Genomic DNA, 144,179 nt, shown 5'->3' on the forward strand with positions numbered 1-144,179 from the left:
AGCAAAAAGCGTAGGATTGGAAATTACTAGGTGCTTAGTCAGTGAGATTAACTAGAGCTAAAGCTACTGGGTCAGATTAGGGAACAGTGTATAAAAATTTAAAAGACTGAGGACCTTTATTCTATCTACCATTTTATAGCAGACGGCTGATTATATGGAAAATTTCAGGCAGTAACACACATCCACTACAGCAGACAGAACCAAAGGAATAGGTGATGATTCTGGAAATTCCTTCTGTAACAACTCAGTATTTTTCTGAGGGACTGAGAAACCTCACTGCTCTCCAATTGAAAACACTGGCACATTCTGGAAATAGTCTCAGAGAAAGAGAACTCCCCACAGGGAGAATCCAAAATTGGTTCTTCAGTTTTCAATGTTAATCAGAAATCTGAGGGGAAAAAACTGTATTTGCCACTTTGTCTTCCTATACACATTCAGGATCTTGAATCTCTTCAGGAAAGGATGTAGCCCTGTTTCGTTTATTAGAAACTAGAAAGATGAATACCCAAAATTAAACCCTGAACCACATCCAGTAAATTACTCCTGTTCAAAGAAATTGGTGGAGGACTAAATACATATTTAGTTTTATGTTTTTATTTTTTTTTTCAGGAAAAATGGGACTGACTGTGTTATTAATGGCAGCAGCAGCTTCCCCAGGGATGGACACAACATTTTAACAAAAGAGGGAAGCCTTTCCAGTGAGATGAGTGGTAGTAGCTATAACTAATTGTCAAAGCAGGGTGACCCACCTGTAACTAAGGCAAACTGCTAGCCTGCTATAGTAGCAAATGCTCTTTAACTTGTTTCTTTTTATTTTTGTGGCTGGAAGGAGGAGAGACGTTTTTTTCCATGGTCAAGCCAAAAACAGTGTGTCTTTCCCAGTGAAAAACAACCAGCTAAAGCCAGGAATAATTTAAAATTTTTAAAAATAACACAGACCAAAAAAGTAGAATAAACTCAACTTCTCCGCAGGAAAAAAATGATTTTAAAATACTTACTTGAAACAACTTTTAAACAGATGGAAAAAAGAGCACTCTCATTTAAAAGTACAATACAGTCTCCCAACATTCCATTAAAACACAAATTCCTAGCCAACTTTCCTGAGCAGGAAAGGGCCATCATTTTTTTTGTAATGGAAAGGTTTTCACCTAAAATAGAACTTATCTGCCCAGTAAAGGGACAGCACAAGCCGACTGTCGATATGCAGAAGAGCATACTGTTCTTGGCAGAAAAACTGTGAAGAGCTTGGCACCAAAAGATATCTTTTTAGAATCACTGATGGGTTGGGTAAGTAGAAGATGAACTAAAGCTTTGGAAGCAGTCGGCAGGATACAACCCATGTTGCTAAGGCTACTGCAGCAGTGAAAAATATGATGAACGTTATTTTTACTTTGCTTCATTTTTTTCAAAAAGATTGAGTCTGATTCAACTTCTTTATAGTAATATCATTTCTTCAAATAACAAACCACTAAGATATATGAACTTTGGCAAAATACAGACAAAGGAAAGCAATATATACTAACTTGGCCAAGATAAAGATGGTATGAACTTGTAGGCAGTTGCTTAAATAACCATGCTTGCACAGTGTAAAAGTTCAAGTTTCATCTATTTGTGCCACTTTACCTCCAGACACATATGCAGGAGATGTTGCTGTCATCTGTTTTGAATAGTGGGTGGTCAATCTCAGCCTCCAAGACAAAGGGTGGGAGAGACTTTACGATGCATGTAAGTGATCCACACAGTAAATACTGACATCCTCCAAGGAGCTGTGATCTTTGATTGAGAATAATTACATAAAGGTTGAAAGAAGCAGAAGTAGTGCACACACACACACACACACACACACACACACACACACACACACACACACACACACACACACACACACACACACACACACACACACACACACACACACAGTGTAGTGGATTACACAAACTTGCAGTGTATGTTTCTTTTCCCTCCCCTGTAAAATCATGTTTGTCATTTCTCACATGACTTAAGATGCAAGGGTTCCATCTTTCTGTGCACATACATGACACTGAAATTCTTTGCTAAGCTTTTGTGATCCAATCTGGGCTGTTTTGTGGAGACATTAAGCAGCCACTCACTTTTAACTTGAAGGTCAGTCTATACCTACTATGAGTGGAGAGGTGATGGTTCATGGCAAAGTTTGATCATTTTCAGAGATAACCCTAGGAGGTGAAATAAAGTGCCACAAATAGGTTGAAAAGACAAAGAAAGCCAAGGAAGCACAAACACACATTTTACAAACTGGTTTAATAGTGTAGAACATTAATCTATATGGGCGACTTTCAAGTTCAGCTCAAGTGTAAGACTTCACAGATACCAAGTGTGAGCAAAATTAAGAAACAATTCCCATGTACCACAGATGACAACTTTGACAAGGACACCACATTTCTAGAAGAGCAAAATGATAGGATGAAACACTGTACAGGTGGAGCAAGGAATGTCTTCAGTATATGGGAGTTTTGGTCTATATTAAAGGAATCAAACTGATATTTCCTATGTTGAAGCATTTATATTTTGTGTACGTACATTGATATATCCTAAGTCTTGCTCCATGTTCATGAATGAAAGGGTATCAGCTAAGTACCTGACAAGCAAGAGACACTATGCACCAAAGTTCTGAGTACAAAACTCTATGGACAGAAAAATACATTGATTTAGGTAACTGCATACAAATCCTTCTTCTAGTCAGAATACAATTTTGGCAAAAATAAAAAGCACCTGATTTTGCACACAATGTTTTGTCAGTCAGTGGTTTTCCAACTACAATAATTACACACACTGACAAAATACAAGCATTACACCTCGCAAAGACACTAGATGAATTTTAGGGGATGACAGAAGCACACATAAGCATGCAGTTTGGTAGTATGCACCAAATGTTTAAAACAAAGAGTAAAATATAGAATACACAAGCATCCTCCAAAAGGGTCTCACAGATATGGATAACTGGTGCCAGAGCCATGGCCTAAAGCTAAATGCCAAAAAGTGCATAGTCATCCCCTTTGGGAAAAACAAAGTGACCACAAATTACCACATAGGTGGTAATCCATTAAGTATGGAAGAAGTAATTAGGGACTTGAGGACCCAAGTAGATAGCAATCTCTCCTTTGACAATCACATTGCCAAAGTGGTTAGAAAGACCTTCTATATAGCCCACCTTATCACAAAAGGGTTCACATCTAGATCAAGAGAGGTCATTGTGCCCCTCTACTAATCACTTATCAGGCCCATAATTGAATACAATGCCCCATTTGGGATGTACCTTACCCGACACCTGCAGCAACTGGAAAGACCCCAAATGTACCTCACCAAGAGGATCAAGGGACTCAAACATATGCCCTATGCAGTTTGACTAAAGAAACTCCAGCTGTACTCAGTTGTGTACCGCCTACTCAGAGGTGGTCTGTGTCTGATGTATAAGGCCATGTCCAACCCAGAATTAATGGACATGCTTCACCTCAGGAAATCCAAATCCCTTAGAGCTACATGCTCCAGGGACTTAAACCTCAGCACAGAAATAAATAGGACATGCTGGAGGCAGGGACAGATTCATATCCCAGAGGCTCCCCTCACTCTGGAACAAAATCCCAATCCATGTTAGGCAGAGTCCCTCACTGACCCTCTTCAAGAGAAATCTTGACGAGTGGATGGGAGATCGTAAGTTTACCCCTGGGATCTCTTCTGTGTTCCTGCTTGACAGAGGTACAGTAAACTAACCTTAAAAGGGCTACCTTCTGTGACCCACTATACAGAGGCACAGTCAACTAATCTAAAAGGGTGGCGAAAGCCAAACACACTCTGGCTAGGCTTATAAATGCTCTAGGGCAGATAGCCTAGTATCAACCTATGAACCTATGAACCTATGAACAAAGGAAAGCAAAGGCCTGTAACTCTGATTTCAGTACTGCAAAAGGTGGAAACTGAATTTATGGATTATAAATTAAAAGCAGACCCAAGGCAGCATGCCCTTAGGACAGTGTCTTGTCATACAAATTTAAGCTTACTGAAGAAACAGTGTAGCGACTCAAGAATGTAGTTTCTTTAGAATTTAGTAAATGTATTTAACCATCCTTTGTTGACCATGTTAGTCCCTCTTTTCAGGGGAGACCCAAGGTGGCATTTATGGTACTAGGGAAAATTTGGACAAGGCATCAGGAACCTTTCCCTACTCTTTGTCATAGGGGGAATATTTTGTGTGTGACACAATTCACTTCCTGTTTCTTGTCCAGGCATGGAGGTGGCCTAGAAAAACAGGGAGGAAACATGAAAGCTGTAAGTCAAAGTGAAATGTTGATAAAAGTATTGAAAATGATGGAGAAATGTTAGAATTTCTACCAGAAATGTTCTCATATGATTTGGGAGCATAGATAACATTTTTTTTTCAATAATCATTTTTATTGTTTTTCAAAACCAATGTTCAGTTCCATTTCAAATTTCCATATTATACATTAAGAATAGATATTGTATTAATCAAGTAAAGGAAAATGTAAAAAATAAACATAAAAAAATCTACTATAGACAATTATAAACCAACTCAAGCCAACAATCTGTATTGTTTCTACATCTTCTATCTAATCTAAGAATGTGTTTGTACACTTGCAGAATGTCCTAAAAGAAAGTGGATAGGAACCTCTAAGCCAATATAATGTTAAAGATTTGTTCCCAAATTTTTATACTATTTATACTTTTCTTATTATTACTAATTAATAATTTATGCGCTAAAGATAACATTTTTTTCACATGGAAAGGAGGTTGAAAAGGAAGCACAGGTGAATACAGAGCTGAAAATGGATTCAGAGCAACATTTCCAGAAAAATCTGCTTGAAATGATAAAAACTGTGGAAAAAATGCATTATTTCAACCCTGCAGTCAGGAGGGTTGCATGATATTTATCTGGAGGAGATGATAAACCAGAAAGAGCCAGAAAGTGTTGCTGCAGTATCCTGGAGTGAGATTATGAAAAGAACAGAGGAAGAAAAGGCACCAGAGAAGGCCCCATAGAAAAAGTCTTATGCTGAAACAGTGGGGGAAGTGGCCAAAGAGGAGATGAGAATAAAATAAACAAATAAAAAATTTGTTGTTGGGGTGAGGCATAAAAAAGAAGAATGTTTGGACAGATATGAGGTATTGGACAATGTTATAGTACCAATGGGTGTTAAAGTGGAAGAGGTAAGAACTTTCATTTTAATTAACAAAGAAACATTCTGTGGCTTGATATTTGAAACTGGTCAGGCTATGGATATTTTTTTTTTTTGGGGGGGTTAAGAAAAAATAAAACAGACTTTCCATGGTCAGAATATGTTATGCAACCCTTTTTTAGACAAACACAAATGAGTTTTGATTTAATTTAGAACTGAAGTGGAAGAAAAAGATCTGAAAGAATATTTGTTGACAATGTGTAAAGAAGTGATGGGCACTACTAAAATATATGATGAAAGAGAACCATGGACTGGGTGATGGGAATGTGGAGTTATTTTAAAAAACGCAAATGACAATGTGGTACATATACCTAGTACTATTAATGTTCATGGTAATAGAGGGTTAGTTAAGTATAGATGACGACCTACAACATGCTATTTTGTGGAAAAGATTATCATTTAATCAATGAATGTGATACAAATGATGTATTTATGTCGTCAGACAGGTCATAATGCAAAGTGAATTAAAGTGTAAAAAATGCGGCAATACAGGACATTTATGGTCAGAGTGTGAGATAGAAACACAAGAAAATGAAAATAAAAAATACATTTTAAATGAAGAAAAATAGAAAAGGATGCTGTACAGGAAGATACACCACAACCTAAAATATAGAAGTGTTTTTGAAATCAAAGAAAATGAAAAAGAAAAAAGAAACAGATGAGACAAGTGAAGAAGAAACAGAGTGGCATATAGTAAAAGGCAAAAAAAATCAATAGGAAAGAGAGTGAGCAAGAGAAAAAGAAAGTTTAAAAATATAATTTTAAGACAAGAAAGAAAAGGGATAAAATGTATATTACTGTTCTATAAAGTTGAACATTTTAGCTTTAAATGTGAACAGTATGAAAAATATTCAGAGGAAAATTAATATTATATATTGGTGTGCTGCTGTAGATGCTAAAATAATAGCGCTAGAAGATAGAGCGTTAGAAGAAGATAGGGTTTAAACAGAAAGACTTTGGAATGTAAATAAAATATAAAGATATTAGATATAACAAAAGTAGAAATAGGGAGAATAACTGTCATTGATTTGACATGGGAAACACATGTATATAGGGTTAAAGCCTTATATGCATATGTGACAAAAAGAGAGAGAAAATGGTTAAAAATATACTGAATTAGGCATGCATGAATATGGATATAATAATGGCAGGTGACTTTAATTGTAACCTAAGAAACAAAAGGAAAGACTGTAATGTTAAAATGGTTATAGAAATTATGAGAAGTGGGCAATTAAATATATGGGAAAATAAACATTGGATTATAAAAGAAATGAAATTAGGACATAACTTGATTACTTCTTAATATCACAAAGTTTAAAAATGACTCAAAAAGGAATAAAATATACTGGATTTTTGATCATGTGGCTATTTGGTAAAAATTCATGAAAAATGAGAAATATATTAAAGTAGGGAAAGGAATTAAAAGAATTAGTGGAAAAAGAATTAGATAAAGGAGAGAGAATAGATCTTACAGAATTATGGAAAAAGGATACTAGTATGAGACCTTTTTATGAATATTGAACTATTTGATGGATTCAATTTAAAAAGAAATATAACAAAGTTTTTTGAATGTGTAGAAGAAAAGAGGAAAAGATGATAAATGAAATACAGTGTATTATGTAAAGAACTTTTTAATGATTTATTCATAGATTAGTACAAGGCTAACTGCCAGGTTTAGTAGAAAAAGATAGAATATTATATGAAAAAGAAAGAGAAATATATATAAAATCAAGAAAAAATTAACGATTTGTTAATTAAGCAAAGTATATCTTACATGGAAAAAAGAGGAAGTCACTCCATATTTATGTAAAATAATAAAAGAAAAAAGAATAATAAGAGAATTAAAAATAAAGAAGGGAAAAAGGTTAAGAAGCAAGAAGGAATATATGAAATAATCAAGAGCTATGTACTAGATGTATATAGCAAAACAGATGTATTTAGAACAAATTTATAATGGTGAGAAGTTTAATAAAGACGATAATGAATATTTAGAAAAAAATACATAAGTAAAAATGAATTGAATTAGATTATGAAAGACATTAACATAAATTCAGCCACAAGATTAGATAGGATTAAATATGCAATGTATAAAGAAATGGAAGACTGGCAAAAAAAGGCATTTATACAGGTTATGAATAAATGGATGGAAACAGGGAGTAAATATAAAGACATTTGTATGGGGGGGAGTAAAATTCATGTTTTAGAAAGGAAATAGAGAGGAGATAAAAATTTGAGACCTATAATGTTAAATAATATGGATTATACATAATTTATGAGAATAATAGCTAAAGAGTACAATGTAAAATGGACAGGTCATATATTAAAAGGAAAGGAAAGTCAGGAAGTGTTGTGGTTAATAATAAAAGTAATTGATGACATTATGAATAAAAAGATAAAAGTAAAGGTTATGATAGGTTATGTAAGTAAGGCATATGATAATATCCAACATGAAGCTTTATGGAGAATTTTGCAGGCATATAACATTAGTGACAAAATATTGCAAATTATTAAATCAATGAATGAGAGAAAGATGTGAAAATAAACATAAATGGTTGGATTGGGGAAGATGTGAAAATAGATTGTCGAATAAAACAAGGATGTCCAGCCAGTAGTGTGAAATTTTCATTAATCATGAATATAGTAGTTATGGAAATAAATGCAATGACAAGTAATGGAGGGTATAAAGTGATGAAGGAGGTACAAATGCCAATAATGCATACTTGTGCTGATGACATTGTAATGATTGCTAAAAATAAATTATGGATGGAAGAAATAAATGCAAAATTAAGTATAATATTAAAAATATTGATTTGAGTATAAATAAAGGGAAAAGTAATGGAGTTGGTTATGAATGTTTAATAGGAGGTATAGAATATAATGAAAAGTGTATAGATATATTGGGGATATTATTTGATAGAAGTGAATATAAACATGAACAATGGGAAAAAATATTAAAATAATGAAAGATATGATTGCCTTTTGGGAAACATATAAGTTTTCATACAGAAAAAATATATTTGATAAATATGATAACAGTGAGTAAAATAGCCTATGCGGCAAACATTTACATTATACCATTGAAGTATGAAAAAGAAATAATGACAACAATATTTTCATTTATCTGTGGGGGGGGTTCAGATTGAACCCTGTAGAGAGAGGAATTTTATATATGAAGGAAGAGTGGGGGACTGGGACTGACAAATCCAATTGTATATGTAACTTCAGTATTAAAAGGAGTCATGAAAGATGATAAAAATTTGGTGAAGACAATAATATATAGTATATATAAGGAACTTTGGGAACAAATGGGATTAAAGAAAAGAAGTAGAAATGTTATTAATGAAGAAATGAAAGAATTACAAAGCAAAATTGTGTTATGGAAAATAAAAAAGATTGTAACAGACAAGAATAGAAAAGAATGGTGGGGGAATTTGATAAAGCCTACATGGTCTTTTTTACCATGTAGGCATCGTGACACACTGCTTACACAAAAGTAAGCAGGTTTGTGATCCAGTAAGCAGTGCTGACTGGCGCGCATGAGCACACCAACTCAGGAAGTTCTGTGGTATACAAATCACTTCATAAAGAGATGAATCTCAAATGAGGCAAGTTGAGTGATCCAGCAAGCAGACAGAAGCTTTGCAGACACCGTCTTGGTTTTCATAGTGCACATGGAAAAATTCCATGTACACAATATCAAACAGATAACAGGGGCTGAAAAAATGCAGGTAGCTGGACAGAGATGGCATAGCACATACAGATAGGACCAAAACTATAAGGCATGTGTCCAAAAATGTAAGGGGAATAATTAAAAATTTTTTAATGATCTGGGTATGTTGGCGCAGTGAGCATCAGTGTGCAAACATTCTTTTATGAAAAACAATAAAAAATAAAAAAAGAGTGGAAAATCCACAATTAATACAGAAATGTATTATAGGGCCCTGCATGGAGTATCTGCAATGGTGGAATGGTGCTGTTGCTAATGAGGTAGGGCCTGGAACCATGTAGTTTGTGATTTGTGTGCATGGATCCCTATGGAAATGAGGTGAGGTTACTGAGTAGCACAAATGGGTATCAGTGTCCGCATATCCCTTCCATGCAGGCACAGAGCCATGTTGGTGTTGACAGAAGATGTAGCTGACAGCAAAAGTGGGGGGGGCGAGTCTGAGGACTTGTAATCAAATTGGAGTTCAGCTGCACCTGTTTGCATGGCACACAGCTGTGCTCAGGAGGGGGATGTTTACACTGATTGCTAAGCTTTATTTACCTTTGGTGTGTGTGTTTCCCCATGTTTTCTCAGCGCACTACCATTCAGAGCGTGACCTTTCAGGGGGTGTGTACAGTGACTGCTAAGCTTTGTTTACCTTCATGGTGCTTGTTTCCGCATATTTGAGTAGTGTGTCACTGTGCTGAGTATATCTAAAAGCCAATGATATATTAATTACTGATTACGCTGTTTCATTTAAACTAGGGCCATTAAATCTTCTTAATGATGTACTTGACAGGTGGAATGTATTATAGCTAGTCAATCATACAGTCAGCACCTACAGTAGAATAATAGAAAGTATGCATGCACTTTACATTCTGATTTTTCCCCCATAATCTGCACCAATAGAATACAGACCTGGGAATTTTAAGTGAAAGAATGCTAGGGGCTGCTGCAGGTCTGCTACATCTCTATGTGCTAGATGCCAAAGTCAATGCTGCTGCTGGTGTTGCTGAAAAAATGCCTAGGCAGAGAAGGAGAAGAGTGCTCAGGCCCAGGGTAACCTTCCAGGTGCTACATGAGCTGGAGATTGTAGAGTGCTACAGGGTGGTCAGGTACATACTGCAAGAACTCACTGAGCTGTGCCACCCTCAACTCAGACCCAGGGCCAACAGAGAGGCACCCATCCCAGTGGAAACAAACGTATATGTAGCTCTTAGGATAACAGTCACATGTACCTTCCAAAGACCAACTGGGGACATGATGTTGGTCTCATAGAAATCAGCATCCATGGTACTCCACTATTTCCTGGATGCCATTGCTACCACATGCCAGTGAGTGCATTTATTTTCCCTCACACCTCAGGAGGGGGCCAGCAGTATGTAATACTTCTACCATGTAGCACACTACCTTGAGCTACTGGATGCCATACATTGCACTCATGTACAGATCAAGGCACAAGCCATGAGCAGGGTAGAATCTACGTCAACCACAAGGGGTACCACTCCATCAACTGCCAAGTTGTGTGCAATGCACAGGCCATTATCATGAATGTGTGTGCTGGCAGCCCTGGCAGTTATCACAACTCTCATATCTGGCATGCATGACATCTGTACTAGATGTTTGCTAAGGGGACATCCCACATGGCCATTTGCTGGGGGATGCTTTCTATAGCCTGGAACTATGGATGATGACACCCATCAGAAATGCACACACTCCCACTGAAGAATGCCATAATGAGGCACATGTGCAAACTAGGAACATCATAGAGCATCTGTTTGAGCTGCTGAGGCCACGGTTCCAGTGCCTCAATATTTCTGATGGAGCCCTGAAGTACTATCCAGTCACATGTGCACATATGTTCACAGTATGTGCCATGCCACAATATGATCCTGTGGGAACAGCCACAGCAGGATCAGCAAAGGGAAGGGATACATAGCCCCCTACCAGTGCCTAGGTCACCGAAGCCACACCCACAAGAGGACTCAGAGATGGAGCCCCCTGATGATGTCCCTGTAGGCAGATGTAGGCATGCCCAGTAATCTCTGGCATTGGCTAAGAGACAACACATAACACATTCATTGACAACCTAGGGCCCTAGGGACTGACACTTTGCTTCTACTCACATACATTTATTAAAATAGCTGATGCCAGGCAACTCACACAACCTTTGGTTGTGTACTGCTTGCATCACACAGAGTTAGCTGTGAACTACAGGTCTCCCAGCTGATGCATTTGCAAGGTAAGTAGCTAAGCTACACACCAATTTTAAGGATTACTTTAATATAGCATATTTATGGATCTGCTGCTGTTATGCAAGGGAATATAGTGGGCTAATTGGACAGAAGTAAAATCCACATGGGACTACAGATACCTAGTTCAATAGTATGTGTTCCTTAATAGTTAGTAGGCCTTATGGTTGGAATATTCACTACATCAGTCAAGGGAGATGTTAAATAGATGGCTCATATGATATTTGGACTACTATATATCCCAGCAGATCATGTGCCATTGTTCCACCACCTCCAACACAGCAGTGTAACCATACAACTGCTTTAACAGAAAATCACTTATGGTATATCAGTGGACCAGGTAATCTTATGGCTGTAACATAGATATTCCTCACACCATTGTATGTCTCTCCTCACACAGGATAACAATGTACATATTTATGCTGTTGATTGTATGATGAATGACTCCTGTCTGTCTGGTGACCTGTGTGGCTCAGTGGACTAAAGAAGCTAACATGGATGATGGTGTTGATGATTCTAATCTGGAATAACTCCCATCTTTTGCATGTGAGATAGTATTATGTCAGTGTTTTCACAGACTGTCATACCGCTCAATGCAAGAAATCTGGACAAAGCCATTACAATTTCGGGGACAAAGGCCCAAACATAGGGTCAGATTTCAAATATTGTCGCCATAAACCAAGAAAGTCACTGGAAGTAAAGGTATTGCATTACTACATCTGTTCTGAAGGGTATAATGTCTGAAATACAAATGTTTGTCTGTAAGTAGTATGCTGTAGTGATGTCAATATTTAATATTTCACCAGAAGGCCACAAATGTATGAGGAACAGACAAAACATATGAGGCAAAACTCTGGACAATCTGTGGAAATCAGGACAGTTGAGAGGTATGCAGACTGTCAGTCTGTCAGTGGTGTAACATTACCAACTGCAGTCACAGAATAAGTACAGCCCATAGCTAGGGTATGCTGTGGACAGTTTGGGTGAAGTGCAGTACTGCAGAAACAAGGGTGGATGTTAATGTCTGTAACATACAAAATGCCAGACTGGAGTACAGGTAGGTGTCGACTGGAGTCACATTAGTAGTACTGACAGTTCCACTGGGCATGCCCATACACTTAGTTAAAATGAGCAGTTAAAATGAGCACAATCCTGTTATTCCTTCACCAAAATGACCTGTTGTATATAAATGTCTATACAGACAGATATACATATATAGGTTCATAGGTTCATAGGTAGGTACTAGGCTATAGGCCCAACGGCCTACGTAAGTCTAGCCAACAAGGTTCCCTGGCTTACGCCACTCAAGAAAGTTATTTTCCTGTGCCACTGTCGAGCAGAGACACAGAAGTGATCCCTGGTATGTATTTCCTATTTCCCATCCACTCATCAAGATTTTTCTTGAAGAGTGCTAATGAAGAACTTTGCTTGACATAGATGGGTAGCCTGTTCCAGAGTATGGGAAGTCTCTGGGACAGGAATCTATCCCTCCAGCATGTCCTGTTTATTGTGGTGACAAGGTTTAGGTCCCTAGAGCGTGTAGCTCAGAGGGATTGGGATTTCATTAGGTGTAGCATGTCCAACAGCTCTGGGTTTGACATAGCTTTATATGTTAGGCAGAAATCACCTCAGAGTAGGCGATATGCTACTGAGTAAAGCTGGAGTGTTTTGAGGCGGTCAGTGTAGGGCATTTGTCTGAGGCCAGTAATCCACTTTGTGAGGTACATCTGTGGCCTTTCCAAATGCTGCAGATGTCTTGTGAGGTACACTCCAAAAGGGGCGTTGTACTCTATAATGGGTCTAATGAGTGTCAAGTAGAGGGGAACAATGACCTCTTTTTTCCTGGATGAGAACCCTTTTATGATGAGGTGTGCCACATAGAAGGACTTCCTGACTACTGTGGCAATGTAACTATCAAAGGAAAGACTACTGACCACCTGGGTCCCAAGATCTTTTATCATGCATTCAGTGTTAATTAGATTGCTGCCTATGTGGTAGTTCATGGGTACAGAGTTTTTACCAAAGGGGATGACACTGCACTTTTTGGCATTGAGCTTGAGGCCATGGCTCTGACACCAGGCATCTGTCTCAGTGAGGCCCTTCTGTAGGATGTCCACATAATTTGGGGACTTGACTAGGGCTCCTAGTTTGCAGTCATCTGCGAACTTCATTAGCCAGAGGCCTTCTGTGTTAACTTGTACTTCAGAGAAGTAGATACCAAACAGGAGAGGTCCCAGAACAGAACCCTGTGGTACTCCACTTGTCACTGCTTTGAGGTCAGATTTGGAGTCTGCAACTTTTACAGTGTGGGTTTTGTCAGTGAGCCATTTGTCAACCCATCTTGTGTCGTAGGGATTTATACCTAGTTTAGTGAGTTTAGCTATTATTCCAGAATGGGGGATGGTATCAAAAGCCTTGGCAAGGTCAAGATAGGCTGTGTGAACCACCTTACCCTCATCTACAGCTTTGGTGACTGCTTCAAAGAAGTCAATCAGATTCAGGAGGCATGATCTGCCTTTCACAAACCCGAACTGGGTGGGATCCAGAGTTTGGAGGTTACCAATGTCTTTGTTTATGAGTTCCATGATGATACGTTCCATGGCCTTGCAGACCAGGCTCATCAGGCGAATAGGTCGATAGTTCCCAGGATCAGTGGTGGCTCCCCCTTTGTGGAGTGGGATAACTGTTGCTGTGCACCATTCAGTGGGCACAAAGCCTGATGCGAGGCTACTATTGAACATGGTGCTTAAGTGAGGAGCCAGTTCATTCTGAAGTTCGTGTAAAACGCAGCCTGGGATGTTGTCCAGTCCCATGGATGCTGTGTTTTTGGCTTTAGAGAGTGCAGCTTTTACCTGCGTAGTTGTGATTACGGGACTCTACATTCTTCCTGTATAGATATGGGCCCTTTAGAGGATGAGAGGGGGGTAATGTTAGCACTGAACCTATCTGCCAGGATGTTGGCAATATCAGTTGGTTCTATAATTTTCGTACCTTTGTGCTGTAACTCAGAGCAGATCTGGATGTTTCCATCAAGATTCCTGACACAGCTATAGGATGATTTGTGGTTGTCCTTGGAATTAGTGGTGATTTTGTTTTTGTAGCTAGCTTTGGAGGATCTTATAAGGGATCTCAGCTTCTTACTGAGGCTCACCAGGGAACTCCTCCACTCATGGGATTTTACTCTCTTTTGCAACAGTTTCTTCCTTCTGTTGTACAGTTTGTTTATGGCAGGCTTTCTTTTTTTGGAGGATAGCATCTTGGTTCTGATATCCGTCTGTCAGTATCTCTCACTCACATGCATAGTATAGCTATTGCTATGTAGTGACAGATAGATATGTGCTGATATATATAACTATATATATTAAAATGATACATATACCCCCCATATATCTACATAACACATATACATATCATACACACACCAGTTACAGTTATATATACATCCCTGTCATATACATAAATATGTGTGTGGATGTCTGTATTGTCCGACATACCCTAATAATGGTGAGTAAATCTCCACTATCATACAGCCATACTGTTGCTCAAAGGATCCAAGCTAAGGGTGCAACAGTACACATTTCACTTACACACAGACCCCTGTGCTTGCTGGATGTCACCATGTAGACAGACACAGGTGAGCAGGTGCTGTAATGTATAATGTTGTCAATGCATGCATGGACAGGGCAACTTGCCCCTGCCCACAGGTATGCCTATATAACTGCAAGCAGCCACATATGGCCATACTGCTAACTACACACATAGCTAGGATAATATAGTTATCCCACTGCTAGGCTATTAGATGCAGATAACAGTAAGAAGCAATATCACACTGCAGGTCACAGATGCTGCTCATCACAGGTCTAGTTTGTGTAACGCATAAGTACTGTGCATGCAATCACACATACAACAGACTTAACTTGTGGTGCATGTGATAAGTACTGTGATCTACAGTGTATAAGACTAGATAAGTAGGGGTTCTAAACTCATACCAGCCCACTTGGTGCATGACTGTGTCAGAGTGTGTCTGTGTATATCTCCCTGCAAATGATTAGACATGACCCTCATGGGCTATCCACCTCCAATGGTTATACACCTTATGTCCATGTAACTTGCTACTAACTTTCACACTGCCCTCTTCTACAAGGCCTGATGATGTCAGCCACCTTAAGACAACCAGCTGACAGTGCAATATCAGATGTAAGCCATAGTACATGTGATAAGTACTGTGATCTATAGTGTATAGGACTAGATAGGTAGAGGATCTAATCTCTCTCCAGCACATTTGGTGCATGTGTATATATCCATATGGCATAACCTTGGTAGCCTAGACATAGGGTTTTGCAGTGTTTAGTTTGTAGCGGGTGATGTAGCCCAGGGACTGACCACATCACGGCCTGCATATGTTATCAAGGATAACATGTCCTAAAATGATAGCACTAGCAGATATGAGGTGTGTTGCATGCACCAGATACTGTGATCTGTAGTATGTACCATTACATAGGTAAGTGTGTACACCTACATACAGCCAACCTGCTCTAAGTGTGTGCCTTGGCATGTCCTGTATGCAATGATTGGAAGTGTTGCTAGCCTCAATGTAGCCATGTGTTTGTACAAGCCCGTTAGAGCATTTTACAACATGTTATGGAATGATGGGACTTATGGATTGAACACAGAGAGAACTGCAGCCTTCGACTGTCACTGGTCGGAAAGATGTGGATGCATTCACTGTTGTACAACTAATACTGGCAGGTTTGGGATGTACATTCCAGACTAGCACTGGTATACCGAATGTGGCAGTCATCAAAGCTAGCATTGTGTGCAATGGGACCCTTGCCATGTCACTACACAGGCATGTTGTACAGCTGTAACAGCCACACAGGCTACAAGGTATACCAATACACACTGTAGTGAACATGTCCTATGGAGTGCATGTCAGGACCGTATATGTGTAGTCTGTCTCAGAAATGCTTTGGAGGGGAGGTGTATGACTTCATACAGGGAGGGGTCAGTTCCTACTCTGTACCACCCATGTACCTATGACAGGGCTAATATGTGTCACCTGTGCTACACACCAACAATATCAGTGTGGTATGCACAGTACATAATGGTGAGACAGGTATGTAACACAAGCAGTACACCCTATATGAAACAAGCCCCCAATACATGCCACACACCCATCTGCTGTGACACAAATCATGTGCAGGTTAAACAATGGGATGCAGAACACAACAATTATAAATGTTACTGGGCAACTGTTGGTACTGGAAACAGGATATCTGTAGATGTGTCATCTCCATCAGAACTCTGATGGCGCTTATGAAGGGTAGCAGACAGTCTCACAGATTAGGTATGCATGAGTATGCTGAATGTCAACATTGTTCTATGGAGACATGCAGTTATAGTGCTGTACCGTGCTGACGACATATGTCTGCTGTGCTGACATGCCATCCTGTGCTACTTTATTTCTGCTGTGTATCCCTAGGTTATCCTAACAGACTCCTGTAACAGAAACATAAACAGGCCAGTGGCACACCTGACATTGTGTAACTATACAGCCAAGTCAACAACATACAATATAAGGACCACATAAGGTATACAAATGTATGTGGAGTACTCATGACAAATGCCAGCATACAATATCTCTTGTTAACCACTACAAGTGGCATGGTGAACCAACACTGCATTACACAAGTCCATGGTAAATAATACAGTACCCTGAGCATCAGACCCATAGCTTTATTTCCCTGCATCAATGCAAGGATGACAGGGATGTGGCACAGGTATCATCACTTGCACAAGGTGTTGTGTGTGGAAGCAGGAGGACTTGTCTGGCACAAATGGTAGACAGCATATGTGTGAGTCAGAGGGGAGCATGTAAGATAGACCATGGAGAGGTGCTGTGTGTGTCTGTAGGTGACCCACATTTGACAGTAGTGTGTGTGTGCATGTACACAGTCAAGCTCAGTGCTAGCCCTACAGTTTTGGACCATACATGGTAGAGTTGACAGTTCACTGTGTCCGGCCCCAAACATTGGAACTGGCTCTGCCAGGAGTTGCACGGGCACCTCCATGCCCAAGGTCAGAAACGGTGTTAGTACTTGATGGTGACTGTTGCCTGCTGGGACCGTGTCCCCCATGAGATTGTCCAGAACCATGAGCCCATGGCCTGCCATGGTGTGGTGTGGACAACATATTCCAAATGTAATGCTGGATGTACTGTCACTACAGGAGCGTGAGGGTGCACGGCCACATGGACTCTCACTAGATTGTGTTGCTGACCTACATCCACTTTTCCAATACATAACTCCAACCACACGTTCCAGCACAGACAATGTGTGGTCCAATACAGACACTGTCTCAGCTCACTGTCTGTCCACTGCATCAATGAACCAATCCAATGTGTCCACAATGTGGTGGAGGCAGTCACAGATGTTAGACTGTGTGGCATCCATAACCCGAAGCATATGCCTGGTGTTCCATTCAGAATGTGCATGTGCCTCCATGATGGCCTGAAACATGTGCCAGGTGACCCATGATGTGAAACCTGCAACAGGTGGTGGATGCACAGCAGGTCTCCTACAAGCACCCCTCTCAATCTGCCTGTGTGAGATCTTGCCAGCTCTCTGGCTATGGCCAGTGTTTACACTCACTGGGGCCACACTTCCTTGTTCAATGTCTCCACCATCTGACTGTCCAATATCTGTGGCCTCCATGGATGGGGCATGCATGAGCATACAGACAGAGTGTGGTGACAATGGGGGACAGAAGAGTGGTGTCTCACTCTGGGACAGATTCAGTCCCTGACATCCCCACCTGTGCCTCACAGTGGCAACCATTATCAGTGTCCGAAGAGACACTGACATCAGGCTATGTAGGGGACATACTCCAACCCTCACGGTATCCTGCAATAAGAATGAAAAAAGCAGTATATTAATACCTGCACTGTTGTGTATGAAAAGCATCCAAGAATCATAACAACGAAGACCCACAACTGGATTAGTGGTCAATCAACTTCCTTCTCTGCCTTCGTCCACACAGCACTACCACGGAACACAATTCAAATTCAATTCAGGACCTTTATAACCATCACTTCAAGTAAATCCAGTCAAACATGCCCAGTAATATTTATCTTTTACTTAGTATGACACTATAATTGAAAAAACAACACACAAAACCCAGTGCAACTCCCTTCACAATTATGTGGAAATACACATTGCACTGCCTAATGTATTTGCCTTCAACCTATTGTATTTTAAAAGGCAATTTAGATTCTTTGCCTCATTTAAACCAGGAGCCTTATCTGCTCTTATCTGTAACTGCCAAAGTGCATCTGTTTGTTGAACTACACTCCTGTGACTACCCCCTCTCAAAACCTTAGGTACCTCTTCCAGACTGGCATTTAAAAACATCCTACACTGTTTACACACATAATTACATGTACATAAGAAATGATTCTGGCCCGTAACCATACTAGACTATAACTGTTCCTCAAAAAAACAAGTATCATACTTACCAGGGGCAGGACCATAGCCTTAGGAAATACCTGATGGACCTGTGAAAAGTTGAGGGTGGGGTAATGCCGGTATCACTGCATGCTGCAGCACAAGGTAATATGACCATATATCTCACAATTCCAGTAGCTACTGTGTTACTTGTTGTATTGGTCCCAATCTGCATATGAGTGTATACCTAAGGTTACACCCACCCAAAGGACAAAGACCTGACCTCCACATAAAAGTATCTACAGCCTGACACACTGACTGCTACAGTATTACAATGCTGATCACAGTAAGCTTACCTGCACACTCCTCAGCTGTGGAAACTGTGGCATCCAACTCCACAATGTATGGTGTTGATGGATGCCTGGGAGCTGTCACATGTGCCTAGGTACACCATGAATTCCTCCATGGCTGAGAGTAGTTGTTCCACTGCAGACCCACCAACAGCGACAGCATGATCCCTGGCTTTATTCATTACTCATCAACATGCAGCATTAATCATATTGGTTGCCCGGTGTTGAACCTGCTCATATGTCGTGCCCTGCTGGCTCATGGTATTTATGTCATGGACAAGGTCTGACTACAGTGCAGCCTGTTGTTCCCTATTATGTCTCCCCCTGGATAGCAGAATGTCATGATGCTGCCTTTGTCCTTGCAAGATTATCTCATTCTCTGCATCCAAGAAGGGTGGGTGTTATCTATAGTACATTATTCCTGAAAGACAACACAAGGGGAACACATTACAGAATCAGATGCATGGATGTCCACTATATACAAATACAGCAAGGACAAAATGGCCAGGCCAGCACTATCCACTGCTTGCTCACACATGTTGTACCCCACAGTGTGACAGCATACAATGTGTGTGGATCTAACCGAGATAGTATCAATAGTGAGGTATTTTCCTATGTGCAATGAGAAATTCTGCTGTATGTTCTGTTAAGTCATACATTACTTTAAAAATAAAGACAGATACAGTTCTTTCTCTCTTTCAGTGGCTTTTATTAACTAACAGTACAAACGTGCAGGAGCCACATGGAAAGCACCAGGGAGACTCCCAGAACAAAGGAATAAACAAGCTTAAATACTGGCGATATTGCTGACAGTACAAAAATATAAAACTGAACCAATTAGATCATTACACAGGGAAATTAACCAATCAAAGGTTTACCCGTAAATATAAGGCAATTCACATCATCATATTTCTAGGCAGAAGAGAAAATCGGATATACTTCCATAAAAGGCACATTTCCTGCTTCCTGGCAGACTCTTGTTTGTTCAGTATTTTTCCATTATTCACAGTTCAGAGTTCACAGTACTCAGTACATCTCAGTTTATACAAACTGTCACATACTCAATTCCCTTGAAACACATGCTTTGACTGTTCATATTCTACAATCCCCCATTTGATGCTGTGTAAGGATCATCATTTAACCTGTCATACATTTGCCACAAATCTAGCATAACCATGCTACTAGTCTTTTCATCATTGAGAGACATTTTCATTTCATTATCTACAGTCATAGTTGCAGGCATATAAAATTTAGGCACTTTTTTCACAGCTTTTGAAGACATTAATTTCAGAATCAGTACTTTGATTAAGAATAAGACAATGAAAGCAACTATTGCTAATACTGCAATTAACAAAATCAGCTTCAACAGTCCACCTCCCCAACCTGAGAACAGGTTGGTCAACCAAACCCATGTTGAGCTATTAGCCTCTTTGGCCTCTGAGTGTTTGTAAATTTTCTGAATCAGTTCAAGGTGACTTTCAATTTCATGCTGATTGTCAGGAATAAACGTACAGCACTCCTCCTGGATTAAAGCACAAGTTCCTCCTTTCACCACTAGGGTGAAATCGAGGGCCATACGATTTTGAAGTACTACAGCCCTCATAGCAGTCAGTTTATCAGTTACTAGTTCTAAGGCAGAAAATGTAGCATTGCTAACATTTTCGAACAGTTTAGATAACTTTCTCAGTTCCCAAATTGATTTCACTGCTCCGTATGATGGAATTATACCAGCCCATGATATTACATCATCACCCAAATCCATATGGGACAGTCCTTTGGTACTAGCATGAGCCAAGTCATGATGATAGATCCATGAAGCATCGACTCTGCCTACCGGATTGGCAGGCTTCTTGACCTCTCAAACGTTCCGAATTTTTCCCTTAGGTAATGTAGATACATGTCGGATGGCTGGAACTAGGTAACCCAGGAAACAGCTGCCAGACCAGTTTCCTGGTAGCCATTTATAGGCTTTTCTTCCGCACACAAAATAACAGTCTTCTACTTTAATGGTGATATTGGTAGACTTAAAGTGATTCTCAGCATTCTGCCACCCTTCAAACATTTTCCAGTAGACAGTTTCTATTTTCCGGGAAAAGTTAGCTATAGAGTTTTTGACAATTCTTGATATAGGTGAGAAATCTGTTACACAACCCCATGCAGTGCAATTATATACCACTGTTTTGTTGCAATGGCTCCACCCTACTCTGATTTTATCAAGTTTCTGAAAACACACAGTTCCAGTTTGACGGACAGACAACTGTAATGCTACTTTGTGTTTTGAAATAACTCTTGATGTGTCATAGATCAGATTCATCCAAGTCTCTTCAATCCCTAAAGGAACTATATTTAGCATTAATCCCCCATGAACCATAGGAATGGCAGTGCAGATCCAGCAATTGGAGACATTAAGGGATGATGCATAAGTATATTTTATAGCTTGGTAGGTATTGAATGGTGGATGCCATGCAGTTCTTTTTGCATGAGGTGTTACTGTAGTGGAGAATAGAAATGGTCACAGCAGAAATATGAGAACAGCAAAAATAACCACCAAGATAGTTTTACAGTACTTTAGTGGAAATGGTGGTTTCGGTGGAATTGTATTGGAATGAAGAAGTGTTCCGATTGGAGAAATGTCAGACATTATCAGGTGCAGAAACAGTATGGCTTCAAGTACGGGAAGCGATAGGTGGAGATTCTGGAGCTGTGAAAGGTAGAGGTGTTTGATCTTCGGAAGGAACAAAAGGAATAAACAAGCTTAACGTGTGATATATAAATCCAGTTTGGTGAGCCTTGTAATCGTACTGCCGAAGAGGTTGTCAATAGAACCAGGTAAGGCCCCTTCCAACGAGGTTGCAGTGCTGTTTTTCTGGAGAAAGACTTGACGTACACCCAATTGCCTGGTTGTAGTTCTGAAGACATAAAAGGATCAGGGTTATGTTATGCCGCTGCTACTTGGCGGTGATAACACTGTAAGAAAGAAACAAGAGAAGTGCAGTACACAAGAACATCATGATCAAAGGCATCATACTCAGAAAAGGGTGGTGGTGGAGTCATGGGCATGCGCATAGGTCAGCCCATTAGAATTTCATGAGGAGAAAGACGTTTAGTAGGGTGTACTTGTGCTCTCATAGAGAGCAAAGCTAGTAGTAAGGACTGTACCCAAGTGAGGCCTGTTTCAGTAGTAATTTTTGCTAGTCTTGTTTTCAGTGTTTGATTCATGCATTCTATGATTCCAGATGCCTGCGGTCTATATGGACAGTGAAATTTTAGACTGATGCCCAACATAGTACACAGTGAGCCAATTAATTAAGCTGTAAAATGTGTTCCACGATCGGAATAAATACAACAAGGAACACCAAATCGAGGTATAAAATCATAACAAAGTTTCTTAGCAACTGAAATAACATCATTTTTCACACAAGGGTATGCTTCTAACCATCCAGAAAAAAACATCAACAACAGTTAAAACATATTTAAAATGTGCACAAAGTGGTAATTCAATAAAATCCCATTGCAAAGCACAAAATGATCCCAATGGTTTTGGTAAGGGTTGTGCGAGAGCCATTGTGCCTTTGGAAATATTGTACTGTAAACAAATGGAGCATGTGCTCACAAAGTGCTGTACAGAAGCAGAAAGCTTTGGGGCAAACCAATCCTTTTGGATTTGTTTTATTAAAGCTTGTACCCCAACATGGGCTGACAAATGATAAGCTTTAATGAGGGAATTTAGCATGGATAGGGGGAAGACCAATCTGCCATCTGGATGTTGCCAAATTAAATCAGAGCGTTTAAAACAATTTTGAGCCAGCCATGTTTTTCTTTCTGATTCTGAAACCTCATTCTGTAAAGCTTTTAGTACTGTTTCATCAAAAGTTTTCATAGATTGTAATGGCTGCAAAAAGTGACCCTGAAGAGTTTGTGGGAAAGCAGCCTGTTTAGCAGCCCAGTCAGCAAAATTATTGCCCTTACTCTTGAAAGTGTCATTAGGTTCATAGGTTCATAGGTTTATACTAGGCTAACTGCCCTAGGGCATTTATAAGCCTAGCCCAAAGTTATGTGGTTTACGCCGCCCCTTATGTTAGAAATACTGTGCCCATTAGTTTGTTGTGCCTCTGTCCAGTAGTGACACAGAGATGATTCCCGGGGTAAACCTACGATCTCCCATCCACCGGTCAAGATTTCTCTTGAACAGAGCCAGCGAGGTGCTCTGCCTCACATGGACTGGGATTTTATTCCACAGCATGGGTAGTCTCTGGGTGATAAATCTATCCCTCCAGCACATCCTATTTATATCCGTGCTAAGGTTTAAGTCTCTTGCTCTAGTGGTTTTGGTGGATTTGGATTTTTTGAGGTGGAGCATGTCTATTAATTCTGGGTTGGTCATGGCCTTGTATGTCAGGCACAGGTCACCTCTGAGCAGACGGTATGCAACTGAATAGAGTTGGAGTTTCTTCAGTCTGGCAGCATATGACAGGTTTTGGAGTCCCTTTATCCTTTTGGTAAGGAACTTTTGGTGTCTCTCCAATTGCTGCAGGTGTCGGGTGAGATACATCCCGAATGGGGCATTGTACTCGATCATTGGTCTGATAAGTGAAGAGTACAGGGAACAATGACCTCACTTGATCTGGATGTGAATCCCTTCATGATCAGGTGGGCAATGTAGAGGGTCTTTCAACCACTTTTAGCACGTGGGCGTCAAAGCAACGTGGCGAGGCCACTGTCAACCTGGGTCCCCAGGTCCCTGATAACCTCTTCTGTGCTTAGTGGGTTGCCACCTATATGGTAGCTTGGGGTTACCTTGATTTTCCCGAAGGGTATGACTATACACTTTTTTGCGTTTAACTTCAGGCCATGGCTCTGGCACCAGCTAACAGTTTCCGTGAGACCCCTCTGAAGGATGTCTGTGTCCGATGTACTATCCACTATGGCACCCAGTTTGCAGTCATCCGCAAACTTTGTCAGCCATAGTCCTCCTATGTTTGCCTGTACTTCTGAGAAGTAGATGCTGAACAATAGGGGGCCAAGGACTGAGCCCTGTGGGACTCCACTTGTAACCGGCTTGGAGTCTGACATGGCTCCAGCAACTCTAACCCTGTGGGTTCTGTCCTTTAGCCAGTTTGCAACCCATCTTGTGACATATGGGTTTACATTTAAGCTGGTAAGTTTCTCTATAATACCCGGGGTATTGTGTCGAAAGCTTTGCAAGGTCAAGGTAGGCTGTATGGACTGCTTTCCTCATCAATGGCCTTGGTGACTGTTTTGAAGAAGTCGACCAAGTTCAAAAGGCAAGATCTGCCCTTGACAAAGCCAAACTGGGTTGGGTCCAAGGTCTGCAAGTCCCCTATGTCCTTGTTTATGAGTTCCATTATGATCCTCTCCATAGCTTTGCAGACCAGGCTTGTTAAGCTTATGGGGTGGTAATTACCAGGGTCTGTAGAGGCACCGCCTTTGTGGAGTGGGACCACAGTTGCCGTACGCCACTCCTTGGGCACATATCCTGTGGTAAGGCTAAAATTAAACAGCTGCCTTATGTGCGGGTTTAGTTCTTCATTGAGTTCATCCGGTCCCATTGATGCTGTGTTTTTAGCTTTAGAGAGAGCAGCTTTCACCTGCGCATTTGAGATGTCTGGGAGGCTACTCTCAGTTGGGATAGTTATCTCTCCTTTTGGGGGAGAGGGGGTGAAGTTTGCTGAACCTGTCTGCCAGTATGTTGGCAATGTCTGTGGGTTCAGTGATTTTTGTATCATTTTGGACTAATTCTGAGCATATCTGGGAGTTTCCACCCTGGTTTCTGACATAGCTGAAGAAGGCCTTATGATTGTCTTTTGAATCTATGGCAATTTTTCTCTCAAAGTTGGCCTTGGATGATTTTATGAGGGATCGTAGTTTCTTGCTAGTGCTGATCAAAGATGCCTTCCCTTTTTGGGATTTTGCTCTATCATGTAATAGCTTTCTCCTCTTATTGTAAAGTTTGTTTATGGCTAGGGTCCACCAGACTGGACGTTTGCCCTTGGTGGAAAGAATCTTGGTTTTATTTGGGATTGCCTGATCCATGCAATCCTGAAGGTGTTCATAGAAGGCATTTGTAAGGGCTTCTGCAGCTTGGGTAATGGTTTCCATTGGCTCGGGGGCCTTGAAGGATACCACACCTGTCTTGAGTAGTGTGAAGTTTGCTTTAGAGAAGTTCTTCACTGTGGTCTTTTTTGTTTGGGGTGGGGGCGGGATGTGGACCGCTAGTGAGATTAGTTTATGATCTGATCTCACCAATGAGGGATATACTGCCTGTGTGGAGCATTTTGTCCCCATGTTCGTGATGATGAGATCTAGTATATTTTCTCCTCTTGTGGGGACGGTGACTAGTTGTTCCATGACATTTGAATTTATGAACTCCAGGAACCTTTGGGCTAGAAAGTTTGGGCTTGAGTAATGTTCCCAGTCTATATTCGGGTGGTTGAAGTCACCCAATATGATGGTGTTTGGTGATACATTTATACCCTCCAGTGTCTTCAGGAAGGCTGTGTGGGTTTCCTGAGTTTGAGAGGGTGGCCTGTAGCATGCTACAAATTGTAGAGCAGTTTTGCCTATGGTTAATTGCACCTGGATGGTTTCCGATGCGCCACCTACCTGGAGGTGTGAGTATCCTTGATGAATATGGATACACCCCCTCCTTTTGTGGTGTGGTCTGGGTTTTGGGGCCAGAATGCATGATATGAGATGAAACCTGATAGTGCCGGGGTGCTCTCAGGAGCCTTGAACCAGGTTTCAGTCACAGCACAGACATCGATGTTCTCCATACTGAGAAGGGCCTCGTGCATTTTGAGATTTAGACTTCTGGCATTGAGCAGCATTACCCTTAGTTTCTTCACGTTTTTGTTTTCTAGGGTGGTAGGTTTAGAATTTGAGCCTTGCCTAAAAAGGCACTATGGGGTGGCAAGAGCCTTAGCCAATATCCGAATCCCAGGGATGACAGGTGCAAGCCGTCCCTTGCAAAGCAGCGTGGCTTGTCGTGCATGTCATCCCAGGCAGACAGGCACTGGATCCCCTTTGAATGACACCAGAAATTAAGCCAATTGTTAAAGCTGATCATCTTGTCACTATATTGTGGCATCATTCTTGGTGAAGGAAGGATACTGCTCAGGGTCAGGGTCATACCTGCCTGGGCTACATAATCAGAGAGCTCCTCTATGTCTCTTTTCATGTAGACCAGGGAGGTCAGGTCGTTCACACCAACATGGACAATGACTGTGACATACTTGTACTTGCCGTGGAGTGACCTGAGTGCTTGTGTTATGTGGCGGATTCTAGCATAGGCAGCTTACCGTGACCTTCTCCTTGTTCAGCCTGGTGAATGGGACGTCAGTGTGTCTGACTATGGAGTCACCTATGACAAGTATGTTTGGTGTTGTATTTGGCCTGAAGGGCAGTGACTGCCACTGATTTTGTTGTTTATGTGTTGTTTGTGTGGTGTATTGAGTTTGCAGTTGCTTGGGTGTCTGCTTTGGAGGCCTCTGCTGTTTAGGTAAATTTTTACTCAGAGCCTCCGAGTATGTCTTAGTGTGTTTATGTGTTTGATTCAGTGGTGTGGTTGAGTTATGTGAGACTGGTATTGTGGTGTGCGTAGTTGCCTTCTCCTCCTGCCTGGTCTTGCCAGTCCTGAGTTGAGAGAGCTCAGCCTCCAGTTTGGCTAAATAGCTGCATCTCTCGCAAGTGTTAGTGTTACGTGGGAGGAGGAGAGGGTTGTCCGTGTACATGAGGCAATTGTAACATTGTCTCAGAATTCCCAGATTCACCAACTGGGCAGGAGAGGATGCCAGCATCTGACCCTTCGACATGCTAGAAAGATTTATGAGTTGGTATGAGACAGAAAAGTAGTGGGCTTAGCAGGGAAGTGGGCACTCCTGGGGGGTTTTACTAGTGAGAGATTTGTGTAATATAGGAGTGCTTGACCTGCAAAGAGAATGCTTATAAGACAAGGGATATGCTTATAAGACAAGTGCTGAGCTTTTTGAGAAGAAAAAGCTATTTGGAACAAGTGCTGCACTTTTTAGTGAAGGTGTAAACTGTTTAGGTTCCTAACAGAGCAGTTCTAAGGGAAAAATTGAAGAACAGACTTTCTGGAGCCAGAAAGAGTTTAACCTTGTTTAACCGGCGCTGCCCGATGCTGCTCTAGTGGCAACTTCGAGCTAAAGCACGTTAAAGCGTGCTTGATAGCAGGGGCTGGAAAGAAGCAGGAATAGACCCAAAACGGACAATAAAACTACAGTTTCAAGTCAGTAACCACCTCTACGGGGGGCAGGGAAGCTGCTCAATGTTATTCACTGCCACTGATCAACAGAGAGACTTTCCTTTAGCCCAAGCAAAAATGGCCTCACAGAAACTTTCAAATAGTTCAGGAACAGCAAGCCAAATTGGATTGATGGGCTGCACATTTAACAACAGCAATTTCAGAAGCTAACAATAAGTCATGTAATAAATTATTGATATAAAAATGTTTTTTAATGGGTGTTCCGGAAGATGTTAAGAACCCTCGTTCTTTCCATAACATGCAAAAATCATGAACAACACCATGGGCATAACTGTAATGAGTATAAATAGTAACAGACTTGTCTTTAGCTAAGTTACATGCATGTGATAATGCCACTAATTCCGCGGCCTGCACAGAGGCACCTGTAGGTAATCGTGCTGATTGCAATACTTCAGTCAGTGTGCAGACTGACCAAGCAGCTTGGAATTGTCCGGAGTTTGTTCTTAAACAGGATCCATCAATGAAAAGAACTAAATCAGGATTTTGCAAAGGAGTATCAGATAAATTCAACCTAGGAGAAAGAACAGAATTAACTACTAACACACTATCATGTGGTTCGCCCTCATCTGAGGTTGGTATTAAAGAGGCAGGGTTTAGTGGTGGGCAGCGTTTTATTTGTAAAGCAGGATTTCCCATTAGACTTATTTCATACTTAGTAAGGCGTGCATTTGAAAGATATTGTGTTTTAGTTTTCAGAAGTAAGGCTTGAACAGCATGTGGGACTGCCAGTACAGTGTCATGTCCCAGGGTTAGTGGAGCTGCCATGTCTACCAAGGCTGCAGCAGCTGCCACAGCCCGTAAGCAAGCTGGGTAACCAGAAGGAACTGGATCCAATTGAGTGCAATAGTAAGCAATTGGTCGGTATCCTCCAGTGCATTGCTGGGTTAAGAGTCCCAGAGCAGTCTTATTTAGTTTGCAACAAAAGAAAACAAAAGGTTTAGAATAGTCCGGTAACCCTAAGGCAGGAGGATTTACCAGGGCTGTTTTGATTGCCTGAAATCATCATGCTGTGACGTCCAGGGTAGAGGGTCTGCAATGTCCTTTTTCAAGAGTTGCAATAGAGGGGCAGTAATTTCTGAAAAATTAGACACCCACTGTCTGCAGTATCCTGCTAGACCAAGGAACCCTCTAAGTTGCCTCTGGGTTACAGGATGAGGTGCAGTTTGAATAGAACTGATACGATTTGGGAGTATCCGGCGGGAACCCATTTCAATTATGTGTCCCAAATACTGTACTTTATCTTGACAATGTTGTAATTTTGATTTATTTACTTTAAATCCACATGCGGCTAGAAATTTTAACACTAAAAGAGAATCTTCCTTACAGGCGTTACTGTCTGGGGAGGCTATAAGTATATCGTCCACATATTGGACTAGAACTGAACGTGACGGTAGCTGTAAATCTTGTAATTTCCTATGCATTTCTCTTGAAAATAATGTCGGGGATTCTACATACCCCTGCGGCAATCGGGTCCAAGTATACTGTTGCCCTTTGTAGGTAAAAGCAAACAAATATTGACTATCAGAATGTACTGGGATAGAGAAAAAAACTGATGAAATATCTATTACTGTAAAACGCTTAACTGTAGGTGGGATACAGCTTAAAATAGTAGCGGGATTTGGTACAATTGGGAAGACAGGCATAACTGCTTTGTTAACTTCCAGTAAATCCTGTACAAATCAGTAAGCTTGTTTACTAGGTTTCTTTACTGGTAATATTGGAGTATTACAGAGGCTTGTGGTGGGTACTATTATCCCTTGCTGTGCTAGTGCAGAAATAACAGGGGCTATACCAGAAATAGCCTCAGCCATCAGAGAGTACTGTGGTACTCGTGGCAACTTTGCTCCAGGTTTTAGAGTTATTTTTATAGGGATAGCTGAAGTCAAAAATCCTACATCATTATCATGAGTTGTCCACAAGTAAGAGGGTAGGGAGTGCAAGTCTTCCTTTCTGTTAGAATCTGACTGAATACACATCGATTGCAATGTGATGGTATCATCCAAGGCTGCTAAAGTAGTGTCCTGTTGGTCTGAAGGTACTTGGAGATAAACTCCATCAGCTGTGCAAAAAATGGTGGCCCTCATTTTGCACAACAAGTCTCTTCCTAATAAATTTAAAGGCACTGAGGGTCCTACTAAAAAGGCATGATTATCCTGCAACGGTCCCAAAGCTATTGGGACTGGGGCAGTTTCAGAATACTCGATAGGTATACCGGAGACACCTACTCCTTTAGTTACTTTATTAGAAAGTGTAATATTCATGGCCATTCTGCTCGTTAGCATAGATTTAGTTGCTCTGGTATTAATCAAAAATGGATATGGTTTATTTTTAACCAGTAACATAACATGTGGCCCATCCTGATCCACAGGAAGGAAGGGGAACAACTGCTGTTGTTTCTGTTCAGGGAACCTTCATTGTGGTTGCTGTTGAAGGTTTGGCGTCCAGTTAGAATTCCATTGTTGTGGCACCTCAGTGTATGGTGCAGGTTGCTCAGCCAGATATGGACACTCATTTTTCCAGTGGCCTATTTGGCCACAATTGAAACATTCATTCTGATTACTTGGATTCTGGGGTTGGGTCAGTTGTGTACCTTGATATTTTTGTTTATTCTGAGTAGCTGGACTGTGACCTCTACCCCTCCCCCTTCCCCGCCCTTGTCCTCTACCTCGGTGACCAGGTTGCCCCAAAGCGTTACACATTTGAATTTGTGCTTGTACTAATTTTTCCTGTAAATCCTTTTTTTCTTTAGCCAAATGGTCAGATAGGTATTATACTTGCTGAACTAACTCATGCAGGCCCAGACTAGGCCAATTCAAACATACTTCTTTTAATTTATTTCTTACTTGAGGACATAACCCATCCACAAAAGCAGCTGACAGCCCGCTCTGTGCTGGCCCTTCAGTGGGCTCTGGGTATCCGGAATATGCCTCAAAGGCATCAGTAAGTCGTTGTAAGTATTCATCTATAGGTTTGTCTTCTCTTCTCTGTATGACTGACTTAATCTTAGACCAATTTGGGGTAGGTGGCACTATGACGATGATAGCATCAACTATTCGTTGTCTGACTGCTTCAAAACCATTTTCCCCTTGTGTGTTATGCTTTGGTATTGGGGTGGGGACATTAGCATGATCCCAAATACGTTTCATCAGATCAGCTGGAACAGCGTATTGGAGGACAGCTTTAACTTCTTCTATAGTAGGCTTTTGTAAACAAATGTGTCCTGCTAATAAGCGTTGAAACTTTGCTGGGTTATTGCGAATGGGTGGAAGTGATTTACTAATAGCTTGAAATCAACTGCCGACCACGCCCTAGGTACGACTTCAGTAGCCGGTTGTTCCGCATCTCTAGCATGTGCTGGATTTGGAACCTCCCAGAGTGGAAATACTCCTGCTTCATCTGATGAGCTTGTGCTCGAATCGGAAGTAAAGCTTTGATGAGATTTATCCGGACTAACCATCCTTGTCCTTAACCACAATTGGGCATTGCTTATAATATTTACCCCTGTGTGTATATACCGTTTTCCTGTTCTGAGGTATTTTCGGCTGACTGGACCTAGGGTCAAAAAGCATTTGCACTTTTCTTTTGTGCTGTTTCTTCATCTTAGAGCAGGTTACTCTAGGGGATGATTTGCCTGTATCTATTTGGTCAGGTTGTTCTATAGCCAGGCGGCTAGACTGGCCTCCTATCACCTGATCTCCCCGTCTGGGGTCTGGAATGATTTGCTCTTCCATCCGCCGGCCTTCACTCTGTATTGTAGAACTAACAGTTCCATCCTGTAGCTGTGAAGGTTGATATTGTGGGGGAGGAGCCGTAGAGGGTGGGGGGAACCATGGATTATCATCTTCAGACGATTCAGGTATCTGTAGTTTATTTAATTCTTGTACCAGATATACTCCCTTAAAGGGTGGTTCTTTTAAATGTTTACCATTAGCTATATCTAAATTCTTAGTAGTTTGTCGCAGTTCCTTTATCTGCTCTTTTAACTTTTGTTGACTATCCTTAAGACTACTAACGACCAAATCTTTTTCTCGTTCTTTTGCCTCACACATCCAATCATTAAAAGCTGCCCAGCACAACCCTGGTATTTTTCCTTTCTTTTTTAATTTTTTTCATAAATTAGTCAGAACATCTTTATTAAAACTACCATTTTCCGGAAAAGCAAGATCACCGTCGTCCTTAGTAAGGGCGATCCACTGATCTAAAAACATACAACTGTCCCGGGACACCCGATAAAACATATAACCAGCTGGTGTATCTTTTTCTGGCTCATTTATTTTTCCTGCACTCGCTCCCATTTTCACTCAGTACCCCACTATCACTCGATAAGCTATACCTGTTTACCACAGGTTTAGCTAAGGCATTATGAAAACGTCTTGTTACCCCACTCTCATACAAGAAGCTATACCTGTTTAACTCAGGTTTAGCTAAGGCATTATAAAAATATCTTATTACCCCGCTCTCATACAAGAAGCTATACCTGTTTAACACAGGCTTAGCTAAGGCGTTAAAAAATCCTCATACAAGAAGCTATACCTGTTTAACACAGGCTTAGCTAAGGTGTTAAAAAAACATCTTATTACCCCACTCTCATACAAGAAGCTATACCTGTTTAACACAGGCTTAGCTAAGGTGTTAAAAAAGTCTTATTACCTCACTCTCATACAAGATGCTATACCTGTTTAACACAGGCTTAGCTAAGGCATTATTAAAAATGTCTTATTCCCCACTCTCATTCCTCCTTTCATACGTATGACACCAGTTTTATTTTCTGTATTAACCCCACTCTCATACTGCGTATTCAAAGCAGAAAAGAAATGCATGTCACTTACCTTAAAATGACTGAAGGAGAGAAATCATAACTTTGCCAGATAAAAATTAAAAAAAAAATTGTTCATAAAACTTTAGAAGGCAGACAGGGACAGAAAAATGAAAGAAATACTACAGAAACAGAAAAATCTGTTGTGGGCCCTTTTAGCAGTATTTTGTTCAGTTCTCAACTGCTGCAGCTTGCTCTTAATTCAGATCCGAGTAAACGACACCAATTGTTAAGTCGTACATTACTTTAAAAATGAAGACAGATACAGTTCTTTCTCTCTTTCAGTGGCTTTTGTTAACTAACAGTACACACGTGCGGGAGCCTCATGGAAAGCACCAGGGAGACTCCCAGAACAAAGGAATAAACAAGCTTAAATACTGGTGATATTGCTGACAGTACAAAAATATAAAACTGAACCAATTATGTACCAATGTAAATAAATAAAATAAAACAATTAGATCATTACACAGGGCAATTAACCAATCAAAGGTTTACCCATAAACATAAGACAATTCACATCATCATATTTCTAGGCAGTAGAGAAAATCGGATATACTTCCATAAAAGGCACATTTCCTGCTTCCAGGCAGACTCTTGTTTGTTCAGTATTTTTCCATTATTCACAGTTCAGAGTTCACAGTACTCAGTACATCTCAGTTTATACAAACTGTCACATACTCAATTCCCTTGAAACACATGCTTTGACTGTTCATATTCTACAGCTCATACACCAATCACTCCACTGTACAGTAGTTTGTCTGCTAAGCCCAACAATCCAATATGTATCCAAAGCAGACACCCAAACAACTGCTACCTCAAGACACCCCACAAGCAACACATAAACCACAAAATCAGTGTGCAAAGCAGTCACAGCCCTTAAGGCCAAATACAACACCAAACATACTTGTCATAGGTGACTCCATAGTCAGACACACTGACGTCCCACTCACCAGGCTGAACAAGGAGAGGGTCACAGTAAGCTGCCTATAGGGTGCTAGAATCTGCCACATAACACAAGCACTCGGGTCACTCCACGGCAAGTACAAATATGACACAGTCATTGTCCATGCTGGTGTGAACGACCTGAGACGTACCTCCCTGGACTACATGAAAAGAGACATAGAGGAGCTCTCTGATTATGTAGCCCAGGCAGGTATGACCCTGACCCTGAGCAGTATCCTTCCTTCACCAAGAATGATGCCACAATATAGAGACAAGATGATCAGCTTTAACAATTGGCTTAATGTCTGGTGTCATTCAAAGGGGATCCAGTGTCTGTCTGCCTGGGATGACATGCTTGACAAGCCACGCTGCTTCAAGGGACGGCATGCACCTGTCACCCTGGGATTCCGGATATTGGCTAAGGTTCTTGCCACCCCCATAGTGCCTTTTTAGGCAAGGCTCAAATTCTAAACCTACCACCCTAGAAAACAAAAATGGGAAGAAACTGAGGGTAATGCTGCTCAATGCCAGAAGTCTAAATCTCAAAATGCACGCACTCGAGGCCCTTCTCAGTATGGAGAACATCGATGTCTGTGCTGTAACTGAAACCTGGTTCAAGGCTCCTGAGAGCACCCCGCACTATTAGGTTTTACCTCATATCATGCCCGACCCCAAAACCCGGACCACACCACAAAAGGAGGGGGTGTCTCCATATTCATAAAGGATACCCACACCTCCAGGTTGGTGGCAACGCACGAAGCTTCGGAAACTATCCAGGTGCAACTAACCATAGGCAAAACTGCTCTACAAATTGTAGCATGCTACAGGCCACCCTCTCAAACTCAGGAACCCCACACAGCCTTCCTGAAGACACTGGAGGGTATAAATGTATCTCCAAACACCATCATATTGGGTGACTTCAACTACCCAAATATAGACTGGGAACATTACTCAAGCCCTAACTTTCTAGCCCAACGGTTCCTGGAGTTCATAAATTCAAATGCCATGGAACAGCTAGTCACTGTTCCCACGAGAGGAGAAAATATACTAGATCTCATTATCACAAACATGGGGACAAAATGCTCCACACTGGAAGTATATCCCTCATTGGTGAGATCTGATCATAAACTAATCTCACTGGAAATCCACATCCCGCCCCCACCCCAAATAAAAAAGACCACAGTGAAGAACTTCTCTAAAGCAAACTTCACACTACTCAAGACTGGTGTGGTATCCTTCAAGGCCCCTGAGCCAGTGGAACCCATAACCCAAGCTGTGGAAGCCCTTACAAATGCCTTCTATGAACACCTCCAGGACTGCATGGATCAGGCAATCCCAAATAAAACCAAGACTCTTTCCACAAAGGGAAAACGTCCAGTCTGGTGGACCCCAGCCATTAACAAACTTTACAATAAGAGGAGAAAGCTATTACATGATAGAACAAAATCCATAAAAGGGAAGTCACCCCTGATCATTATTAGTAAAAAATACGAGCACTCATAAAATCAACTAAGGCCAATTTTGAGAGAAAAATTGCCATGGATTCAAAGGACAATCATAAGGCCTTTTTCAGCTATGTTAGGAACCTGGGTGGAAACTCCCAGATATGCTCAGAATTAGTCCAAAATGATACAAAAATCACTGAACCCACAGACATTGCCAACATACTGGCAGACAGGTTCAGTGCAAACTTCACCCCTCTCCCCTAAAGGAGAGATAACTATCCCAGTGGAGTGTAGCCTCCCAGACATCTCAAATGCGCAGGTGAAAGCTGCTCTCTCTAAAGCTAAAAACACAGCATCAATGGGACCGGATGGTGTCCCCGGCTGTGTGCTACACGAGCTAAATGAGGAATTAAACCCGCACATAAGGCAGCTGTTTAATCTCAGCCTTACCACAGGATATGTGCCCAAGGAGTGGCGTACGGCAACTGTGGTCCCACTCCACAAAGGCAGTGCCTCTACGGACCCTGGTAATTACCGCCACATAAGCTTAACAAGTCTAGTCTGCAAAGCTATGGAGAGAATCATAATGGAGCTCATAAACAAAGACATAGGGGGCTTGCAGACATTGGACCCGACCCAGTTTGGCTTCGTCAAGGGCAGATCATGCCTTTTGAACTTGGTCAACTTCTTCGAAACAGTCACCAAGGCCATTGATGAGGGAAAGGCAGTCCATACAGCCTACCTTGACCTTGCAAAGGCTTTTGACACAATACCCCACTCGGGTATTGTAGAAAAACTTACCAGCTTAAATGTAAACCCATATGTCACAAGATGGGTTGCAAACTGGCTTAAGGACAGAACCCACAGGGTTAGAGTTGCTGGCGCTATGTCAGACTCCAAGCCGGTCACAAGTGGTGTCCCACAGGGCTCGGTCCTTGGCCCCCTATTGCTCGGCATCTACTTCTCAGAAGTACAGGACAACATGGGAGGACTTTGGCTGACAAAGTTTGCAGACGACTGCAAACTGGGCGCCATAGTGGAAAGTGCATCGGACATGGATATCCTTCAGAAGGGACTCACGGAAACAGATAGCTGGTGCCAAAGCCATGGCCTGAAGTTAAATGCCAAAAAATGTATAGTCATACCCTTTGGGAAAAACAAGGTAACCCCAAGCTACCATATAGGTGGCAATCCACTAAGCACAGAAGAGGTTATCAGGGACCTGGGGACCCAGGTTGACAGTGGCCTTTCTTTTGACACTCACATTGCTAAAGTGGTTAGAAAGACCTTCTACATTGCCCACCTGATCATGAAGGGATTCACATCCAGATCTAGTGAGGTCATTGTTCCCCTGTACTCTTCACTTATCAGACCAATGATCGAGTACAATGCCCCATTTGGGATGTATCTCACCCGACATCTGCAGCAATTGGAGAGACCCCAAAAGTTCCTCACCAAAAGGATAAAGGGACTCCAAAATCTGTCATATGCTGCCAGATTGAAGAAACTCCAGCTCTATTCAGTCGCATACCGTCTGCTCAGAGGTGACATGTGCCTGACATACAAGGCCATGTTCAACCCGGAATTAATGGACATGCTCCACCTCAAAAAATCCAAATCCACCAAAACCACTAGAGCAAGTGACTTAAACCTTAGCACGGATATAAATAGGACATGCTGGAGGGATAGATTTATCACTCAGAGACTCCCTATGCTGTGGAATAAAATCCCGGTCCATGTGAGGCAGAGCACCTCGCTGGCTCTGTTCAAGAGAAATCTTGACCTGTGGATGGGAGATCGTAGGTTTACCCTGGGAATCATCTCTGTGTCACTACTGGACAGAGGCACAACAAACTAATGGGCACAGTATTTTTTCATATAAGGGGTGGCATAAGCCACAAAACTTTGGGCTAGGCTTATAAATGCCTTAGGGCAGATAGCCTAGTATAAACCTATGAACCTATGAACCTATGTCATAAGACCAGTGCTAGACAAATAGTGTGCTATTACAGCCACTATAAAGGAACATTCCAACAACAGTAGTGTGCCACAAGGACAAATGACAATGCAACCTTGGAAGGTTGTACATCCCCTGTAGGTGTAACACAGCAGGATATCAATGACATGTCATTACCACAGGTGTAATACAGGATTACTGTTGTAATCCCTATTCCCCATACCTGTATACTCCTATCTGCATCCTGTTTTTCACAAAAAACAGTTACATACCTTGTGGAGTGCAGTACTCCTGTGTTGAAATGTGCTGCTAGTAAGGTTTCACAAAGGCATGCTCTGTGTGAGAAAGGTCTTATACAGAATGGTTCCCCATAGCAAGCTCCCTGCCTTTTAAATATGCTCCCCATCAGCAGGTTATTACCTTTAAACCAATCTGTTGTTCTGAAGTGCTAATTGCAGCCAAAACAGCTGAATTGCACTATCTTTAGCCAATGACATGCAACCACTGCACAATATATAAGGCCTTCATGTAGAACTGGGCCCCTTTTTTAGCTGTTGAGATGGACAGTACTGGAGTGAGGAGACTACATCATTGCAGAGGGTAGGTCTGTAGCAGAAACCTTTACATAGAGCTGTGTGTACCACAGTCTGCAGCTGCTACTGCAGGTAGTAGACATAGAGCGTGTGAACACTTTGGAGGGCAACAAGATGTAGGTGTAGCTGTGTCAGCTTTGTTGTAGAGGCAGTGCCAGGGTGAAGGTGTCCTTTACACTCCAATTAAGGCATGTGTTTAAGGTATGTATGTTAGGCAACTGTGTCAATAACAGAGTACTAGGTGACATATAGTACTGCTATATGGATATGTGAAGTGTGTCCCTACCTGTGGGCCTGTGGCTTCATGCACCAAAAAGCAGTTATTTAATTTGCAATGCTTTGTGTGGATAAAGAGTGCATTAGTGATCCATTAATTGCTGTCTTCACAATAATGTAATTGAAATGCAGCACAACACTAGATTTGAACCCAGGACTATATGTGGCAGAATGTTCTGTATACAAGTTATTTAACAGACTTAGCTACTGAGTCACTGCTATAGGAGGTGTATTTGCAAGATATATGTGCATACATACAGGCTCTGACAAACATTTTCTACATCCATCAGTATGTGCGTGGCTTTATTTGGATGTTGTTCTGCACCAGAGTTCCAGTTGAGCATGTATTTTGCCATTAATGCCTTAGCAGGTGACTTTCTACATGTTGCTGATAAAAGGGCACATTTACCTGCTATCACAGGCCTCAGTTACAGCCATTATCATGTCTTTGGCTGTCTAGTGGTGTACTATTGCACGAGAGTCCAAGGTACACCCCCATTTTTTCCATTACTTTTTATTCCAGTTTGCACGGTACGGTGCGGCACACAGCTCTGCTGAAACATACCTAATGACTAGCAATTATTATGTTTTGTTTAAACCACCTGTTTTAAGTAAGAGTTGGGTGGTGTGGTGGCTTAATGCAGTATGTTTCAGGTGTGATGGGCTTGGGTTTGAAACATGGCACAGATGTTTATTTTATACATGTGACTTGCAATGTTCGAAACACATATACTCATTATGGCTGTATTAAGCTGAGCTTAGTGAAGCTGCGATATGGCACATAGTGGCATGTTGCCCTAAATAAATATAATGAAAAGAAAAAAAGGGGAGATAGGAAAGTGGTGAAAAGGGGGAAAGCAGGTGGAAAAATGTAGTGAAAGGCATGGAGGGATGTGCAGGAAGGGTGAAGGAAAGATCTATAGCTGTCCATTTCTTGTACAACACCAACTGTGCACTTTGACAGAATTTGTAGATGAATTTGGACTCTCAAACCTCATGGAGAGGACAACATAATTGCATTGTTGACCCAAATGGACAAAATTACATGTGTCCAGTGGACACATACAAAATGCAGAGCTATGTATGGGACAATTATTTTAGGGGGACAGGTGCCCATTTTTTTAAGGTGAGAGTGGAATGTTGAGGAAGGGACATAGGAACATGTAGGGGAGGTAAGTTGGGTAGGTGATGATGCATTTGCAAACAGACAAGACAGATAAGACAGCAGACAGGGGCAGTGTGTGCCACATGAGGGGGTGAACACCTTGGATAGGAAGGGTGTTGTGGAATCTGAGTCCCATGTACATCCAGACAGCAGCAATGTGACACACGTTCTCACCCCTGGGACTGTTGGCACTGCTCCTTCACTGCCCCGAGGTTGGCTGGGCTGGAGGCTGGGCATCAGGGTGAGGCTGTCCCACCAGGTTGGCCAGCATGCCCTCAATCAGGTGCAGGTGATGATCATAGTTACAGTGAACTAGCCTGCATACAAGGACTGGTAGCTCATCCTGGGTGACTACTGTTCCTCTGCCACCACTCCCAGAAAGGAACTGGGTCCCATTCCCTCAGGTGGTATTACCCAACACAGCAGGTAGTGTAGGGGTAGAAGAGGGAGCACCACCAGTCTGGTTCCCAGACATGCTGGGACCCAGTGGCATGGCTGGTTAAGGCAAGGTAGGGGGATCAGATGGAAGTGGCCTACCTTGACGTGCTGTGATAAATGAGGTAAAGCAATACGTTACTGTTAGTAACAACCAAACCATTGTTAGTATTAACAGAATGGAACATCATATTTATTAATCCAAATATATATTAATGGTATATTATGTGCAACACAACATTATGTAACATAACAATCAGTATGGTAACAGCATGCCAGTGTGAAGTAAACCATAAGGCCAACAAAACAGTTAGTTTAACAAAATATGTTAATATTGAATCATAATAAAACAATAATCAACCACATTTTCCAAAATATAGTTAGTTTAACAAATTATGGTAATATTAAATCATGATAATACATTACAATAATGAATACATTAAGATAAGAGGTGGGGAGAGAGAGAAAGAAAAACATTCCATCAGTGACAATGCAGGTGATATCCCTGACAAGACTGGTGATGCATAATTCTACAGGTGTGTACTGACAGTTATGATGACAGTGACTACAATTTTCCTATAGCTGTTGTAGCATTTACATACCTCCCAAGCTGATAGCATGGGACAATAAGGGCCAAGCACTAACAAATGCAGGCACAGAACTACTCAGAACAGTTTCACACAATGTAGTCTTATATAACTACCAGGGTGTTCTGTAAATGAATTTGGTAATTTGTTGCATTCCAGGTAATAATTTATCTGACAAACATGTGACAGATGGATTAGTCAGTTTTAATTACATTACGAGAAATGATGACACTTGAGAGGCATGTTTGTGTACATTATTTAAACTATTCAGCTGTTATGACTTAGTTGGCAGACATGGAAGTAGAACCCACTAGCTGTGACTGCAGGGGACATCTGCAAATAATTTAATAATTGACTGCAGCAGCATAGTATAGACATGCAAAAGATACAGCCATACTGGGATTAGACCGTTTTATTTCTGAATCAACAATGCTGATGAATGCATTCTACTATTGAGTGTAACATTCTGTGAGATCTAAACACAATATCTGCACATAATATGGGCTAACTGACCCATAACATTTTTGTATTCTTGGGGAGAGAGAAATTGTGAGCATTACATGACTGATACTGAAAATGTCGTACTACATAGCACTGGATTCAAACCCAGGACTGTGCAAGGTACTGAGTACAAGGACTTTAACAGACTAAACTACTGAGTCACTGCTGAGTACAGGGTGACTGATACTTACCTGGAAATCACCTGAAAACATACTATGAATTGTGCAGTACAAGTTACAGGACTTTCCTCTGACATTCTAGTACTGTTACAGTTTTATATTAGACTGAAGTGACCATAGAACACACATGCATTGTATACAACCATACTGCATATATTACTACAGCTTCATTTCACTTTCAACAATACTGGTGAACAAATATTATTGTTATTGGTTTGAAATATCAGTGAAGTCCACACACAATATCTGGCCGTGGAGTGGGCTACCTCACCCATATACCTTTATTACCCAAAGTCTGTGGAAGACAGAGCATTATGTGACTGATGTTGGCCTAGAGATAGCCTTGAACAGAACTATGTGTTAAGCAATACAGTTTACAGCCATTAGATTTGGATTCTACAGCTATTACAGTGTTATTATTTGTCTGCAGCAACCTTACCTCACAGACTCAATGCATACAGCTCTACTGCAGTGATTATGACAAGACAATTCTGATGTACACAATTTTCCTTGCTGTTATTGGTATTGTTTCTTGTTTTTATTGAACTACAGTTATTACTCATTTATTGCACTACAGCCCTAATTCCACATTTATTGTATTACAGACTTTATTGTATATACTTTACTGTAGTTAATGTTTTACTCTTTCTTGTTTATTGTGTTACAGTTGGCATAATACATCCATACCCACCATGCTCAAGGCACAACCTGACAAGGCTCCCTTCATGGGACTTAACATTGCGAGCCCTCTCAGCTGCATCTGTTAGAAGAGAAGCACGCCATTATGCATACCAGTTTTGCATACATTCAGCTGGCATTTTTTAAGACAGCAGAAAACATACTCACATACTTGTGGGGCATTCCCTGCCCTCGTTTCTTGGACCCACATGTCCAGGATTCCCCTCTTTCACCTTTTCAGGTCATCATGGTGGTGACAACACTGCTCAGCTGTGTGTGAGATACTAATAACACTGGTGAGTTCTCTGCCCAACTGCTCCTAATCCTCTGCCTTACACTCTGAGCCCTAGAAACTATCCTGCAGCAACCTATCATCATGTTTTTTTCAAGGAGCCCAACCATGACCCTGGACTCCTGAATGTCCCACCACTGCACACCTTCCACACCACCAGCCATACCAGCAGTTAGCTGAACTCCAATGGATTCTGTAGAATTCCTGCCTATTGTGCTTAATATAGGCTGCTTTCCCACCCTTACACATCACTGAGCAACAGTCAATAAAGCACTGCATCACTTAGCAGTTCACAAACCAGTTAAACAGGGCTAAGCAGCATGAGAACTTGCACAACTGTAGTTTAAGTAAAGAGTAGTACCGCATAAACATTAGCTATTAACACGTTTATGTAGTGCTTAGCATGACTGAGCAGAGCTCAGCAGAGTGCAGCAGAGTGGAGAACATATTTTACAATGTTATTATTAAATTCTAGAAAAATAGTTCAACACGTTATAGACATGTACTTCCTGCTATGGATTTGACCCCAGGACCTACTACACATATAGCTGTAACTTTGCCCATTTAGTTACTTGGATATTATGAAAACTGGTATACCTTCACATATACTACTGAGCTACATGTAAGCTATTCTGGGCACCATGCTGTACCATGCAAATATGCTTAAACAAGGGTAAACAAAACTTTCCATAAATAATCAATTACATCTGGTTTCTATGTTTAGATGTCTGGCATGTGTTGCCTTCATATGTATGAGCTCCACTCAACTTTTCTGTGCTCCAAGCAAATGGCAATTAAAAAAAAATTTGTAGAATGCAAATAGAACTAACTCCTTTCCTCAATGCTTCCTAGAATTCGTAAACTCCAATGCCCTGGAACAACTTGTCCACACACCTACCAGGGGCAAAAATAGCCTAGACCTAGTACTTACCAACATGAGTGACAGGTGCTGCACACCTGAAGTCAACTCTTCGTTGATCAGATCCGACCATAAACTAATCACCCTAGATATCCACATCCAGCTCCCAACCCACCCTCCACTAAGGCAACCACTGTAAAAAAACTTCTCCAAAGCTAACTTCGTGCTACTTAAGGCAGAAGTGGCCAATTTCACAACACCCATGCAGATGGACAATACAGTTACCACTGCCAAACCTTATACAAACGCACTCTATGAGCACCTACATGGGTGCATGGATCATGTCATCCCTAATAGAACCAAGACACAGTCTTCTAAAATAAGGAAACCAATCTGGTGGTCCTCTGCTATTAACAAACTCTACAACAGAAGGAAGAAACTGTTGCAAAAGAGAAAAAAATCCCATGAGTGGAGGAGCTCCCTGGTCAGCCTCAGCAAGAAACTGAGATCTCTCATAAAATCCTCCAAAGCGAACTATGAAAATAAGATTGCCACTGACTCTAAGGGCGATCACAAAGCATTTTACAGCTATGTCAAGAATCTCAATAGCAACACCCAGATCTGCTCTGAGCTACAGCACAATGGCACAAAATTCACGGAACCAACTGATATAGCCAACATCCTGGCTGATAGGTTCAGTGCCAACTTTACCCCCTCTCACCTCCTAAAGGGTCCCATATCCATGCTGGAAGAATGCAGTGGCCCTGCAATCACAACTGAACAGGAGAAAACTGTGCTATTGAAAGCCAAGAACACTGCATCCATGGGACTGGGCAATATCCCTGGCTGCATTCTACATGAACTTCAGAATGAACTAGCCCCCCACATAAGCACCATGTTCAATCATAGCCTGTCAATAGGCTTTGTACCCACTGAACGGCACATGACAACAGTTGTATCACTCCACAAAGGGAGAGCCACCAAGGACCCCGGGAACTATCGCCTATTAGCCTGACGAGCCTGGTCTGCAAGGCCATGGAGTGTATTATCATGGAACTCATAAACAAGGATATTGGTAACCTCCAAACTCTGGACCCCACCCAGTTTGAATTTGTGAAGGGCAGATCATGTCTCCTGAACCTGGTTGACTTCTTTGAAACAGTCACCAAAGCCGTGGATGAGGGTAAGGCAGTCCACACAGCCTATCTCAAACTCACCAAGGCTTTCAAAACCATCCCCCATTCTGGTATCATAAAGAAACTCACCAAGCTGGCTATAAATCTGTACGTTACAAGATGGGTCACCAACTGACTCACAGAGAGAACCCACACTGTAAAAACTGCGGACTTCAAATCTGACTCCAAATTTGTGACAAGTGGAGTACCACAGGGTTCAGTCTTCAGTCCCCTCCTGTTTGGGAACTAATTCTCTGAAGTACAGGCCAACACAGAGGGCCTCTGGTTGACAAAGTGTGCAGGTGACTGTAAATTGGTGCCATAGTTGAGTCTTCAAGCAACATGGACATCCTGCAAAAGGGTCTCACCAAGACTGATGCCTGGTGTCATAGCCATGGCCTCAAGCTCAACACCAAAAAAATTCATTGTCATGCCCTTTGGTAAAAACCCTGTACTCATGGACTACCACATAGGTGTCAGCCTACTTAACACCGAAGGTGTGATAAGAGACCTTGGGAATCTAGTGGACAGTAGCCTCTCCTTTGATAATCACATCACCACAGTAGTCAGGAAATCCTTCTACATAGCACACCTCATCATGAAAGGGTTCTTATCCAGGAAAAAAGAAGTCATTGTCCCCCTCTACTCGGCTCTCATCAGACCCATTATAGAGTACAGCGCCCCATTTGGAATGTACCTTATAAGGCATCTGCAGCAGCTAGAAAGGCCATAAAAATACCTCACAAAGAGGATTATGGGACTCGAACAGTTACCCTATGCTGACCACCTCATAAACTCAGGCTTTACTCTGTAGCATATTGCCTACTCCAAGGTGATCTCTGCCTAACATACAAAGCTATGTCAAACCCTGAGCTGCTGGACATGCTACACCTAAAGAAATCCCAATCCCACAGAGCCACATGCTCTAGAGACCTAAACCTCATCAGCACAATTAACAGAACACGCTGGAGGGATAGAGTCTTGTCCCAGAGACTTCCAATACTCTGGAACAAACTACCTATCTATGTCAAGCAGAGTTTGTCACTAACACTCTTCAAGAAAAATCTTGATGAGTGGATGTGCAATAAGAAATTCACCCTGGGCATCACATCAGTGGCTCTGCTAGACAGGGGCACAGGTAAATATTTTATTTATTTTATTTTACATTTGTTAACACGGCTAGTCCAGCTGGATATATTTCCATTTTCAGTGGAGGCCTGGGGAGAAAAGCTCCAGTAATAACACAGAGATAATATAACACTTAAAAATAACCAGTACAAATTATACAAAGAAAGGATATTAAGAATACATAGTCATAAGTATTAATGAGAGGAAAAAACTAACATTAATGTCCTATAGACATACAGAATTAGCTAGTCACTGTGCAGTAATGATATCTGAGATAAGATACAGTACAATCAGAGGAATTACATTACTAACATAGGTAGTTTAATTTACTAAAGATAAATACTACTTCTGGAGGGGTGAAGTAGTAAAGATTGGTATGAGGAAGCAGTACAGAGATAGCAGTAGAGAGAGCAGAGGAATTAGTCAGGGTTGCTACAGGGACATACCCAGTGAGTTTTAAGATGTTTTCTGAGCCCTTGTTTAAAGAGTTGCAGGGAGGGTTGTAAAGTTAGATCTGGTGGCAGAAGATTCCAGTTTTTTCCTGCAGTATTGGAGAACAGGGAGTTCCCTGCCAGGTTGTTTTATTTGCTTGTGCTAGCAAGAAGTTTATTAGAGGATCGTAAGGAGTTGAGATTCCTATAGGGAGTAATTAGGTCGGAAAGTATAGGGGTGTTATTAGGTTGGTAAAATATCTTATGAACAATGGTAAGTTGGGATAGTATCAAAATGTTGTTTAATTCTAACCAGTCTAGTTGCTGTAGGTTCTGGCAATGGTGTGTTCTAAAAGGGTTTCCAGTGGCAAATCTGGCTATATTATTATAGGAGTTAGCTAGTTTGACCAGATTATTTTTTTTAGGTTAGTATATATGGGTGAAGCATATAAAAGAGTTGAGATTAAGTGGGAGTGGGCAATTGTAGTTCGGGATGCTGGGGTTAAGAAGGGTTTTATTCCATATAAGGAGCCCATCTTTCTATTTACTGTTTTAATGGTGTTGTTAATATGGTTATCAAAGGTGAGCTTGTTATCAATTGTGATACCTAGCAGTTTGGTGGTAGAGTCTGGGGCTATAATGGTGTCATTGTTGGATTTAATTGTAAAGTTTATGGGGGAGGACTTAGTAGAAGGTGTAAAGAGTAAGAGTTTGGTCTTTTTGGCATTCAAAATGAGACAACATTTCAAGAACCAAGTCTCTACTGTGCTGAATACTTTTTGGGTTAGAGAATGTGGTTCAGATGTGGAGTTGGCAGAACAGATGAGTGTAAAATCGTCTGCATATTGTATGCAGGTAGCGTGAGGGATTGCTGAGTGGAGGTCATTTGGTGAACAAAGAGAAGAGAAGAGGTCCTAGAATAGAGCCCTGAGGGACCCCAAGGGAGACGGGCAGGAGGGAAGATAGCTTGTTTTCCCAGAGAACTGCTTGTTGCCTGTTGTTAAGGTAGGACTTGAACCAGCAGATAGCCTTGGTGTCTAGAGAGAGGGATTCAAGGGTGTTTATGAGTAAGGGATGGTTTACCATGTCAAAAGCTTTTGATAGGTCAATAAAGAGTGCTGAAGTGAGGCAATTGTTATTACGGTTGCAGTTGATAAAGTTGGTGAATGAAAGGAGAGCTGTGGTGGTACTATGAAATGGTCTAAAACCATGTTGGCAGTTAGCTAAAATGTTGTTTGGTTAAGTGGTTCATTAGCTGATGGTGAATACATTTTTCCATAACCTTTCCTAAGGGAGATAAGAGAGCTATGGGCCTGTAATTGGAAAAATCATTAGTTAGCACCTTTATGTAAGGGGATTATGTGGGAGATTTTCCAGATGTCTGGGATGAATCCCTCAATTAGAGTTCTATTGATAAGGATGGAAATAGGGTAGGCAACTGATTTAGCTGCTTTTTGCAGGTATTCAGAGGGTAATTGGTCTGCAGAGGGAGTATATGGCTTAAGCTTTTGGATGATTTTTTGGATGTAAGAAGTAGGGATGGGTTGTAGTTGGAAGGTTGGAAGAGTACCAGGTATAGAGATAGGGAGACTATAATTGTCTGTGGAAAGTTGATGGGCTAGGGCTTGTATGGTGTCAGTAAAGAAGGAATTGAGGGCATTGGCAGTTTCCTGTGGAGTATTATTATCAGCTCCATGTGGAGTTGGTGTGCAAGAGTGGCCAGGGTGAATGAGTATATTAATTCCTGACCAAAACTTTTGAGGATTGTTATGGTGAGTTTGCTGGAGTTTACAATAGTAATTCTTTTTATCTGTGAGTATGGCTTTTTTGTGATATTTCTTAGCTTTCTAAAGTTTTCTTGCTCAGGGATAGATCTGGTAGCTATCCATTTAGCCCAAGATTTATTCCTAAGCAATATCATTTGCCTAGTGTGTTTTGACAGCCAGAGGGCTGTTTTAGACTTCATTCTAATAGACCGTTTGGGGGCATGTTCATCTAGGATTGTTAAGAATTTTGAGTTAAAATATTTAACAGCCTCTTCAAGTGGGAGAGAATTTAGAGGGTTCCAGTTGCAGGCATTAAGTTCCATTTGGAAGCATTCAGAGTTAAAGTGTTTATTGGACCGTGAGATCCTGTACCTGGGTGAGTTGGGAATGCCTTTCTTTTGTCTTATAATGTAAGTTAAAGAATGGTCACTTACATCATCCGGCAAAGTACCTACTTTATAAGTTTGTTGTTGTCTGTTAATAACTATCCAATCTAAGATACTCTCTTTTTTGTTTGGTTTGTTAATTCTTGTAGTGGTGGTAATAGTTTGACTGAATCCATGAAGATTAATATGTGAGGAAGGGTTGTCAGTATTGACACACTTCCAGTCTGTATTGAAGTCTCCTAATATAATAGTTTCTTGGGGGAGATTAGTAGATACCCAGCTGAGAATATCCTCTGTTGTGGTGGTGTTATTACCAGGAGGTAGGTAGATGCAGATGATGTTTAGGGATTTACTAGTATTGAGTTGAAGCCTAGAGATAAGGACCTCTGCTTTACTGTCTTGGGGGGGGGGGGGGGGCAAAGGATAATGAGGAAATTTGTAATCCAGTTTTATATAGGAGGGCTACACCTCCACCCTTAGCATCCATTGGTGGAGAAAGCCAGGGCACCTTGTTGGATAGGCTTACATAGGCCCTAGGGCTGATAGCCTACTACCTACCTATGAACCTATGATTATTGAATACATCCAGTTCCTATTTTTAGATGTCTGACAGGTATCAGCTGTCTATATCTGAGCACAGCTTGGCATTGCTGTACTCTGCGCCACGCAAACATGCAGTAAAAAAAATTATTATAAAAACAGGGGACACATATGACATATTAGACATTTGGCACACTTCACAACATTACTACAATGGCGGAGACCATTGCAGGAAGCCTCAGACTCATCTGCAGCCATGGTTAGCTGCTACACCGCTCCTTGCACTGATTCAATATCTGTGTTCTTTGGCTCTCCCTCAGCAGTGCATTATCATTAATATGTACACGGCTACATTCTGTGTAGGCTCTATACTGTGCCTACATGGATTTTATTAAATCCTGGGGATACTCTTTTCATCTGGAGATGCTTTTTGTAGTAGTACTTCCAGCTTCTGGTACAAGAGTGGAGGCATATCAGAGAAACTGAAAGAACAAATGGAGTCTTTTGAGAGTAATAGTGTATTAGATTCATAAAAAGTGAATAATTTATAGTAGAAGGAGAAAGGGAGAGAAGAAGTCATATTCAAGAAGCAAAATGACTAGGTAAAGGTGGGTGAAATTAGAATACAGCAAGAAGATGGTCAACAAGCAGACTCTACAGTGAAGAAGTCATATGCAGAAATGGTAAAGGTAAGAGTGCAATACGAAAATGAAGGGAAGGAAGATACTACTGTTACAAAAAGAAATTGCTTACAGTAAGAATAGAAAAAAAGAAGATACTGAACTGGATATATGCAAGGTATGGGATGAAATAATTACACTTTTAGGAACGAAAGCAAATGAGGTAAGAGCATTTATACTTAGAAATATGTATGTAGAAAGATGGGACATGACATGAAGACTTGTGAGTTAAAATGTTACAAATGTTAAAAAAAAAAAAAAAAAAAAAAAAACCGAACCAGAGCAGTCACCAAAGCTGTGGATGAAAGCAAGGTGGTTCATAGAGCCTACCTTGATTTGGCCAAGGCCTTTGATACCATTCCCCACTCAGGAATCATAGAAAAACTCACTAAGCTAGGCATCAACTCATATATCACTAGGTGGGTTGCAAACTGGCTCACAGATAGAACCCACAGCATGAAAGTTGCTGACTCCAAGTCAGACTGCTGACCACTCATGAGTGCAGTCCCACAGGGATCGCTCCTGAGTCCTCTCCTGTTTGGTATCTACTTCTCAGACTTCCAGGCCAACATGAAGGGACTCTGGCTGACAAAGTTTGCAGATGATTGCAAGTTGGGAGCCATTATTAACTCCCCAAGTGATGTTGACATCCTACAGAAAGGCCTCACTGAGACCAACAACTGGTGTCAGAGCCATGTCTTTAAGCTCAATGCCAAAAAATGTGTCATCATCCCCTTTGGGAAAAACCCAGTTCCCATGAACTACCACATCAATGGTAGTCCACTGAACACAGAAAGCATTATAAGAGATCTGGGAAGATGCACTTACATAGCCAAACTGGAAGCAAAGCTCTCTCCAGCCAAGATTGTGCTAGACAGTCAAGAGGAGAAGGTTAACACCTGCACTACACCACAAGCAACACATAGCCCTTCAAAACCCACACCATCAACACCCACACATAGCAACACTAAACCCACATATGCAGAGGCCCTTAACATTAACCTGCCCAAGCAACAAGGACCTCTGAAGCTGAAACGCAAACAAACACCAGTCACAACCAAAGTGACACATAGATCACAACACCAGTGTGCCACCCAACAACAGCCCCTAAGGCAAGACAATGTACCCAACACTTTAGTCATAGGTGACTCTATAGTCAGGCACACTGATGTCCCACTCACTAGGCTGAGCAAGGAGAAAATTACAGTCAGCTGCCTGTCGGGTGCCAGTATCCACCACATAATGCATGCATTCAAGTCACTCCACAACAAGTACAAATACGACTCTGTCATTGTCCATGTTAGAGTGAATGACTGGAGACGTACCTCCCTGGACTACATGAAAAGAGACATGGAAGTGCTCTCAGATCATGTGGCCCAGGCAGGTATGATCCTAGCCCTGAGTAGCATCCTGCCTTCACCCAGAATGATACCACAGTATAAGGATAACATGATTGACTTCGAGAATTAGCTAAGCTTCTGGTGTTATTCAAAGGGGATCCAGTATCTGTCTGCCTGGGATGACATGATCAACAAACCATGATGCTTTGCCAGAGATGGTCTGCACCTGTCACCCCTGGGATTCAGGTTACTGGCTAAAGCTCTTGCCACCCCTATAGTGCCTTTTTTAGGCAAGGTTCAAAGGACAAAACCACCATCATAACAGATACAAGCATGCAAACTCTGAAGGTAATGCTACTCAATGCTAGAAGTCTAAACCTCAAAATGCACTCTCTCGAGGCACTCCTAAAAATGGAGAACATTGATATCTGTGCAGTAACTGAGACCTGGTTCAAGACTCCAGAGAGCACCCCTGCAATGCCAGGCTACAACTCTTACCACACTTTTCGGCCAACAAACCAAGGCCAAAACACTAAAGGTGGAAGAGTGTCCATATTCATCAAGGATATTCACACCTCCAGGCTAGTTGCCCAACACAATGCATCTGAAATTCTCCAGGTGCTACTAACACTAGGTAAGACTGCAATCCAAATTGTAGCTTGCTACAGATCCCTCACCATGCCCCAAGATTCTCACTACACCTTTCTAAACATACTGGAAAATATTAAGATAAGACCAAACACCATAATACTGGGTGATTTCAACTACCCTGCCATTAACTGAGGAGACTACTCAGTTACCAACAACTTTTTCCAGCCGTTCTTGGAATTTATCAATTCCAACGTCCTGGATCAACTAATCCCTTGTCCCACCAGGGGCTCCAATATCCTAGACTTGGTCATTACCAACATGGGAGATAGATGCTCCACACCAGTGGTCACCCCCTCATTGGTCAGGTCTGACCATAAGCAAATCACCCTTGACATCCACATCCCACCCCCACCCCCAGTAAGGAGACCTCCGTAAATAACTTCTCCAAAGCCAACTTCATGCTACTTAAGTCAGAAGTGACAAACTTCATGGCATCCATGCAGATGGAAGCTGAAAGTTCGACTGCTGAATCCTACACTAAGGCAGTGTACGAGCACATCCACTCATGCATGAATCGTGCCATTCCAAATAGAACCAATATGCTGTCCTCCAAAAAAAGGAGGCCAATATGGTGGTCCCCTGCCATAAACAAACTATATAACAGAAGGAAGAAACTGTTGCAGAAAAAGAGGAGAATCCCAGGATGCAAAAAACTCCCTTATCAGCCTCAGTAAGAAGTTGAGATCCCTTTTAAAAACCTCCAAAGCTAGTTATGAAAATAAAATTGCCAAAGATTCCAAAGACAACCACAAGGTATTCTATAGTTATGTCAAGAATCTAAATGGCAATGCTCAGATCTGCTCTGAGCTACAACAGAATGGCATTAAATATACTGATCCCAAGGATATTGCCAATATCCTGGCAAATTAATTTTGTGCCAACTTCAGCCCCCTCTCACCCCCTAAAGGGCCCATCTCAATACCAAAAGATTGCCAAATTCTGGTAATCACGGCCACACAGGTAGAAACCGCACTCTCCAAACCTAACAATACAGCATCCATGGGACCAGATGACATCCCAGGTTGTGTACTACATGAACTACAAAATGAACTGGCACCTCACCTATGTGTGATGTTTAATCATAACCTCACCTCAGGCATCATGCCCACTGAGTGACGCACAGCTACAGTTACCCACTCCACAAGGGGGGATCCACCTTGGATTCCAGTAACAAATGTCCCATCAGTCTGATGAGCCTGATCTGCAAGGGCATGGAATGCATTATCATGGAACTTATAAACAAAGACATTGGCAACCTTCAGACACTGGACCTCACCCAGTTTGGATTTTTGAAGGGCCGATCTTGTCTCCTGAACCTGATTGACTTCATTGAATCAGTCTCCAGAGCTGTGTATGAGGGCAAGGCAGTCCACACAGCCTATCTGGACCTCGCCAAAGCCTTTGACATCATCACCCACTCTGGAATCATAGATAAACTTACTAAGCTGGGCATAAATCCCTATGCCACTCGATGGGTTGCCAACTGGCTTACTGACAGAACCCAGACTGTAAAAGTAGCTGACTCCAAATCCAGCTCCAGGCAAGTGACAAGTGGAGTACCTCAGGGTTCAGTCCTGGGACTGCTCTTGTTTGGCATCTACTTCTCTGAAGTACAGGCCAACACTAAGGAATTCTGGCTAACAAAGTTTGCAGATGACTGCAAATTGGGAGCCATTATTGAATCCCCAAATGATGTGGATATTCTACAAAAGGGTCTTACAGAAAAAGATGCTTGGCGCCAGAGCCATGGGCTCAAGCTTAATGCCAAGAAATGTATAGTTATCCCCTTTGGGAAAAAAACATGTACCCATGAATTACCACATAGGTGGCAGTATACTAAACACTGAAAGTGTGATGAGGGACTTAGGGACACAGGTAGACAGTGGTCTCAGCTTTGATCACCACATCGCCACAACAGTCAGGAAATCCTTCTATATGGCACACCTCATCACTAAGGGCTTTTCATTCCAGAGTGGGTGATGATGTCAAAGGCTTTGGCAAGGTCCAGATAGGCTGTGTGGACCGCCTTGCCCTCATTAGACCCATTATAGATTACAATGCCCCGTTTGGTATGTACCACACAAGACATCTGCAACAGCTGAAAAGGCCGCAGAAATACCTCACTAAAAGAATCACAGGCCTAAAGCAGGTGCCCTATGCTGACCGCCTAAAAAAACTCTGGCATATCGTCTACTCAGAGGCAATCTCTGCTTAACATACAAGGCCATGTCAAACCCTGAGTCCTTGGTCAATTGTGATTGTTTTTAACACATACTTGTCTTGCTTTGTGATTGTTTCCAGCCCCTCATACAGGAACCTAACAGGGTCTCTACCCGCTTCACTCCCCGCCCTGCCCCCTATTACCTCCCGCCCCCAGTGGTCCCACCTTTATTGCACTCAAACCCCTCCCATCTTTCCAATAGCCAACCACAGCGCTAACCCAACACTACCTCCTCCATATTCCCTCTACTATCACACCTCCTCAACTAACATGTACAAGCATACCTTTCCTTTGCTCACTGCATGCACTCTCCTTGTACATCTTACATCCTACCAAAACTCCATCATTCCCCCACTCAACCACTACCACTGTACTACTACTCACACCACCACCCATGTCTCACCCATACTCAGCTCCCCTCCCACCAGCTCAAGAACCATCCCTATGCACCCCCCACATATTCTACCAACTATATTACTCAAACGTAAAGCATCCCTACAACTTAACATAGTAACCCTCCCACCATACCTATTACCCACAGAGAACAATCATAAAATTTCCCTTATAAACAAACACATTCAAAAACTGAGAAAACTAATAATCTTATGCATATCAAAAGTAGCCCTAAGTGGAGACATCCACCCCAACCCTGGCCCTACCATTTCCAACCCCAATCCTCATAATCAGACTAGAAATCTCAACTTCTCCCATATTACAGCCAATAGAAAGCCAAGTGACTTCCTTCTACTAAGCCTAAATATTAGAAGTATATCCAACAAAGTCCATGAACTCCATGCCACCATAGACTTATACTCCCCAGATATAGTCGTCCTGACAGAAACCTGGCTAAAACCTCACATTACCAGTGAGCAAATACTCCCTACAGGGTACGGCATACTAAGAGTAGACCGGCTAAACAAAAAAGGAGGTGGTGTAGCTATAATATTTAAACAACATCTAAACATCCAGATCATAAAATCATCAGCTCCACAAATAGGCAATGAAGAAATAATATATACCAATCTCAAAATTAACCGAAACAAAACCATCAACATAATTGGATGCTACTTCCCACCTGGCCAAAACATCCCTCCACTAGAAAACCTCCTCAGCTGGTCTACCCAGCATCTCCCCCAAGAAACTATCATCTTAGATGATTTCAATATTGACTGGCAATCCTGTTCTGGCAACAATCCAACCCATCATGTACACCTTCATGGCTTCACCCAACTAGTCCAGTCACCAACAAGGATAAATAAAAACTCTAGCAAGCACTCTACCCTGGATTGGATACTAGTCAGTAAGAACCCCCAGTCATATATAACAGGTTGCTTATCAGATAGCCTCAGTGATCACTCCCCAACATTCCTACTCAAAAAATACCTGTACCAAGCTAAACCTGTCATCTATCATCAAATACGTAAAAAATAAACTTTAACCCACTCACATTCATCTCATCCCTCAAAGAATATAACTGGCATGCTCTAAAGTACCTCAGTCTAGATGACGAGTTGAATCTTTTAATACTACCTTCCTGAACATCCTTAATTACCATGCCCCCATAAGATTTTCCAGAACCAAAGCACAACCCTCCCCATGGCTACAGAAACCACTAAGTCAGAAATGAAAACAGGGATAAAGCCTGGGAGCACTGGCAAAACCAAAACCCCGTGAGCTAGACAGAAATTCCTAGAACTACAATAGAGTCAAAAGCTAATAAAATGGGACAAATTCCAATACTACCAGTCTGCCCTAGACTCCTCACAACACAGCCCCAAACAATTCTGGTCCTCCATAAACTCCATCCTCCACCCAGGTAAAGTCAGTACCCTCCCCTAACATCCCTCACTCCTCAGAAAATATTGCTACCTCATTCAACACACACTTCACCCAAACCATACTATCACTAGCTAAACAACACAACCCCCTCCCTCCAACCCACACCTTCAACTAGTAATCTCCCACTGCCTTCTCTTTTCTCCTGTACCTACCTCCAACATAAAAAACTCTTAACTAAACTTAAACCCACCAAATTAGCAGCAGACAACCTCCCAAGTGAATACCTACAAATCACAGCTGATGCTCTGTCCTACCCAGTATCCATCTTGATTAACCGATCTCTGTCAGAAAGTTACGTTTCCACATTGTGGAAAGTCTCACATATAATCCTGCTCCACAAAGGTGGACCCTCTGCAGAACTAACCAATTACCGCCCCATAGCTATTCTCTCTCCACTCTCCAAAATACTAGAGAGATGCATATACTCTCAGGTCTCACACTACCTCCTTACTAACGACCTCCTTTCCAGTACTCAGCATGGTTTCCGACCAAACCATAGCACCACCACTGCCTTACTCTCCTTTACAAACACTATCCTTCAGCATAAAAACAATGGCTATCTCTCCTCTGCTACTTTCCTAGACCTATCTAAAGCATTTGACATGGTCCCACACAAACAACTTATCTCTGTCCTCAATAACCTATCCTTCTCGCAATCAGTCACCAACTGGTTTCAGAGTTACCTGTCTGACCGCCAACAATCTGTTGTATGGCAGAATGACATATCTCCCCAACTACCTGTCTCCATAGGGGTTCCCCAAGGATCCATCCTTGGACCCCTACTTTTCTCTGTTTACACCAATAATCTAGCCTCTGCCACCAAACATGGCACACTCATCCAATACGCAGATGACTCTACCATCATCTGCTCAGCCCAGTCCCTACCCAAACTGCAAAAAGTCACACAGGAAGCCTTTTCCTCTGTTGAAACATGGTTATCCGATGCCCATTTAATACTCAACCCAAACAAAACTAAACTACTCATCTTCCAACCCACCAAACATACTCAAAACAACTCTCACTTTAACATCACAGCAAAAGACAACACCACTATATACCCAACTGAACACACCAAATTGCTAGGAGTGGAAATAGACAATAAACTAAAATTTGACATTCGCATATCCATGACCATACAAAAAGTCCACAAAAAACTAGGAGCATTATACAGAAATAAACAATTTCTCACCAAAGCAGCAAAGATTTCAATAGCAAATTCCCACCTTATCTCCACCCTACTTTATGCCTCTCCAGTATATACCAACCTAAGGCAATGTGATCTAAACAAGCTAGAGACCTGTTACAACAAAATTGCAAAATTCACCACAGGGGCATCCTACCGTAGTCACCACTGTCTCTCACTTGCTGAACTGGGCTGGCTTGAACTCCCTCACCTCCTTCAGTGGTATCAACTCTCACTCACCCACAAACTAGTAAACCATCCACTAAATGTCCCATCCCTCCAGAATCTACTCCAACCCTATCGCACCACCAGACCACTAAGATCCAGCAAAAAATCACTTGCAGATCACTAAAGCCAATAACTCTGCTGGTGAAGCACTATTCTCTTGCGCCATAGCCAAATTATGGAACTCACTCCCACCCACAATTACCTCCGTACCATCATGCACCAACTTCAAAACTTTATTAAAAGCGCACCTAAAAACATGCTGGCTATGCCCTTGCAACTCCCACTCTAATATCATCCACCCCATCCAACTACTACCTTTCACCTCCACTAACTACCTTGATGATAGCAAGCTCAGATGCTCATAAGCCTAGTACTTATTATACAGCAGGAACTTCTCATTGTTACATTTGTTAATGTCTGTTATGTACTTCAAAGATAAAGATTCTAGTTATCTACTGATGTACTATGTTCTTCATCTGTAAATATGTTGTAAGTAATTTCTATGTTAAATTGTTAATCACTATGTAATCCACTGTAACTACTGTCTGTTTATTTTACTGTGGAGCTTTTCTCCCCGGGCCTCCGCTGAAAACGGACCCACGTCCAGTCGGACACTCCCGGTCAACAAATTTAAATAAATAAAAATAAATAAAAAAGGAGGTCATTGTCCCACTGTACTCATCCTTCATTAGACCCATTATAGATTACAATGCCCCGTTTGGTATGCACCACACAAGACATCTGCAACAGCTGAAAAGGCCACAGAAATACCTCACTAAAAGAATCACAGGCCTAAAGCAGGTGCCCTATGCTGACCGCCTAAAAAAACTCTGGCATATCGTCTACTCAGAGGCAATCTCTGCTTAACATACAAGGCCATGTCAACCCTGAGCTGTTGGACATGCTCCACTTAAAGAAATCCCAATCCCTCAGAGCCACATGCTCCAGGGATCTAAACCTTGTCATCACAATGAACAAAACATCCTGGAAGGATAGGTTCCTGACCCAGAGACTCCCCATACTCTGGAATAGACTGCCCATACATGTTAAGCAGAGCACCTCCTTGGCCCTTTTCAAGAGGAACCTTGACAATTGGATGGGAGATAGGAAATTCACCCCGGGGATCGTGTCAGTTGCCCTGCTAGACAGGGGTCCAGGGAAGTAAATATTGTGGGAAGCAATATCCGGGGAATTGTTTGACTAGCCTTGTATAGGCCCTAGGGCCAATAGCCTAGTACCAACCTATGAACCTACAAACCTATAAGACAGGTTGACAGGAACCTCTCTTTTGACCACCACACTGCCACTGTGGTCAGAAAGCCCTTCTGTGTGGCACATCTCATTACTAAGGTTTTGCATCCAGGAAGAAAGAGATCATTGTCTCCCTCTGCTCTTCCTTCATTAGGGCAATCATCTAGTACAATGCCCCATTTGGCATGTACCTCACTAGACACCTACAACAACTGGAGAGGCCACAAAAATACCTCACAAAGAGGATCCTAGGCCTTAAGCACTTATCCTATATAGACAGATTAAAAAAACTGCAACTATTCTCTGTCTCATATCACCTACTTAGAGGCGATCTCTGCTTTACTTAAAAAGCCATGTCTGACCCAGCTCTGTTAGAAATACTACATCTAATGAAATCCCAATCCTTCCACACCACATGCTCCAGAGACTTCAACCTCATTACCACAATCAATAGAATGTGCTGGAGGGACAGGTTCATAACCCAGAGACTGCCCATGCTATGGAATAGACTTCCCATACATGTCAAACAAAGCACCTCACTGGCCATCTTTAAGAGAAATCTTGATGAGTGGATGGGAAATAGAAAATTCACTCTGGGGATCACTCCAGTGGCTCTATTCAACAGAGGCACTGGAAACTAAGGTCGGGTGGCACGATGCCAGTGTAATCCTATGGGCAAGGCTTGTAAAGGCTCCAGGGCCATTAGCCTAGTTCACACCTATGAACCTATGAACATTTAAAAATAGAGAGAGAAGACATATACACTTAATAGGGTTCTGACTGTTTTCTCACGTCCCTGGATTTGGGACACTAATAACAGCCCCTTTAGTAACCCTCACCAAAGCTTCCCAACAATTCCCACTTATTAATTAACTGTCATCAGTCCATCCAACTCTGCAGTCCACAGGTTAAGTAGTTATCTTTCAAATGGGTCAAAACCAGGGCTTCCTGGTCTTCTAAAGCATATGTTTTTACTGAAGTACTCTGGCTCATTGTGCAATCCACTCTTCTTCTTTCATTACTTCTATCCTCTCTGGCCTACCTTTATCCAAGTTTGTCTTTTACAACAATGATTTGATCATTTTCAGATTTTCTGAAATGATATGAACCTTAAGAACGTACTTTTTAAAAGACCTCAGAGCTCTCTCACTCACTAACTTCCAAGGAAATGCTCCTCATTTGGAATAAAAGCAAAGTGACATTAATTAGTTGCTATGATTTTGTAAACCAGAATTTGTTTAAGTGATGTATATTCAATTTGTATGAACTTACAACATATTATATTTTCTTATCTAATAAAAACAACCAAAAAACATAATTTCTGTGCAACTTGCCAGGAATGTCAAAAGATATCTCACATTCAGTTTTAGAATTTGCCTTATACCTATGTTTACCATTGAAATCACATTCAGGCTGCTAGCCATGTAAAATTTATACCCATTACCAAAATCCAGTAATGTATACCTATATACTTTAATGATTAATTACTATGCTTCTAGGTTTTCTGAAGAAGGACCCCTTAGAAAAAAATAATGTTAAAGCTATAACCAAAGATCTACTGTTAACTTTTTTTTTCAGGTTAGGGATCCCTAGGGCAATTCTCAAACAGCAGGTAACTCTTTTTATATCCAGTGTAATGCACCCATTTTGCAAGTATTTTAAAGTAAAACAGTTAGAAACTTCAGTGCATCATCTTCAAACCAAGGGGTTATTGGAGTGCTTTAAGAAAAAAAAGAAAGTATATGCCAAAAAATGATGTAGAGCAATATGGTAAGAAGTGGAATTAGTTTCCTACCTCCTTTTTGCTGTCAGACAAATTCCCCAGGTTGCAAGACTTAACCTTTATGACGTAGAATACATTAAATATCACCAATGCTTAATGATCATAGGAAAGGAGTGTTGGGAAGATGAAAGGACCCATTTAAATGTCTGATAGCACACTTTAAAAAACTGAAAGACAAGTTAAAAATGACAAACCAATAGTTAGAAAACATGTGCAATGAATGATCTAAAATAAGAATGCCAGACACATGAAATTTAAAACAGGGTACAAGGTATTGGGTCTATCTGCTGGACATAGATTCCTAGCAATAAAGCAATGATCTTTGTAAATGGTAGAGAAACAGAATTAAGTGAATTTCAAAATCAGATGAAGTGGAAAGAAAGGATGAGAGTAAATCACATAAACATTATACACTCTTGCAGGAAAGCTGAAGCTGCTGAAGTCAGTGTGGAGGCTGATAGAAATATCAATATTATGGCTATCAGGAAACTCTACCCTGCAATTCAAGTAGATGAAACATTTTTTTAAATCCAGAAGCAAGCAGAGTTCTTATTTAGAAATAAATTTCTTTCTAAGCTGCATGGTAAAACAAAGTTAATATGCATCTACTACATATTGCAGTCCTCCATATATACAGCAGGGTATGCTGATGCTCCCATGTTTATGCATTTATTTACTTATTTATTTAAGATTTGTTGACCAGGAAAGTCTGACTAGGACCGAGCCTATTTTCAACGAATGCATGTCTTTGGACCAATTTCCATGGGTCTCTCAGTATCAATCTCAGAGGGCTCTGATATGTGTCTTGAACCATTCACCCCCTCTACACAACTGCAGACAATTTTCATGAATAACTGGTTTGGACTTCCTTTTGCACCGATAGCTTGAAGCAGCACTATGCCTAAGTATTGCTAGGTTTCACATTACTTGTTTAGTGTAATGCTTCATCATATCATTACGTTTCTGCAATATGTTTATTATTTTGGATAGTCTTTCTGTGTTTTTGATTGGCTTATGGATTTTAATGCATGATTCAGAGATTCTGCAAATACCATAAGGATGTTGGATGCCTTTTGGTTGAAGGTCGTGCATTTCTTTATTTTTTTTCTTTTATCTTTTTTTGTACATAGCTTGCTTTCATCTTAATGATCTGTTTCACTGGCTGCATTTTTATGTTGGAAGTTCAGCGGTGGAGATGTTTGAGTAGTGATGGGTGGTGTAGCTTGGAGAAACCTGTAGGAAGTAATGTTACTTATCTGAGATGCTGGAAGCTGTCACTATGGATTTTACCCGTACAAACTTTGTTGTCCATCGGAAGACAGCTGATTTTTTTTGCCTCTGTTTTTTAACTGGTCTGGTTGCATTAAGCTAACTACACATTTATAGTAAGCTTTTGGGGATAAATCTTCACTGCAACATTTTGCTTTGGGAGAAATATCCCATGTATTATGTTATTCATATATCAGTGTTAGTAAGAATAAAACTGTTGCAATACATCTCAGGAAGAAGTCTTAAGACACTTATATCAATGTTAAAATACAGTTGATTATGTAAGTAGGTAACCCTATGAGATAGCAATATTGGCACATGAAAGACAAATGTTGTTGCCATGAATTAATTCGGAAAGAAGTTTCAGTAATGGGTAACTTCTTAGAGTTAACAAGCTGGATATGGGATTATACGATGAAATCAGCATAGATCTACATGTAAAGGTCCTTATATTTCTGACGAAGTATGGAAAATAAAAATTGTGTAGTGAAGTAGAAGATAAGTAGATTGTGTTAACATAGAATAGGCAAGTGTGTTGTTGGACACAAAGTGGAAATAATGAACTGCCACATATGAATGGTATAAGAGAGGAAAATATGCTGTCAAGACATAGTAGGTAGGGATGGAAAGCAAGGAAGGAGAATTGTAGACACAAAAGAGAAAAGCTGATGCAGAGGAAACATCGGAAGTGAAGAAGTTTAAGTAGCTGTAATAAATGAAGGTGCTGCAAGTCAGATAAGCTTGTCACATGCTCAAATGATCTGGGAATATAGAACTTAGTTCATCTGCCCATCATAAGGTATATGAATATATGGTTGAACATTTGAATGTTACTGTGCCTGTAACCTGGAAGGTAAAGTGTTTCTTGCTGACACATTTAAACAGTATATATTCCTCTTTTTGTACTGGGTTCTGGGAAGTGGTACTAGTGCATTTTATTAAACATTTAGTTTAAATCAGCTGATAATATGGACACAGTGATACATTCTGTACAATGTTTTAGATAAATATCTCTATGCTGTAATGGATGCTATCTAGGTTATTCCATATGTAGTTTGGTGTTTTATTAAGATGCTGAAACTAAGTAGGAAACATTATATAAGCATTGAGAACGTAAGGCTTAACTGAGAGGTATTAGTGAGGCTATTACATATCATGTTCATGTCATGTAGTTGGTAAAGGCTGTAAATACTATGACATTTTTTGGTTTGAGTATTGAACAATGTGTTGCTCCTGTGGTAAAAAAAAAACAAGAAAAAACAAGCATATGACCCATGTGATTTATTGAATTATTTCGTAGAAATTGGCAATGATTTCTACTTATGTCACCTGATGAGGCTTCCTAGTGTTAGTTTCAGAGTACATCTCGGAGATTCTTAGAATGTCAGCAAGTGCAGAGTATCTCTAGTCAGCTTAGTGCAATAGCTGAAAAAAAAGACATGGCTGTACAGTGGATGACGTTGGTTATATCTGTGGGCTCATTTTCTGAACAAGAAAGAAGATTCAGTGAAAAGCTCAGTCTTGAGTGACCTTCACTAGGTGAAGAGGTGGTGACATACTGGCTTTTTGGTTGCCAACAATTGGACAAAGAGGGAGCTGTACCAGGATACAGGAACAAGGGGAAGCATGACTCTGCAGTAGCCAATAAGAGAGTAGTCTGCCAAGGAGACTTAAGCAGTGAAGCTAATTGTTCAGTTCATCAGAAACAGGCTCACAGAAAGTATAGATTCTGATGGTGGGAAAAACTCAGTTCCCACTAATTACCACATCGATGGGAGCCGACCGAACACTGAAGGAGTCATAAGAGATCTGGGGGCACAGGTTGACAGCAACCTTTCCTTTGACCACCACATTGCCACTGTGGTAAGAAAGTCCGTCTATGTGGCATATCTCATTAACAAGAGTTTTGCATCCAGGAAGAAAGAGGTCATCATTTTTCTTTTCTCTTCCCTCATTAGGCCAGTCATCGAGTATAATGCCCCATTTGGCATGTACCTCACTAGACACATGCAACAGCTGGAAAGGCCACAAAAGTACCTCATGAAGAGGATCCTAGGCCTTAAACACATGTCCTACATGGACAGACTCAAAGATTTTCAGCTATTCCCTGTCTCATATCATCTACTAAGAGGCGATCTCTGCTTGACTTACAAAGCCATGTCTGACCCAGGTCTGTTAGAAATACAACATCTAAAGAAATCTCAATCCCTCCACACCACAAGCTCCAAAGACCTCAACCTCATTATCACAATCAACAGAACATGCTGGAGGGACAGGTTCATAATCCAGAGACCCATGCTATGGAATAGTCTTCCCATACATGTCAAGCAGAGCACCTCACTGTCCCTATTCAAGAAATCTTGATGAGTGGATGGGAAATAGAAAGTTCACTAGAAAAAAAAACACCTCGCAAATATGGCAAGTGCAAAGCTATAAGCCTCAAAGTCAATACAAAAATCCAAATAAAAAAAGTGTGGAACAAATCAATGCTTTTTATTAAATTCATAGACTCATAGGCAACAAGATAAAAAATACAAATCCATAAAGGGTAGGGGTATAAAACCCCTCAATACCCCAACAAAAACAAACCGGTTTTGGCAATACTAGCCTTCCTCAGTGAGTGCACAGAGCCTATAAATATAACTGCATAAAGCCACAGCTATATACCCATCCTCATTAATATGTAAATGTCTCCATTGGTTGGTTATAAATGTTCAGTTAATCTGGGAGGAAAAAGACCTTCCAATTTAATTATCCACTTCCTTTCCTTGCAATTCAGGATGAAATGCCACCCAGACTTATTCCTTCTGTGTCCAATTATTTTGTCTATAATTGTAAATCTAAAAGACACAGAATTATGTTTATTAGTGTGTTTGAATAGGGCATTGGACTGTCTTTGGTTGTTAACATCACTAATGTGTTCACTAATTCTCAGCCTGAGTGGTCTAGAGGTTTGCCTGACATAGAATGCATAACAGGAGCATGTAGCCAAATATATTGCCCAATCAGAACTACAATTGGCCAGGAATTTGATGTAAAAAAACAAAGCAGTATTTCTAATGGTGAACTGTTTGGTTTTGTTTACCCTCGAACAGAGTGCACAATGTCCACACAGGGTACATCCACATACTATATCTCCTGTTAAAGTTGGGATTGACAAGTGGGATCCTGGAACCGTTTATTATGACAAAATTGTGAACCAAGTGTAAGGCCCCTGCAAAAAGACAATGAGCACCTATCCCCAAGAAATTCGGACAGTCTATCATCTGCCAATAGGATGTTCCAATGTCTATTAACAATATTCATAAGTGACCTGGTGTTCCTGCCGAATGTAGTGACAAACCTCAATTTGGAGGCATCCCCAGGTTGGGGTTCCTTATAACTGACTAACCCTTGCCTATCCTGACTAGATGCCCACTGGCATGCCATGATGATGTCCTCCAGTTTATAACCCCTGCTCCTAAATCTGTGAATAAGATAATCTCGATAATGTTCATAACTACGTGTGTCAGAGCACACCCTTCTAATATGGAGAAACTGTGACTTTGGTATATTCTGGATGATATGTTGGGGGTGGAAACTAGTAGCATGAAAAAGTGAATTATACTGGGGACATTTATGATAAATCTGAGTATCCAAAGTATTTAACACATTCCTAGTAACCAAAATATCAAGGAAGATGATCTGTTCTAGATAATAATTGATCTTGAACTCAATACCCCATTTATTCTCATTTAAATATTCAACAAATTCATGCAAAAACGTCTCATCAGCCTTTTCACCACCCAACAATCATCCAGGTACCATCTCCAGATATCAATCTCATTGAGATATATATTGTGTCTGGGGTCATAAATGAGTTTTTCTTCCAAATATACCATAAATAAATCAGCGTAAATGGGCACAAAAGGGGCCTCCATGGCCGTGTCCTGTACCTGCCAGAAACATTCACCTTGGAAATATAGTACATTTTTGGTTAGAACATGTTCAACGAAACATACTAAAAATGTGTTGAAACCTGGCTGATAAAGTACAGATTTTTCTATTTAATACTGTAATGCCAACAAACCCACCCAATGTGGGATGTTGGTATATGGAGCAGTAACATCCAAGGTATAAAGGAGCTACCCCGCTTCCAACTGCATATCCAAGATGATACCCAAAAACTGTGTAGTATACTATATGTGAGCCCTGACACAGCCCAAAAGGGGTTTCAGATATTGAGTCAAAAACTCTGATAGAGGTTCGGTGAGAGAACCCCTGCCTGATACTATAGGTCTCCCTTGTGGATTCTTGGGATCCTTATGTATTTTGGGGAGCAAATAGAGGTATTTAGATTTGGGATCCTGCACCGTAAGATGATAAAGGTCCGCAGCTGTAATAATGCCCTCTTCCTTGGCTTATAATAAATATGCATCAATCTCGATCTTAAATCTTGGGGTTGGATCCAAGGGCATGTGCATGTAATATCACCCAATTTTCAACTGTTTTTGAGCCTTCCCATAATACATATCCCAATTCAACACTACCACTGCTCCTCCTTTGTTAGCCGGCAAAATCACAACATTCCAGTTGTTTTTCAGCTTCATGATAGCCTGTTCTTCCACCTTAGAGAGACTGTGGGGAAAAATAGAGTGTTCATGACAATTGAAGTGCAGATCTTTAAGAACACTGGATTGAAATATAGAAATGTGTTGAGACATTGGTGGCATAAAAGTAGATCTTTGAAATTTAAATGTATTCTTGCCACATGCAACCTAAAATTCCTTTCTCCTTCTGTCCAAAACTTTCAACCCCCAGAACTCAAGATTCAGTCTATTAATCACACGTTTGTGTGCTAGCTCCAAATACATGGAAACCACTACCATATAAACGTGTACCTGAGAGTTAATGAATGGCACAATTCCAATCTGTTTTATATTTCAAGTACCTACATCCCAAGTTCCATTACAATCTCTGTGTAATTCTTTATCCCTTTCCTATACAGTCTTTCTCATTTCTGTCTTCTTTTAACCCACTAGCTACATCCACACCATCACAATACTTCTAAGAAACTCTCCCTTTCCTATACCATCTCCAGCTTTACCTTGTCCTTCTCTTCAGCCACACGAACTACCACTGCTTTCCTACTTCAGTGTTCTCTACTGAATGCCAACTATTCAATAAATTATTTATTATTTATTTTATTTTATTTTATTTTACATTTTTTGACTGGGCTAGTCTAACTGGATACATGTCCATTTTCAGTAGAGGCCCGGGGAGTTAAGCTCCTAGCTAGGACAATGAAATTAAAACAATAACATCTAAGGATACATGAGACAAATAAATTCTGTTAACAGTACCTATTACAGGTTATCACAGTAAAATTTACAGTGCAGAGTACAGGCATAACAAAGGATGCAAATACAATCTAAAATTTACAGTGCAGAATACAGGCATAATACAGGATGGTAATACAATCAAGGTATTCTAGAGATAGTTAGTAAAATAGTTTAATAAGGAAGGAGTTGCTTTTAATGAGTAGACAGGTTAGGAAGAGCAAAATATATAGAGACACTTAGACTAGTCAGGTTTAGAGCATGAGCATAACCAGTGAGTTTTGAACACTTTCAATTTGTTTTGGAAACAGGATAGTGAGGGAAGTGTGGAGAGTTCATTTGGAAGGAGATTCCAGGCTTTTCCAACTATATTAGAAAAATGGGAGTCACCAGCCTTGTTGTTTGTTTTAGTAGTATGTACTAGAAGTTTCTGAGAAGACCTTAAGGATTCCAGGTTTTTATAGGGAGTGATTAGTGTGGAAAGAATAGGCGTTTTGGAAGGTTTGTAAAGAGTGTTGTGGGCTATAGTTAGTTGATGGAATTTAATTAGATTTTGTAGTTCAAGCCATCCTAGCTGCTTTAAATTAAGGCAGTGATGGGTTCTAAATGGGTTGCCTGTTGCAAATCTGGCAATGCTATTGTAGGACATTTCCAATTTGCTAAGATTATTTTGAGATAGGTTAGTAAAAATAGGTGAGGCATAAAGAAGAGAAGAGATGAGCGTGTGCTATTGTGGTTCGTGCTGACGGTAGGAGAAAGGATTTTATCCTATAGAGAGAGCCTAGCTTTTTGTTGACAGTTTTTATACTATTGTTAATATGGATATCAATGTTCAGATTATTGTCAATGGTGACTCCTAATAGTTTGGTGGTTGGTTCAGGGGATATAATAGTTTTATTGATAGAGTTAACTGAGAAATCCAATGGGGGGGATTTCTTAGTAGGAGAGAAAAGGAGGAGTTTAGTTTTTTTGGGGTTTAAGAGAAGGCATCTATGTGTAAACCATTGCTCAACTGTGTTAAATACTTGTTGGGTAAGATAGAGAAGTACAGAAGAGGAGGGGGCTGAGCATATCAGTGTAGAGTCATCAGCATATTGTATGCATGTAGCTTGGGGGATGGCAAGGTGAAGGTCATTGATGAATATGGAAAAAAGTAGAGGTCCAAGGATGGACCCCTGAGGGACTCCGAGGTTGACGGGCAGGTGAGTAGAGAGAGACTTGTGCCAAAGTACGGCCTGTTGTCTTTTATCAAGGTAGGACTGGAACCACTTTATGGAGAATGTATCAAGTGACAGGGATTTCAGTATTATGATGAGAATTTGGTGATTTACCATGTCAAAAGCTTTAGACAGGTCAATAAATAGGGCTGAAGAGAGTTTGTTTAGATTGCGGTTGTTGTTGATACAATCTGTGAAGGAAAGAAGGGCAGTAGTAGTGCTATGTGAAGGTCTATAACCATGTTGACAGTTGGCTAGTAAGTTATTTTGTGTTAGATGGTCAAGTAATTGTCTGTGAATGCATTTTTCCATGATCTTTGCCAGAGGTGAGAGGAGGGCAATGGGGCAGTAGTTGGAGAGTTCAGTGGATTGTCCTCCTTTGTGGAGGGGGATAATATGGGGAATTTTCCATAAACTGGGGATATAACTTTCAGTAATAGTTCTATTGATCAGGATAGAATTGGGATAGGCAATAGCTTTGGTGGATTATTGTAGGAATTCGGCAGATAGTTGGTCTGCTGAGGGGGAGCATGGTTTCAGTTTCTGTAGAAGGGTTAGAATATATGATGTTGGGACGGGTTGAAAATGAAAAGTAGGGGGTGAGGTTGATTCATTGGAAGGTAGAGTGAAGTTGTTAGGTGATAGTTGACTAGCTAGTGTTTGTATAGCATCAGTAAAAAAGGCATTAAAAGCATTAGCTATACTCATTGGTGTTTTGTGTTCAGTGTTTTGAGGGGTTGGAGTAGTGGATTGCCCTGGATGGAGTAGTTGGTTGATACTAGACCACAATTTCTGCGGCTTGTTTTGACTAGCTTGTTGGGATTGGAGGTAGTAGTTTTTTTGTCAGATATTATAGCTTTCTTAGTTTCATTTCTTAGTTGTCTAAATGTTTGTTGGTCTATAGGGTTTTTTTTTCCTCCATTTTGCCCAATGTTTGTTTCTAACATTAATTTTATGTTTGGTTTCTTTAGAGAGCCATGGAGCATGTTTGGTTTTAGTTTTAATTAGTCTGGTTGGGGCATGGTGGTTGAGGATGGCAAGGAAGTTGGAGTTAAAGTAACTAACGGCTTCATCTAAAGGAAGGTTTTGTAAGGGTGACCAGTTGCATGCGCTTAGTTCCATCTGGAAAAGTTCAGGGTTAAAGTACTTTTTAGACTTGATGTTTTTAATGGATGTCGGGGAGGGAAAGTTGATTTTATGTCTGATGATATAGGTAAGAGAATGGTCACTTAACTCATCAGGGAGGGTTCCTGAATCATAAATGTGAGGTTGATGGTTAATGAGGATCCAGTCTAATAAGCTTGATTTCTTGTTAGATTTATTCATCCTGGTAGGGGAGGTAATGGTTTGGGAATACCCATATAGGTAAATATGGTTTGAGGGGAGCCTGCTGCAGAAGCAGGTCCAGTCAATATTTTTGTCACCTAGGATAATGGTTTCTTGAAGCAGGTTTTGGGAAAGCCAGCAAAGTATATTTTCCATGGTTGCTATTTTATTACCAGGAGGTAGATATATACAGATAACATAGATGGATTTGGAATTGTTAAGAAGAAGTTTGGAGATAAGAATTTCTGCATTGGAGTCTAAAGGTGGTTTGCAGTTATGAATGGTTAATTGTAAGCTAGGTTTATATAGGATAGCAGCCCCTCCACCTTTCTTGGATGTTCGGTCTAGTCTCAGGATATTATATCCAGGTGGGATGATTTCATTGTCTTTGGTTGCAGGTTTTAACCAAGTTGCTGTTAAGCAGAGAATATCAAAGGAATGGATTTCAGTTAGAGCTTGGAGTTGAGTTACTTTATTGTTTATACTGCGTATATTAAGATGAGCAATTAAAAGGGAGTTAGATGGTTTAGAAAGGGCTTGGGCAGGTGATTCTTTGAGGTTGAGGAGAGAGATAGGAGTTGTTGGGGGGCCTGGGTTAGGGTGGATGTCACCATCCTTTAAAGAGAGTAGCAGGCTTAGATAGTATGGGTTGTGGAATCTGCTGTATAGAGATAGACAATTTTTGGGGTTTAGATTGTTGTATTTTGTGCGTAGTGTTCTATGATATTTAGGAAGTATGTAGTTAGATGAGGATGTTATATTAGCGTGAATAAAATGTAAAGGTGAGTTTGGAGAGTTGGGTTCTTTTTTGGGATAGTTTTGGTTTGGGTCTAGTGGGTTTTCAAAAGTGGTGAATAGATGGGTGAGGATTAAAGGAGGTAATAGTGAGAGTGTGAATAAGAGTGTGATAAAGGATGGCATGGATTGATTATTCATTATATGAATAGATATTGGTTCTTTGTAGGTAGAAGATAGAAATTTATTGGGAGGAGATGAGAGAGTGAGTAGAATATGATGTGATAGGAGGAGAGTAGTGAGAGGGTAATATTAGTGGAGTTTGGTAACAGGAGAGTGTGTAGGGAGAAAAGATAGTGGGAAGAGTGTCTTTGAAGAGGAAATGGTAAGATCACGAGGTATGATTAGAGAGATTAGAAAGAAATGTATATATTGTAAGTGACACCTGTGTTATAATTGACTAAGGTTTGTCTGCAGAGCATTTTTGAAAAAAAAATACTTGTGTGTGTCACATGTAATAGTATTTAAATTTTATTTGCTTTAATATTTATTCTATTGATCTTCCTAGCCTGAAACTAAAAATGGTCCATTGAGATCAGTGCTTAATTGTTGTTAACGGACAATCAAGTCAAGGTGCCAGCACACTCACTGGAAATGCTGACATCAAATAGAAATAACCACGTCAAGTCTTTTTTTAATTTAAATGTTATTTTCAACATACATACATGGTGGCGGATGTCTGGCTAAATGTTGTGATTTCTTGACTTCAGTATATGTGCAATCTGACACAGCTGTACCATGCAGATTTATAATAACTAAACATAAGATTGTATTTGCTCTTTATATTTGCAACATCAGTTTGTTACTATTCTACCGCTAATATCAGCTGGAAAAAAGAAGAGCCTTCCTTCAGTTTCATCTTTTAATAAAAATGCAAGAATTTATATTTTCCCTTTGAATAGAAATTCAAGAATTAATATCCTTTCATTTTTAATAAAGAACAAGAACGTATACCCTAATCCATTTAGCTCTCTGCTAAATTGTGGTACCTGCCTAATGCATAACAACATTTTCAAATGTTATGCAGTGATACTAGTGGTTAACCATGCTATGAACAAAATACAGATAATTTCTGCCATGCTTTTCTGTATACCTTTTTCTTATTTTATTATTATTATACTTCAGGTTAGATGTTACTGTGAAAAGGTCACTAGTTTAAAACATCCTTAAAGGTCAGCAACAGGAAAAAAACAGACTTCTGATGACCACCTTGATTGGTCTTCAGCAGTTCTCTGACTATTTATATAATTATAATGATTAAGTCCCTCTAAACGGGAAGCTCAGAAAGGTCACTGAGAATTGCTGATAAAAGAGAATTTCCTTCTGAGAATGTTTTTGATCATTGTTGAGGGGTATATGCATGTTATCTACAAATCAATAATGAATGCCCTAAACACTTGTTCTGTTCAACAATAACACAGTGATAACATTGCAATCACTTTTATGCACAAAATGTCCTGCATTGATTACTAATGACAGGACTGTTATCTACTATTTGACAATCTTGGCAGGTGAATACAATGGTGACAGCAGTCAATATTTCTTGACTGCATTCATGACTGTAAGTGTGCTGTGGTGTTATACATTTAAAGCTATATTCTGTTTCATCTTCTCTGCTGCTGAAGCATGTTTACAATATTTTGAGCATTTCACTATGCAAACAATTCTTTGCTGTTATTATAAGTTTAATGATAATTATTTGTGGTTAAGTACATAGTATTTGCTCAAAGTGTATCATATTCTGCTTCTTCTAATAGTGTAACAAAACCTGCTTCATTTGTCTGCACTTGATAGCAGTAAGAATGGAGGCCAAAATAAGCAACAGTTAATTTAGTTGATTAACACACATGCACACACACTCACACACACACACACACACACACACACACACACACACACACACACACACACACACACACACACACACAAACAAACACACACACTTACACATAGTATGCATTCAAATTATACATATTGTAAGTAATACTAATATGAACTATTGCCCTCACCAAAATAATGCTACCCCAAAAGCATCTGACAAAATGAAAAGCATAATGTCTTTTTAAAAATTGTAAGTTGTGTCTCAGCATTTAATTTCATTTGATCTGCCTTTTTAGGCAACAATGGTTACTTATTTGAAAAGTTTACTTTTTGAAATCAAACTCTGAATTCCTATGAATGTTTTACAAGTAACCAAAATACTTCCAATACAGAGTAAAACAAGAACTAATAATATAAATGCTGCCGAGCTATTGCAAAGACTTTCCCCGGGATTCATGAAGCTCGGCGCAGGGACGGTTTTAGCCTTGTGCCAAGCGTCCTCCTTACAGGTGGTGCAGCAGTACCATATGAATATTTATGAGGGCACGCTGCTGCACCTTCGACGTGCACAGGAAACATGTGCGAGTGCAGGGGGTGTGTTTAACTGCTCTACAGAGGCTTAAACATGCTCCCACAGTTGCACAACCTACAATGCTTACTATTAGAGCCCACCTCTAATAGTAATTAATTCAGTGTCCGTGTATATTCACGAACACTGAAATAAAATCAAAGTAATAAACACACAAGCACGTAGTGGAATGTTGAGCCCCTGTCCCTAGAACTATCACAATTAGATTCCCCGTGTCTGTATTTCACATTTGTATTGCTTCATTACTGAAAGTGTAAGCAAAGCGCAGCATGTTTGAGCATCACTGCCCTCTGCTTAGCATAGCTTACACATCTAAATCATCCAAATAGACAAAAACATGTGGCATCAACATTAACGTCAATAGTGTAGTGGTTAGAGCATCTGGCTAATGAGTAGACATTCATGGTTTGAGTTCCACTATAGCACATATCATGTGGAATGTGTATATGAGCATATTCATACATCTCTTTGCTGTATAACCTACATAATAACATCTAAATGTGAACTGGAGTACTGCATGAAATGTTTAACTAATGTCATGTAAACAAAGTGGTAGTGTCATAATGAATAAGGCACTAGTAAGCAGGTGTAAGCACAAATAAGCAGTAGTAAACATATATAGGTACCAGTAAGCAAGTTTAAGTGCGTTTGCGCAGGTGTAAGCAGTGCCCACACACATTAAGCATAGTAGAAGCTAACTGAATTTAAGAAACTGTAATCGGAAGATAGCACAGCCTACCATCGCACACACCTGCTCACAACTGTTTTAAGTACCTTAATCACTTTGTACCCAGCGGCTCACATTCTGCCCAGCAACAAAATAAATGGCCTCTGCAAAGGTCAAAGCCAGGACCTTGCACACCACAGCCAATGTGAATTTCCACTAAGCCATGGCGGATATGCATAAATCTGATGTTATCACAAACATAACATCCAGCACAGTCATGCAACAGCATAGGAAATGTATATAATTATGTAGATGTATGTGCATGTGTATGTACAGATATATATATATATATATCTATGAAGAATGAATGTTGTGACAATAAAGCATACAAAAGGAATGAGAAGGAAATCAACAGCAACTCCAGTATTATTTAGTGCTGTCAGCTTATGTCATATCAAGCCGGGCAGGGATGAACAAATCACTGCTACTCAAACCACAGGCAGGATACTACCAGAGGGAGTAACATTATCAATCTGTTAAGTCTACTTTACAAACAACTACAGGGTAGTCCCTGGTGGGACCACCCAAAAATTGCTAGGTTGTGTGGACTTCCGACCATTACACATGTAAGGGCAGGTATGTTCAAGGACTAAATGGTAGGAGAGCCTGATGATTCATGGGTTGGGACAACATACGTGTAGGGTCCCTAACGCTGGGGAGAGGGCAATGTGTGGAGGTGTGTTATGGCTGTGATAGCAACCGGAGAATGGATGGTTTGCATGTATGTTGAACTCAGGTGGGATGGAGGAACCATTGGTATGAAATTATGGATCCAGGCGTGTCAGGGTTGGATGGCCTGGTTCTAATTGGACCGCCTCGTGGAGGACAGCTAGTTCGTTATAAGTATATATGCATACACACATGCATACAGCTATATGTAGAAGTACATTCCCTGTAACACATTCATTCCTTTTGCAGACGTAAATAGCATTAAAGTGCCCCTACAAACCTCAACAGTAGATAGAATAACAGGGTGTGCATAAGAAGGAAGGGATGAATCTGCAAACATGCAGAAGTGTGTACTTTGATGTGTGTGATACTCCTTGAAGGCTACAGCCGAGATGTCAGAGTGAGAGAATAAACTTGTTTCGAAAGTTGTGGGTTCTGCTGTTGCTTTTTTTCATCTTTTGCTGGTTTTAGTTGTTTATATAGAAGTGTGTACTTTGTCTGAAGTCAGTGCTGTTCTCAAAAACTAAAATGTGAGGACTTTCACACTATGAAATAGTGGAATAAAAAAAAATGGAAAAAAAAAAAAAAAAACATGTTTTTGGTTTACTGTATTTAATCTTAGCTTAAAGCTACTAACCTACTCTGTAAACATTTTTTCTACCTATCTAGCTAATGCACTATGTAGCTAATGTACTGTAATTCCACTTGACTATTACTATATATTGTATTATTTACTCTCTGCAGATGCTTGGAGCTTTTCTCCCTGGGCCTCTACTGAAAATGGACATGTATCCAGTTAGACTAGCCCGGTCAACAAATGTAAAGTAAAATAAAATAAAATAAATAAATAAATAAAATCATTCCTGTGATCTGCCTGCTACGGCAATGCCAATCACTAAACTGGTCCTATTTATAACATAATTTTGCCGAACTCGTACATTATTAGCTTTCATGTGTAACATGTGCATTACCATATAGTCATAGTTATTAATTTATTGTAGTGTCTTGTTAACGGGAGTAATGATGTAATGAAGTATAGAGTATAATCTTGAAATAAAGACATGTGTGTCCCAGGTGGGACAACGCAAGAATTGTGAAGAGTGTCCTATCGGTCATTCATTTCACCAATGTTTGCAGACTAAAAGGTTGGGATGTCTGAGGATACGTGGAGTAAGTCAACCCATTGGATGGGTCTACAGGAGGAGGGAGTGGCCAATGTGTAGTGGTGTGGATGCACCGTGTATCCAGCTGAAGAATGGATGACTGCTGTGTCAGTGAAGTGTTGGGGTGGGTGTTTGGGGAACTAGGATCCATGGGTATATGGGTATATATGCAAATGAAGCAGCACAGCAATAGTGCAGTGGTTAGAGCATCCGCCTAATGAACAGATATTCTTTGCTCGAATCCAATTGCAGCACATACCATTTTCCATTGGTAATCTGTATAAGAACATATTTTGACATCCGTCTGCTGTATAACCTGCATAATAACAATTAAAAATGAACTGGAGTGAAGTGTCAGTGTCATAATGAATAAGGCACTAGTAAGCAGGTTTAAGCATAAATAAGCAGTAGTAAGCATATATAAGCACCAGTAAGCATGTTTAAGTGTGCTTGCGTGGGGGTATGCATTGCCTACACAGATTAAGCAAAGTAGAAGCTAACCGGGTGTAAGAAACTGTAACTGCAGGTGAGCATTGCTTAGCTCAACGCAAACCCACGCACACCAGCTCACAGCTGCTTTAAAGTGCCTTAATCACTCTGTACCCAATGGCTTGTGTTTTGCCCAGCAACAAAATAAACAGCCTCTGCAAGGCTAGAACTCAGGACCCTGTATATCACAGTCACAGTAGTTAACCACTACACCATGATAGCAATACATATAAAGGAGGTATCAGCAAACTAATCCTCATCACAGGGAAATCAAATCAAGCATGCGAACTGAATCTATGTACAGTGTAATGTTCTATAACCCGCCACAAGCCATAAATATGTGAATTGGAGTACTACAGTAAACACAGAGTTGAGGTGTCACTGTAATAACATTTTGAAATCCCCAGGACCACATACAGTGTATGTACACATGAATCACGGATACCAGACATATATATAACCTGTAATGAATAAGACATTGTTGACAAAAGGCAAATAGAATGCTAGATAACCAATAAGTAATGCTAACCGCAGCACAGCCCAACTAAGTAATTGTAAGCAATGTGTAGGGAAGCCAATACAATATGCCCACAGGTACGCCTCTTTAAGCAGTGCCAACCTGAAGTAAGCAGGTGTGCCCATAGCATAGCCTTTTCGAAACTGGCCAATTACGGAAAAGTGTGTGAATCCGGCCTTACTTAAAATGTAGAGGTGGGAATACGGCTCATAACTGGTTGTAGAATCCCCTGCAGGCAGAATGGCTGGAGTGGGAGAAGGCACTCACTTTAGAGTGCAGTGCTGGGGCATCCAGGAGTCCAAATTCATGGTATGGCTCCTGGTAAAGCACCATGACAGGAGACTACTGCAGGGCCAATACCAGGGCTCGCAGTACAAAACGGAGGCCTGGGACAGTCTTGCCCATGATCTCACTAGTGCCACAGGTATCCCCCGGACTGGTGAGCAGGTCAGGCACCACCATGCAGACATGAAGTGGCGGAGGGGAGATGTCCTGGAACAGTGGATCCAGGAAGCAAGGCAAATGCAGAATGCCCCAGAACTGAGTAAGTACTCCTTCCACTACATAGTTAATAATTGCCTTGCTTGTGTATACTATGGATAGGAATGGCTAAATATCACTGTACTTCTCTGACAGCTGCAGATGAGTGTGCTGCGAACCAGCAAGCCTATGATGCTAGGCTGCAGAGGATGCGTCACGGGGCAGGTTAGTAAATAGCCTACATGTACTGTCATAACAAATAAATGAAAGAGCCTCAGAAAGTGTTGTACCAGTATACAGAATTGTGTAATATGCTGCAAATAAAGGTGTAACCCCTGCATTGTTTCTGTTTACTCTGCAGTCATATGTTGTTGTACTGTTGCAGTTATTAAATAGTACTGTTGTAGTAAGCAGTGCTACCCACACTGTGGTATGCAGATAAAATGTGTATGAAGTGCTGTATAACAATGTTGGAAGTGCAAACAGGTCAGTCATATTAAACAAAATACATAGCAAAGCCTCACAACAATTGCCTAATAGAATAGTGCACAGTGATCTTAACTGTAATGCTTTTGTCACACACAGCAGGGCTTTGGATCCCAGGAGTGCTAGTATGTTGTATGCATAATCATTCAACACAACTGCACACAGTTTGTTAGAATGTTCAAAGAGAAATCTGTATGCATATTTACACTTAACAACTGTACAGATTATGCTAGAATGCTCAAATAGAGAGTGGTATGCATATGCATACCCCTCAACTGTTCCAATCTGCCCAGTATGTCCTGATAAATGGCCCACATCACCTGCCTTTTGCCCTGTCCCCCTGACAAATTAGTGTGATGATGCAAGAAATGTAAGCAGCTGTTAATGACATATAACTGACAGTCAGACTTGTACATAGTCAGAGAATGTATATGCAAACATAACTGGCATCCCAGCATCTCACCCAAAGTGTATAAGAGCAGTCTCAAAACATGTTGCATTAACACCTGCATCTTGTCAAGCCTGTACATAAGACACAGGTCCCATACATACTAATCTACAAACATACCATTGTATAATATAAAGCCATTGGGTAGTGTAATAATACATGTAAGGGACTGACCACTGCAGTGACTATGAATGTTGTGAAAACTACAAGGATTTATTAGTTGTTAATTGAACTCTCTCTCACCCCTACCATATGTGCAAAAATATCCGATTTACACAACTCATTTGGTATGTCTACACTCCTAACCTTTGTTGGGACATATGTCCTATTGGTTTATAAATATTCACATCTGTTTCTGTGCATGTGCCATGTTAAAATACTCCCATATTGGTGGCCTGTTGCCATCAATGAAACCTGCATGTTGTTGTACTGGCCACTATTTACCCATATATGCATGTGTTCTGCCTGCTCTGCAACTATTTTATATCTGGTGCCCTGGGTAATGGGAATGCCTGTGTATGCTGTTATAACTAACTGTGAATGCTGTAGACTATTACTAACCCATATCTGCCTTAAACATGCTACAACATAGCTCGTATGGGAAGACCGGTCCCAGCGGACCCACCTGTCCCACCTCAGCTGGCCATGGCACCAAGCACCAGCACATCTGGGGCCCAGCCTGGGACCTCCTTTTCCATTGGACCTGCACCACCTTCGGGTGGAACCACCACAGGGGATGGGGCTCGCCCCCCCTGGGAGCGGAAGCAGACAGGAACCTGTCACCCATGGTATGGACTGGGCCGTGGTGCGTAGAGAACTTGACAGGGAGATCCGAGACTGCCTACGCCAGCTTGAGGGCTGAGTGGTGCAAATAGAGGGTGAGTCTGCCCCTCCCACACAGCCCCCACCCCCAGCACAGCCACCTTCAGGGCTGTGAAGGTGCAGTAGTGACTGCCCATGGGTGGGGATCTCAGTCCCACTGTATCCATTTGTGAGCTCATGGGATTGTGTCTTCCAAACACCCCTCCCTGTCCAAGGTGTTTCCCCCCACATGTGTCATATACCGCCCCTGTATGCTTCTTGTTTGTCTTGTCTGTCATCCTACCCAACCTATCCTCCTTGATCATACCTATGCTCCTTCTCAACATCCCACTCTCACCTAAAAATAAAAGAAAAAAAGGGCAATCTGTTCCCGCAAAAAAAGCACGCCCCATACATAACTGTCCATTTCGCACACGTGTCCACTGGACACATGTAAACATTTCTAATTGGCATCACAACATACTATTGTTGTCCTCACCCCTGTCTCAGGGTTGTGAGTGTCCAAATGTACCACCAAATATTGCATATGCACAGCCGTTGCTGTAGAAGAAATGGACAGCTATGGACCTTCCCTACACCCTTCTTGCACATCTCTAGCTACCTTGCCTACTGTCTTTCCCTCTTTGTGCCCCTTTTTCACCACTTTCCTATCACTCCTTTTTTCTTTTCTTTTAAAGAAATTAGTGTGGGGGTAAGCAGGAGTAAGTACTTTTAAGCAGCAGTGAGCAGGTTTCAGCCTGTTTGCATGGGGGTAAGTACTGCCTACACAGGTTAAACAATCAAGAAGGTAACTGAGTGTAAGGAACTGTAACCAAAAGTAACCACTGCTTACTGTCATGCAAACCCGCTCACACCTGCTGAAAAGTACCTTAATCACTCCATATCCAATGGCCCTTATTCTGCCCAGCAACAAAATAAACAGGTTCTGCAAGGCTCAAAACCAGGACCCTGCACACCACAGCCAATGTGATTTACCACTAAGCCATGGCAAATACACAGACATCTGATTTTACCACAAACATATCATCCAGCACAGTCATTCAACAGTATAGGAAATGTATTTCATTATGTAGATGCATGTGTGTGTGTGTTTATGTCAATATATATATATATATATATATATATATATATATATATATATATATATATATATATACACATATATATATATATATATATATATATATATATATATATATATATACACATACATAGAATATATATATATATATATATATATATATATATATAGATATATCAAGAACAAACCACGTGACAACAGAGCATTAAAAAAGAATGAAAAGGAAAACACCAGCAACTCCTGTATTATGTAGCGGTGTTATCATATGTAATATCAGGACTCCCTCAGACAGACATGTGTCATTAATACACGCAAACATTTGTACATTGCCCAAATACATTACTTTGAGCATTTTATTTATATTAACAAAACAGTTCCTGTCCAATCATTATGTGAGAACAGTACTCTTGCAAGGTGCTGTGTGCCACATCATCATTAAAAAGTTAAATGGGGTAACCATAGATGGACCAGTAGTGTCGTGTGTACACTGGGGTCATCTGCATCATGTGTACCTGGAACCTTTTGGAGTCATGTGCATACCAGGCTCGTGTGCCTGAGAGAGGGGTGAGGGCAACAGTAGTATGTTGTGATGCAAATTAAAAAGGTTACATGTGTCCAGTGGACACATGTGTGAAATGGACAGCTATGAATGGGGAAAAAGTTGTTCTGGGAACAAATTGACCCTTTGTTTCCATTTTTGTAAAGTGAGAGTGGGATGTTGAGGAAGGAGAGTAGGTATGCTGATGGAGGATAGGTTGGGTAGGATGACAGAAAGACAGACAAGACAGCGTACAGGGGCAGTATATGACACATGTGGGGGGGACACCTTGGACGGGGAGGAGTGTTTGGCAGTCACAAGTCCATGAGCCCCCAAATGGAAACAGTGGGATGGAGGTCCCACCCATGGGCAGCCTCCACTGCACCTTCATAGCCCCAAAGGTGGCTGTGCTTGGGGCTGTCTAGGAGGGTCAGGCTCACCCTCTAATTGTGCCACACTTCCCTTGAGCTGGTGTAGCTGGCCTCGAAACCCCTTATCGAGCTCCCTTCACACCATGGCCTGGACCATACGACAGCTGACATGTTCCTTTCTGGACCTGCTCCCAGGAAGGGGGGGCAAGCCCCATCCTCAGTGGTGGTTCCACCCAAAAGGTGGTGCAGAGCCAACAGAGGTAGAGGTCCAAGGCTGGGCCCCAGACCTGCTGGTGCCTGGTGCCATGGCCAGCTGAAGTGGGACAGGTGGTTCCGCCGGGACCGCCAATCCCATACAGCCTATGGTGTTGCAGTTTTAACACAGATAAGGCTTAGTAATAGTCAACAGCATTCAGGATTACTTATAACAGCATGCATTGATATTACCATTAACCCAAGACAACAGATGTCATACATTTGCAGAGGGAGCACAATGCATGCATATATACTGCATGGACATCTGTTCAAAGTGTAGACGACTTGTGACTGCAGCTATGAACAGTGGCCCATTATTGGCATGTCACTGTGATAACCTCAGACAGTGACTGTCATACCACTGTTTCATGTGACGTATGTCCAATCAGGGATGCAATGTCAGTAACTCTCATCACTGTCACCATGTACTGACTGCAATCCTCACACTATGCTTCTGCAGTTCACAGATGTGTGTTCTGTGAGTAACACAAGAAACAAATGCTTCCACAAACTGACCAGTCCACAGATGACCCTACAGATGGGGGTTTCCTCACAAACAGGCACTGTGTTGTCAGTTTTTAAAACATGCAGACTAGCATTACCACACACAACCTGTTAAACTGGCAGTAGTCTGAATGAAGCATAACTACACTTACATGCTGTAGTCATGTCTGGCACATTACCCTCCTGTCTTTAGGCCATTTTCCACAGTGTATGTTGTTTCAGGAATATCCAGATTTCATCTGTGATGCTGTTTACCAAACACCAGATCCAGGTTCCACTCATAGCGACTGTCATAGGCAAACAACAACATGATGTCCCTAGGTATTGTACTGTGTTTCCATGCAATTAGCTATGGGAATGTCACCACAGCTGTTCCACATGCAGTGAGCTAGATGAGGACTGCAATATGTGCAGAGGCCATCACCTGATCATGACAATCACTTACAAAACACAAGCTGCTGCTGAGCAGGTGTACATCTCCACATCCACCAGAGAGTGTGTGGGAGGGACAGACAGAGGCAAAGTACATCAGGGAAGGCCTGGGAGACTAAAACCTAAGCATCTTCTGTCACACACCTACCAGTACAGGGGTTCATACTCCTGACTGACTAGCCATTACTATTACTAGTGCATGCACTTACTCCATGTGCCACATAGCTGACATGTTGGTGTGTTGTAAGAACATATATGTGTGCTGGTGAGCGACATCTGCAACAGAGATATAGTAGACATACATGAGGTGTGGCACTCATGGCTGTCCACATGAACAGATGTCATTGTCAACACAGCCACACTCTCTAAGGGACTCAGACACATTGGCACACTTTGGCAGGCTCATCAATACACTTCCTAACTACTTAGTTTGCCACACTACAGTAATGCACAGGTATTACATGCACCACAGGCGTTATCCTGAGGTTCTATGGGCTAGGGCATGTGAACATGTCTGACATCAGTCAGTTTGCCAATGGGAGTTATACTGGGTGTGACTGTGGTTGGGAACATCACAAGGTGCCAGTACTGACATGCATGTGTGCATTGCTTCATGGGTGTGTAGTGGTTGACTGTGCAAGATGGTTGTACAAGGCTGGGTGAGGGGTAATCCTTGGTATCAGGCCACCTGACAATGGTCTGCAGTGTGGTTCAGGGGTGTAGTGTCTGCAATGTCCCACACAGATGGGTATTGTATTAACCGTCCTGTCATCCTGGTTATTATTGTGTGTGGCCATTGCTTTGCAATGCATGCCATGTCTGTGTTTGATAGTCCTTGACATTGACATTGCCTGGGATGTGCACACCCCATATTAATGTATAGTGCCATGTTTAAGTGTACCTGGTTTGCCTGGTACATGTTATGTACACAGACTATTATCAACAGATGTGCCAATCCTGGCTTGTTGTGGCAGGACCTGCTAATAGACAGCAGGCTGTCCTTACACCTGCATTAATAGCATGATACAGGTATTCCCTGGTGTCAGTGGCATCTGTTCATACAGGGCATGTGTGCAAGACATTGTATGTTCTTTGTGGATCACATTTGATGGCACCACATATGTAGCAGGCATCCACTGGGGAACATAGTGAAGGCATGTTGTCCGCAATTATGTGCCTATTGTACTGGTGGACAGGGTGCCATGCCCTCTGCAGCCCACTGCAATCACACCATGCTTACTATTTGTCAACAATGTGCAGGGTACTAGCAACATAGCTGGTTTCCTAGGCAAGTGTGGTTGTGTATGACACATGGGTTTAGACCATATTCTGGGTAATGGTAGGGTTACTTACATTGTTCACCAGGCCTTTTGCCAGATTTATGGGTATGGCTTGCCAACCCAGTCTCTTGGCTGATTTAAATCTGTAATCCTCGTGAGGTGGACATTGTGACCTATAATATGGCCACCATATAGGAAAACTACAAAACCTGCTCCTCAACATGTTCAGTGGTTAGACACTCACAGCCACCTCCACAAAGGAAATGACTGATGAACACACACACACACACACACACACACACACACACACACACACACACACACACACACACACACACACACCTGCCATGTCTCGGAATAGAACTCTTACCTAACTAGTTTATCACACTACAAACTTACGCAGTTATAGCATGCACTATGGATATTACTGGGCTACTCTATCCCCAAATGTGTATTTCACAAGGAATGACATCAGCAGGTATACCAAAGTAGGGCATTTCAAATTTCCTACAAGTGAGTAGCCTAAAATGCATTGCTCACAAAACAGACAGTGAGACACACACAAAACATCCACAACTGACATGTGTGGGTATAGAACCCATGACCAAGATCTATATCACACTACTGCATGGAGATGTTATAGGTCGCACCACAAGGATTGGTAGAGAACTGATTTCCCCAAAGGTGTATTTGACAAGGGATGACATCAGCAGGATTACCAAAGTAGGGCATTGTAAATGTCCTGTGAGTGAGTAGGCTATAATGCATTGCTCCCTACACAGACATTGAAACACACACAAAACATACATAACTGCTATGGTTGTGGATGGAACCCTACCACAGCTCTAAATCACACTCCAGCAGTACGCAGTTACCCAACGTGCTACAGAAATTACTGGGTTACGGCATTCCCAGAGGTGTATTTCTAGGTGGGTGACATCAGCAGCCTTGCCAAAGTTGAGTATATGCATTGTAAGGAGTGTGAGTACTCTAAAAAGCATTGTTCTCTTCTCAGACAGGCAGACACAATTGGCAAGACTGGGATTAGAACACCTACCAAACTAGCTTATCACACTTCAGCATTACACAGTTACAGGACATGCTACAGAGATTACTGGGTTACAGTAGTCCCAGAGGTGTATTTCTAGGTGGGTAACATCAGCAGGGATTGCCAAAGTAGGGCCAATGAATCGTAATGAGTGTGATTAGCCAAACACTAGCACTCTCTACACAGGCATAGGAACAGACACCAAAGAATCCACAACTCCCACGTGTGAGACTAGAATCCCTACCAGAGTTCTATATCACACTACATCATTACACTGTTATAGCATGCACCACAGAGAATGCTGCTTGTTTTTTCCCCAAACGTGTACTCCCCAGTGATTGACATCAGCAGGATTGCCAATGTATGGGCATTTGAATTGTATTAAGTGTGATTAACCTAATTTCCACAATTAGTCTGTATGCATTAATCGCTGTCCTGGCCAGACACAAATACCCCACCTTTGCAGGTCATGAACCCAGGATACTGTACATTATACTCGCAGTAACTAACCACTAAGCCATCACAACAGTACATGAGACTGAGGTTTCACCACAGTAATCCCAGTATAAGCTAATCAGAGTCAACATGTGAAAGGAATGTATATACAGTTGTCCATAAAAGACTTCCCCAAAGCCAGCTTCATGCTACACAAAGCAGAAGTGACAATGTTTGTGACACCCATGGAGACAGGAGCTGACAGTTCTACATCCTGTCTGAGAAGAGAACAATGCTTTTTAGAGTACTCATACTCCTTACAATTCATATACTCAACTTTGGCAAGGCTGCTGATGTGCATCCACTTGTGCATGATTCCTGACATCCCACATGGAACCACAGTGCTCACCTCCCAAATAAGTAAGCCACTCTGGTTGTTTCCTGCCATTAACAGAGTATACAACAGAAGGTAGACACTGTTGAAGTAAAAAGGATACTCCAAGGATGCAAACACCTCCCTTACCAGCCACAGTATGATGTTGAGATCCCCCATGGAATCCTCCAAAGCTGGTTATGTAACTAAAATCACCACAGATTCCACAGACAATCACACACCATTCTATAGTTATGTCCTAAATCTAACAGGAAATGCTGAGACATGCTCTGAGCTACGACAGAATGGCATTGCATAGATTTCTCCCATGGATTGTGCCAATATCCTGGAGGATTGGTTTAGTGCCACAGTCACCCCCTCTCACCCCCAAAAGGGCCAATGGCAATATGAACAGTGTTTCATTGGCCAGTAATCATGGGCACACAGGCAGAAGCTGGACTATCCACAGCTAAGAATACATCATCCATGGGACCAGGCTGTCATGTGTAATCATAACCTAGCATCAGGCCTGGTGCCCACTGAGTGGCACACAGCTGCAGTTATCCCACTCCACAAGGAGATCCACCTTGGATCCCTGGAACTACTGTCACATCAGTGTGATGAGCCTGATCTGCATGGACATGGAATGCATTATCAGGGAAGTTGGGAACACAAACATTGGCAACCCTCAAACACTGTACCCTACACAGATTGATGGCTCATTGAGGGCCAATCTTGCCTCTTCAAATAGATTGTCTGCTTTGACTCAGTCTGCATAGCTGTTGAAAAGGGTAAGGCAGTCCACAAAGCCTATGTGGACCTCGCCAAGCCCTTCAATAGCATACACCAGTCTGGTAACATAGATTAACACACTAATCCAGCCATACATCCCTATGCCACTTGATAGTTTACCACATGGCTTACTGACAGAACACAGACTGTAGGTGTAACTGTCTCCAAATCCATCCCCAGACAAGTGACAGGTGGAGTACCTCAGTGTTCAGTCCTGGGACCACTGCTGTTTAAATTCTACATCTCTGTAGTACAGGCCAACAGTATGGGACTCTGGCTAACAAAGTAACAGATGACTGCAAAATGGGAGTCATTATGAGCCTGATTGTACTGCGTAATATGTTACCGATACCAGCCTGACATCATACAGTTGGGATGGGGTACTGTTAACATCTTGTGGCCTTGTTGTGTAAGGTCCTGGTTATGGGATCTGCAACAGTTGGTAGTCTATTGCAGGTCAGACTTGTTTTGCTGTGTGGCGGAATACCTATTCGTGCATGACATATGTTGTTTGTGCCTGTCAACCCCATTCATGGTACATGTGGACATATACGTTTCTGCTATGTTCCCGCCTTATCTACAGATGTATGTCCATATATACCTATATATATATATATATATATATATATATATATATATATATATATATATATAGATATATATAGATAGATATATAAATAGCTTCTTACACACATATATATATATATATATATATATATATATATATATATATATATATATATGTATATATATACACACACACACACACACACACACACACACACACACACACACACACACACACATTTGTATCTGTGTAGACATTAATATATTTTCACACACACATACATCTGCATGTTAGAATACATACTCTGTACTGTTGAATGACTGGGACGGATGATATGTTTGTGAATACAGCAGAGTTATGCATATCAGAGGTGGCTTAGAGGTAAATCACTTTGGCTATGGTGTGCATGGTCCTGGGTTTATGCATAGCAGAGGTTGTTTATTTTGTTGCTAGGCAGAAGAAGGGCTGATGGCTACAGAGTGATTAAGGCACTGTAAAGCAGTTGTAAGCATGTTGTCAGGCATGGTATGTCTGTTGTGAGTCACATGTGAAGGCACCATAGGTGGTGCAGATGTCCATTGGGGAACATGGTGGAGGTGCACTGTGTGCATGTATGTGCATATTGGACAGATGGCCAGGGTGACATGCCCTCTGTAGCCCACTTCTATCACTGCATAGTTACTATTAGTGGCCAATATGCAGTGTACTACCCACATATTGGCTGTTGCCTAGGCATGTGTGTGTGTATGACACATGAGTTGAGTGTGTGTTCTGGGTAATAATGGGGTTACTATCTGTGATTGGCTGGCCTCTATGTCAAATGTATGGGTATGGTTTTGCATCCCAGCATCACAGCTAATGTACATCTGTTATCCATGTATGGTTGACACTGTGATATAGAGTACGGCCAACATAAAATATATGCAAAATCCCCTCCACATTGCCCACAGGTGTCACACGTTTAAAACCACCACCACAGAGGTTACAAGTCACACACACACACACACCTGTCATATCTGGTATTTGAACCCCTACCTAACTAGTTTATTACACTACAGCAGTACGCAGTTATAGTACACAGCACAGACATTACTGAAGTACTTCTGTCGCAATGAATGACATCAGCAAGATTACCAAAGATCGACATTTCAAGTGTACAGTGAGCTGTACATATCTTTTAACTGTGTGCACCCGCTGCTTACTGTCACAAAAACACATTTACACCTGCCTTATTCAGTCCTAAATGACATTATAAAAAACCCTTGCAGATTTTGAACCCTGGGCCATGCACACCATGGTCACTAGACCTACCATTAAGCCATCTTTGTTGTATACATGTTTCATGGTTTTTATAATACACATTGTACTACAGATATTCCACAGTACTGAAAACAAATGGGACAGTCTATTTGTGTACATATGTACAGTACCCTTGAATGTATTGTACTCTGTGAAACAACATAGACAAGTCTAAATATGTACACCTGTTATAAATAAATACTAAATACATATATGCACTTATGGGATGTGTACACACACACACACACACACACACACACACACACACACACACACACACACACACACACACACACACACACACACACACACACACACACACACACACTCACACACACACACACACACACACACACATATATATATATATATATATATATATATATATATATATATATATATATATATATATATATATGCATATACACAGACACAGCTATAGCCATATATATAAACATGTGTGAACAACCTTTGTGACACAGAAGGGTTCCAAAGGAATTGATGTGTACACAAAATAGAGGCAACTCTTGTATTATAGCATTTAAATCTTAATCTTGAATTTTTTTCAAATAATACAGTATTTAAATTGATTCAACTGTGTTGCATGATTATTAACTGAACTAGAAGTTTTGACTCTGTTCTTCAGTTAGTTTTCCCACCCACCCTCCTTGTTTCTGTTTTGGTGTTAATCTTAGTGGCTTTGAAACTGCCCACCCCTCTTGTAAATTTGTGTTTGGATACTCCTTTTGGGCCCATCTCATTTGCTCACTCAACTGAGTGCAGTGAGATCATATTCTGATTTCAGGCACTCCTACTGTGTACAAAGAGAGCATCTGGGAAAGAGAACAAAAAAAAAAATTTAAGCTTGTTTCCTGCTTTTCCTGTTAAGTGGTCTAGACTGTTTGTAGGCTTCTGAACCCCCAAGCCCTTCTGTGTTGGAGAGAAGCCTTCTAGCTTAGTTTTGTTTCTTATAACTAGCCAGTTTTTTAGTTTTAGCACTCAAATCTGTTTCTTTGTACTCAGCACTTGTTCAGAACTCATTGTAAGCACTACATAAGCTGCAAATTACTACAGCACTCAACTTTCCTCACTTGTCTAGTGGAAAGCAGTTTTTAGTACTTAATAAATAAGCACTTATCCAGGCATGTCTAAGGGTCAGCTCCCAGTGATTTCTCCTGTCTACCCGATGAATCTGGGCATCTTGGGGCAATGCAGAAATTGCCTCACGTACACAGACAACCCTCTCCTCCTACCACCCAACACTACAACCTGTGAGAGATGCACTTATATAGCCAAACTGGAAGCAAAGCTCTCTTCACCCAAGACTGGACTAGACAGTCAAGAGGAGAAGGCAAACACTTGCACCACACCACACTCATCACATAGTCCCTCAAAACCTACACCACTGAAACACACACACAGAAACACAAAACACACACCTACATTCACGGAGGCTCTCAATAAAAATCTGCCCAAGCATCAGGGACATCCAAAGCATAAACACAAACAAACTCCACCCCCAACACAATCCAAATGACACATAGCCCATAAACTCAGTGTGCCACTCAACCACAGCCCATAAGGCATAACAACATACCCAACACTCTAGTCATAGATGACTCTATAGTCAGGCACACTGATGTTCCACTCACTAGACTAAACAAGGAGAAAGTTACTGTCAGCTGCCTGTCAGGTGCTAGGATCCGCCACATAACACAGGCACTCAGGTCACTCCACAATAAGTACAAATATGACACTGTCATTGTCCATGTTGGTGTGAATGACCTGAGACGTACCTCCCTGGACTACATGAAAACAGACATGGAGGAGCTCTCCGATCTTGTATCCCAGGCAGGTATGACCTAACCCTGAGTAGCATCCTGCCATCACCCAGAATGATACCACAGTACAAGGACAAAATGATTGACTTCAACAATTGGCTAAGCTTCCGGTGTCATTCTAAGGGGATCCAGTATTTGTCTGCCTGGGATGACATGATCAACAGTCCATGATGCTTTGCCAGAGATGGCCTGCACCTGTCGCCCTTAGGATTCCGGACACTGGCTAAGGCTCTTGCAACCCCTATAGTGCCTTTTTTAGGCAAGGTTCAAATGACAAATTCACCACCGTAACAGGTACAAGCAAGCAAAATCTGAGGGTAATGCTACGCAATGCTAGAAGTCTAAACCTCAAAATGCACTCACTCAAGGCATTCCTTAAAATGGAGAACATTGACATCTGTGCAGTGACAGAGACCTGGTTCAAAGCTCCAGAGAGCATCCCTGCATTACCAGGCTTCAATTCATACCACACCTTTCGGCCACCTAACTCAGAAAGAAGCACAAAAGGTGGAGGCGTGTCCATATTCATTAAGGATATCCACACCTCCAGGCTAGTTACACAGCATAATGCATCTGAGATTATCCAAGTGAAACTAACTCTGGGCAAGACCGCAATCCAAATTGTAGCTTGCTACAGACCCCCCACCATGCTCCAGGGTTCCCACTCCTCATTTCTTGATACACTGGAAAATATTAGGGTACAACCTGACACCCTAATGATGGGCGATTTCAACTACCCCACCATTAACTGGGAAAACTACTCATGTACTAACTCTTTTGCTCAACGATTTCTAGAATTCATAAATTCCAATGCCTTGGATCAACTTATTCACACCCCCACCAGGGGCAGCAATATCCTAGACCTGGTCATTACCAACATGGGAAACTGGTGTTCTACACAAGAGGTCAATTCCTCGTTGGTCAGATCTGACCACAAGCTTATCAGCCTAGACATCCACATCCCACCCCCAATTAGGAAAACCATCGTAAAAAGCTTCTCCAAAGCCAACTTCACACTTCTTAAGACAGAAGTGGCAAACTTCATGACACCCATGCAGATGGACAATAGAGGTATGACTGCCGAATCCTACACAAATGCACTTTATAAGCACTTACACGAGTGCATGGATCATGCTATCCCTAATAGACCCAAGATGTTATCCTCCAAAAAAAGGAAGCAATTCTGGTGGTCCTCTGCCATAAACAAACAAAAAAAGAGTAAAATCCCATGACTGGAGAAGCTCCCTGGTCAACCTCAGTAAGAAGCTGAGATCCCTCATAAAATCCTCCAAAGCTAGTTATGAAAACAAAATTGCCACTGACTCTAAAGAACACCACAAAGCATTATATAGCTATGTCAAGAATCTAAATGGGAACACTCAGATCTGCTCTGAGTTACAGCACAATGGCACTAAATATACAGAACCAACTGATATTGCCAACATCCTAGCGGATAGGTTCAGTGCTAACTTTACCCCCCTCTCACCCCTTAGAGGGCCCATCTCTATACCGGAAGAATGCAAAGTTCCTATAATCACGGCTGCACAGGTAAAAAACACACTCGCCAAAGCCAAGAGCACAGCATCCATGGGACCTGACAATATCCCAGGCTGTGTTCTACATGGACTACAGAATGAACGGGCACCCTACCTATGTACCATGTTCAATCATAGCCTCATCTCAGGCTTTGTACCCACTGAATGGCACACCATGACGATTATCCCACTCCACAAAGAGGGAGCCACGATGGACCCCGGGAACTACCGCCACATTAGCCTGACCAGCCTGGTCTGCAAGGCCATGGAATGTATTATCGTGGAACTCATAAACAAAGACATTGGTAATCTCCAAACTCTGGAACCTACCCAGTTTGGATTTGTAAAAGGCAGATTATGGCTCCTAAATCTGATTGACTTCTTTGAAGCAGTCAACAAAGCCATAGATGAGGGTAAAATGGTTCACACAGCTTATCTAGATCTCGCCAAGGCTTCGACACCATCCCCCACTCTGGAATTATAGATAAGCTCACTAAACTAGGTATAAATCCCTATGTCACAAGACGGGTTGCCAACTGGCTCATGGACAGAACCCACACTGTGAAAGTAGCGGATTCCAAATCCGACATCAGACCAGTGACAAGTGGAGTACCAGACAGATACCTGGTGTCAAAGCCATGGCCTGAAGCTCAATGCCAAAAAGTGTATTGTCATCCCCTTTGGTAAAAACTCTGTGCCCATGAACTACCACACAAGTGGTTGTCTACTTAATGCCGAAAGTGTGATAAGAGACCTTGGGACACAGGTGGACAGTAGTCTCTCCTTTGATAATCACATCGCCACAGTGGTCAGGAAATCCTTCTACGTGACTCACCTCATCACAAAAGGTTTCTTATCCAGAAAAAAAGAGGTCATTGTTCCCCTGTACTCATCACTCATTAGACCCATTATAGAGTACAACGTCCCTTTTGGTATGTACCTCACAAGACATCTACAACAACTGGAAAGACCACAGAAATACCTCACAAAGAGGATTACTGGCCTCAAACAGATGCCCTATGCAGACTGTCTCAAAAAACTACAGCTTTACTCCATCGCATATCGCCTACTCAGGGGTGATCTCTGCCTAACATACAAAGCTATGTCAAACCCAGAGCTGTTGGACATGCTCCACTTAAAGAAATCCCAATCCCTCCGAGCTACACGCTCTAGGGACCTAAACATTGTCACCACAATAAACAGAACATGCTGGAGGGATAGATTCCTGTCCCAGAGACTTCCCATACTCTGGAACAGACTACCTATCTATGACAAACAGAGCTCCTCATTAGCACTCTTCAAGAAAAATCTTGATGATTGGATGGGAAACGGGAAATTCACCCCGAGGATCACTTCTGTGGCTCTGCTCGACAGGGGCACATGAAAATAATTTTCTTGGGTGGCGAAAGCCAGGGTGCATTTTTTGGCTAGACTTGTATGGGCCAGAGACTTCCCATACTCTGGAACAGATTACCTATCTATGTCAAACAGTGCTCCTCATTAGCACTCTTCAAGAAAAATCTTGATGATTGGATGGGAAATGGAAAATTCACCCCGGGGATCACTTCTGTGGCTCTGCTCAACAGGGGCACAGGAAAATAATTTTCTTGGGTGGTGAAAGCCAGGGTACATTTTTTGGCTAGGCTTGTATGGGCCCTAGGGCCGATAGCCTAGTACCCACCTATGAACCTATAATCAGTTCACCAGAGAAGGGATGGTTGTTGTGTATGTGGAGTTTGGGATGGGGAATGATGGCTAAAGAAATATACCCCGGGGATTGTGAAGTTTGGCTGGGGAAATGATGGGTATGGAAATACACCCCGGGGACTACTTCTGTGCCACTGCTCGACAGTGGCACAGGAAAATAACATACCCAACAGTAGTCAGTCTTAACTGTCTATTCTTTTCTATTTCTAACTATGTAATAATTTGTAGACTCCACTCACCACAGATGACTACCATGGTGTGCAGCATGTTAAAACACATAACACATGTGTGGCTACAGAGTAGTCACACACACACAAACACACACACACTTGCCAGTATTGTGCTTACAAGTCTTGTCTTTGTAAAGGTAACTAGTAGAGTGGTATGCACTTGGGGTGTGTGCCACGGAACCCATACAATTACACTTAATCTGATTCTGCTTCTGAGCTGGGTGACATCACAGGACTGATTACTTGCAGTGGGGAGGGGGGAAAAGAGTGGTTTAGCAGATGACAAGGATAACGGCCAGTGCAACAGGTAATTTCTCTTTGGAAAGCAGTAAAACCCACTGTCATGACAAGATGCAGACACAAATACACAAACACACACACACACACACACAGTTGCCAGTGGTGGGATCAGAACTCCCTCCTATCTACAGGAACACTATCACAGTACTACACAGTTACAAGATGCGCCACAGAGATTACACATTTCAAGGCAGTCAAAATGCCCTTCTAAGATTGAGGACATCAACAGGGATACTAACAATTAAGATGTACATAGCTGTAAACCTGCGTGTTTAAAGTAGGAGTCCATTACAACCTGTATGCAGAAACAAGACACATCATCTGCAGGTAAGACATAGGTAGGCCTGACAGGTATAGCTCAACAAGCCCTGAACTGGAGTATGCCCATCTGTGGAATGGACAACTACTATCACTATACAGGGTTATAGTGGTCATGCTCATACACATAGAATCACAGGACTTGTTTGGATGCATTGACTCCAATTACACAAGGTGGCAGTGGGCACACTCATACACTTAGTAGCACAGAGCTTTTTGGAATGCACTCTGATTCTAACCACAGAAGGCCACAGTGGGCATGATCATACACTTAAACGTACAGAACATGTTGTAATGGACTCCTATTGTAAACACACAGGTTTACAGCTATGTACATCTTAACTGTCAGTATATATGCACATCATACAGGTTTACTACCAGATACCTGTATGTGGCCCATAAATTATATATCTGCGTCTGTGCTGTGTGATACACATGCATACATGTACATGAAGTACTGCCATACATATGTGAAGTATGCACAATCATGCATGTCTGGAAGTGACAGACAATTGGTTAACTGGGACACACAGGTGGATGCAAAGTACAGCATGTGTCACACACATTGTTGCCCTGAAAGGCATACACTGATATCAGGTTGTGGACAGTGGCATTATAGTTGGAACAGTGGCAAGTACAAGCATAATATGTGAGCCCCATTGTCTAATGGTACTGAGGTGCAGGTGTCAGGATGACCTCTCCCGGCTGTGTTAGTAGTTGTCATTATTAGCAGGGCCGTTCCACTAAGTATATATGACATTGGTCATCTACACAATGTCTGCTGCTGTCCATCACCTTAGATGTAGCATTTGATACCAAACACAATACTGCCACTCGCAGTGATGTCATGGTACAAGTGGCAACTGTTGACCAAAACAATGAGCCAGTGTCCTGCTGTAATTATGAGGTTGTCCAGTGTCTATCATTCCAGGATGACATGACTGAAAGAAGAGAAGCCTTTGTCACAGATCACATGCATCCATGATTCAAGGGGGTGTGGATAATACCTAGGTCGCATTTACCCATATAGTGCCATTCCAAGGCAAATGTCCTAAACACAGAAGTAACACCCTGACACCTACAAGACAACTGCATTGGATGCTTATGCTAACCAGAGCTAGATGTGTGGGTTTCGTAATCCATTAGCTCAATGTAGTACCTACAATGGAGAATACTGACATCTGTACAGTGAGGAACACCTGGCTGAAGGCTCTGTAGTACACAATAGCACTATGACCATATAACTCAGATCCAGACATGTCGGCCATAACACTGGCACAGACCACTCCAGGTGGTGGTGTCCACATATTCATAAAGGCTACTCACAAGTAAAGACCACTACTCCAAAATAGTTCATCACGGATGAGTCAGGTACAGGTGACAGTGGCAAAAGCGACATTCTAGGTTGTATCCTCATATACATCCACCACCATGTCCTCAGACTACCAACACACACATCTATAAATGTGGTATGAAATATTATGCTACAACACCAAATAACCTTCGACTGGTGGACTGTACCTGCCCTACATCAACTGTGCAAAGTACCCATGTACTGACATAGTTGCACAATCTGTTATGCAATGTAATAATACAACTGTTTGTAACCAGGTCAGTTGTATACATGCCAGGGTCCCTCGGATGTTGTCAGCATTAATACAGTTGACTGTTGCTGTACACCAGTAAACAACACCCTCAGGGTTGGATATGACCTAGATGTACCTGCTCTGGATATGTACATCCTACACTCATACAGCATACATGAAAATACCATCGCTGTTGTTGTCCTTTATACATACAGGTGGCTACATTCATTACACACATCCACATGGAAGATAGGTCCATGGCTGCTGAATACTAACAGTACATAAGGTTTGATATCTATGTTGACAGAGGTAATATTCACTCTCTACTGGTCACCCATGACACCTATCTTATCATACAATAATCCATGTGGCGTGTATGTCATTAGACATGTCCACCAAATGCAATGCCTACAAACATACCCAAATAGCAGGATCGTAGGACCCACACGCATGGCCTGTATTGACAGACTCAGGGAAATACAGCTATGCTCTGTATGTTCCTGAGTAGTTACAGGTGATATGTCCATGACATGTACAGCCATGTGTGACCCACAGCTCCTACATATACCCCATGTCAACAATTGCAAGCCATGCATGCGGTGTGCTGTCTGGACATTAACCTTATTACCACAATAACCAGAACATGTTGGGGTGAGATGTTTATAAGCCGCAGACCAAGTACAAGCATAATATGTGAGCCCCATTGTCTAATAGTACTGAGGTGCCGGTGTCAAGATGACCTCTCTCGGCTCTGTTAGTAGTTGTCATTATTAGCAGGACCGTTCCACTAAGTATAGCTGAAATTGGTCATCTACACAATGTCTGCTGCTGTCCATCACCTTAGATGCAGCATTTGATACCAAGCACAATACTGCCACTCGCAGTGATGTTATGGTACGAGTGGCAACTGTTGACCAAACAATGAGCCAGTGTCCTGCTGTAATTATGAGGTTGTCCAGTGTCTGTCATTCTGGGATGACATGACTGAAAGAAGACCAGCCTTTGTCACAGATCACATGCATCCATGATTCAAGGGAGTGTGGATAATACCTAGGTCGCATTTACCCATATAGTGCCGTTCCAAGGCAAATGTCCTAAACACAGAAGTAACTCTCTGACACCTACAAGACAACTGCATTGGATGCTTATGCTAACCAGTGCTAGATGTGTGGCTTTCATAATCCATTAGCTCAATGTAGAACCTACAATGGGAAATACTGACATCTGTGCAGTGAGGAACACCTGGCTGAAGTCTCTGTAGTGCACAATAGCACTATGACCATATAACTCAGATCCAGACATGTAGGCCATAACACTGGCACAGACCACTCCAGCTGGTGGTGTCCACATATTCATAAAGGCTACTTACAAGTAAAGACCATTACTCCAACATAATTCATCACAGATGAGTCAGGTACAGGTGACAGTGGCAAAAGCTGCATTCTAGGTTGTATCCTCATATACATCCACCACAATGTCCGCAGACTACCAACACACGTCTATAAATGTGGTATGAAATATTATAGTACAGCACCAAATAACCTTCGACTGGTGGACTGTACCTAGCCCTACATCAACTGTGCAAAGTACCCATGTACTGACACAGTTGCATAATGTGTTATACAATGCAATAATACTACTGTTTGTAACCAGGTCAGTTGTACACATACCAGGGTCCCTCGGATGTTGTCGGCATTAACACAGTTGACTGTTGCTGTACACCAGTAAACAACACCCTCATGGTTGGATGTGACCTAGATGTACTTGCCCTGGATATGTACATCCCACACTCATACAACATACATGAAAATACCATAGCTGTTGTTATCCTTTATACATACAGGTGGCTACATTCATTACACACATGCACATGGAAGATAGGTCCATGGCTGCTGAATGCTAACAGTACATAAGGTTTGATATCTATGTTGACAAAGGTAACATTCCCTCTCTACTGGTCACACATGACACATATCATATCATACAATAATCCACGTGGCATGTATGTCATTAGACATGTTCACCAAATGCAATTCCTACAAACATATCCAAGTAGCAAGATTGTAGGACCTACACACATGGCCTGTATTGACAGACTCAGGGAACTACAGCTATGCTCTGTATGTTCCTGAGTAGTTACATGTGATATGGCCATGACATGTATAGCCATGTGTGGCCCACGGCTCCTACATATACCCCATGTCAACAATTGCAAGCCATGCATGCTGTGTGCTGTCTGAACATTAACCTTATTACCACAATAGCCATAACATGTTGGGGTGAGATTTGTATAAGCCACAGACCTTGCACATGCTTGAACAAGTGTAATGCCTGGCTCAAACAGAGCACATTGCTGGCACTCTTCCAGTAATCATGAGGTATGTGTGGCAAATATGATGTGTGTGTGGCAAATATGATGTGCTCATTGTTGACCATTACAGTGCCCTGGCTTCAAAGTGGAACTGTCAACTAACAGTTTGTGGGATCATGACATGGAATATTGCTGTGTGTGTGTGTCTTGCTGATATGTGCTGTTGGCATAAATGTACACTTAGCTACTCAGTGAAGGTGGTTGTGTGTCCTACCAGTACATGAATACAACATCCATTATGGTGTAATGCTCAGCTAGGTATCACACATGGTGTGGGGAAGGTATGGAATGTATCCTCTTGACCTGCTAGTCCACTTACTGATGGAGACTGCATATGTGTACATGTATTAATGTGTGTTTAGATTCCATGCGTGTGCAGTGTCTTATGTTTGAAGGTGACTGTTGTCTTAGTACATCATGCAGTTGCAATGCAGCCTCAACATTGCCAAGGTGTATATGGTGATATACTCAAAGTACAGTAAGCTGTACTTTAGTTATGGACAGATGTTTGGGCATAACTATTAAGTGGTGGGGCTACTTTGCAGATGAATGATTACTGAGGACAGCTCACAGGTGTATTACAACCATTACTACAATAACCTGTATAACTGCTAAGCTATGGTTTTGTTAATTGAAGGGGAAGACACACAACGTAGAATGCAGTAAGGGTGACACTGAAGGCAAACCTCTTGCCACCTGTAACAGTAACACCTCCCCTGTGCATATATTGTGCATATATCAACACAGTTGGCAAAGGAAAGAGTCAGTATGCTTTGTAGCGTGTGCGATAGTGCTGTAACTCTGTAATACCTATCATGAGATAGGCAGGTGTTTGATTCACAGTACTGGCACGTGTGGGTGTGGGTGTGTCCATGTATGTCACGTATGGTGGGGAATACATCCCAAATGATTTTCACTCTCCTGTACACTGTTGTAGACATCTGTACAGAGTGAAGTGTAGAAAGTAAGACATAGGCAGGGGTTTGAATCTCACACATGCCAAGTGTCTGTATGTGTGTGACATAGGTGTATATCTTTGTGAATGCCACAGTGTGTGTGTGTGTGTGTGTGTGTGTGTGTGTGTGTGTGTGTGTGTGTGTGTGTGTGTGTGTGTGTGTGTGTGTGTATGTATGACTGTCTTGTCCCTGCAGTGAGACTGTAATTTACCATAGTGAAATGATAAGACCCCCTCCCCCATCCACTCAATGCAATCTAGTATCCCTGTTGATGTCATCAATCTTAGAAGATCATTCTAACAGCCTGTAAATGTGTAAGCCCTGGGGTGAGGCTTGTTGTTCCATAGCCTACTGATGAACCCCCATCCCCACATACACTCACCGCAATCTAGTATCCCTGTTGATGTCCTCAATTGTAGGCCATTCTGACTACCTGTAAATGTGTAAGCTCTGTGGCACGTCTTGTAATTGTGAAGTACTATAATGATGATTTGCACATAGACAGGGGTTCTCATCCCAACATTGGCAACAGTGCATGTCAGAGTTTGTGTTACTGTATCTGTGAATCCCTGGGTGTGTTACTGTGTCTGTGAATCTCTCAGTATGTGTGTTTGCATCCTGTCATAAGAGTGGGTATTACTGCTTCCCAATAAAAAACATATTTTCCACTGGCCTTTACCCTTGTCATCTGCTAAACCACTCTTTTACCTCCTCCCCACTCCAGGTAACTATACCTGTGATATCACCCACTATAGATGTGATTGCACTGGCCACAGTAGCTTACTACACAGCTATCATGCTTGTGGATCATTAGATCAGTAAACATGTTTGAAACTTGAGAGATTATAACTGTGATGTGGAAGCTACAAAGTGCATGCAGGTATTGTCATACAGACCTGTGAGTAGTCTACATTTACATAAGGGACACTAACAGCAAACACTGACATCCCGGGCACATGCAATTGCACCTGAAAGGGGAAGGCAGAACATCAAGATCAACATGCAGTCAAAAGTACACAATGCATTCTAAAACTGCAGTACATGGTATGTCTGCTGCCTGTCAAAACTACTCAACAATGTTAATCTACAATTGTCTTCCTAGTATGTTCACCCTGTGCATCAGACCATATGAGCATGTCCCTGCACCAATGGTGTGGATGACAGGGATGCAACACAGGCATCATCATATGCACAGGGTGATAATGTTTGCCAGAGGCCTAGGCTGCACCATTGGATGACATCATGTGTGTGAGTTAGGGCCTTTTATCTCACTGGCCGTGTGAGGATGTTATGCATGTGTGTGTTGAGGTGCCCTACATTCTGGTGTGTGTGTGTGTATGTATGTAGACAGGTCTGGCCTGTGGCTGGCCTCCACATGGGTATTATTGACAGCTGCTGACTGTACAGGGCAGGTTTTACAGTTCACAGTGTCCAGCCATGGCCACGTGACCTGCACCTGCCAGGGGTTGCATGGCCACTACCAGGCAGATGTCCAGATTGGGAACTGTCTGATGACACATCCACTGGAACTGTGTCCCTGTTGGGACCATCCAGGACCATGTGCATGTGGCCTGCTGTGTCCTGGTGTGGACAGCACAGCACCAGCTGCACTGCTGCTGCTACTGCTACTATGGGAGCGGGCATGTGTAGTAGCATGTTCACGTAGACCTTCAACAGGTGATGTAGCTGGCCTATGTCCACATGACCGACACCTCACTCCCACCAGATGTTCTAGTACAGACATTCCATGCTCAAGGATTGACATGCCATGGCCAAGGACTCCCATCATGTCACCCATCCATCTATCCAAAATATCTGCAAGATGATGGTGAGCATTTGCAATTGCCTGGATGTTGTCAGTTAAAGAACGGTCAGCAGCCCTCTGAAGCTTCAGACCTTCTCTGTTGTGCTGTTTAACACATGCCTGTGCCTCCATTACAGCCTGAAACATGTGTCTGGTGACACCAGCTGATGTGCTGTGTCTTGCAGGGGCATGTTGGCCAGAAGTCCTCCTTAGAGCAGCCCTGGTCACATGCCTGTGTGGGACATCACCAGTCAGTTGGCTGGGATCATGGTGTGCAGACACACCTTCCATAGTCTCCACACATTCCTGTTCCATGCTACCACCCACCAACTGTCCTTCTGCTATGGCCATTGGTGATGGGGTATGTGTAGGCATGAGAACTGTGTTTGGGGATGAGGGGGATACAGGTGGAATGGCAACCAATGGCACAGATTCAGCCCCTGACAACCCTGCCTGTGCCTCAATCATACTTTCATCATCAATGGTAGAGTCTGTGGGGACACTAACATCAGGTGGACCACAGGAGGTCAATGCACCTACATCAACACCTGTGAGGGGCAGACAAGAACTGTACATTACAAGTTATATATTACAGTACAGACACACACACACAGACAGACACAGACAGACAGACACAGACAGACAGACAGACACATACAGACAGACACAGATGGACACAGATGGTCACAGATGGGCACAGACAGACACAGACAGACACATGATATGGCACCCAATGGCATGCAACATGCATGTGATATGGCAGAAGGCATTTATCTTAGACAATTATAGTGGTAGTTATCATACATCCCTGAGTTGCACACAACAGCATGCATGTGTACTAGCAGAAGACATGCACCTTACACAATTATAGTAATAGTTAGCATACATCCCTGTGTTGCACCATTTGTGTTAGTAGGTTATGCCCCAAACCTGCAACACAGTGCATGCACTATTCACCGTTGCACTGCACTGCCATGTTTTGTGCAACATACTCCACATTTTAACAGACCATCGTTGACCTGTGTACATCTGCCACTGATGCTTTGTGTTGGCCACTGCCCCTATGTGTGAGGAGGACAAGAGCAGAAGGGTATGTTGAGTTAATACTATGTTTTCCTAAGCCCTAGCTTGCATATCTCCCATGAAGCAGTGCATGTCTGTTCAACATTATTCTGCTTACCCCTGAGCTGAGGCTACAGACAATGTACATGTGGCTGCACACACATGTTTGCCATGGCTGTCCTTACTTTGTAATAGTGTCACAGACAAACACAAATTAACAGTACACCAGCCTGATGTTTGGCATATGACCTTGCCAATCAGATGTAGTATGACATGTCTTCTGCTGAAGTGTTGAATGACATGCATACATGTTTAACACAATGGTGTCCTTTCAAATATACAGTGAGGTAATGGTGTCCCAATGCAGGGACATGTTATACTAACATGGACCTTCAGCTGATGCAATGTTGTCAGTCCACCCTACAGATATACAGTGACATACTGCACATTGAGCTGATGTGCATAGCCATTGCAGGGCATCATATGGCTTCACTATTGCTATACAGTGTGAGTTACAGACACAATTCATAGCCATGACTGTGTTCAGATACAATACATGTCTAATGTGGAACGTGACCCACGTCACTGAGGTGTATACACACTAAACCCTAATGTGAAATGTGTGACACAGGTGGTATAGATAACAAAGAGGGGGAGTACCAGGAATGAACCCTGTATTACTGTAGCTGGCACTGGTTTGATGTGCGTGTATTAGTCAGACACCTTCTGTAGTGTTGGTTCTGCCAGCCGTCCAGTTGCCAATCAATCCTGTGACATAGGAATATACACCTATTGTACTGACTGTAGCTGGAACACATTATGGGTGATGGTGTCCTAAGTCCTGGCAAGGTCAAAACATGCTGTGTGAATCAACCTTACTGTCATCTACATCTGTACTGACTACATCAAATAAGTTGATCAAGGTTCATGGCCTTACAGACCAGACTCAGCAGGGAAGTGCACTATTTCCCATTATCAGTGGTGTCTCCCCCTTTGTGGGGTGTGATAACTGTTGCTGTGCACCATTCAGTGTGTACACAGCCTGACATGAAGCTATGATTGAACATGATGTGTATGTGGAGAGCAAATTGTTCTGACATTTGTGTAAAATACACCCTGGGATGTTGGCAGGTCCCATGCAAGCTGTATGTATGGCTTTAGAGAGTGCAGCTTGTACCTGTATAGTTCTTATTACAAGGACTCTGTAGTGTACATGAATATATAAATATGTCTACCTGTTGGGGGGGAGGTGAGAATGGGTTTAGGTTATCCAGGACCCTATCTGGATGAACAGGTGCTATTTCTGTAGGTGCAGTACTTACTTTCCATGCCATAGTGCTGTGAAGCACGGCAGGTCTTGCTGTTGCCATTATGATTCATGACACAGGTATAGAATGCTCTGTGCTTGGCCTCATAATATGGTTCTGATTAGTTTCACAGTAGCTTTGTGTGGTTTTATATGGTGTATCTGCATCTTACTGAGGCTGACCAGGGATCACATCCACTCGTGTGTGTTCACTCTTGCAACAGTTTCTACCTTCTGTGGTGCAGTTTAAGGCAGGGTACCACCAGTTTTCCTTCCTGTTTGTGTTTGGTTGAATCTTAGTTCTGTTTCAATAGTACAATCAGTGCACTTATGTGAGTGCTTAAAGTGCATTTGTGTAAAATTCAGCATTTGCACATGCATTGTCCATCTGCATGGGTGCCATGACAGTCGCCACTTTGCTCTTAAGAAGCATAACATTGGCTTTGGAGACTGACTATGTGTAGCATACTGTTAGCCCTGTTTGTGTGACTATGGTAATCCAGGTCATTGGGGTTAATCAAATCCAACATGCATTGAGCACGGGTGTTGGTATATGAGAAGTCTTCCCAGTTCATAATGGGATGGTTGAGAGTAGCCATTATTATGGTTTTCTGTCTCAAACCTAATATTCCCCATTACAGCACAATATGACAGTTGGGAATTCTGAGGCATGGTGGGTGATCTCTCGCAAGGTGCAACTTGGATTCCACTCTTGCACAAAGGTAGTTGCTCAGCATAATGCATCTGACATTATGCAAGTGCAACCAGCATGGGGGTGTACATATCCTTCAGGAATATGGACACACCTGTGGCCTATGTGTTCCAATAAAGGATAAAACCTGTGGCTTAAAACCTGAGCTTTTGCCGGCTAAGATCTAGCTGTATTCAACTGGATGTATAAAATAATTTAAGTACATTTTGTCTGCACTTCTTTTCAAATAATACAGCATTTTAATTGATGTATTTGTGTTACATTGAATATTAATGAACTGGAAGTTTTGACTGTTTTTTCAGTTAGTGCTTGCTAGATTTTATTGCCTGTTAGAATTCCTGCATAAACAGTAATTGCAGTTGGGGGTAGTCTCATTCATTGATTTTCTGTTACTGCCTATTTAAGTGGTACATTTTGGAATATTTTCTGTTTAAACTCTGAGCTTTGGCCGGCTAAGATCAATCTGTATTAAACTGGAAGTATAAAAGAATTTAAGTACCTTTTATCTGTACTTTTTTCAAATAATACAGCATTTTAATTGATTTATTTGTGTTGCATTGAATATTAACTGAACTGGGAGTTTTGACTCTGTTTTTTCAGTTAGTTCCCCACCTACCCTCTCTGGTTTTGTTAAATCCTGGTGGCTTTTAAACTGCTCGCCCCTCTTGTAAATTTGTGTTTGGATACTCCTTCTGGGCCCATCCCATTTGCTCACTCAACTGAGTGCAGTTAGATCATATTCTGATTTCAGGCACTTCTACTGTGTACAAAGAGAGCATCTAGAAAAGAAAAAAAATAAGCTTGTTTCCTGCCTTTCCTGTAAGTGGTCTAGACTGTTTATAGGCTTCTGAGCCCCCAAGCCTTTCTGTGTTGGAGGGAAGCCTTCTAGCTTGATTTTGTTTCTTAGAACTAGCCTTTTTTTCTAATTTCAGCACTCAAATCTGTTTCTTTGAACTCAGCACTTGTTCAGAACTCGTAAGCACTAACTAAGCTGCAAATTACTACAACACTCAATTTTTCTCACTTATCTACAGGAAATCAATTTTTAGTACTTAATAAATAAGCACCTATCCAGGCATATCTAAAGGTCAGCTCCCAGTGATTTTTCCTGTCTACCTGATGAATCTGGGCATCTTGGGGCAATGCTGCAATTGCCTCATGTACACAGACAACCCTCTCCACCTACCACCCAAAACTACAACCTTTGAGAGATGCACTTATATATCCAAACTAGAAGCAAAGCTATCTTCACCCAAGACTGGACTAGACAGTCAAGAGGAGAAGGTAAACACTTGCACCACACCACACTCATCACATAGTCCCTCAAAACCCACACCACCAAAACACACACATAGAAACACAAAACACACACCTAAATTCATGGGGGCTCTCAATAAAAACCTGCCCAAGCATCAGGGATCTCCAAAGCAGAAATGCAAGCAAACTCAACCCTCCCAACACAACCCAAATGATACATAGCCCACAAACTCAGTGTGCCACTCAACCACAGCCCATAAGGCATAACAACATACCCAACACTCTAGTCATAGGTGACTCTATAGTCAGGCATACTGATGTTCCACTCACCAGGTTAAACAAGGAGAACTTACTGTCAGATGCCTGTCAGGTGCCAGGATCCACCACATAACACACACACTGAGGTCACTCCACAACAAGTATAAATATGGCACTGTCATTGCCCATGTTGGTGTGAATGACCTGAGACATACCTCCCTGGACTACATGAAAAGAGACATGGAGGAGCTCTCCGATCTTGTAGCCCAGGTAGGTATGACCTTAGCTCTGAGTAGCATCCTGCCATCACCCAGAATGATACCACAGTACAAGGACAAAATTATTGACTTCAGCAATTGGCTAGGCTTCTGCAGTCATTCTAAGGGGATCCAGTATTTGTCTGCCTGGGATGACATGATCAACAGACCATGATGCTTTGCCTGAGATGGCCTGTACCTGTTGCCCTTGGGATTCCAGATACTGGCTAAGGCTCTTGCCACCCCTATAGTACCTTTTTTAGGCAAGGTTCAAATGACAAATTCACCACTGTAACAGGTACAAGCAAGCAAAATCTGAGAGTAATGCTACTCAATGCTAGAAGTCTAAACCTCAAAATGCACTCACTCGAAGCACTCCTTAAAATGGAGAACATAGACATCTGTGCAGTGACAGAGACCTGGTTCAAAGCTCCAGAGAGCACCCCTGCATTACCAGGCTATAATTCATACCACACCTTTCGGCCTCCTAACCCGGAACGAAGCACTAATGGTGAAGGCGTGTCCATATTCATTAAGAATATCAACACCTCCAGGCTGGTTGCACAGCATAACGCATCCGAGATTATCCAAGTGCAACTAACTCTGGGCAAGACCGCAGTCCAAATTGTAGCTTGCTACAGACCCCCCACCATGCCCCAGGATTCCCACTCCTCATTTATTGATACACTGGAAAGTATTAGGGTACAACCCAACACCCTAATAATGGGTGATTTCAACTACCCCATCATTAACTGGGAAAGATACTCATGTACCAACTCTTTTGCTCAACATTTTCTGGAATTCATAAATTCCAACACCTTGGATCAACTTATTCACACCCCCACCAGGGGCAGCAATATCCTAGACCTGGTCAGTATCAACATGGGCATCTGGGGTTCCACACCAGAGGTCAATTCCTCGTTGGTCAGATCAGACCACAAACTAATCACCCTAGACATCCACATCCCTCCCCCCACCCCCCATTAGGGAAACCACAGTAAAAAAATTCTCCAAAGCCAACTTCATGCTTCTTAAGACAGAAGTGGCAAATTTCACAAAACCCATGCTGACGGACAATAGAGGTATGACTGCTGAATCCTACACAAATGCACTTTATAAGCACTTACACGGGTGCATGGATCATGCAATCCCTAACAGAACCAAGATGCTATCCTCCAAAAAAAGGAAGCCAATCTGGTGGTCCTCTGCCATAAACAAACTGTACAACAAAAGAAAGAAACTGTTACAAAAAAGAGTAAAATCCAGTGACTGGAGGAACTCCCTGGTCAACCGCAGTAAGAAGCTGAGATCCCTAATAAAATCCTCCAAAGCTAGTTAAAAAAACAAAATTGCCACTGACTCTAAAGACAACCACAAAGCATTCTATAGCTATGTCAAGAATCTCAAATGGCAACACTCAGATCTCCTCTGAGTTACAGCACAATGGCACTAAATATACAGAGCCAACTGATATTGCCAAAATCTTGGCAGATAGGCTCAGTGCTAACTTTACCCCCCTCTCACCCCCTAGAGGGCCCATTTCTATACTGGAAGAATGCAAAGTTCCTATAATCATTGCTGCACAGGTAAAAAACACACTCTCCAAAGCCAAGAACACAGCATCCATGGGACCTGATAATATCCAAGACTGCATTCTACACGAACTACAGAATGAGCTGGCACCCTACCTAAGTACCTTGTTCAATCATAGCCTCAACTCAGGCTTTGTGCCCACTGAATGGCGCACCGCAACGGTTAACCCACTCCACAAAGGAGGAGCCACGATGGACCCAGGGAACTACCACCCCATTAGCCTGACGAACCTGGTCTGCAAGGCTATGGAACATATCATCATGGAACTTATAAACAAAGACATTGATAATCTTCAAACTCTGGACCCTACCCAGTTCGGGTTTGTAAAAGGCAGATCATGTCTCCTAAACCTGACTGACTTTTTTGAAGCAGTCACTAAAGCCATAGGTGAGGGTAAGGTGGTTCACACAGCTTATCTAAATCTCGCCAAGGCTTTCGACACCATCCCCCACTCTGGAATTATAGATAAGCTCACTAAACTAGGTATAAATCCTTATGAGACAAGATGGGTTGCCAACTGGCTCATGGGTAGAACTCACACTGTGAAAGTAGCAGACTCCAAATCTGACTTCAGACCAGTGACAATGGGAGCACCACAGGGTTCAGTCCTGGGTCCTCTCCTGTTTGGTATCTACTTCTCTGAAGTACAGGCATACACAGAAGGTCTTTGGCTAACAAAGTTTGCCTATGACTTCAAACTAGAAGCCATAATTGAAACTCCTAATGATGTGGACATACTACAAAAGGGCCTCACTGAGTCAGATGCCTGGTGTCAAAGCCATGGCCTGAAGCTCAATGCCAAAAAGTGTATTGTCATCCCCTTTGGTAAAAACTATGTGCCCATGAACTACCACATAAGTGGTTGTCTACTTAATGCCGAAAGTGTGATAAGAGACCTTGGGACACAGGTGGACAGTAGTCTCTCCTTTGATAATCACATCGCCACAGTGGTCAGGAAATCCTTCTTCATTGACTCACCTCGCCACAAAGGTTTCTCATCCAGAAAAAAAGAGGTCATTGTTCCCCTCTACTCATCACTCATTAGACCCATTATAGAGTACAACACCCCTTTTGGTATGTACCTCACAAGACATCTACAACAACTAGAAAGGCCACAGAAATACCTCACAAAGAGGATTACTGGCCTCAAACAGATGCCCTATGCAGACCGTCTCAAAAAACTCCAGCTTTACTCCATCGCATATCGCCTATTCAGAGGCGATCACTGCCTAACATACAAAGCTATGTCAAACCCAGAGCTGTTGGACATGCTCCACTTAAATAAATCCCAATCCCTCTGAGCTACATGCTCTAGGGACATAAGCCTTGTTGCCACAATAAACAGAACATGCTGGAGGGATAGATTCCTGTCCCAGAGACTTCCCATACTCTGGAACAGACTACCTATCTATGTCAAACAGAGCTCCTCATTAGCACTCTTCAAGAAAAATCTTGATGATTAGATGGGAAATAGGAAATTCACCCCAGGGATCACTTCTGTGGCTCTGCTCGGCAGGGGCACAGGAAAACAATTTTCTTGGGTGGCGAAAGCCAGGGTACCTTTTTGGCTAGTCTTATATAGGCCCTAGGGCTAATAGCCTAGTACCTACCTATGAACCTATGAACCTATAATGGCCAAGAGGTGAGGTATGTGTTATAACATGGTCATGCAGGGGTACTCTGCAAAACATTGGACCATATCTCAGTCACTGCACAGATATGTTCTCCATGTTAAAGATTGATGTGAGTCCATAATGAGTTTCTGAAATGTATCATTGAGTAGCGAGACCCGCAGTTTATAGATTGGCTGTCCCTGTTACAGCAGTAGACTTTCACTTGAACCTTGCATGATGAAGGCACTATAGGGGAAGCATGTGCTGTAGCCAGTATCCAGATTCCCAGGGGTGACAGGTGCAAGCCCTGTCTGGCAAAGCATCATGGTCTGTCAACCATGTTATCCCAGGCAGAGAGATACCGGATATCCTTTGGATTACACCAGTACATTAGATAATTGTGGAATAAATCCTTTTGTCCCTGTACTGCAGTATCATTCTGGCCAATGGCAGAATGCTAACCAGGCCTTGGGACATACCTGCATGGGCTACAAGACCTGACAGTTCCTATATGTGTGTTTCCTTGCAGTCCAGGCTACTGCATCACAGGTCCTGCACAACAACATGGAATATGCCAGAGCCATGTGTATAGTTCAAAAGGTGGTCTGAGTCTATGGGTATGTGGTTAATCATGGCAGACAGGCAGATGACAGTATGTTTGCCCTCATATAGCTTGGTGTGTAACATAGTGCTAGAGTTTGCATTCACAAATGAGTACTGTTAGGCATTTTTCTGGCTACGTGTTCTGAGGTGTGGCACAATTTGGAAAACTATTTCATACAGTTTGTGTACTTTGTTGTCTGTCTATTCCAGCTTGGAAGGTATTTTGCTTGGCCAGATACTTAGAAGCCTCTGTGAATGTGTGTGATTTCTGGTGGTATGTGTGGGTGTCCTTACTGTGTTCTGGTAAGGGTATGTGTTGAGTGTGGTGATGAGATGCATGTGTTAACCTACACCTCATGACTGTCCAGTCCAGTCATGGCTGTAGACTGGACTGCATTCCAGTTTACCTCTGTAGTTGCATCCCAATGTGTAGGGTGTGGTGTTAGGTGGGTTTGGCAGTGTACATGGCATAGAGATTACATTCCCCCAGGATGGCCACATACACAAAGCTGACATTAGTAAACACCAGTAGCTGACTAGTGGACATGCCTGTATGAGCATGCAGTACTAGAAGTACCAAGTACTGTATTTAGTTTACTTATTGCTTATGAAGATATTTTAGACGGTGATGCTCACAAGTAAACATTTGTGTTATGGACGTGACAACACTGGCTATTACAGAAACATAGTAGCTAACCTTAGCAGCAATCCTTATCTGAGGAGCACATCACATCCTGATAGTTGATAACAGATGATGCAAGTGTCAGCAGGTCTGTATCCTTTTCTGGGTATATACTCACATATCCACCAGAACCATGAGCTCTGTTGGGCACGGACACCCACTCCCCAAACAGAGTCAAGTATCAATAGACTCTGCTGCCACTAACATGATCAGGATACAATCAGACAGTGTAGGCCATCATCTATGAAGCAGCTATTACACATGGGCAGCAGTCTCCTACATCTTACACTCCTACTGCATATGTTACACTGGAGTTAAAGATGACATGCAACTTGTTTCATTACCAGTACTGTGCACTACCTTACATACAGTATGTGCAAGCAGCTGTTAGGTTGGCAATGAGAGTTTAGGCTACACAAACCTGAAAGTTCAACCAGTGTGTCTCTACTCTCAATATCCACTTTATTTAGGTGTGCACATAGCCATTTGGCCCAGCCTTGTAACAAGGGTCACTACACATTTGCATAACATGTACACATGCACAGCTGTTATTGCTTGCAAATGATACTAGAGAGGTGGATATTACATGTCTTATGTGCATGGATAGTTACCTAGCTCTTCCAGTTGTCTTTGCTATCATGCTGCTAAACTGTCAGATGAATACTATTCATATGTATCCTGTTACTGAGTATTGTAATTGCCAATAGACATAACTAATGTTTGCATAACATAACACAAATGCTATGTAAAATGGAATACAGATCTGCCTAGAATACTGTACATTACACAGTTATTGGCACAATATCCCACAATGCAAATCATATATGCACAGTAAGCCCACCTTTGACATGTTCATCTCACTAATACACCCATACATATGTCAAATGTTACAATATATCAACATATACTATCCTGTTATAGCACATACTTGTTGGACCAACCCTGACACTGACAGTGGCTGGAAAAGAATTCATGAATTCCAAGCCCATATATATCATCCCTTATGGTGTATGAGGAGTTTGCCTTGTGACCTACAGCAGTACACACATAGAATACTACAGGCATTACTACTGCTCAACAATACATCACTACAAGATAGCTATTTCCACTATATGCATTGATTACACTGTAATTATTACAGAACAGGTACTACATACACAAACATAGTAAAAGTTATACATACCTTCTTGGTAACTGGTGGTGTTATTGACTGATATTTTAATCTTTTTCGGTTTGTATTTCAATCTTCTGTTGGGTATTTTGTACTGTTCTGCAGGTATATACAGAAGGTTTGAATGTGTGACAAGCCATCCTTTTATAGTTAGAGATCAGTAACCTGCTATCCTGATCACCAATTGGTGTTCCAAAGTAGTTAATTACATGCACATCAGCTGTGCAGCTACTCCATTAGCCAATACCATGGCAACAGTGGAGTATTACTGAGTGCTCCACTTGGGAGTTGTCCCTTTGCCTTACTTGTGAGGAAGACAGCCTGGAAGTGTTGTCTGAAATCTATTGCAACAGCTGTATGGAGACAAACACAAATATATTTTGTGTAATGTCTAGAAGAATTGGTCTAAATGTGACTACTGCTGTTATATTTCTGAACATTGCTACTTGTGTAGGATTTGTCTGTACCTAATACTTCTGCATATGTTTCATTCTGGCCAGTATGTTTGATTAGCTCAAGACTGTATGGCTATGCATATAATGTTAGAGGGTATACAGTGTGCTCACCAGCCATCTTTAGTTTGGTGTAAATGTGTATCATACTGTGCTGATAATCAGTAATCAGTAACACTTCCTGGTGTAATTATATTTCAACCCTCTGAAACAGGAGTTGCTCAAACAAACCCTGTAACATCAGCAGCTGTTCCATTGTATAACAGCAACTATTTCACATAGGGCCATGTAAGTGTGGCTCTGTCCAGGTATGTCAAGGTTTCAGTGGATGTCATACAGTGGGTGAATAATTGGGTATGGTATGACAGTATGTATTGTTGTAATTAGTTTGGATGTGGGGGAGATGTTGGCGGGTGTACATAGCAGATGCAGGTATGTAGGAACTGCTTTTATACATATTCTATATGTGTGTGTGGGTTCTTTCCCTATGTGAACACCTATTCCTTAGTGGACTAATACTATGGTAATTGCAAGCTGATTCATTAAGACACTGTTAAATGCTTCCTGTATAGCATGCAGGTAATGTTAGTCCTTGAATCCTTTTGGCAATACATCGGAATGTAATAAAGCTTTGCTAAATGAAATATGTCTATGTATTTCTGTCATGGATATTTGTAGTCATTGTAGTTGTGATGGTGACTAACCCTATTTGGCTCATGTCCATAGAACATATTTGTAATAGTGTATTGCATATACTCTTCATATGTTATGTTCATATTGTTTGGGGGAAGCAGAATGTGTGATTTCTATGGTCCATGTTATACTCAGATTTGAACACTTCAGATGCTGTATAGACACATGTATGTATGTATGTATATGTATGCGTGTGTGTGTGTGTATATATATATATATATATATATATATATATATATATATATATATATATATATATATATAATATATATTATTGCATACGTTTGTATGTACCTCCATAGATGTGTAGATGTTTTAACCTATCTTTTTATCTACATATTTGTATATCTCTATATATCGACATGTATGTATCTCTCTCTCTCTCTCTCTCTCTATATATATATATATATATATATATATATATTGCATACACCTTTCATTGGGTACATGGCAGTTTATCCTATTTCCACACAATCCTCCCTTTTGTGTTTTAACCTATCTGACTACATAACTGGCATAGGTACATCTTAGGTGGCTTAGTGGTAGGTTACGCTGAGGATGGTGTATATGGTTGTGGGGTTCTAATCCTGGAAGTGGTTATTATTTTACCTCTCAGAACAGACACTGGTAGGGAAAGTGTGATTAATGCACATTTAAGCAGTTGTAAGCAAGTTTGGCCATGGTCTGCTCGATGGTAAGCAAAGGTTACACCTGTGAAGTGCTTATCCGTTTAACCATGTTTAAGTGCCGCTTACTGTTGCGCAAACCCAGGCAAAAATGCTTACAACTGCTTAAAAGTGCCTTAATCAACCTGCATCCAACAGCCCTTATTCTGGCCCTCAAAAGAAATTAACAGCCCTTGAACCCAGGACCATGAACACCACAGTCACTGACTTTACCACTAAGGCATCTGAGATATGTACAAATGTTATGGTGTTTAGAATATACATTTTACTATGGGGCATTCCTCATTACTGAAAACAAATGTGACAGTCAGTTGGTGTACATATGTATGATACATGTTAATGTTCATATGTTTGTGGACTTAAGTGTTGCAATGTGGCCTGACACGGTGTATTATGGATGAGAATGGTTCTTGTTTTGTGTCCTTTTTTATTGTCTCCATACTCCATGTATACACCTCCAGTTCACTTATTGAACATCCAACCCAGGCTCTCCTTGATGCATAATTTCATTACCTATCATTCCTCCCCCACCCCAAACTCCACATACACAACAACCATCCCTTCTATGGTGAATTAAGTTAATATTAATAGTTATAATACCAGAGCTGCATGTGTTTTGTGTACACTTCAATTCCTTTGGATTGCTTCTGTGTCACGAAGTGTGATCATATTTTATATATATGACTATATATGTAACTGTATATATATATATATATATATATATATATATATATATATATATATATATATGCAGACATGACTGATGTGTATATATATATATATATATATATATATATATATATATATATATATATATATGTTTAGTATTAATTTTTAACAGTTATAGATATGTAGACTTGTATATGTTGATTCACAAACTGCAGTACATTACAATGTACTGTACATATGTACACAAAGTGACTGTTCCATTTGTGGTCAGTACTGTGGAATGCCTATAGTAAAAGGTGTAGTCTAAAGACCATGAAACATGTATACAGCTCAGATAGCTTAGTGGTAAGTCCCTTCACTATGGTGTGCATGGTTCAAGACCTGTGATGCTTTAAAAATGTTTTTTACTCCAGAATAAGGCTCATTTAAGCAGTTGTAAGCATGTTTGTGCAACATTAAAGCAGCAGTTAAATGAAATTTGGAAATGTATAACCTGTGTGCACTAACACGGCCACATCTGCTAACTACTCAGGATATATATATTTTTCAGTGAAGTAACATCTCACTATGTGCTTACATAACATTACAGTCTCTGTTGACTTTACTCTCTGGCACACATGGGTTTATATGGGTGTTTCAAATGTTTATTATACTGAAGATTACTACCTAAATATGCAAGCTGTGGTTAAGGTATACTTTTTAACATGTAAAACATCTCTGACTTTATTGGGATTTGAACCATGAATGCACAGATACTATGCAAATACTGTAACCATTACACTATTGACATTACTATTGCTTCTGCCTATTTCCTATTCAGATGATTTCTATGTGTAAGCTAGGCTAAGCAAATGGTGGAGGTGCCCAAACCCACTGAGCTTCACTTACTCTTGAAATAAAAACATAACAAATGAAATGAGAGACTATAAATTAAATTCCTAACTACATTAGGCATACCCCTTACTGACACACTTCAAGAGAAACCTTATGTGTGAATGGGTAACAGAATATACACCCCTGGGATCATGTGTCCAAGAACCATACAGCCAGGAGGAGGGGGAGCCCCTCCAGTTTTATAGCTGCAAGACCTGTTGGGGAAATTGAATGGTGTTGAATTTTCACGTTAACATGCCCTTTTTAGATCACTAAGTGCCCCCAATCACCCTCCGCCACCCCAGTCTTCAACAGTTTCTGGCAACTCTGCCTGGAATCACTTCATTTGCTATGCTTGACAGAGGCTCAGGTACTTCATCAATGGTGTGGAGAAAGCCAACACACTGTAGCTATGCTTCTAAATGCCCTTGGCCAGATAGCCTACTACCTATCTGTGAACCTCTAAAGTGCAGGCCATCACAGAAATAATATGTGAATAAACAGAGCTTTCAGATCACAATATACAGTGAGAAATCACCATGTAGTCAGAAAACAGTTAAGTACAGCAAGAAAATACAGAACACTGATACTTAATCACTCCAAAAGCCTATCTTGGAAGCTAGAAGACTTGTAACAGTTTAAGGCTTTCTATTGCTTACCAGTAGGTTACCTACAGGGATGGGAAACATGCATGCACAGATGGGAAACATGCATGCAACAATACCATACTGGCTTGCATGTGTCAGCCTTAGGCTTTTGAATACTGGCCAAGGCTCTTGGCGCCCCCATGGTGCCTTTTTTAGGCAAGGCTCAAAAGTGAATCTCTTCTCCATAAACAGCACAATAGCAAAATCAATGAGGGTTATGCTACTCAATGCCAAGAGTTGTAATCACAAAATCCACACACTCACAGCACTCCTCATTATGGACAACGTCAACATCTGTGCAGTAACTGAAACCTGTTTTAAGGCTCCTGAGAGCACACCAGCACTACCAGACTACAACCCATACCACACATTTTGGCCACAGAACATGGACTGATACAGACATGGAGGGTGTGTATCCATATTCATCAGGGATACCTACACATCCAGGTTAGTGGGGCAGCATGATACCTCGGAGATCATTCATGTGCAGCTAACATCAGCCACAACTGCAGTGCAAACTGTGGCCTGCTACAGCTCACCCTCCATGACCCAGGACCACCACTCCACCTACCTGGTGACAGTGGAAAACATGACAGTCCTACTGAACACCCTGGTATTGGTCAGTTTCAACTATCCTACCATTAACTGGGAAACTTACTTGAGTACTGACTTCCAGGCCTAGCGCTTCCTGGAATTTATCACCTCAAATGCCCTGTATCAGATGGTAAACTCCCTAACCAGAGGTGGAAACATACTAGAAGTGGTAATCACCAACATGAGTGACAGGTGCACCACAGCAGAGGTAAACCGGTCACTGGTTAGATCTGACCATGAACTATTCACTGATGATTTCCACTCCCAACCATCTCCCCCACCCAAGGAAACCACAGTGAAAACCTTTCCTACAGCTAACTTCACACTACTAAAGACAGAGGTGGGAGGTTTCACAGCCCCCACGCTAAGGGAAAACACTGCTCAAGATACAGAAAGATTTACAAATGCACTCTATAAGCAGCTACAAGGATGTATGGATCATGCCATCACTAGCAAACCAAGACTCGCTCCTCCAAGACAAAGACACCAGTCTGGTGGACCCCTGCAATAAACAGGCTATACAACAGAAGTAGGACAGTAGTCCAGAAAAACAGCAAATCCCAAGAAGGACAGACATCCGTGACCAGTATTATAAAAAACTTAGGTCCCTCATGAAATCATCCAAGGCTAACTTCAACAGGAAAATAGGCAAGGATTCAAAAGATAACCACAAAGCCTTCTTTAGCTATGTCAAGGATCTAAGTGGTAACACACAGATGGGTGCTGTGCTGGTGCAATATAGCACAAAATATACTGAACCTACTGATATCGCCAACATCCTTGCAGATACATTTAGTGCAAACCTCACCCCCTAAAGAGCCCACAACAATACCCAAAGAGTACAGTATCCCAGACATCAGAGACACACAGGTGGAAATAGCCCTCTCAAATGGCAAAACACAGCATCAATGGAGGCAGACGGTGTCCCAGACTGTGTCTTGCAAACACTACAAGATGAACTAACTCACTCGCCTAATTAAGCTTTTCAACCTCAGCCTCTACACAGGCTACATGCCCATACAATGGTGCATAGCAATGGTTATTCCACTCCACCAAGGTGGAAACACAACTGAGCATGGTAGCTATCACCCCATAAGCCTGACTAGCCTGGTCTGTGAAGCTATGGAGCACATCATCATGGCACTCATTAACAAAGACATTGGTAACCTCCAAACCCTTGACCCAACCCAGGTCAGCTTGGTTGAGTGCAGATCATGCCTACTGAACCTGTTTGACATCTTACAGACAGTCACCAAGGCATTAGATGAGGGGAGAGGTGGTTCATGCATACTACCTGGGCCTCACCAAGGCTTTTGACACCATTCCCCACTTAGGTATTATTGATAAACTCACCAGCCTGTACATAAACCCATACATCACAGGATGGGTTGCCAACAGGCTTACACACAGAATCCACATGGTAAGACTAGCAGCCTCCAGGTCCAACTCTTAACCAGTCACAACTGGTGTCCCATAGGACTCAGTTCTGGGACCCCTACTGTTTGGCATATACTTCTCAGAGGTACAGGCAAACACAAGTGGACTACGGCAGACCATGTTTGGCAATGACTGAAAACTGGGACCCATAACTTACAGTCCAGCTGACACAGATATCCTTCAAAGGGCCTCACAGAGACCGACACACAGTGTCAAAGTCATGGCCTCAAGCTAAGTGCCACAAACTGCATGGTCATTCCATTTGGGAAAAACTAAACACCCACACACCCACATATTAACTCATAAGTGGCAGCCACCTTAATACAGATGAGGTAATAGGCGATCTGGGGACTAAGGTAGATAGTGATCTCTCCTTTGACAATAATATCTCCAACATAGTTAGGACATCCTTCTATGTAGGCCATCTGATTACTAAAGGGTTTGCATCTAGACATACTGAGGTTATAGTGCCCCTTTACTTGTCACTCATTAGTCCCATCATAGAGTATAATAACCCATTTGGGATGTACCTCAGAAGACACTTCCAACAGCTGGAAGGACCATGAACGTACCTCGCCAAGAGGATTACTGGCCTCAAACATATGCCCTGTGCAGCCAGACTGAATAAACTCCTGCTTTACTCAGTGACATCTCGTTTACTCAGAAATGATCTCTGCTGACCTACAAAGCCATCTCCAACTCAGACTTAATGGATATGCTCCACCTATGGGAATCCATGTCACAGTGAGCCACACGCTGTAATTAGCTAAACCTTGCCACAACAATCACTTGAACATGCTGGAGGGACAGATTCCTGTCACAGAAACTCCCCATGCTTTGGAACAACATCCCTAATTACAGTATACAGAGCCCCTCACTAACACTCTTCAAGAGAAACTGTGAAGAGTGGATGTGGAACAGTAGATACACCCCAGGGATCCTGCCATTGGCTCTGCTCCACAGAGGGACAGTTAATTAATCAATGGGGTGGCAAAAGCTGAGACATTTTGGCTAGGCTTATGAATGCCCTTGGGCAGTTAGCCAAGTACCTACCTATGAACTTATGAACCTATACATACAGTATCGGCACATGCTGATAGCTTAATTTACTGTTCAGGTGTTGACTTACCTTGTGCCAATAGCAGTTGTGTGTGCAATAGGTGAGGGCTGACTATGTTGGATGCACACAGTAGACTGCCTATACATGACAATTTACAGGTAGTCTTGTGTGTGTGCCATCCATTTGTACTGTGTGTGCAGCTGGAGAAAGGTGTCAGTCCCTAGGTGCCTACACTGTCAGTGTGTGTGCTATACGTTCCCTCCTTGCCAAGGCATGGACATACTGGGCATGCCTCCATCTGCCTACTGGGGCTGACTCAGGGTGTTCATGGTCTGAGTACTTCTGTGCCTGTGGGGCCCTTGGCAATGGTGGTGGGCTGTGAGGGCCTTCACTATTCTGTCTCTGCTGCAGCTGTTTCCGCAGGATCATATTGTGTAGCATGGCACATACTATGAGGATGTGGGCACACGTGCCTGGAGAGTACTGAAAGACTCCACCCAGATATGTCCAAGCAACGAAACCATGATTTAAGCATCCCAAACACATGCTCTATGATGATTCTGGTTTGTGCGTGTGCCTCATTATGGCGTTCTTGCATGGGTGTGTGTGCATTTCTGATGGGAGTTATCATCCACAGTTCCAGTGCATAGCCAGCATTCCCCACCAGGTGGCCATATGGGATTTCCTCCCTGGCAAATACCTGATACAACTGTGAGGCATGCCAGATGTGGGAGCCGTGGTAGCTTTCAGGGTTGCCAGCACACACATCCATGATAATGCCCTGGGCATTGCACACGACCTGGCAGTTGATGGAGTGGTATCCCTTGCAGTTTATGTAGTGCCTACCCTGCTCACTGGGTGGTGACTTGATGTGTATGTGTGTGCAGTCTATTGCACCCAGTACCACCAGGTATTCTGCCACACGGTGGAAGAGACACATATTGTTGGCCAACTCCTCCTGCATTCGGGGGAAGTATATGTGCTCATTGGCATGTGGTAACATGGCATTCAGGAACTGGTGAAGTACCCTGGATGCTGATTCCTGTGAGATTCTCCCTGATATCTCCAGTTGGCCTTTGAGAGGTACCTGTGGCTAGTATTCTCAGGCTTACACATTCATTTGTATCCACTGGCATGGGCTCCACTCTGTTTGTTCTGGCTCTGAGGCGTGGCTGTCACAGCTCCACAAGTTGCTGTATGATGTCCCTGTCCACCCTGTAATGCTCTACTGTCTCCAGATCATGTAGCCCCTGGTAGGTTACCCTGGGTCTGAACACTCTTCTCCTCCTCTGGTGCCTGAGGTGGTTGTCAGCATCATCCTCCACACCACCTTCAGTCTCCAACACATGCTGGTGGATCAAAGCTATGGCAGCCCCTAACATGTACATATTAAAAGTTCCCTGTATGTATACACCAATGGTGCAGAGTGTATGGGAATACACAAGTGTGTGTGAGGTGCTTTCACACTTTATACTATTGTGTTATGGATGCTGCTGATGACATTGGCTGTGTATGAGCAATTCCAGCTGCAGGGTATCTTAATTATGTGTTTTACAGTGAGCACTGCAAGTGTGGGGCCTGTAGTGTGGAGTTATGCTTGCCTGCCTTGATTAATCTGTTGCCCTTTAATTCACTTTTAAACCTGGATCCCCTCCCATTGTCAGGCATGCATCCACCTGCCAACTGTCTTGTTTTGTACGTTCCCTACCCAGTCATGTCTTGGAAAATGTGTTTTGTAGCTGATATAATGCAATTCTGCTTTGTTCTGCTGTGACACTTTACTGTTTTCTTTGCAGTACAGCCCCTCCCCTTTCCTGTTATGCAGGTAGCTGCTTGCAGCCTTGTTAGCTGTTGTCAATGGCCCACTGTAGGTTCCTAGGTGTAAATTAGTCATTTGTACTCCAATTTCCCTACTGCAGCATTTCCTTATTTTTTTCCTATATCCTTCCTTTTTCAGCTCCAGTGCGAGCCGCGCAAACCCATTTACTGAGTTTAAGCGAGTTTTAATCTCCGTTCACATGCATACTCGGTTACCTTGTGTGCTCTCAGCTAAGCAAAGCTAAAGCCAGTTCAACACACCCCTTTCCTGCAGCTTTGCTTAGCTACGGGCAAACCGGATTAGCAATGCTTCAATGTGCTTACAGCAAAGGTGACACACCCCTCTCTTGATGTCATCTTTATCTCATAGGCCCACCTCGGTGTTATAATGCTACATTGTGAGGTGCATCCTTACACAAGTGGGGAATCTGTGATTCACTATAACTCCTCTCATTTGTATGAGATTGCCTACTAATTCCTAGATACCACGCATAACACTGACACGGCCCCTTAGCAACCCTTGCATCATTGTCTGGTGTAACATGCCTGCCATTGACTATTATGGGGAAATCATGATATGTGTTACGTTGCAGTTTTATTCTATATTTTTCTGTTTTCCTTGTGATCGTGTTACATTGCAGTTTTATTCTATATTATTCTATTTTCCTTGCAATCCCGTTTGCGCGCCACTGCCCTACGCTTAAACTTCGCGATAGTGCAAAAAAAAAATTAAATGTTATTTTTATATTTTGTGCATGTTTTTTATGCCAATGGCTATATATTTAGCCATTGGCATATATTAACAATATAATACATGTGTTTGGCCAGCTGTCATGGCTCCGATTTTATGTTTGCAAAAATGTAAACCGTATTTTATGGTTTACATTTCTGCATGCTTACACCACACCTGCACCACTTCCTGGCTCACTAAATACCTTCATTTGCATGCTACACTGCTGCAAATGGGGTAATTAGCATACAGGTGCTGGGAGCTGTGCTGGCGTAGCATACGCAGGTAGTTCACATTGAAACAGCTCGCACCTGGATCTCTCGCCGGCTATATTTGGTGTTGGAACGCTAAGGCTACACCTACACCTGACGCAAGCTTTGTGAATCCTGGGGTTTATTCATAAAAAAATTAAAAGTGTTTATGTTTCCTATATTATTATTAGAACTTCATCACAATATATAAAAATACTCACATATGACTCCTTTTATAATTTCCACCTTGACCCTATTACATTTCCAGCAATCAAATCCCATAATTAAAAAAAATCAAAGTGAGAAATTTAACAAAAAATGTAATGTACAGATAAAAGTGCTTAAGTTTTAAAATGTGCTATGAACAAAGTTGTGTCTGCTTGGTAGCATTACTTATTTTATTAATATTTTACAATTGTTATTTATTAATTTATTTGTCTTTTGTTAACCAGGTTGATCAACTGGGCTTGTGGCCCATTTTCAGTGGAGACCTGAAGGGAAAAGCTCCAGATAAAGATAACAAGTTACAAAATTTATAGCAATTCAACAATTGTTTGAGAAAATAAAAAATATGGTACAAAGTATCATTAGAGTATACAATACATATGTTTGTGACATATAAGAAAATAATGTACAAAGAATCATGAAGTCATTCAATAAGGACAATCAACAAATTAACAACTGAATATAAAAACTGTGGTAAAATTGCTATCTAGAGAAGTTGGGTGTGACAGCTACAAGATGGAGAGATGGTCAGGTAACTCTTTAGTTCTCTTTTGAAAATAATGGGAGAGTGGATAGAGCATAGATAATTAGGGAGCTTGTTCCAAGTTTGAGACATTGAGCATTTGTAAAGTAATTTGCCTATAGTTTTATTGGGTCTGTAGGTGTCCAGTAGGTTTTGGTCAGTGCTGCAGACGGATCAGGAAGGTTTGTATGGGGATAAGAGGGTAGATTAGTTAGGTGCAGTTGTCAGGTTTATATAGTAAAGAATGTGTCATTTGAAACTGAAATAGTAGTAGAAGTTGAGGGAATACAAGCCATTGCAGTTGTTTGAGGGTAAGGCAATAGTAGAATTTGTATGGAAGGTTGCAGAAAAATCTGGCTATGTGGTTGACTGTTTGATTGAGTTTAGTTAAAATATTTGCTTGGAGGTGTATACAAATAGGGACGGCATAAGAGAAGGCAAGGGAGGAGGTAGGCTTGGACAAGGGAGGTTTTACAGGTAATAGATAAGATTTTTTTGTTTCTGTACAACAGGCCAAGTTTTTGGTATTATTATTCGCTATTAAACTGATTGAAAAAGGTCACATTATAAAAACAATTATATTATTAATATTTTACAAGTATTATTGTTCACTATTATTAAGCTGACTGAAAAAGGTCACATTATAAAAATCATTTTAACTGATAATACCAATAGAGATAAATAATTATATTACATATATCTTTGGCTGTTACACTACACCAACATATTTAATTACTTGTAAATAAAACTTATGAATAAATAACTCCTAAATGTCTTCACTAATTTAACTGACATTTGAATAGAACAATATGACACTGTTTTACCTGTCAACAGATTGTGATTTAGAATATGAAATATTTGTATCATTTATAAAATATTAAATCTCATTTCAAGCAATAACTAACTTCTAAATTACCTTTCATGTTTTGTGTACTGTTTTTAGGAAAAAAAGAAAAACATAGATTTATTACAAATAATATTTAACGCATTATGTAGATTATCATAAAACAGAACATTCGGTGCCTATAGACTCTTGACTAATGAGTTAATAATTTCTGAGTTAAACAGTGCACCTGTGTTATTGCATATAATAAATTAATATGTTGAGTATAGCTTTTGCTCCCATGCCCATACAAGTACATTTACAGGTACATTTATCTGGTAACATTTTTAATTAAAATACATTTAAGGTCACCAAGATTAATCTGTGCAGTTGACATAGGCATCTTTCTTATGAGGATTGTTTGCCACAATAAAACAATCAAATATTTCAAAGACAGAATTTTGGAACACTGTTCAGAAAGTGGAAGGAATAGTAGAATTCTTACATCCAACAACCACAGAAATGCTTATGGTTCTGACCACACTTTCAAAATTCAAATTATGCATGTTTTAAGCCATCTCTTAGACATGGAATTATCAATACTTTGGTTAAAGTAAAACAAAAAATGTGAATGGATAAATTGTTTATTGCACTACATATGCAATTATTGACTTAAATGCCATTATATCCGCAAATCCTGCCCTCAGAAGAAGGGGAGTGATATACTAATTAATTAAAGCATCCGGTATTCCAGTTTTTAACTATTTGTTGATTTAGATCAATTAACTATTTATCAGTTTATTTATTTTTACCACGCGGCATTTGGTGTAAGGATGCATTTACCCATTGCTGTGCGACTCTTCTGAGCTCCTTTACTCCTGAATTCACTGACCATTCTCATTGAGACTTTTGCCCAAGTTTAATCCTTCCACATTAAGATTGCCATCCTCTTTGGGCTCAGACTACCAACAACAAGGTTCTACAAGAGGAAAATGAGCATGTTAGCTGATTCTGCAATTCTCAGAGTCGTGGACTGAATGATTTAGTGCCTAAGTCCTTATATCCTAGCATTACATTTTGTATGCTTGAACAATCAATTAGGCATGAATTTAGGGGCATTCCTGCTCAGCACACCTCTCAACTGTCCAGATTTTCCCAGAAGGTCCAAATTTTTCTTCATATTTTTGGTCTGCTTCTTATAAAATTTATGATTTTCTGGCAAACCATTGCGAGTTGCAGTTATCGGCAAACTGTCAGCCAGAGACCTTTTGTTTTTGCCTATACTTCCAAGAAGTAGATTCCAAACAATAGGGACGCAACAGTGGACTTTGTGGGACACCACTAGTTACAGGTCTGCTGGTGGAGGTTGAGTTACCTAATTTGACTTTATGTGCTCTATCGCTAAGCCAGTTTGCAATCCACCTGATAATATATGGGTTGATCATCAGCTGGGTGAGTTTAGCAATGATGCCTGAGTGGAGAATAGTGTCAAAGGCCTTGGACAGGTCTAGGTAGGCCATGTGCACAGATTTGCCTTCATCCAGGGCTTTGGTGACTGTCTCAAAGAAGTCCACCAAGTTTAACAGGCACAACCTCCCTTTAACAAACCCAAACAGGGTCAGGTCAAGCATTTGGAGGTCTCCTTTGTAGGTAAGGTCCATAATGATTCTCTCAATGGCCTTAAAGATCATGCTGGTTAGGCTTATGGGTCTATAGTTCCCAGGGCTGGTGAATGTGCTGCCCTTTATGCAAAGGGTTAATGGTAGCTGTTTTCTATTCAGCAGGACAAGATTGGTGCTTAGGCTGTGGTTGAAAAGGGTACTCAGTGGGTGTTGCTAATTCCTATTTTAATCCATTAAGAATACAGCCTGAAAGTTATCAGGTCCCACAGAGGCTGAGTTTTTAGCTATGGAGAGAGTGCTTAAGACCTGCTCCTTAGAGATACTAAGTGGAGAACAGATAGTAGGGATGCTTTAGGGTATACGTGGCAGAGACAGGCAGGAAAAGTTTTCACTGACCCTGTCCGCTAGCAGATTGGCTATTTCCATGGGTTCTGTATATGTGGTGCCATTAACAAGTTCTGCACAAATATGGGTTTTTCCTTTAAGGTTACAGATGTAGCTAAATAAAGCCTTGAGGTTATCCTTAGCCAGGGTAGCAAATTTGGATTTCTAATTAGCTTTGGAATACTGTTTAATGTGTCTTGTTTGCTTGCTTAAGCTGAGGGAGTTTTTCCAAGTTGGAGATCATTCCTTCCTGTTCTTAGACAGCAATGTATTTCTCTTATTGTATAACCTGCTTATGATGGATGTCCACCAGGCAGGTTTATTCTTTTTTGAGGATCTTGAACAGAACAAAAACCTGAGACTCCACAACATGGCTGAAAAGCAATAACTGTTTGATAATGATAAGTACTTTCACATCACTGTGGGTGCTTCCACAGATTAATGATCATTGATCTGAGGAAGCACCCATCTTGGTCTGAAAGTGCTTATCATTATTGTCCTCTCAGTAAATTCATTTTTGGGTAGGTGGTCTTTCCTTTATTTGAAGTAGACTTATCCCAGTAAAGGTATTCTTGCTATCAGTGGAGGCAGGGGCTAGGAAGCTATTAATGCTGGACTGCTTCCAGTGAGTGCAGTTTCAGGTTCAGACTCCTAACATTTAGCAGCATAACCCTGAGGTTGTTTTTGAGGATATTTTTATGTTGAGAATTTTGTTCTTGTGACATTGCCAAAAAAGGCACTATGGGGGAGGCAAGCACCTTAGCCACTAACCAAAATCCTAGAGGTGGTAGATGAAGACCATATCTGGCAAAGCACTGAGGTCTACTGACAATATCATCCCAAGCTAACAGGTACTGGATCCCCTTAGAATGACACCAATAACTAAGTCAATTGTTGAAGTTAATCATTTGTTGTTTGTGTTGTGGAATCATCCTAGGCAAAGGTAGAATGTTGCTTATGGGTAGTGACATACCTGTCTGGGACACATAATCAGAGAGCTCAGTTATGTCTGTCTTCATATAGTCCAGTGAGGTATGTCTCAGGTTGCTCACACCAATATGGACTATGACAGAGTCATAACAGTGCCTATTGTTGAGAGACGTGAGTGCAGGTGTGACATTGTAGATCCTGGCACCTGATAGACAGCTAACCGTGACCTTTTCCATATCCAGCCTGATGAGTGGGACATCTGTGTGTATCACAATGCAGTCGCCTATGACTAAAACATTAGATTTTGTGTTTTACCTTACGGGCTTGTTTGTTGAGACACTGGTCTGACTGGTGAGCAAGACAGCCTGTATTTTAGGTTCTTAATATAGATGCATCTCTCACATATTGAATATGTGTGGATTAGGAGAAGTAGGTTGCCAGTATACATGAGACAATTGCTACATTGCCTCAGAATGTCTAGGTCGACCAGGCTGACTGGAGAAATGGTGGGATATTGTCCATCCATAGTGACAGGTATAATAGTGTGGTCAGTAACAGGGAAGGCCTGGAATAACCAGGTATGGGTGATGCAGGTGTCTAAACTGTGAAGGCTTAATAAGTGGGACATACAGTGGTACCTCGGAGGCACAGCTGAATGTATCACCTGAGAGTGAAGTACAACCACAAGAAACCTTCGTTGGAGCAAACAGTTGACTAAGGGAAAACTATCTATCTAGATTTGCGTCTGTAACCACCAATGGTATATACCACTGCAAGGTGGTACATGCCATGCAAACCCATGCAGAACCATACAGATATGGGCAATATATAGCAATGAGATTCAGCTGATTTAAACCACACTAGCTGATGGCAATGCACAAGACTGGGCCCTGGGCCAAGAATCACCACTCTGATGGGACTTTAGCAGCAGTCTTCTCTCACAAGGGAGAAGGGAGAGGCCCTCTTTAGTGGGGGAAAGCTGGTTTTGTGCTCACTAACTGCAAAAAACTGACTAGATCCAGCAAATCTGGACCAAGTCTATGCTATGCTAAAAGTGCAGGAAACAGCAAAAATTAACAAAAATCCAGTTAGATAATGAAGCTCACAATAATACAACAGTTTGCAAGTGCAAAACAGATGAAAATGACACTTATTTTTCAGTAGGAAGCACTGGATGCCTTAGATATCACAGAAGATTGAAAGCAAATAGCTAACCTCTCAGCAGGTCTGCCTCAGTAAGTATTTACTTCAAAGACTCAAGGTAGAGGGCTTGAATCTCACCTTTAAATAGAAATTGGCTACACTTAAAATGGCCTAGTACTATTTTTGCTTACACAATGATTTTTATTAGCATTTTGGCACTCATTATAGGTTGGTTGGTTGATACTAGGCTACCTGCCCTAGGGCATTTATAAGCCTAGCCAGAGTGTGTTTGGCTTTCGCCACCCTTTTAGATTAGTTGACTGTGCCTCTGTATAGTAGGTCACAGAAGATAGCCCTTTTAAGGTTAGTTTACTGTGCCTCTGTCTATTAGGGACACAGAAGTGATCCCAGGGGTAAACCTACGATCTCCCATCCACTCGTCAAGATTTCTCTTGAAGAGGGTCATTGAGGGGCTCTGCCTAACATGGATTGGGATTTTGTTCCAGAGAGAGGGGAGCCTCTGGGATATGAATCTGTCCCTCCAGCATGTCCTATTTATTTCTGTGCTGAGGTTTAAGTCCCTGGAGCATGTAGCTCTAAGGGATTTGGATTTCCTTTGGTGGAGCATGTCCATTAATTCTGGGTTGGACATGGTTTTATACATCAGGCACAGATCGCCTCTGAGTAGGTGGTATGCAACTGAGTAGAGCTGGAGTTTCTTTAGCCTAACTGCGTAGGGCATCTGTTTGAGTCCCTTGATCCTCTTGGTGAGGTTCTTTTGAGGGTCTTTTCAGTTGCTGCAGGTGTCGGGTAAGGTACATCCCAAATGGGGCATTGTATTCAATTATGGGCCTGATGAGTGATGAGTAGAGGGGCACAATGACCTCTCTTGATCTAGATGTGAACCCTTTCATGATAAGGTGATTGTCAAAGGAGAGATTGCTATCTACTTGGGTCCCCAAATCCCTAATTACTTCTTCTGTACTTAATGGATTACCACCTATGTGGTAATTTGTGGGCATTTTGTTTTTCCCAAAGGGGATGACTATGCACTTTTTGGCTTTTAGCTTTAGGCCATGGCTCTGGCACCAGTTATCAGTCTCTGTGAGACCCTTTTGGAGGATGCTTGTGTCAGTTGGCAAATCAGTTATGGCCCCCAGTTTGCAGTCATCTACGAACTTGGTCAGACATAGTCCTCCCATGTTAGCCTGTACCTCAGAGAAATATATACCGAACAAGAGAGGTCCCAGGACTGAGCCTTGTGGGACGCCACTTGTAACTGGTTTAGAGTCTGACATGGCACCTGCAATTCTGACCATGTGGGTTCTATCCCTGAGCCAGTTTGCAACCCATCTTGTGATGTAGAGGTTGATATTTAAGCTGGTGAGCTTATTTATGATGCCCGAGTGGGGTATTGTGTTGAAGGCTATTGCGAGGTCCAGGTAGGCTGTGTGGACTACCTTCCCTTCATCTATGGCCTTAGTGACTGTTTCAAAGAGGTCAACCAGATTCAAGAGGCAAGATCTGCCCTTAACAAAGCCGAATTGGGTAGAATCCAGTGTTTGGAGGTTCCCAATGTCTTTGTTTATGAGTTCCATGATGATACACTCCATAGCTTTGCAGACCAGGCTAGTCAGGCTTATAGGGCGATAGTTTCCATGGTCCGTTGTGGCACCACCTTTGTGGAGTGGGACCACTGTTGCTGTACGCCATTCCTTGGGTACATATCCTGTAGTAAGGCGGAGATTGAACAGTGACTTTATGTGAGGGTTCAGTTCTTCTTGGAGCTCGTGTAAGACGCAGCCCGGGACAACTTCCGGTCCCACTGATGCTGTGTTTTTTGCTTTGGAGAGGGCAGCTCTCACCTGTGCATCTGTGATGTCAGGGAGGCTACACTCTGTTGGGATAGACATTTGCTCTTTTAGGGGGGAAGGGGGGGAGAAGTTTGCACTGAACCTGTCTACCAGGATGTTGGCAATGTCTGTGGGTTCAGTGTATTTTTTGTCATTTTGCACTAACTCAGAGCATATCTGGGAGTTGCCACCCATGTTCCTGACATAACTAAAGAAGGCCTTCTTTAGCGTCTTGTGCAATTTTTCTTTTGGAGCTGGCCTTAGATTATTTTATGAGGGATTGTAGTTTCTTGCTAGTACTGATCAGAGATGCCTTCCCTTTTAGGGATTTTTCTCTATCATGTAGTAGCTTCCTCCTTCTGTTGTATAGCTTATTTATGGCTGGGGTCCACCAGACAGGTCTCCTGCCTTTGGAGGAGTGAGTCTTGGTTTTATTTGGGATAGCACGATCCATGCATTCCTGTAGGTGTCCATAGAATGCGTTTGTAAAGGATTCTGCAGTTAGGCCATATTTTCCACTGGCCCGGGGGCTTTGAAGGATTTCACCTCGGTTCTGAGAAGTGTGAAGTTTGCTTTTGAGATGTTCTTCACCGTGGGTTCCTTGGCTGGGGGTAGGGACGGGATATGGATGTCCAGTGAGATTAATTTATGGTCAGATCTTACCAATGAGGGGTATACCTCTGGTATGGAACATTGAGTCCCCATGTTGGTGATGATCAGGTCCAATATGTTTTCCCCTCTTGTGGGAGTGGTGACCAGTTGTTCCATAGCATTTGAGTTTATAAATTCTAGGAACCATTGGGCGAGGGTGTTGGGGCTTGAGTAGTGCTCCCAGTCTATGTTTGGGTAGTTGAAGTCACCCAGTATAATGGTGTTTGGAGAGGCCTTCATATTCTCCAGTGTTCTCAGGAAAGCCGAGTGGGGTTCCTGAGTTTGGGAGGGTGGTCTGTAGCAGGCTACAAACTGAAAGGCAGTTTTGCCCACTGTTAGTTGCACATGGATGGTCTCTGATGCTTTGTGCATTGCTACTAACCTGGAGGTGTGGGTATCTTTGATGAATATGTATACTCCCCCTCCTTTTGTGGTTCGGTCCGAGTTTTGGGGCCGAAAAGCATGGTATAAGGTATAACCTGGTAGTGCTGGGGTACTCTTGGGAGCCTTGAACCAGGTTTCTGTTACTGCACAGATATCGATATTCTCCATACTGAGGAGAGCCTCGACTGCATGCATCTTGTGGTTTAGACTTCTGTCGTTGAGCAGCATTACCCTTAGTTTCTTTTTCCTTGTGTTGTCTATGGAGGTGGGTTTGTCTTTTGAGCCTTGCCTAAAAAAGGCACTATGGGGGTGGCAAGAGCCTTAGCCAGTATTTGAAAGCCTAGGGGTGACAGGTACAAGCCGTCCCTAGCGAAGCAACATGGCTTGTCGAGCATGTCATCCCAGGCTGACAGACACTGGATCCCCTTTGAATGACACCAATACTTTAGCCAATTGTTAAAATTGATCATTTTGTCTTTATACTGTGGCATCATTCTTGGTGAGGGTAAGATGCTACTAAAGGTCAGGATCATACTGGCCTAGGCTACATGATCAGAGAGCTCCTCTATGTCTCTTTTCATGTAGTCCAGGGAGGTACGTCTCAGGTCATTCACACAAGCATTGACAATGACGGAGTCATATATGTACTTGCTTTGGAGTGACCTGAGTGCTTGTGTTATGTGGCGGATCCTGGCAACCAACAGGCAGCTTACAGTGACCTTCTCCTTGTTCAGCCTGGTGAGTGGAACGTCAGTGTGTCTGTCAATAGAGTCACCTGCTACAAGTGTATTAGGTGGGTTGTTTAGCCTTAGGGGCTGTGACTGTGTGGCACACTGACTTTGTGAACTATGTGATACATGGGTATTGTTGTGGGGTAGCGGTTGCATGGATGTCTGCTTTGGAGGCCTCTGCTCCTTGGGCAGATTTTTATTTAGAGCCTCCGAGTATGTTTTTGTGTGTTTATGTGTTTGGTTTGCTGTTGCAATAGGTCTATGTGAGACTGGATTTGTGGTGTGTGTGGTTACCTTCTCCTCCTGACTGACTGCACCAGTACTGGGTTGAGAGAGCTCAGCCTCCAGTTTGGCTATATAGTTGCATCTCTCACATATATTTAAACTTGTTGGGAGGAGGAGAGGGTGGTCTGTGTACATAAGGCAATTGTAACATGGCATCAAGATTCCCAGATTCACCAACTGGACTGGAGAGTAAACCTGAAACTGACTTTTGGACATGCCAGAATAGTATAAGGAACTACTTTCTGACTGATCAAAAAGGACCAATAGGGAGCCAAGTACTTAAAGGGAGTATAAGAGGGTGTAGTGCTTTAGTTTATTAGTGCTTAATTAAAAGACTACTTATACGAGCAACTGCAGGGTTTTAGAATGAAAATAGAGTGCTTACTTTGAGATTTAAAACAGTTCTAAGGGAAAAAAATGAAGAGCAGACTTTGTGGAGCCGGGAATAGTTTAAACCCATTTAAGCGGCACTGCCCGATGCTGCGCTGTGCACAAAATAACACAAAACCGCGCAAATATGGGTTTTAAAGCAGGGAAACTGAAAGAGATAGGAATTGACCCAAAACGGCCAATAAGCTACTAGTTTCAGGGCTGACACCACTCCTCCAGGGACAGATAGGCTGCTCAAAGCTCCTCACTCTCACTGATGAACAGAGAAGCTTCCTCCTATCCAAGTAAGGATATGGGCAACACAGGAAACTATACCACAGTCCAGAATTCAGCAAAACCTGAAATCTGGGCTAATCTAGTTCAGCAAAGGCGGGAAAAGAGAATATTTTTTTTTTTTGTTTGTTTTTCAGGAAACAGCAGAAAAACACACAGAAAACACTGTAAATGCTATAAACAGGCTAGCGCACTTTAGTGTGTAGCCTACAACAGTTATACAATACAAAAACAACTTAAATTGATATAAAACAAGTGAAAAACTGTAAAAAGCAGAAGACAAATGCAATTTAAATTTTTTAAAGCACAGATCAGTTAGAAATTCGCTTTTTAGGTGGGAAAAGGCAGTCAGAGCAAAAAAACAGAGAAAAAATACTTAAATCTGGAAAAGTCTCTCTTGGGTCTCTCTGTTGCCTGTATCACTCTGCAAGACACCACGAGGAGCTGTGCGGAGCTGTATACTGGTGCAAAACCTCGCAAATGCGAGTTTTAAAGCAGGGAAACTGAAAGAGATAGGAATTCACACAAAACGGCCAATAAGCTACTAGTTTCAGGGCTGAGACCACTCCTCCAGGGATAGATAGGCTGCTCACAGCTCCCCGCTCTCACTGGTGAACAGAGAAACTTCCTCCTATCCAAGTAAGGATATGGGCAACATAGGAAACTATACCACAGTCCGGAATTCAGCAAAACCTGAAATCTGGACTAATGTAGTTCAGCAAAGGCAGGAAAAGATAATTTTTTGGGGGTTTTTTTTTTTTTTCAGGAAACAGCAGAAAAACACACAGAAAACACTGTAAATGCTATAAACAGGCTAGCGCTCTTTAGTGTGTAGCCTACAACAGCTATACAATACAAAAACGACTTAAATTGATATAAAACACGTGAAAAACTGTAAAAAGCAGAAGGCAAATGCAATTTAAACTTTTTAAAGCACAGATCAGTTAGAAAATCACTTTTTAGGTGGGAAAAGGTAGTCGGAGCAAAAAAAAAAGAGAAAAATACTTAAATCTGGAAAAGTCTCTCTTGGGTCTCTCTGTTGCCTGTATCACTCTGCAGGGCAACACGAGGAGCTGTGCGGAGTTGTATACTGGCACAAAACCGTGCAGATGTGGGTTTTAAAGCAGGCAAACTGAAAGAGATAGGAATTGACCCAAAAACCGCCAATAAGCTACTAGTTTCAGGGCTGAGACCACTCCTCCAGGGATAGATAGGCTGCTCAAAGCTCCCCACTCTCACTGGTGAACAGAGAAGCTTCCTCCTATCCAAGTAAGGATATGGGCAACACAGGAAACTATACCACAGTCCGGAATTTAGCAAAACCTGAAATCTGGAATAATCTAGTTCAGCAAAGGTGGGAAAAGAGAATTTTTTTTTTTTTTTTTGTATTTTTTCAGGAAACAGCAGAAAAACACACAGAAAACACTGTAAATGCTATAAACAGGCTAGCACACTTTAGTGTGTAGCCTACAACAGCTATACAATACAAAAATCACTTAAATTGATATAACACAAGTGAAAAACTGTAAAAGGCAGAAGGCAAATGTAATTTAAACTTTTTAAAGCACAGCTAAGTTAGAAATTTGCTTTTTAGGTGGGAAAAGGCAGTCAGAGCAAAAAAAACAGAGAAAAAATATTTAAATCTGGAAAAGTCTCTCTTGGGTCTCTCTGTTGCCTGTATCATTCTGCAGGACACCACGAGGAGCTGTGCAGAGTTGTATACTGGTGCAAAACCATGCAAATGTGGGTTTTAAAGCAGGGAAACTGAAAGAGATAGGAATTGACCCAAAACTGCCAATAAGCTACTAGTTTCAGGGCTGAGACCACTCCTCCAGGGACAGATAGGCTGCTCAAAGCTCCTCACTCTCACTGGTGAACAGAGAAGCTTCCTCCTATCCAAGTAAGGATATGGGCAACACAGGAAACTATACCACAGTCCAGAATTCAGCAAAACCTGAAATCTGGACTAATCTAGTTCAGCAAAGGCGGGAAAAGACAATATTTTTTTTTGTTTATTTGTTTTTTTTTCAGGAAACAGCAGAAAAACACACAGAAAACACTGTAAATGCTATAAACAGGCTAGCGCACTTTAGTGTGTAGCCTACAACAATTATACAATACAAAAATGACTTAAATTGATATAAAACACATGAAAAACTGTAAAAAGCAGAAGGCAAATGCAATTTAAACTTTTTAAAGCACAGATCAGTTATAAATTCACTTTTTAGGCACGAAAAGATAGTCAGAGCAAAAAAAAAAAGAGAAAAAATACTTAAATCTGGAAAAGTCTCTCTTGGGTCTCTCTGTTGCCTGTATCACTCTGCAGGACACCACGAGGAGCAGTGCGGAGATGTATACTGGCACAAAACCGTGCAAATGTGGGTTTTAAAGCAGGCAAACTGAAAGAGATAGGAATTGACCCAAAACGGCCAATAAGCTACTAGTTTCAGGGCTGAGACCACTCCTCCAGGGATAGATAGGCTGCTCAAAGCTCCCCACTCTTACTGGTGAACAGAGAAGCTTCCTCCTATCCAAGTTAGGATATGGGCAACACAGGAAACTATACCACAGTCCGGAATTCAGCAAAACCTGAAATCTGGAATAATCTAGTTCAGCAAAGGTGGGAAAAGAGAATTTTTTTTGTTTTTTTTTGTTTTTTTTCAGGAAACAGCAGAAAAACACACAGAAAACACTGTAAATGCTATAAACAGGCTAGAACACTTTAGTGTGTAGCCTACAACAGTTATACAATACAAAAACGACTTAAATTGATATAAAACAAGTGAAAAACTGTAAAAAGCAGAAGGCAAATGCAATTTAAACTTTTTAAAGCACAGATGAGTTAGAAATTCACTTTTTAGGTGGGAAAAGGCAGTCAGAGCAAAAAAACAGAGAAAAAAATACTTAAATCTGGAAAAGTCTCTCTTGGGTCTCATTGCTGCCTGTATCACTCTGCAGGACACCACGAGGAGCTGTGCGGAGTTGTATACTGGTGCAAAACCATGCAAATGTGGGTTTTAAAGCAGGGAAACTGAAAGATATAAGAATTGACCTAAAACAGCCAATAAGCTACTAGTTTCAGGGCTGAGACCACTCCTCCAGGGACAGATAGGCTGCTCAAAGCTCCCCACTCTCACTGGTGAACAGAGAAGCTTCCTCCTATCCAAGTAAGGATATGGGCAACACAGGAAACTATACCACAGTCCAGAATTCAGCAAAACCTGAAATCTGGACTAATCTAGTTCAGCAAGGGCGGGAAAAGAGATTTTTTTTTTTTTTTTTAGGAAACAGCGGAAAAACACACAGAAAACACTGTAAATGCTATAAACAGGCTAGCGCATTTTAGTGTGTAGCCTACAACAGTTATACAATGCAAAAACTACTTAAATTGATATAAAACAAGTGCAAAAAATATAAAAAAGCAGAAGGAAAATGCAATTTAAAGTTTTTAAAGCACAGATGAGATGGAAATTTGCTTTTTAGGTGAGAAAAGGCAGACGGAGCAAAAAAACAGAGAAAAAATACTTAAATCTGCAAAAGTCTCTCTTGGGTCTCTCTGTTGCCTGTAGCACTCTGCAAGACACCACGAGGAGCTGTGCGGAGTTGTATTCTGGTGCAAAACTGCGCAAATGTGAGTTTTAAAGCAGGGAAACTGAAAGAGATAGGAATTGACACAAAACGGCCAATAAGCTACTAGTTTCAGGGCTGAGACCACTCCTCCAGGGATAGATAGGCTGCTCAAAGCTCCCCACTCTCACTGGTGAAAAAACAAGCTTCCTCCTATCCAAGTAAGGATATGGGCAACACAGGAAACTATACCACAGTCCGGAATTCAGCAAAACCTGAAATCTGGACTAATGTAGTTCAGCAAAGGTGGGAAAAGAGAATTTTTTTTTGTTTTTTTTTTTTTTTTAGGAAACAGCAGAAAAACACACAGAAAACACTGTAAATGCTATAAACAGGCTAGCACACTTTAGTGTGTAGCCTACATCAGTTATACAATACAAAAACGACAACTTGATATAAAACAAATGCAAAAACTGTAAAAAGCAGAAGGCAAATGCAATTTAAACTTTTTAAAGCACAGATGAGTTGGAAATTTGCTTTTATGGTGAGAAAAGGCAGTCAGCGCAAAAAAACAGAGAAAAAATACTTAAATCTGGAAAAGTCTCTCTTGGGTCTCTCTGTTGCCTGTATCACTCTGCAGAACACCATGAGGAGCTGTGCGGAGTTGTATACTGGTGCAAAACTGCACAAATGCGGGTTTTAAAGTAGAGAAACTGAAAGAGATAGGAATTGACCCAAAATGGCCAATGAGCTACTAGTTTCAGGGCTGAGACCACTCCTCCAGGGACATATAGGCTACTCAAAGCTCCCCACTTTCACTGGTGAACAGAGAAGTTTCCTCCCATCCAAGTAAGGATATGGGCCACACAGGAAACTATACCACAGTCTGGAATTCAGCAACACCTGAAATCTAGACTAATCTAGTTCAGCAAAGGCTGGAAAAGAGATTTTTTTTTGTTTTTTTTTTTGTTTTTTTTTCAGAAAACAGCAGAAAAACAAACAGAAAACACTGTAAATGTTATAAACAGGCTAGCGTACTTGAGTGTGTAGCCTACAACAGTTATACAATACAAGAACAACTTAAACTGAAATAAAACACGTGAAAAACTGTAAAAAGCAGAAGGCAAATGCAATTTATACTTTTTAAAGCACAGATCAGTTAGAAATTCGCTTTTTAGGTGGGAAAAGGCAGTCACAGCAAAAAAACAGAGAAAAAATACTTAAATCTGGAAAAGTCTCTATTGGTTCTCTATGTTGCCTGTATCACTCTGCAAGACACCACGAGGAGCTGTGCGGAGCTGTATACTGGTGCAAAACCACGCAAATGTGAGTTTTAAAGCAGGGAAACTGAAAGAGATAAGAATTCACTCAAAATGGCCAATAAGCTACTAGTTTCAGTGGTATGACCACTCCTCCAGGGATAGATAGGCTGCTCAAAGCTCCCCACTCTCACTGGTGAACAGAGAAACTTCCTCCTATCCAAGTAAGGATATGGGCAACACAGGAAACTATACCACAGTCCGGAATTCAGCAAAACCTGAAATCTGGACTAATGTAGTTCAGCAAAGGACGGAAAAGAGAATTTTTTTTTTGTTTTTTTTCAGGAAACAGCAGAAAAACACACAGAAAACACTGTAAATGCTACAAACAGGCTAGCGCACTTTAGTGTGTAGCCTACAACAGTTATACAATACAAAAACAACTTAAATTGATATAAAACATGTGAAAAACTGTAAAAAGCAGAAGGCAAATGCAATTTAAACTTTTTAAAGCACAGATCAGTAAGAAATTCGCTTTTTAGGTGGGAAAAGGCGGTCAGAGCAAAAAAACAGAAAAAATACTTAAATCAGGAAAAGTCTATCTTGGGTCTCTTTGTTGCCTGTATCACTCTGCAGGACACCACGAGGAGCTGTGCGGAGTTGTATACTGGTGCAAAACCACGCAAATGTGGGTTTTAAAGCAGGGAAACTGAAAGAGATAGGAACTGACCCAAAACTGCCAATAAGCTACTAGTTTCAGGGCTGAGACCACTCCTCCAGGGGCAGATAGGCTGCTCAAAGTTCCACACTCTCACTGGTGAACAGAGAAGCTTCCTCCTATCCAAGTAAGGATATGGGCAACACAGGAAACTATACCACAGTCCAGAATTCAGCTAAACCTGAAATCTGGACTAATCTAGTTCAACAAAGGCGGGAAAAGAGAATTTTTTTTTTTTTTCGGGAAACAGCAGAAAAACACACAGAAAACACTGTAAATGCTATAAACAGGTTAGCGCACTTTAGTGTGTAGCCTACAACAGTTATACAATACAAAAACGACTTAAATTGATATAAAACATGTGAAAAACTGTAAAAAGCAGAAGGCAAATGCAATTTAAACTTTTTAAAGCACAGATCAGTTAGAAATTTGCTTTTTAGGCGGGAAAAGGCAGTCAGAGCAAAAAAACAGAGAAAAAAATACTTAACTCTGGAAAAGTCTCTCTTGGGTCTCTCTGTTGCCTGTATCACTCTGCAGGACACCACAAGGAGCTGTGCGGAGTTGTATACTGGTGCAAAACCGCGCAAATGCGGGTTTTAAAGCAGGGAAACTGAAAGACATAGGAATTGACCCAAATGGCCAATAATCTACTAGTTTCAGGACTGAGACCACTCCTCCAGGGACAGATAGGCTGCTCAAAGCTCCTCACTCTCACTGGTGAACAGAGAAGCTTCCTCCTATCCAAGTAAGGATATGGGCAACACAGGAAACTATACCACAGTCTGGAATTCAGCAAAACCTGAAATCTGGACTAATCTAGTTCAGCAAATCCAGGAAAAGAGAATATTTTTTTGTTTGTTTGTTTTTTTAGGAAACAGCAGAAAAGCACACAGAAAACACTGTAAATGCTCTAAACAGGCTAGTGCACTTTAGTGTGTAGCCTACAACAGTTATACAATACAAAAACAACTTAAATTGATATAAAACAAGTGAAAAACTGTAAAAAGCAGAAGGGGAATGCAATTTAAACTTTTTAAAGCACAGATCAGTTAGAAATTCACTTTTTAGGCGAGAAAAGGCAGTCAGAGCAAAAAAAAACAGAGAAAAAAATACTTAAATCTGGAAAAGTCTCTCTTGGGCCTCTCTGTTGCCTGTATCACTCTGCAGGACACCACGAGGAGCTGTGCGGAGTTGTATTTGCATGTCATTACGCAGGTATTTGCATACAATGCATACCACATAAATTCTCCTGTACACAGTCATACTATTTGTCCTTCTGAATCACCTGCCCACATTTTAATACTCATGGTACTATTTCATGTAACACTGTGTACTAATTGTTTCTGAATACCCTCCCAGTAAAGTTTTTGATGTAACTGGTAGTGGAAGATGCAAAAAAAAAAAAAACTCCCTCTGTTTGGTATGTTACTTTTTCACAATTGTATGCCTCTGAGCCGAGGATCTCAAATTATAAAAGTAGATAGCATCTTACATTAGTGGGAGGTACATTCAAAGAACAACTGAAAGTTAAGCATTTGCAAAAATGTGTAGATTTTTAGACAGTGAAATTTATGACTAAGCAAAAAAAAGTTATGGCACTGTGTGTTTTAAGATTAAATGGCAGAGGAATAGCAGGGTATAGTCTACTGAACCCCTATAAGCCATATACTTATCCCTTGTTGGGCATTTTAGTAGACTCCTAAGAAATCAAATAAGCACAAAATACCAAAAACCAAAAAACAAAAAATGCACAGGACCTAAAATTCTTACTCCGGATAATTGCAATGTATACAGCTGAAATGAAATGCTGTTACTGATGTAAATACAGCTTCAGTAAAAGATCAGAAACGCAAACTGCAGTCCAGGTAAAATCCAAAGGAAACGCTTTATTCACACACGTTCAAGCACTCCTAAGAAATCAATCAAGGTTGTTCATTTCAGTATAAGGTAAACAATAATTTATGTGTGGCAGAAATTTAGAATGACAGGAAAGAGTATAACTGTCCTAGAATAATACATCTGATCCATACATATTCTAGGTGTCTATCTCCACAAGAAGTGGCCTGACTTTTGAGCTTACTTGACTAGTTTCACTTTATCATGGCAGCTGACCATGTACATGGACTACATTATCAAGGTGCAGACAGTGAGATAAAGATACTATAAAACCAATAATGTTATTCATCTAAAAGACAAACTTCTTGTTTGGGAGTCTAGAGAACTTTAAGAGAGGTAGTTTTAGGATGATAAATCAGGCTAGTATATACTCCAAAAGCAAAGTCTTATACAACCTGGACCATGATTCAGAAAACAATAGTACGATACATTTCGTGTGTAGGCACATCTGTTATACAATCTTTATAAATTATACTACCAACATCATATAGTAACACCCATATAATGATGGAGAAATGACTGACATTATGGTAATGAATTTAACTGAGAACACAAATAAGGGCAAACAATGTGGTGGAGTGAGTGACCAATATATAAACATTATGAGATGAGAAGTAGCAATGGTCAAGATTGTGTACTATGAATTCTTGATGAACAGAGGCAGACGCCATGCTAAGATGGTAGAAGTAGCATCTGTATTAGTCAAACAGTGTATCTTAGATGTTGCTATCACAGTCAGTCTCAACAATGATGTAATCATCCTCATGATGTTCTAACAGCTCCTAACATGCCAACGTTTCCATGACAGTGACTTAGGCAAATGATGCTGTTTTGTGCACCTCATGGGATGCACAGAATACTGACACCTATCCTTGCACTGGGGACCTTCCAGTGACCATTAGGAGACATGGTGTTAATATCACACACATCTGCCTGATGAAGACTGCACTACTTATTTGATGATATACTACAGCATTTGAAGGAGAACATGTGGTTCCTACACATTGCAGAATAGAAACATTATGTTGGTTTTCTATGAAATACAGGACCCTCAAGCTCTGGAGATCATTGACATCACCAACATTATCATCAAGGCATTTCTAGTTTACTTGGACACCAATATTTCATCTAGAAGTTTTTCCACTCCTTCAACTGCTAGACATTGTGCAATAGACAGAGTATTAAATTCAAAGTGTCAGTGCAAAATCCAGACAATTCCCTCATCCAGATTTGACAGTAGATAAACCACCTACACAATTAAATCTTTGACCAAGCATCTCAGACACCTTTCTCACTACTCTGCTAATAACAACAGTGCCTTCCACTGACTCTTACTCATGGTGAATGCTTTTTACACAAGTTATTTTCACACGTGCACCCAATTTAGAGGTAATCTATCAGAATTATCCAGTTCCCCACAAGTTTATTCCTAGGATGGTAATACTGCCACCAGTCTAGACAGGGCTAGAGACTCTTGCACACCAGATATATACTGCTGTTGATTTACCCAAATATAAATTTATGCACATTTATATTTTCACTGGTAGTAGGCCCAAGTGGTCTAGTCACTTCAGAAAGTGGATACCTTACTCTTGTTAACCTGCAATGTTCAATACCCCCTTAATATAATAAATAACAATAATACAAATACAATGAAGACTAGCCAAAGAATGTAAAGTGAATAAATGTAAAGTGAGTAAATACATTTTACTTAAGGAGTAAAACAAACAGCGGAAATACAGATTAAATATGAAGAAGAATGAGAAAGCCTACTAGGAATATAAGAATAAGTGTTAGATACACTGACAGGAATATTTCAAGAACACTTTTCCTAAGCTTGATAAATAAACCCAACTACCTCTAGCTTAAAGAGTAATGAACCATAACTGTTATAAGTTCGTATAAGATAGGAGACAGACGAAGAAGATAATATTACAATAAAATGGTTACGTCAATATCTTCAGGTGGACTAAAGGAAAGTTCCTCAATTTTAGAGTCAGTTTATCCAATAATGTCCTTAGTATTCCAGTCCATAAGCTACGATGATCAGATTACATCATTAACTTTCTACAGAAAGATTTTACATCAGGCTACATTAAAGGAATAAAAGTCTCCCATTAGACTCCCATCTGGACATTTTTCCGAAAAGGTGTATTTACAAACTATGGACTACTACCATTAAAATGTACTTTTTAGTTACATTATATTACTTGTGGCTTATCCTGTTTTGACACTTATGTGGCTTAGTTGTAAACAAGCAAGTAGGTATTTCTTAAGAGACCACAGAAAATCACATTTCAACAATATTGATTTCTTTACATGTCCTTTTAGATTTATTTATTTATTTTACATTTGTTAACCGGGATAGTCCGACTGGATATATGTCCATTTTCAGCGGAGGCCTGGGGAGAAAAGCTCCAAGAGTAGTACATACAAAACATAAAGAAAGGCAAAAAATGTACAAAAGTTTGGGTTTAAAAGGATTTAAAAGGAGAAAAGATCACACATTCCTAGGCCAACAGAAATACACATTTTGAAGAGTGAAACAGAGTACAACTACATTTTACAGAGGTGCCAAAGGTGCCAACAATCTGTAGCAAGACAGAAGAAAAAAAAGCATCATATTTTAAGTTAGTTTACTTTAATCTGCCACTCCAACTGCACCACAACCCCCACTCCCTCCATAAAATCCTCAGGCAAGTCATCTGGATGCATCTTGCAAGACATGAAGCTTGAGGAAAGGGTGCACTCCTCTGGTACATTACACCATAAATTTTATGGGCATACCATCTGCACTGACATTAGCAAGCCCATTCCAAAGCTGAATAATCATATTACAAGGATTATAGGACTAAACTATGTGTAAGAAGCTTTCCATTCTGCTCACTTGATTTATGTAGCCAGTATAAAGAGCTGTAGTTGTAATTACAGTGGTACAGCTCCAACTTTTGCAAAGCTCAGAATATGCCCAGACAGTCCTTCGTTATGACTGCATAAGATTTCTCTACAAGTTAAAATATGTGTCTCAAGTACATGGTGTTCCCCTCCCTCTGAAGAAATATGGCTAATTGCAACCCAATCTCCATAGTTAGACACATCAACCTGTACATTGAATGCTGACAATAATTAGGCATAGCTAAAACAGATGCTGACCTTTCCGTGGCTGCAGGAATCAAGTGTATCTGCCAGTAACCATCATTTAAGCCAACAGTGGCTGCATACTTAGCCCCACCAAACTGCTATAAGGCTTCATCTATGCAGGTCATGGGATAAGCATCTGACTAAGTGTGACTGTTCAGTTTCCTGCACTCCACACAACAGAACCTGGTGCTAACTAGTGATGCCAAGACACAGTTGGAATCCTGAATTAACTCCAGTTTCACCATGTCTTGCAGTTCCTGTATCAGAGGTTACTTGACTCATTCAGGTACCTTTTAAGGGGCTGTTTGATGAGTGTCACTCATCCAGTCAGAATAAAACAGGCAAACAGTTGTGGGTTCCATTCAAGCAGCTTTGTTGCACACAAACACATCTGGATTGAGGCTTTGTAACTTAAACTTAAATAAACTTAAAAACAGATTGACTACTATACTCATACATGTTAACACTCTGGCTGTTTTCTCAAAATGGCACTGCTGTTTGCACATACTCACTATTTATATGCATGTGCTTACAACTGGAAATGCTTCTTAAAGTTACAACACATGCTCTGTTCTACATTTTCCCTCTTTGACAAATAATCATTCACCAAATGACAGTATTCATTAACATGCAATTGCACAGAAATGATCCTTTGAAGTGCAATTATACAGAACTAATTGTTTGACATGCAATCATAAAAAATTAAACACATATAAAACAATCATGTCCAGGTTGCTGTGCATTTTACACTTGGTCTAGAAATACGAGATCATATAACATAAAAATCAGAACTGGGTATAGCAATGGGGACTGTCTTTAAGGAATGTTTAACTTTGGAGATATCTGGGACATCATCAGGAATGGGAATGGATACTGAGACATGTTCTTCAGTATAAACATTGTTAGGGTTGCTCTGAGATCTAGAGTCTGTATCACAGGTACGATGCTGCAATATCATTTCTGATACAGGAAGAAAATGCCTATGGTTTCTCCTGCATTCTGTTCCCTCAGACTGCACTAAGTAGGGTCTTGGAACAGCACGTATACCTCTCACTTGACCAATTTAATCAAAGCCTTTTGCATTCTCATCGTCTCACCTTCTTTTAATGGATGAAGAAATCTGCTCGTTTTATCATAGCTGTACTTCTAAAAGGAATGCTTCTTAAAAAGTTGGGCTTTGATTCCTCTGTTGTTTTTAGCATTAGGCACCAACAAACTAGAACTGATAGGCAAGTTTGTTCTGGTTTGCCTAGATAGAAGTTGCTGAGCAGGCCAGCCAAGTAGGTTGTCACAGGGTATATTTCTGAGATTAAGTAAATTCAAGAAGATATCAGTATCGTCATGTTTTGACCTCTCTAGTAATTGCTTTGCACTCTGTACTACATGTTCAGCAAAGCCAGGTATTCCAGACTACTAGTAACATGGATATAGTCCTATTCTTTTGCAAATTTCTGAAACAATTGACTGGTAAACTGGGTACAATTGTCAGAAATAACTTTGTGTGGACTACCATGGACTGAAAAATGATGTTTCAACTAAGTAATAACAACACTAGATGTTAGGCTAGGTAGCAAATCGATCTCAAACCAGGTCGAATAAGAGTCTACCAACACTGAGTAATGCTGATTGTTTAACTAAAATATGTCAGTGGCACCAAGTTAGTGGTGACCAAGTTAGTTCAGGAATTTGGCTTAGCTGAAGTGGTTCTTTTTGCAAATGTGGTTTAGTACTATTGCACACCAAACAGAATGAAATCACTTTATCAATGTCCATTGGCAAAGAAGGCCAAAATACTAGTCCTCTCACCCTTCTTTTGGTAGCTTCTGAATCTGGGTGGCCACGATGCAAAATTTGAATGTATTCATGTTGTAAGGAAATAGGAACAATAACTTTGGGCCCTTTGAAAATTATACCAACTTCCATCAGCATCTCATCTCTATAAGGAAAATAAGGTTGTACTTCTGGCGGTACACAAGATTGCTTTGACGGCCATCCAACATTGATGAAGTGGTTGAACTTCTGCAAAATTTGATCAGTCTTTGTATAATCTCTTAGCTCATCAAATCTCATAATAGAAAAATTCCGCACTTCCATGACACCAAAGTCAAAATTCTCCACTTCAAGCTGTTCTGTGGTATTTCAGGGCGATCTGGATAAGGTATCAGCCAGATAAAGAAGTTTGTCTTTTGTATAGACCATTTTGAAGTTGTAGTTTTGTAATATGAGTATCATTCTTTGTAGTTTTGCTGGGATGGTATGCATAGGCTTCTTTAAAATAGTGACTGGAGGTTGATGATCAGTTTCGTTTGGCCATAAATATAATCATGGAATTTTGAACATGCGAACACAATTGTCAAAAGTTCCTTCTCAGTTTGAGCATACTGCATTTCAGTTTGGGTAAGAGTTCTAGATACATAGGCAACTGGTCTGTCCTCTTGAAGAATAATTGCACCAAGACCGAACTCTGAAGCATCATAGGAAAGAACTACTGCTTTATGGACATCATAGTTTCTAAATGCAGGCAGGATGTTAATTTGCTGTCTGAAGTTATCAAATGCTCTCTGGTGTTGTTCCAGCCATGACCAGACAACATTTCTGCATGTCAGCTCTCTTAAAGCCACTGATAACTCACTAATGTCAGGGATGAATTTGCCCAAATAGTCAACCATACCAAGGAAACACTGTAGGGATTGGACATTGTTTGGAGCTGGCATCTCAAGAATAGCTGCTTGTTTGGAAGGGTCTAGTCGTAAGCCTGTACTGGTAAATAAATGACCTACATAAGTAACTTCTGGTCACCTGAATTTACATTTCAGAGGATTGAGGTTCAAGTTCACTTCATGTGCTCTGTTCAGAACTTTCTTGAAGTTTCTGTCATACTCTGCTTCTTCATTACCTCCAACCAGTAAATCATTCACTATTATACTATTATAGTACATGGATAACAATTAATCAGGATAGTGCAAAACACTTAGTTCTTTGCCAGAAAATCTATTGCATTAACATTTTCACCTACCACTGATACACCATCTACATAAAAAGTAGGGTTACATCTTTTTACATATCTACTTGCTTTTTTGAGTGACCTTTCTTGATAACTGAATTAGGCTTGCTCGATTTATAAAACTTTTGAAACTGGTTCCATTTTTTACACTTGTGGCATTGCTGACCAAATGCTAAGCACTTTTCTCTTTTAGACTCATGGTTGGCACCACAATTACAACAGTTAGCAATACGACTTGACTTGGGTTTTGCTGACTCACCCTTATACTGCACTGAGCATGTCTGTTTTGATGAGCTAGTCTTGGAACTTGCTAGAAAGTTATGGGATCTCTTAGGGGAACCTGTAGGGGCTGCAGCTGCCATGTGCTTAGGCCTGCTTCTGCTAGCCACATGCTGCATGCTGCCTATGCTTGCTCTAGAGGCTGCTGAAACAATGCTCATCACTGGCAAACATACTTGTGTGCCTTTCTGTGAGCTCATGGATCTGACAAATCTCTATAGCTTTGCTCAACATTAAATCACTGCTACGAAGCAAAATCTTTCTCACTGCAACACTATTAACACCATACACAAACCTGTCCTTTATTAACTCATCTTTCAAATCATGAAATCTGCACATTTTAGCTTTATTTCTCAAGTCAGTGATATAAGCTGCAAAAGTTTCACCTGGCTTTTGGTCTCTTGTATGAAATAGGTGCCTCTCTAATGTAACATTTGTCTGGGGGTTGCACGTTTCTCTAAATTTACATTTCAAGCATTCGGGGTCCTCTCTTGATTCAGCCAGTGCAGCAATATGGCAGATGTCTGCTTCTCCAGCATATACTGCTGGTGCATACACAAATGAACACTCTCTTTCAGTGTTTTCTGACCCCACCAAGTTAAGCAAAATAAAAACTCTAGTACATGCATCTTTGGCAGAAAATGCTGCTTGTATGAAAATATTGTACTCCTGCTCAAATACTCTCCAATTCTCTGCAATATTATGATCAAACACAAGTGGACTGGGTCTGCGAAATGCCTCTGCCATATCAACACACAGTAGTGAAGGTGCTTGAAATTATGCATGAACATACACACATATATAAATATGCCAGAATGTGTAATTATGCCCAATAACACAACAGGCTCTTTGAAATAACTGCACTTTGCCAAATAAGTCTCCATACCACAAAAGCACTTTAAAATCACTGTATTTTGTGAAACCACCCTTTATCAGTGTAAGAAATACTTCAAAATGACCATACTGTGTGAAGAAACTGTACACAGCTCAGAGTAAGAAACACTTCGAAATGAATGCACTTTGCAAATGAACTATATAGAGCACAAGATCCTTTCAAAATGGCTGCACTTTGTGAAATAAATCTGTACAGTGTAAGAAATGTACACAGCACAAGAAACTTTTTGAAATGGCTGTACATTGACTGCACTTTGCAAAATAACTGCACTTTGCACAGCAAACTCTTTGAAATAATTGCACCATAAGAAAGCACACACTTTGCAAATACTTTGCATACTCTGAAATAGTTCGAACAACTCTAGTTATGCTTTGAATGGCTTCGGTCAATGCAAAATAGTAGCTTA

Source organism: Protopterus annectens, chromosome 4.part0, assembly GCF_019279795.1.
Source record: "Protopterus annectens isolate FY-2018-M chromosome 4.part0, PAN1.0, whole genome shotgun sequence".
NCBI classification, from domain to species: domain Eukaryota; kingdom Metazoa; phylum Chordata; order Ceratodontiformes; family Protopteridae; genus Protopterus; species Protopterus annectens.